We start from the raw sequence: 134,984 nt of genomic DNA, 5'->3' as shown, positions 1-134,984 counted from the left end.
GAGGTCATGTAGAAGTCAATGGGAGCTGTCCTAGGCAAACTGTAATAATCTTTAATTCATGGTTTTAGAGGTTTTGTTTTTTTTTTCCTTCATAAATTCGCACAAATTCTTCAAAAAATGTGTGCTTTTTATGTTTGAATTTTTAATAATAACTAGACGTGCATGGTTTTAGTATTTTTTTTTTTTGTTGTTTCAAAAAATGATAAAATCACTAAAGTCCCAATGTTGATAAATCTGCCCCTTATTGTATAGTAATTAAGAGATCTGATCAAATATCAACTGAAACTTCCCTGGCAAGGTATTTAAAATACAGTTTCAGAGTTGAATCGCCGTAACATTATCTTTTGGTATGAAGTAGATAGTAATATTATAAAACAATTTGCAATTAGTATTGATTTCATATTTTATAAATAATTATTGAATTAATTACATATATTATTCTGCAACATTTTCCCTTAGAATTTTAGCTGCTATCTGGCTGTTAGGGATTAGGTCTGGACTGGGATTCAACTTTATAGTATGCAACTTAAATATTGAAAAAAAAACATCATTAGAATAGGCCAATCTATGACATTAAAAGTTAATAATAGGTGAACTTGCCCTTTAATATTTTTCAGGCTGGTGTTAATTTTGACAGTTTTTGTTAAACAACTAGAATCAGTTTTCATGCTATTAGGGGGTATATTCTGTAGCTTGAATTGAAGCTGTCACAGAGTTAAATAGGGCATGTTTACAGAGACTACTCCTCTGAGAAATAGAAAATACCAGGACAGACACATTAAGCTAAGAGCCGAATCATGTTGGAATTATGTGCCTGACATAACTGCCAATAAAATCTCTATTAGCTCTAGAGATTTCCTGGCAATTTTGTATGACATTTACTCTGAAGCGGGGATGGTAAATCTGGTGCACCAACCTAAAAACGCTGAATGGCGATATGAGATATACATCTAAACAGTGCTAAACACATAATTTGCACTATACTCATGGCTCTTATGTATTAGTATATATAGTCCTATATAATTATAGTTACGTTTAAAAACTGGTAGGAATGTTTTCCATATCCGGTTAAAATACTGGCTAAGTAAATAGGCAAACTTGATGTAAATTAGAGTCTATGTTGGCAAATTACATTTGCTTTATGCTGGCATCAGTGAGGGTAAGAATTGCATCATTTCTGGCTATGCTTGTCATGTTGGCATCTGATTTACTAGGTGCAAGTTAGTTGTGTAGGTACAACACTGCAAGGCAGCCCTGGATGTTACATCTCCTCAAGGCAGGTAAAAATTCCAGGGCTTCCCGTCCTCCTGTTCTTTGCACTTTGACCATTATTCAGAAAACTGGAATACAGGTATCATAGTGATTGCTGGTTAATGGATAATAAAAGAGCTAAAAGCTAAAATCATTGGGACATGCCAGTTTATAGGTAAACCCCAGAGATGGTAATCACCAACCTGCTAAATGTTCTCAAAATAAGTTTTTAAAGTTTTTTATATTCTCTGAAAGCCCATGGCACGGGGAGGTAATGGCAAGGTTGGCTGCCAGTCACTCAGAATTTGGTATAACTGCAAACAAATAATAGTGAAATGTTCAAAACAAGGGCAAGCCACATCATTTTTCTCTGTGATCTAATAATACTTCCATATATCTCAAAGGAAGCTGTGTAATTCAGAATACAGACTATCAGAGGGGTACATTTTACAGAATTTAAGTCTTAAATCATATATGCAATGTCAACTGTACCCGACCACAGAGCAGTGCCTGGAAGCACATCAAAAAAACTGTTGGCAAGCTAAAGAGCTAATCATGGGAGGGCAGGAGCTTCAGATAGAGATGGACCAGACAACAAGTACACTCTGCAAAACTATGATTAGATTCTTTGGCAGAGGAAAAGTTTGAAAAGAAAAGCATTCCAAGCCACAACCACTTAGCTACCAATAAAAGAATAATACAGCTTCATAAAATGCTCTGTATAAAGTACTGGGACATGACTGCTGGAATATAAGGTGCAATGCCACTTCAGAGCATTTCTCTTTAAAAGAAACCACACTGGCTAAAAAAGAGAACAAAAGGAAAACAACATTCCAGTTTAAGGTTTAATTATAAAATCTGATTTGTTGTTATGCACAAGTATCATTTCTTTAGTATTCCATAAGTACATCCTAATGAATGACTTATATTATTGCAGCCTTATGACTGAATGATATCAGAAATTCACACATAAACAATTAGAAAATAGCCAGATAAAATGATGAATAGGGATCTCACCTTACATGATTTTAAATGATCACAGAATGATCACGTTAAATATTTATACCCATTAGGTTTCCGACCCCTGCCATTCCATACCCCAGTGGGAGAAACAGTGACAACTTTTTTTAGTGTCCTATTACCTACCTGCCCTGCTTCTGGAAAGAGTTCATTAGTTAATCTAATGAAGTCCATCCATCAATGAAAGTCAGATTCCTTTGTGAGAAGGGCGTTCTCCATTTGTCCCAACCAGTTGACCCAAGCACCAACTTCTATACTTGTACTCTTTTATTCACTGGTATTCTGCCACCTTGGTGGAAAGGAACTGCCCTAGTGCTGTGTTCACAGATCACCTTAAGTAACTGGTAACCTTAGTAAGCTTTCTTTCTACAATATACCAGCACCTAAATTACATGATTCTTGCAGGGTCGGACTGGGCTGCCGAGGCACCAGGAAAAAACCTGTTGGGTCCCGGCCCTGGTGGGGGGCAGATGGGTCATGGGGGCCCCTGTGGGGGGTGTGAAGGTCACTGCAGGGGCTCCTTGGGAGGTGCAGGGGCCCATAGGGGAGCAGCCCCGGTGGGCCGTGCACCTCCCAGTCTGACCCTGGATACTTGGTAGTCATCCTGGCACTATAAAGGTGACCATAGATTTTAGTCTTTTTCTGACGAGAGTTCGGATATTGGTCGTACATTTAAATGCAACAATCTAAAGCTAACATTCAAACTGAAATTGTAAGATAAAGCCCGCCCTAAAAATAAAAAATTGGAGGATGTTCTAAGCATGTTTGTAGACACCAATTGTACAAAAGTGACTTCCATTGTAGGTCCCTCAAGGATATTTTCAAATACACAATACATGCGCAGATTTTATCCTTATCCAACCTAAATTTTCTAACCTGTCCAATTGAATAAACGACTGTTTGTCATAGTATGACAATAATTTTGAGCAGCTGTTACTTTGGATACTTATGCTATGCTGTACTAAAAAGTGTCTGTTCATGAAACTGAAATTGAAGCAAAATAAAATGCCTTTATATGCCCATTCTTTAAAGGTAATTCCTCCAAAAGTCTAAATTACTCACTAAACATGTCATGCATTTAAGTGGAACTCTGGTAATTTGCAGTTCATGCTCATTTGTTGTTTATTGTGTTGTTTCTACCAGTGTGATGATCGCTTCAACACAATATATTACATTACCAATCATCACACCGGATGCTACCACCATAATAAACAAAATGTAATTTGCTGCTGATCTTTAAAGTTGTCAACAGCCCTGCTCCACTCACTAAATATTAATCTTGCCCTTCTTAATTCTTGTGCCAGCCTGTATATGCATGCACACGTGCTGCTATATCTCATGTTGAATAGCTACATTAAATAAGGTCAGAATTCAATAGGTGGCCAAAGCAGAACAATATAAAATAAGATAAAACAGGGTCCGGGCAGTTACAACAAAAGACTAAGGAGGGGAACTGTCAGTATTTTGTTGTCTGCAAAGCTGGAAATTGTGCTAGAAGGCTATAAGTGTTGATGTATGATGCTATTGTTTATACAAATATTCTGCAATAGGATGCCCTAATAAGGGTACAAATATTGACCTTTTGGATATTTATTAAGATATCTCACAACTCAGTCAAACTCAGTCAATGATAATTTAGCTGTATAATTCTGACAGTTGGTTATAGTGTTTCTATTTAAGGTATTCCTTCTATTCTTTCCTTCTCCTGCTACTTGTTTTTCACTAAAAATCCCTTCTTCTTTTATGGGTTCCCATGTGACTGTGCATATTCATGCAAGTACCTTTAATGAATGGGGTTTAATGCTCAACTGACTGCAGGGAAATTTGCCGGCATGCAATTGTTGTACCAGATGGAAATGACCCCTCATGACTGCCACTGTTATACTTCTTTGTTATAAATGTGCCAAGTTATATACATTATTCAAAATGTACATATAAAGAACTGGAGAACAGCAATGTTTGTATATTTGCATAATTTACATTATTATCATACATATTTGCAGTCTTCTTTTAAATGTTGTTGTATGGTAACTGACAGATTTCCATCTTTTAAAATGGTTATTTTTAGAAATTTTGCTATTTTGCTTTCTTTATGCCTTGAATTATATAGGATTTTCAGTTTCATAACTGTCCCCATTTTCATAACATTAATTGGGATTATGATTTGATTGCTATATATACTTGAATGATATGCTTTCGTATACCATCCCAGTTTATTCCAATCTTCTAAATATGCATAAATATATCTCCTCTTACATAACTAATGTTAATGATAAAAGCCATCTGCCGTTACTATGATAAACATTGGTGAGAACCCGACAGGATAAAATAAAGCCTTGTGGCAGGCTGCTATTAATAAACAGAGGAGTATGGTTGAAAGGCATATAACCCAGTAGGGGTTGGATTTTCGTACTTTAAACATAACAAAAAGACAATTTTATATTCCTTGGGATTTTTAATATATAAAAATTAAGAAGATTCATTTTAGAATAATATCTAAGCATTCTAGAAGGCAATGGTTTATGTGTATTACTTATAGCCCTGTTAGATTCTGTAACAAGATTTGCAAACAGTTGGTCTTCTACCAACACATGTAACACCTCCAATTACTATAAATACATTTAGACGCCAAACCAATCAATCTCCCCTGTAATTCCTGAGTCAATTCCCAGAATCTATTAGCCACATGATGGAGTGATATCACAAAGGCTAATCGACTGCATGATTGGGATCTGATTCGTGGAAAATTAGGTTTGATTATCAGTGTTACAGTCAGATCATTTTTAGACTGAAACAACTTTATCTTGTATAGAATAATCGTGAATGGAAATTAAAAGACATTTGTTTTAATTATTACCAGCAATGTTGTATATAATTACAATAAAACTCCCAGAACTAACATTTATTATACAGTACACGTACACTCCCCAGCTAAAAATATAGAATGCCTACCTTGATCTGCTGTGCACACACCCAGTTATGCTCAAACCTATCAGATCAGCTATAACCACTTCCCTGAATTGGAACTTGCCTAAACATTGATAATTGGAAGGTATAGGAAATATAGACATATTTTATATATTTGTATATTAAACTGTATCAGCTATGTATGTGATTTGTTTTCTTTAAAGGCAGCTGGCGTAATCTTCCTAGGGGCCTGGTGCAGAGTAGCAAACCCTACAGGTCCCTCGCCGCCTTCCCTCTGCCCGATCTCTCTCGTTCCTGGCCTGCTCGCGTATAGCTGCTCACTCTCCTATCTAAGAATGGGTGGGAGCAGGGATTTATAGGCTAGGGTACCAAAGAGAGTGGGTGGAATGAAGGGGGCCATGGAACAATAGAAGATGCAGACCCCATGGTCCAGGCCCCCCTGTTCAGCGGACCCACCCCTATCGCAGTATCTGCTTTCTCTATTGTTACACCACTCTTTAAAAGGCTCATCTACAAACTATTTTTTACATAGTAAATAATATGTAATTCCAAGAAACTAATATACATCAATTGCACATGTTGACATTATTTGTAAATGTAATTGCTATTAAAAGCAGCATAAGTCTGGGTGTTAACAGTGTTTGCACTCTTGGTTTTGACTCCTAAAACAATGCTGCAAGCCAGCTCATTAAAGAACCAGGAGGAGACCTACAACATCAGACCCAAAGAACAGAATGGGATAAACAAACACAGTTTTTAAAATGTTTCCAAAAATGTCTATGAATATATTATTTAGCAGACATGGAGCTGTTCTCTACAACACTCACACTGCACGGTATTTCCTTACTGTATCTATTGGAAAAATAAACAGAAATTCACTAACAGCACAGATAACCTTTAGCCTATATCCAGATGATCTACTTTCACTATATAAAATCATATGAGAATGTCTACACAGACTACAAGATCCTAGGACTGCCTGCAAACAGAATTCCATAGTATCTGGTTATACTTCTGCTGTAGGTAGGTGCTACAAAACACACACTATACAAATCAACAAATTTCAAATGACAGCATAGTCAGGGAGACCCTTTTTTGCCAGTAACCCCTAAAATCTTATAAGGACCCATAGCTGTTTTTTATATTGGTAGTAAAATTATCTATAAATGGGACATCAGTATTCATTCTCTCTATTGTTACACATGCATCTGATTCTCCTCCCCTTCACCTAAACAGGTGCAAACCAGCCAGATTTCTGTAGGTCTCTAAATGCTGCCTACTGATTGGTTGCTGTAGGTTACTACTGTCAATACATTCGACTCTTGTTACAACCTGATTCACCAGCCACATACAGTTGAATCCCATATATATAAATTCCGGGCTGGGGAGCACAAAAGTAGGAGATGATACCTGGGTGCCAGAGCTTAAATAAATTGTATAAAAGCAAAAATGTCAGCACTCGCAGGGTTTGCACAAAAAAAAGTAAAGACCTGATCAATGCAGAAGGTGAAATTTATTTATCCTACGTTTCAGTCCCTTACTAGAACCTTCTGCATTGATCAAGTCTTTACTTCTTTTCGTGCAATTTTTATATTATATATATATATATATATATATATATATATAAAGAAAGAAAGAGACCAAGGGTGCTATGATCTACGTGTAAAATCACAAAGCGTTAAGACTAAGACAAATGAGTATGTCACACATCCCAGCCCTTCCTCCACTCTCCCCAAGCCCACAGGGCCCCTTTATAAGAAACAAACACACAATTGACAGGATCCTTGCTTTATGCTGCACACAATTGTGGCACCTAGGCAACTCCAGAAATTTGGAGAGGCTTGCCCCCCCTTCAATGTTAAACAAGAGGGGCCGCTAATCCTCTCCCAGCCAGTGAGGAGGCCTGTTGGGTGTTAACCATGCCCGCGCTGTATACAAGTAAAATACACTGCAAAAACATATTTCTTAACACCTACTGTTTACATGTAAACTTTACATTGCCTATTAAATCAGACAGTACCCACAGCAACTCTAGGTGTTACAAGTTCCAGCCTCCTGATATATTCAATTAACAGAAACATTCACTCTCACTGTGAGTCTATTGTTAGTCTAGCTACATCTCCACATATAAATAGGGTTCCATTAAATGTAAGTATCTATTCTGCATGAAATGGTCTCAGCTTAATAAAACTATAGTTACCCTCACCTCCACCCCTACTTTCTAGTCACCAGCTCATCTCAGTCTGACCCATTATAAATCCCTTAATGAACACTCCCTAGGGCAATCCTCTTACTCCTTCCAGATTCCCCCATAACAAGTGCTGCCTCCTGAATCTGGTATAAGCTCTGCCTCTTACTGATCCCTCAATCCCTGACTGTGCACTCAGCAGTCTGGTTCATATTTCTAATTATAGTTTATGTTTATAATCATTATGTTTAGCTATTTATAAACCACTGTTACCAGAGTAAAGATCTCCAGTGATGAATGCTGCTTTCTCTCCCTGCTGGTCTAAGCACTAGTTTACAGAGCAGTATCTGTCTGGACAGAAACTTGCCCCTTGTTAAGCAAAGCCTAAAAGTAGATGTCCTATAATTTAGCTTGACAACGATTGTCACCAAGCTGTGACCCTGGTATCTTGTATCACAGGTTTGGACTGGCAATCTGTAGATTATGGCAAATTCCAGAGAGGCTGCTGTAAGATGCCATAGACAGTCACTATTTATTGGGCTGGTGGGGGGCTGTTTGGGCCTCTGTGTACTTGAAATGCCAGGGCCTATTTTGAATTCCAGTCTGGGCCAGTTGTATCAGGTAATGGCATACAGCACAAGAACCAACTTACCAGCCTTGTTAGACCTGGACCCTATCAGCTGACCACTACCTGCCAGAACTTGGCAATTTCTCAGTCAGTTTTATGTAAGCAAAAAGATTTTGTACTGGCCAGGTCACCTTAACAGTTGCTCCATAATTAACCTTGCACTATTACATCCAACTAGTTATACACGGATCTTTGTTTCTATGCTTTAGCTGTAATCATTAAATTGATCATTCCTATATTTAAAATATATGAATTTACTAGAGAAAACTCACACTTTAAAACTTAACACTGCACCACTTAAAGAACTCATATTGTCTCTTTTCTGCCCTCCAATTTACACCCACATTTACATAATATTCAAAATGTTGTGCCCAATTTGTTAACTGTCCAACTGTCTTTTTCTTGCTATTTAACCTTGTTTCAGGAAAAAGGTTTTTAAAAATGTCTCTATTGATATTGGATACTGACAGGCTTTTTTGACAAATTTAAATTTCCATTTTTATCACTTTACTATCTATTTTACCTGTATGAGGAAAAAGAGCTTGTCTTTTGTAAAATTAGTGACATGGTCTTCAACAAAAGATTACGGTTTGTCCATATGAAATCCAAAAGGCTAGCATTCAGTTGCCTAAAAACCAAATACCTGGATAAGTACAGGTATGGGGAGCTGTGCAGATGTCGATTGAGGGAGGTAAGGACAGGGTAATGTCTACAGTCTGTGATAGCTTCAGGGCAGAGGATATTAAGGTAGCAGACAGAGCGTTATTGGGCCTATTCCAGCCATATTGGTTGATAGATGGGAGATGAAGAACAGGCACACAGGGTACTGATGGCAAAGGAACAATGCCTTATGTCTTTCCTAGCAGCCAATGGAGTAACATGCAAACACCTAAACACATGAGATGTTTTGTCACTTGTGCTAAATTATCTCCAGTATGGGGGAAAAACACAGTACTACAAAAATGTTTGTATTAAAGTCAGTCTGAATCTCTGCTGGTAAATCACATCAACGTGTAATTGCATGAAAACTCAGGAGAAGGCCAGATCACTGTGTATAAATACTCACCCTGCTGGGAGTAGGGCTCCAACTTGGTTGGAATTTCAGAGGCCCAACTAGTAAAAAACATGAATGCTATTAATAGGGAAAAAAGAAAACAGAGATAAAAAGGGGATGACCCTAATTTGGAAAGAGAAGTGAAAAGAAGCAACAAGTAATGGCACAGCTCTATCAATCTAATGCTGTTTTTTCTGGTAACTAGATATTGCCCCATTGATGAATTGTTTAGATGTCACTGTAACTGTAAGGCATATGTGATCTACTCAAAAGTACTGAGTGGTAGGGGTACCACAGCTACAGGTAAATAGGCACAGTGAGTTTCAGGCCACCCTTAGTTTGAACTTAGGAGCACTACACTCCCTTCTACTCCTTCAGTGAGTTTCTGGCAAAACAGTGATCAGTGCGCTATAAGTGTTCTTAGAAGCTCCTCCTCTGGGCACATGTGCCATCCCCTTATGTCGCTATGTGTTCTTGGCATTTCCACAAACAACATTTTCATTTTTATACTTGTGTGCCGCAACCCAGAACTACACTGCCCTTAATGGTTTTTAATTTGTGAATGGCATCTTTAAATGCCTCAGTTGGCTTCCAAAGTCTGACTGCTTCTACATTTGTGGGACAACAGGCTGGTGCTTGGCTGTGGCCACAAAGGGAATTTTGGTCTGAGAACCAGTGTTTTATAATCACAAGTATTATTTCAAATATTTGAAATCCTTTTTTTTAGGAGCTTTTGTTAACTTTTGTTAAGAATGACTCACTGTCCCAGTGTTTAGGCAGAAAGTAATCAGTGAATAACTTTTACAGCCTAGGAAACTACTTATCAGGCTTCAGCATACACAATTAAAGTTATTATCTTCATTATCACAGTTTCTCTGTTGTTTATTAGTCGGCACAACAAAGAGTCTTAGGCAAGACTAAATACACTTGTTGCTATGACAACAAGACCTTGCATGGACTTTGTCTTAGGGAAGATTATCTATAAGATTTAATATGCTGTATCAGGACCTGATAGCAATGCTTATCCTTTATTCCGTATTAACTATATAACCTATTGCCATTTAAATAATTTAAAGTCATAACCAGCACTTTAATTATATCCTGGCGAAAAGATAGTCCAGAGGAAAGTGTAACCAAAGCTTTAAAGAATTCTGAAATGTTCATATTCTTTGTGCAAAGTACAATTTTTTTGTGGAAATTGAAAAAAACCACTAAAAACTTGTGGAATATAAACAAACTTTGTGCATACAATCCGAAATGTTCTATAAGTTAAAAAAAAAAGTTAGAAAAAATTATGAAATTATCTCAAAATTGTTTAGTAAATGTGCTTCTTAGTATGCCGGGATACCTGAAGATTAAGCAACGTGTCCAGGGTCACAAGGAGTTGCCACAGAGATCCCAGATCAAAGGCGTATCACTTAACCTCTAGGCCAGGGATCCCCAACCTTTTATACCCGTGAGCCACATTTAAATGGAAAAAGTGTTGGGGAGCAACACAAGCATAAAAAAAAGTTCCTGGAGGTGCCAATAAGAACTATAATTGGCTACGTAATAGCCCCTATGTGGACTGACAGCCTACAGAAGGCTCTGTTTGGCATTATACTTGGTTTTTATGGAACTAAAACTTGCCTCCTTACCAGAGATTAAAAAATAAGCTCCTGGTTTGGGGGCACTGGGAGCAACATCCAAGGGGTTGGAGGGCATCATGTTGCTCACGAGCCACTGGTTGGGGATCACTGCTCTAGGCCATTGGTCCCAACCAGTGGCTTGTGAGCAACATGTTGTTTACCAACCCCTTGGATGTTGCTCCTGGTGGCCTCAAAGCAGGTGCTCACATATAAAAAAGCTTGGGGACCCCTCTAGGCCAACATGTTGTTTGGGTTGTGCCCAAATCTTAGCCAGGTAGGGTATCTCACCAATCCATTTGCAGCTCATATGCATAGAAGCAAATAAGTAGAAAATGAGTATTTACTACTTTCTGCATTTAAGGGACAAGAAACCCAACACAAAAATGGGGAAAATCCTCCATGTAATTCTTCTTCTTTTATTTGAGAACCCCAGTCACCTGGCTGTTCAGCCACACAACAGCACAGTTAAACAGAGCGGACATTGTTCTGCCTACTCTCAGTCTTTGTGCCTCTCACTCCCCATTTATCAGGTGCTTCTTTTATTTAGCTGCTATCCATTTACTTGACAGTCAAAATGTACAATTAATTCCTATTCAGAGAAACCACAGTGAGCTATTGATTTCTGCTCCCTCCTAAACCTGACAAACACGAACCATGAATCAATCCAATCAATTCTTAACTGTCTCAGATATGTTAATGCTTTAACTGCCTTTTCCCTGTCTGCCCAACAAACCGTGTTGCAATCCAGGACCTTTCACATTAATTCACATTAATTAGTAATCTTTAGAGACTGAGTCTAATTTTGACACTATTCCTATTGACACTTTTAAACTTTGAATGTCAATTAAAAGGTGAAGCTTATTTAATTACCTATTTTGGTGCCCCAGATGCAAATGCTGTAGCTAGGTCAACAAGTTGTACTTCTCATAAAGTATTAATGGATTCCTCGTCATGCTTAATACCATTAACATGTTCCCTTATTCTAGGAAGACAGAAGTGGCCTATGACATGCTAGATAACATGATTATTGTTGTAGTACAGGTATGGGATCCCTTATCTGGAAACCCGTTATCCAGAAAGCTCCGAATTACGGAAAGGTCATCTCCCATAGACTCCATTTGATCAAATAATTCAGAATTTTAAAACTGATTTCCTTTTTCTCTGTAGTAATAAAACAGTACCTTGTAATTGATCTCAACTAACATATAATTAATCCTTATTGGATGCAAAACAATCCTATTGGGTTTACAGTAATTAATGTTTCACTGATTTTTTAGTAGACTTAAGGTATGGAGATCCAAATTACCCCTTATCCGGAATACCCTTGGTCCTGAGCATTCTGGATAACAGGTCCTATACCTGTACCTTGGAAGACCTTTCCTTAAGCTTAGATTCTAGATCCTAGATCCAAGGGACTGTACTACAACAATAAATATATTACAGGGATGGGATCTTTTTCCCATGGGCTCCCCTGCAGTTGTAGGGTCTACTGTTTAGCCTACCGTAAGGCCTTAAGGCTCCCCATATCCTTAAGAAGAATATTAATGAGCTGCAAGGAGTGCAGAGACATGCAACTAAACCGGTAGAATGGAAGGAAGTTTTAAACTGAGGTTAGACTGTCAAGGTTAGGGTTGTTTTTTTTTTTTTTTTTAGAGAAAAGGAGCCTGCAAGGGGACATAAATACACTTTATGTACACAAGTACATTATAGACAGATAGCAGGGCATCATTTTTATCCTATAGTAAAGATCAAACAACAAGAGGCCACCCTTTAGACTGGAGGAACAGACCTTTCATTTGAAGACGTCACAATGAAGACAGTGAGGTGAGGTATATGAGTATACATGCCACTCTTTTAAGGGTAGTTTTGATAGCTTCTCAGACAAGTATTACATCCATGGCTTTATTAATCTTAGAGATCTACAGGTAGTTAGGTATGCGTGTATAATATATATATATATATATATCGTATATAGTATGCATATATGTATGTATGTGAGTGTAGGTTGTCTGTAGGTGACTGTATAGGTTTGTGTGTAATTGTATACAAGTCTCTGGCTGTTCTGCAGTACAGGTATGGGACCTGTTATCCAGAATGCTTGGGACCTGGGGTTATCTGGATAAGGGGCCTTTCAGTAATTTAGATCTCCTCACCTTAAGTCTAGTAGAAAATCATATAAACGTTAAATAAACCTGATAGAATTGTTTTACCACCAATAATGATCTTAGTTGGGATCAAGAACAAGGTACTGTTTTATTATAACAGAGAAAAAGGGAATTATATTTAAATATTAGAATTATTTGCTTATAATGGAGTCTATGGGAGATGGCCTTTACGTAATTCGGAACTTTCTAGATAATGGGTTTAGGAATAAGGGGTCCTATACCTGTACAAACATTATTATTCCTGCTTGCCTTGAGATAGTGCTGAATGAGTAACATGAAAATGACGGCTTCTATGCTGCACTTATAGATGTTATGTATCACTTTAAAGCTTATGTACACAGTATTGGTTTCTATCCCCAGAATAACTATGTTAAGACAAGTGGAGATTTAGCCTGAGCTCCCAAATTTACCATTTGTACACTTTGGTCTGTAAGATTTCTACAGCTTTCTTACTTTTTACATGCAATATAGACAATTTATTTTGAGGGCAAAGGCTTTTTTTAAGCCTCTATAAGCTTCTTCCTTAAAACTCTTATTCTGCTAAAGATATAAATAGGCCTAGAAACCTACTGCACTCTAGGTACAGCCTTTAAATCTCAAATTCTTGGACAGAAATAATCTTCATAGTCTGAACATACAAAATCCCCACAATCCTTAATAGCTTGGCCTGATTTTATATAATAGCAATATGGAGGGATAATTATAGGCAGCTAATAACACTCTGCTAGCAGTTAGAATGATGTACTTTATGCAAGTAATTTCTTGTTAGCATCATTCAGTCTGTATTGTACCGCACACCAGTGCAGCCAGGCATCAGTCCATGTAAATAGGGCATGTGAACTCGCCCTCTAGTGGCCACATGAAGAATAACCTGCTTAACTCTTAAAGGAACAGTAATGCCAAAAAATGAAAGAGCTTTAAAGTAATAAAAATATAATGCACTGTTGCCCTGCACTGGTAAAACTGGTGTGTTTGCTACAGTAACACTACTATAATTTATATAATAAGCTGCTGTGTAGCCACGGGGGCAGCCATTCAAGCTGGAAAAAAGGAGAAAAGGCACAGGTTACATAGCAGATAACAGATAAGTTCTGTAGAATACAATAGTGTTTTATCTGTTATCTGCTATGTGCCTGTGCCTTTTCTCCTTTGAATGGCTGCCTCCATGGCTACATAGCAGCTTATTTATATAAATTATAGTAGACTTTTTGAAGTAAACACACAACTTTTACCAGTGCAGGGCAGAAGCACATTATATTCTAGTTACTTTTATACACTTTCATTTTCTGGTGTTACTGTTCCTTTAAGCAGCTCTTTCACAAGTTCTTTTTGAATTTAGGAATCAACATAATAAAAACCAGATTTGGTGTGGGAAATAAATCTCATATAGTTACATTTTATATAAATAACATCTCAGTAGCCAGTAATAGGCTAATAGCCCACTTTTACAGCCTAAACCATGAAATCTTGTAAAAAAAAAATCTGACAAGGGGCCTGGGGCCAAACCATTGAATTATAATGACGGGCACACACAAAGTCGGTCCGGGGAGCGCATCAACGAGCCGATGCGGTCCCCGATCCGAATTGATTTTCTAACCTGCCCGATCGAAATCTGACCGGTTTCAGGCCAAATATCGGTCGGGCAGGCCCGTTGGGAGTGCACATACACGGGCCGATTAGCTGCCGAATCAGTCCAAGGGACCAATATTGGCAGTTACTATCGGCCCCTGTATGGGGACCTTAACATATAACCGATACAATAGGGGAAGTGTACCCTACCCAGAAGAGCTTACCCTTCATTACAATACATCAGTGTGCAATCACAAAAAAAGGTAACACAAGTCCAGCATTACTTCCATAGTAAGTCCAAAGTGACCTTTACAAAAATATTATAATTATCCATCACATATGTGACAGTCCATAGCAAAGTCCCATACTGTAGTCCTTAATAACAATACTTACATATGCCAGGCACCACCAGTACACCAGACAGCCACAAAGGATAACTGTATAGGCGTGAACTCACTATGGCATAGTCCTCTGAAACTATAGTACACCAAAGACAGCATGGTAAGGAGCAGGGGAAGCCATTCACAAAAAACTGCCAATGTTATATTTCCCTTGCACTTGTTTTTCTGGACTCTGACAAGTCATATAAAGAAAGGCTGGTATTTTTTCTGGCCAGATATTGGTCAAGCAGACCCATTAGCGCTCCTGATCATGGGCCTCTAAGCTGCCAACTGGGTCTGGAGGGTTGAACTGGTTAGTTTAATTTATAGTTCAAGATAATCTGTAAAATGAGACACACATTAATAAATACAAGTAGGGCTAAACTGCAAAATCAGTGAAAAGGTAAATTTAAATAAATCCCATTTATCCTAAGCATTCTGGATAATAGATCCCATACCTGTACCACAGCTGGTGGTTACAAAGGCATTTGGGCAGTGGAGTAAGTTTAGAGTTACATAAGGTTGCCACTATTTCTGGAAAAAAAAACAGTCTTCCTATGTATATATGTGTATATATATATATATATATATATATATATATATATATATATATATATATATATATATATATTTCTTCCCTATTGCTAGCAACCCTCCCTGTATGAAATCTTGGGTGACCTGCGATTTCACTAGTGTCATGGGTCACCAGCAACCCCTCTCCAAGCCCCCCAGTAGTCATGAGGTCTGCCACCTCTATAGTTATGCTACTGCACAAGGATTTGTTACCCATTCACTATGTTAACCCTAGTTTTGAAGGACTTGTAGGCAGCCTCAACTAAACTAAAATCCTATATGACCAACTGACTTTCCACAGAAGAAACCAAATAATCTTCAGCTCAGACCCAGTTTCCATGGAATGTAATAACAATGCAAATCTAAGCCGTGTTAATTATCAGCTTTCACCCAGTGGAACAGTACAGGATCAGGTCAAATATTCCAACTGACAGCCAATCCATCAAATAGAAGATCAGAATATACATGTATGTGATCTTAACTGATTTGCTTAATTCCAAAGCAGGGGGAAGGCTGTAATTTGTCAGTGACTGTGGACAGGTCTTTAAAGAGAAAATGTCATTAAGAAACATGCCATTTTCAAAACACATCAATTAATAGTACCGGTATTGGACCCCTTATCCGGAAACCCATTATCCAGAAAGTTCCGAATTACAGAAAGGCCACCTCCCATAGACTCCATTTTAATCAAATAATTCACATTTTTAAAAATGATTTCCTTTTTCTCTGTAATAATAAAACAGTACCTTGTACGTGATCCCAACTAAGATATAATTAATCCTTATTAGAGGCAAACAATCCTTTTGGGTTTAATTACTGTTACTGTTTTTTTTGTAGAGTTATGGTAGGAGAACCGAATTACGGAAAGATCCCTTATCCGGAAAACCCCAGGTCCCGAGCATTCTGGATAATGGGTCCCATACCTGTACCCCTAACACAGAATCCTGTATTTAAATCCATTTTTTAAAAGTAAAAAATATATTTTTTTAAATATTGAATTTTAAAATCAAACACCAGGCAAGCTAGTCTAGTTACGAATGCCCTGCAAATTGATGTCTGTACTTACCTACCAACCCCCCCACCCAGCTAATGCCCCAGATCAAAGGGCAGGTAACTTAGATAATGGCATACCTTTCCCAGACAGCAAATAACAAATCCCTACTGTGCAGATGCAAGTCTATCCTCCATATGTAATAAAAGTCACAAACCAGGTGCAGTAAGCCATATCAACCAATAAGATGCTTGCTTTCGAACAGGTGATTAGTACATGCAAACCTTCTGATTGGTTTCTATAGGTGACTAGATCTGTAGCAAGCATCACACTTTTTATTACATGACACCATCAGTCTTCAAGAGATGAGTGGGAAAGGTAAGAAACACTCTTGATCCGGCAAGTAGGAAATTCCAGTCTTGCAACAACTGCATCCAGCCATGGATACAGCCTACATCCATCATGTCTGCACAGGACTCTCATGGGACCAAACTATCGAATTATATTGGCGGCAATTGGGCAGTCCGATCCGACTAGATTTTCTAACCTGCCCGATCGAGATCTGGCCTATTTCAGGCCAGATATTGGTCGGGCAGGCCTGTCGGTAGTCCCCAAACACAGGCCGATTAGCTGCCGAAATGGTCTAAGGGACCGATATCGGCAGCTATATCGGCCCGTGTATGGGGACCTTAAGAATCTAATTTCAACAAACACAATGGGCAAATTAACATGTTGTTTGCTTTTAGAGTGTGGGAGTAAACCAGAGGACCCAGGGAAAATCCAGAGACTCGGGGAGAACATACAGGGCAGCCTATAGGAGGCTCTGCTTGCCAGTACATCTGGTTTTGATGCAACTAAAACTTGCCTCCAAGCCAGTAATTATAAAACAAGAACTTGCTTTGAGGCCACTGGGAGCAACACCCAATGGGTGCTCGAGAGCTACTGGTTGGGGATCACTGCTATAACCCAACCCTGCTAGACAGAAACTATCAGGGCTACAACTAGGGGAAAGCAGGAGGCACAACAGTGGGAGTGGTGCTAGGACCTTATATAACCTAATTCTTCTGCCTCCTCTATTCTGGCCCTGTACCTCTGGATAGGGTGATGGTGACCAGTGAGTTTTGTAGTTTTCCAATGTTATTGGAACACTTACATAGTTACATAGGGTTGAAAAAAGACCATTGTCCATCAAGTTCAACCCATCCGAGTAAACCCAGCACACAACCTATACTAACCAATCTATACACTCACATACATAAACTATATATATACAACCAGTAATACTAACTGTAGATATTAGTATCACAATAGCCTTGGATATTCTGCTCAAACACTCATCCAGGCCCCTCTTAAAGGCATTAACAGAGTCTGCCATTACCACATCACTAGGAAGGGCATTCCCCAACCTCACTGCCCTCACCGTGAAAAACCACCTACGCTGCTTCAAATGGAAGCTCCTTTCCTCTAATCTATAGGGGTGACCTCTGGTGCGCTGATTGTTTTTATGGGAAAAAAGAACATCCCCCAACTGCCTATAATCCCCTCTAATGTACTTGTACAGAGTAATCATGTCCCCTCGCAAGCGCCTCTTTTCCAGAGAAAACAACCCCAACCTCGACAGTCTCACCTCATAGTTTAAATCTTCCAACCCCTTTACCAGTTTAGTTGCAAGTCTCTGCACTCTCTCCAGCTCATTAATATCCCTCTTAAGGACTGGAGCCCCTATTCAAATAAGTAAATATTTACACAGAAGACCTGTGGTTTTCTGGATAAGGTGGCTTTCTGCAATTTGGATCTCCAAGGAGAAACTTAAAAGTTCTTTTTTTTTCTGCGCAAGACAAAAAAATGACTCTGGAAATCAATTTTAAGTTTTTTTTTTACTTTTTATTGCTGAAAGCAAACAGCTTTTCAAAAGGATGGATTTCAATGTCCTGCAAAATCAGTGATACATTCTTAATTAAGGAAAGGAAAAACAGAAGTCATAATACCAGAAGCTGGGCCATTGAATCTTGCTTGAATCATTAGTGGTATTATCATTGGAATACTGCAGGGTGCTGTTTGTTCATTCAATAATCCAAAGAAAACTTTTAAAAAAGTGTGCATTTATATCTGATTTTAAAGAAAAATAGTTTGTATTAATATATTTACAAAGTGTACATCGATATTCAACATATTTGTACTGCCTCAATCATCTTCTATTTCTCTAGAGACCTAACGTATCAGTGTGGAAAGGGAAGTTTCCATGTAACTGGGCTACTCTAGAAAGCTGGCAGTTGGCAGCCTAGCAACTCTACATTCAGAGTGATCTATAACCATTGCTGGTGGGGTCCCACTGGTATCTAGCTAGTCCAACAGAGATGTCTGCCCTGTAACAAACATGTAACCATAACCATGCAATTGAGAAAACATGTTGATTTCATAAAAAAAAACATGTGAATGACATAAGTTAGCAGATTGTTTTTGCCTTCTGGAAAAAATGTTAATTAAATCTTTGGCTAGTGATGTAAGCAAGCACAGGCAGGGCCAACAAAGAAAAGACGTGTGTGGATATGATGGCATAGGCTACAACTTTCTGAAGCAACTTGTGCTTAAAATTAATTTTCTAGGTTCAGATTGGATCATTTATATTGTTATATTCAACACTTTACGAGTCATTCAAAATAATGGGGTCCACTTTCTAAAACCAAACATTCTAGCAGCTGGAATCTGTACGATCTGTCTGGTTTTCTGGCTACTCTAGGGTTGGAGATCAGACATCACAGTGACATTATTGTACTGAAGAAGCCTACAAATACAACAAAATAACATTCAGCACTTTAATGACATACACAAGATTCCCATTTATCCTGACCACAAACAAAATATTACATCTATCAGATTAACCAGGCAATAGTTTGGAAGTGATGTGGCCAACTAGGCATGATAGTAGAAACAGAAATACTTGTGTCTGGGGTTCAGTCAATAAGTATAAGTATTAGAAACACACAAAATGGAATGTACTGTCTGTACAATAATATTTTGTCTATTAAAGGCAAAATAAGCAATTTCCATTAAAATAAGCAGGAAATATATAAGACTACATCTCCGGCAGTGTTGGACATGATCTCAAGTGGGAATTTTGGAGTGCCCCCATGTTCTTCTCACACCAACACACAATGCACTCATCAAAAAACATCCGTTTGCATATAAACTGCTCTATGGACAAGTTAAAAACTTTAGGGTGATGCCACACTGAGCTACTAGTAGCAGCTACTATTTCATGGTTAATAAACTCCAGAAAATACCCACAGACAGTACTGAGAATTGCCTCTGCTAGAAACAGTTATCAGTAAATGATCAGCATTGTCTATTTTAGTAGCCACAACAAGTAGCTGCTACTAGTAGCTCCATGTGTCTTCATCCTTAGGACGAAAAAACACAGTTACTAGTAGAAGCTACTTATAATGGCTACTAAAACAGACAATGTTGATCATTTACTGATAAATGTCACTATGTGTGTTTAGCAGAGGCAGTCTGAATTGTCAGGGGATTTTCTGGTGTTTAGTAGTCATGACAAGTAGCTACTAAAAAGTTGCTGTGTGTCTTCACCTTTCAAGTCAAACCACCTGCCCAATTGGAAAGCAGTCCTGCACAAAGACACAGTATTTGCAGAGTATGTTCTCAGGGGAACCAGATCAATATCAGTGTTTGCATCAGGCAGGCCCTCGCACAGTGCCTTGTTCACCTAAGGGCAGTGACACACGGGGAGATTAGTTGCCCCACGACAAATCTTCGTTACCGCGGGCAACTAATCTCCCCGCAATTTCATCCCACTGGCAAGAATGCAAATCGCTGGTGGGATGGCATACACGTCGCTACAATTTCCCAAAGTCACCTCTCAAGGAAACTTTTGGTGACTTCAGGAAATCGTAGCGATGTGTATGCCATCCCACCGGCGATGGAAACTGTATTTGCAAATAAGATATCTCCTGGAGATTTAACAATTGTAGTCTCAGCTGATTTGAATTCACCAATCGGATACAGTTATATTTACACAATTATAACTTACTCTCTTCTAGTTCTTTGCTTATGTTAAGCTGCTAAGTTACTGAAAAGGACTCAGAAGGTCTGGGAATGACCACTAAGCTATAATCACTTAAAAGAGAATCTAGCATCTCCTTTAATTGCAATTTAGACCTCAAAGTCAACCAGTGGTGGCATTCATAATCCACAAAACTGATGTTCATGTTAATGAATATGTTACTGGAATCCTGGGCTTGCCGAAACGCAATGCTTACAAATATCTTGGGAGAGGCTATTGTTGTAAGTTGCTTTTAGGGTGCTACCTGTTCTAGAAAAAAAATTTTCCGGCCTTCCTATTTAGTCATATTTCTTGCCTATTAATTACATTGGCATCCAGCATATATTTTAACAACCAGGCTGGTAAAATACCAGCCAGGTGGCAGTCCTAGTCGTTTTGCATTTAAACAAGAACACTCATATAAAAAATACATTACACAGAGCTGTGCCCCCTAACAGGGATCCTACATGTTCTGTGCAGTTTTTTTTTTAATTTGGAAACTGTGGGCCTTGTGTATAATATATTGTTTGAATAGGCACATTGTGTATTTACCTTGGCATGGAATTATTATTTTGCCTATTGGTTTTTAAAGATGTGCTACTTCTATCATTAATGTTCCTTTTAGAACACAGAGTATGTTAAAAAAAAGATCTAGTATTGGTCCAAAATATTGCAAGCACAACCATACTGTATAATTCTGTAAGCTTTACTCTCTAATTTATGGCAACACCCCCTGCTTGTTAAAATACAGTCGCTATGTAACTTGCTGGCAACTATATAAATAAATGATGATAACATTTGAATATAAGCGCTAAGATGTTTTTGGAAACAAGAGAATAAGAAATTATTTCTGGGCCCCATTGCAAAGTCTGAGAGCACGTAGTGATTTATCCATGGGGCCCATAGCATACCCCATAGTGCAGTACAGCAGCGGCGTCACTTGGGAATATATGATTTGTCATTACAAAGATGGTTAGCCACTGGAAAGCTTTGCCCCATCACAAATACACACCCCTTGGTACCACAAGCAATTCAAATGATTAAAAGTGTTGTTAGACCAAGTTGAGAAACAGAATAGCAAATAGGCAAGTTATTACAGTAGTGATATCAATAATCTAGTACCTTTGCACATCTGAAAAAACAATGATTTCTTGCACCTGAATAAAGACATAAAATTACCATTTCCTTAGATATACAACAGATATGTGCTCTTCAATTCTCTTCTAAAGTGCTCACATAAAATTGCCACGTAAATACAATGTACATATATATATATATAGTTAAAAACACAGATTTAAAAAAAATTATAATGGCACTACATATATTCCACAGTAACTGAGGATTTGTTCAGAGCTGGGCATTCTAATGCTAAGAATGATTAATAGGGGTCATTGGTTTATAATCAGCTATTAAGGGTCCAGCCCTTTTAATGCCACTAAAGCAATTTATCAGCATAGATTCAATCCAATTACAGAGGCCATGTGAATTTCTGGAGCTGGTTAATATCAAAACCATTCAAATGTCATCTGTATGAAATAGGTTTGGGTTAGGGAATAAAAAAAAAAAATGAAATGTATATATAAATATACAGGGAAGTAGGCTAAAATCATTCTTGGCGTATTTCAGTTCATTCTATTTAACAAAGCATTTCTGTCACCAAACTTTGGTCCCATGAGCGAGGAAAACATTAAAATGATCATTATCCTATTTAATAAAACAAATAAGAAAATGCTGGGAGCTCTGACACAGCCATTATTTTACATATCAGTGAGGTCTACTAGGTAATACGGAATAAGCTTGATGTATGGCCCATTACATTTTGTACTGGTGACCTAAAGCCTAAAATATTTTTTACAGAACTCTATTTCATTAAATATTTGGGACTTCGGTTATTGTATATAATATCATATATAATATAGTGCAAGTATGTTCATCACACTGCAAAAGAAAGTGGTGGGTCGTACTAGTTACCCTCTTCCATCATCGCAATCCTTGTTACTCTCCTGGCCAAGGCAACAGAAATAAAGTCAGTATCAAAATGTGTGCTCTTCATTATACAGGTTCTGGGAATACTAACATCACAATGATCTTATAGATAACTTCAATATTTAAACAATGATTAAAAAAAAAAAGAAGCTTAGGAAAAATAATCCAACAATTTCTGAGGTTACAAAATCAGATATACAGAACAAATTAGGTTTGTCTTGCTCCCAGTCTTTATGCTTCTTTTACCCCCAAAGAATATTGCATGTTCCCTTCATAGATTTCACAAAGAACAAGATAACACACACGCACACACACCATGGACCTGCAATCCATTGTCACTGACAAGGCAAGTTCATTTTCACAGTGAGCCTCAATGTGTGGATCATGGCAGGTTTGGAAAGGCCTTAATGGTAGAGTTGATGATCTAGAAAGGTTTTTTTTATAATGTCAACGAGATGTCAAATTTGTTAGAAATAAATAACATTTTCCTTGCTTCCCTCATCCTCAGCTGGAGGTGGTGGGGGCTGAGGAGGAAAGGATGGTGGCAGGAGGTGGAAGCTGCTTGGTCGATACAAGACGGGTGTATAGAATGGTGTATCAAGAGAAGGTTCAGCTTGTCCAACAGGATCTAAATATAGAAACCAGGTTGAGAATACAGCACAAAAAGACAAATACTATACACATACTTGTGTCACCAGCTGTCAAGAAAGATGATTAGAACAACCCTGCTCCAATTCATCCGTAGAGTTTTTATGTGCGACAGTTTGGGCTAGCAGCTTGTTACCTCCCATGAAAAGAGTGAACTTGGGATAAACCAGCATAACTAAGGTAACATAGGAACTATAAACCAGATACCAATGCTACACTTTGCCTCCCACAAATTGTATATTCACAGCAACACACATGATATAAGTGGATGTCAGCTACTCTCCACTGTGTATGAAGTGGCTGGATCATTTTAATGAATCACCTGTGCCACTTATACAGGTCTGTTATCTTTATATACATGGGCAATAGGTTCACTGGTGTGTTTGTTACAGAAGTAATAAATACCAATATCAATCCAATAAACTAGAAATCCCTTGTTTCCATTACAAAAAGTTATTTAATTTATAATTAAGAAGGGCATATTCCACCTACACAGACAAAGGCTCACCTTGCTGAAAGAATACAGTTTGGCTGCTAAATGGACTTGGACTTGCAGACCTTCTGCTTCTTACAGTGCCATCTTCCTTTCCAGAGAGCTTGGGTGGAAACCCCAGTCTGTGGTCCAGTGATGCTGCAAAAAGTTTTAAAGAGTTAAAGGGGACTGTTTTCTTAAAAATAATAATTCCATTCTTTTCTATTGCGTTTGTTGAGCAAAATAAACTTTAGTTATAATACACAAATAAATCTTTTTTTCATCAAACTTGTAATTGAAGATCACAGCTAGCAGGCAGGGGACATATTGTGGGCATTATTAAGACAAGCTGTGCATTACCCCAAAATCTTGTTTAAGTAAAAGAATGGGAGACCTGATGCCCATGCCCATGTACTGGCTACACAATTATAGACCGTGAGGAGGGAGGAGAATGTGAGAAGTGCTGAATGTAAAGTGAAGTATTTGCCTGTCCTGCCTCAAGACCTGAGGCATAGAGGCAGGAAAGGAATGACTGACAGCTGATATTTTTAAATACCTTTATAACAGGTACTGTATGGATGTTTTAATAAAAAAAATGTATTTCAATGTTTAATTTGAAAAGGACTGTTATTATACAGCTTTTTATGTCTGGGGGACAGGTTCTCCTTAAGATGAGTAACATTTCACAGTACTGAACAGTGTGTATCCTATGCAAAGCAACCAAATGCACAGATAATACAGGACAAATAATGTTACAGAAATCTCTTTAAAACATTAAAGCAATGCTGCGTAATTAACAGCACATGCCTTAATGCTCTTATAAATAAAGATTATTTTTTTTTTTGCTCAGGAGTCACAGGGACTATGGGGGATAAGCTGAACATGCAACCCCTGTCCATACTTTTTTCACACCCGGCACAGCAAAATCTTCAGAAAGCCAAGACCGAAAGGAGACATCACCAAAACTTTCAGATGCATATCTAGCTTGGGTGTGCTTATATTAACACATTCTACTGGAGGACACATGGCCTACAATAAATTCTAAGGAACAGGTCTGCTATCTAAAATCCCCCCAAATCACTGTATATTCTGTGACCAGTCTTTAGATTTCCGCTCCACATACTGCTTTGAACTTTAGCCAAAAAGCTCTGATGAGATCTTGATTCTCTTTGAAGCATAAACAAAAATGCTCTCTGGCAAACTTGGACTTATTTTCACATGGTTCTTGATATAACTGACAGCCCTTTTTTAGCCAGTGTAATCTACTAAACTATGAGTTTTCAGCAATAAGCTTGTCTAGGCAGTGTCTGCATGACACTATATAGCTGCCACTTGGGTTTATTCAGCCAACAGTGCCCTCAATGTCATTGAAACACTTTGATTTTGTTTAGAAATTCAGTAGAACAGTGTGCTAACCTGTGCTCTCTGTTCGATGTGAAGCCTTTCCCCTGCTAGGCTTTTCCTTGCCTTTGTCCATTGCAAGATGGGTGGGGATCTGCTGTCTGGTCAAAGCTGCCTGCTTCTGGATCTGGTTGGTTGCACTTAATAAATGAATAGGCACTTCCTTTTTAAGTGCTGGACGGATGTCAGTTACATTACTTTCCCTTCGAGCCACTTCTGGCCTCTCTAGGTAGTCAGCAGCTGACATGGACATGGTTGTTTTGGCAAGGGGTTTTAAGGGTAAATGGCTAGGTGCCTCTGTACTGAGCATTCCTTCCCCATTAGAAGCTGCAGAATGGACTACGACCTGAAAAACAAAAGCAATGTCAATAACCTTTCATTATTTAAGCCATGAATGTGATGGTGTACAGATTCTCTCCTGCAGAGCTGGAGTGGATCAGCCAGCAGAACCAATCGTTAACACACAAGAAATTGCCAAGAATCACAACCACACAGAAAGGGGCCAGCCTATAAATATAAGACAAAAGGTTTTTATATTACAACTATCTTGGGTGTTTATATTATAGGGGTTATGGGATGTTAGCATAATTTTGTACTTTTACAGTACGGAGTGCCTAAACCTGAGCTGCCAAAAAAACAGCAGCTCCAATAGTGCCCACCATGCGTGGCCAAATCAGGCTGAGTTATTTGTTCCATAGGCCATATTATAGAACCACTGGACATAAACTTTAATCACGGTCCAACACAGTCCTTGGATGATGAGATTTTACACCTTCCCCAATCAATAATCTTACTGGATCAATGAAATATTTTTTTTGCAATGGACTGCTGTGGGTCCAGAATCAGGCTAGATTGGCAGCTAACAGTGTGGCCACCTTTAAAAAGTACTCTTAAGACTACTCTCTTTGAATACTGGAACCTACGGCAGGACTTTGAATTTTCAATTTGCGGACACCTTTAAAAAGGTTTAGGTTGTCGACAAACTTCAATTATATGCAGATGACACAATTATATATCTGGGGGACAGGGGGCAATCCCTAAACAACCTGGTAGCACTCACTGACACATTTGGCGCTGTCTCGGGGCTTAAGGTCAGCCAAACCAAAAAGGTTTAGGTTAATTCAAAATTCAATTTTTGAAATACCTTATGGGGTATTTTTTCGATTTTGCTGAACATACAGTTAAAATATATTTGCTCATTGCTGTCATACCCACACTATAACGACTATGTCAAGCTAGATGTGTTAGTAAATGAACTACGATGTTTAGTGGCATACATAGATTTTTTGTGAGCAAAAGCCTGTGTAACACCTTTCAGAAAAGACAGTTATGTGGAAACAAATGGCAGGGAAGAAACGCCAAAAATGTTCCAGATCATCCAAATCAATACACAGAGTATCTGGGATTTTCCTTTACACAAAAGTTTGTGCTAACACCCAAAAGACCCCTTTTCATAGCAAATGTAAAAGTGGGAAAACACTCAGCATATGTACTATTAATTATAATTATAAGAAAAGCAATAATGCAAAAGGAAAAAGGTAAGAAATCATGATAGTGCTAAAAAGGTGGAAACGCTTACATATTCTATATTCCTGCATCACCCCTAATTATAAAGCAGTTTTACATAGCCACCCCCCACTTTAAATACATATCAGCATTTAAAGGAGAACTAAAGCTTAACTGAAGAAATAGGCTAGAAATAATGTACATTATGTTGTGGACTTCTGTTCAAGGCAACCAAAGCCCTTTAGCAGGGAAGATGTGCCGTTGAAGATGCCCCCAGTAGCCCCTGATCTTTTCTGCCAATTCCCTGCACATGCCCTGTGCTGCTGTCACTTACTGAGCTTAGGGACAAACTCACAATATTCTGCATATACAGAATATAGATGTAACAATATAAGGCTTGTGCAGTCAGTTTAGTATATAAAATAAGGCATTTCTAGCCATAGTCATCTTTAGGGTTTGTTTCTCCTTTAAATACTATTTTGAAGGCTGTTCCATTGTTACCGGTATTAAGTCAGATGAAAATGACCCAGCTCCAGCACTGGTTGCTTTAATCCTCTTCATCAGCTCCAGGCGTTCTCTGTCTTTTTCCACAGCTTTCTGGGATTCTCTAAGTCTTTCTAAGTCATGCTGATATTCCTTTCTCTGTGCTTCCAGTTCATCACGCTCCTGATGCAGCTTTTGCAATTGGAGTTCGCTGTCACCCATTCGTTGCCTCAACATGTTCTCCATAGCCTCTGCTTCCCTCTGTTGCCTCTCCCGTTCACGTTCCCACTTCTGTTTCTCCAACCTCAGTTGATCCTGCATCTTCTGCACATTGCCCAGCTCTTCCCGCTGCTTCTCAAAGTTACGCTGCTTTTCCTGCTCCAATAACATGTTGCCGCGGGAAGACTGCTGTCGGAACTGTTTCTCCCGTTCTTTTTGAACCTCAACATAACTATCTTGTTGTGAAATCACCGCCTGCATGAAAAGTAATAACATTACATATGAAGGAAAAGCAGCACCAACAACATGATCACAAACATTTTTTTCTATACGTCCTATTTAGAGTTATAATGTTCCTTATACCCTATGTCTTAATGCCCTGTTTCCTAACCATGGGTCCCCAGGTGTCATAGGACTACAAATCCCAGCATCCATTTTAACTGTTGTTGGAAGTTATTGGGATCTCCATATTGCTGTGCATTTTAGTACACAGCATTTAAAGTGTTCTTCAACATTTTTATGTAGAAGCACACTTTGAATGTTGTGTACTAAAATGCAATATGGAGATCCCAGAAACTTCCAACAACAGCTTGTGCTGGGCCAGGAAATGAAAGGACATCAAGACATGTTTAGTTAAAAAAATAGTTTGCTTTATGTCAATATAAAATATTAACCCACATTGTAAATAGCCAGGCCCCCTTATTTGCCATGTATTGATAATAAAATGACATAACAATTGCACTATATAGCAAAACAAGAAAACCAATACAAAGGCAAGTGTCAAAATATATATTGCAGCAGTGGCATGACATTAAAAAGGTAAGAAAAGTAATAAAACCAACAAAATAACTAAGATGCCCTCCAGATAATGATTGGAAATTGGGAGGAAATGGCAAGCAAGTATAATCAGCAAAGCCTTTGTTCAATATGGCAAAACACCAAGGAATTAAAGGGGAATACAGTATAATAAACAGGGCATGGAGAAGATGAGATCAGTTTCTTTAAATCATGTTAGATATGTTCCTAAAATCATTAGCATTGCTAATAATGTCTGGCAAAAATACTCATGCAAAAAAAATGAATTCTCAGGCAGTATATTTACAATGAAGTAATGCAGGTAGTAAAATATAACTGCATCTATATACTTGTACACATGCTGACATACACAGCTGTAACACGAGTGTTTATAACACCTACCTGCAAACTGTAAAGATGCTGAAGTAATGTCTCCACACAAGTAATCATCTGGGGAAGAACAAACAACTGTGAGGATTCATTACCAGTTCCTAATATCTGCATAGGCAAATAAAGGACCTCCTCTATTTCTATAAGTACATATTTGGCTAAAAAATTCCACAAACACATTTCTACATTTCAGGTTAGGCATTCCTTAAAGGAGAAAGAAAGGTGGTATCACGAGGGGGGGCAAATGTTAGGCATCCCCAGTGATTCCAATCCCTTACCTGATACCTCAGGAGTACTTCTGAGCAAGCACCACAGAGTGTCTGGCTTTTTCCGCTTCTTTATTCTACAATGGCCCTGGGCTAGCACATGTGCAGTAGAGTGAAAAAGCCGGCTTATTGCTTACATTTCAGATTTTCACTCTATTGTGAATGCACACTCAACGTGAAAGAGGAAAAAATAAGGAAGATCACTATGATGTCCAACCCGGGCCGGTGCAGTTTTCTGCTAACAGGAGCACTGGTTTGGGGAATCAGGTAATTGATTATAATTACTAGGGGTACCTAACATTTGGCACCCCCAGTGATTTCACCTTTCTTTCTCTTTTCAAGAGTTTTTGAAGTTTAAACTGACCCACAAATACTGTGGTCCAAAATTTGGTCAGCATCCTTTTGTGAACAACATTTGCAGAATCACGTACATTAGACATCTTGGGGACAAGTAAAATGTTTTTTATTGATAAAATACATATATGGGACCTGTTATCCAGAATAATTGGGACCTGGGGTTTTCCAGATAAGGGATCTTTCAGTAATTTGGATTTCCATACTTTAAGTCTACTAAAAAAATAATTTAAACATTAAATAAACCCTATAGGATTGTTTTGCCTCCAAAAGGATTAAGCATATCTTAGTTGGGATCAAGTACAAGGCACTGTTTTATTATTACAGAAAAAACAGGAATTTTTTAAAAATTTGAATTATTTTCTTAAAATGGAGTCTATGGGAGATGGCCTTCCTGTAATTCAGAGCTTTCTGGATAACGGGGTTTCCGGATTACGGCTCCTACACCTGTATATAGCAATATTCCTTGGCTATAGCGGACAAGCAGAACATATAAAGCTTTATTACCTCAGTCTCGTGACATACTGGTGGGCTGTTATTATCTGTAGTGGATACTACAGGCTGCAAAACAAAGACAGGCACATATTAAAATAAACAGAGCAAAATAGACAGTAAGTACAAAACTTTAACCATGCAGGTTTAGATTATATTTGCAGTAACTTAACTGGCCATGTCCAGACTTACCAACATGGGGTCTAATCTACTCCAACAGACCAGGGCCTAGTAACTTAAGGAGGAACAGTTGTTCTTATAAAAGAAAATCCACAAAACTCTAGTAAATGTTCTTGTTTTTTTAAAGTTTTTATTTTGTAATTTTAAAATTTAACATTGAAAGGAAAATAAGGGCAGAGAAGGAAAGAAAAGGGAGAAAGAAAGATAGAATACCAATGGAGCCATTTAAAAAAAAAAAAAAAAAAAAAAAAAAGCATTCCCATGTCCTCTACTGCCCCCAAGAGACATACAACTGGGGAGCTGATACATGGTATATATAAAACCTTTGAGACCTCTAGTGAATGTTTAATTAAAGTCTGTCTTTAAAAGGACAATGAAAGGTAAAATTAAAGTAAGCTGCATCAGTAAGGGTGATGTATAATTCATATGTAAAGCTCACTGCACTGCTCTAATTCATCCTGTTTGTCAAGAATTCCTGCATTCCTTCCAGGGGCCTTTAGTGCTGGGTGACCCCACCATGTGGTGTAACCTTGTTGCATTCCCACAAACTGCCCTGGGCAGAAACATGAACAGTGGTATAATGACAAACACTGTTCCCTCTAAACTGCGCGCTTGTGTGCGCGCATACAAATATTGAGGCCAGAGCACACAATAAATTGTTGGGTGCACAAAGAATTTTGCGTGAATACACATAATATTGTACGGCTGCATACCAGTTTTTTAAAATGCGCACACAGTTTTAAAAAGTGCACACAAAAGTAATTTTTGGCTCACACAGCCAAGAAGAAATTAGAGGAAACATTGATCCCTAGCCCTGTGCATGCCCTGTCCTTTTTTCATTTCTTATGATTGAGCTATGACAAGCAGTCATGTGGAATACCTGCACATCATCAGTGACCCTCCTAGCCCTGTCTCACAGCTGCTGCAACAGGACTGTAACCCCCCACTGTGAGCAATGTTTATATAAGACAATTTGTACGGAGCAAAACAAAACACTGCTTTATATAAAAAAAAAAAGCATGTTATGCATGTACAAAAAATAGGACCATACGCTTGACCCGTTTTGTGGCGTCATGCCACTTTCTCAAAAGCTGCATGGACGTTCCCTCAAGGAAATGCCTTTCATGCACACACAAAGCTCCTCCCATGGTATATTAACCCCATATATCAAATAAAGATAAGAACAACACACAAACAAAAATAGCATGAATGAGACAGTAATTAAGAAAAATAATCATTAATATAAAAGTACACATAGGCTAATAGCTACAGCTATAGAGAGGCAACTATTTCACTGGAAAAAGGCAAAGTATTCTTACTGTTTAATAGCAACATGTTAATTCCCATTCTCTGTTTATAACTCCCAATGTTTCCATAGTACCTAACTGATAAATCCAAAAGGCTTCATTGCACAGAAGTTTTTTTCTCAAAGTCACCTTTCCTTACACTGAAGCCCTGTGAATCTATAATCTGGAAAGAGAACTTCATATTGCCTTCATGTTTTTCAAGAGAATTCTTAGCAACAGCTGACCTACTATCCTTTCTTTCTATAGCCAACAGATGTTCTAGAATACCTTCACAGACTTTATGGCGGATGGATATGCTGTCTGGGTTCCAGCAGAACGTGAGAACACCCTGAGCTGTCCGGTAAGTGCTCCCATGATTCTAATTTACATTGAGCAATGTTTATAGTCAGAAGGAGCACTTGGCACATGTGTTGCAGACAAAAAAAAGTGCAACAAGGGGAACAAAATATCAGGCAATGGTAAAGGCGAAGGATGGTGATAAATAACTTCTCTACGGTGGCCTTGCAGCACTGGGGTTCTGAGTTTGATTCCAGCCAGGACACTACCTATAAGGAGTTTGTATGTCCTCCCTGTATCTGTGTGGTTTTCCTCCAGGACATCTCTGGTTCCCTCCCATACAACAAAAACATAAAGGCAGGTTAACTGCCTTCTGATAAAAATTGTGTGTGGGGTAGGGACTGATGTGAATGATGTATAATCTCTGTGAAGTGCTGCGGAAATGTTTTGCACTATAGAATTACTATAATCATGGGGTAAAGGAACAACATGCTACTCGCAGAAAGCACACAGATCTAACATAGCGACCACAAGCTGACCCAAATAAGGGCACACTACCTCCTTAGTAATAGAATTCCTATTGGCTATTGCATTGCATATGACGAACTCATGAGGGGAATCATACCTCAATAAGGGTACCATCTTGCACTTGGCTGTCTGAGCCCATAGACACGGCCCTTCGGTCCTTAACCTTTTGTTTAAAGCTATCTGCTAAAACAGGAAAATACTGAAATTTAATACAAATACAAATAAAGCAAGAAGCAACAAAACAAACATGGACAGTAACATTTACAAGTGAAATGAATTCACCAAGAAACCTAAAAACACTGTGGTTATTAATTTACAATCTTAGAACATTGTGCATTGATTCTTGGCAAATGTCCCATTACACACAATCCTGAGTCCCAGCATAACATGGTGGGACTCATAGTAATCCCAATGCTAGTCTACGGCAAGGCATTTTCAGGGAGATTTGTAGCCAGTGGGAGCATTTTTTTAATGCTGGTTATAAATCTTCCTGTGTTTCATTGTCCTTAGGAAACAGAAGAGACTGCAAGAATTGGGGAAAAAAACTCAAAACATTTATGTATTAGCAGGTACTGCTGTATGTCCTTGTTTTGCTTTTTTTTGTAAAATATAGTTTGTATGATACTTTACTAATGATCCCAATCTTTTCAATAAACTACAGACCACATACAACTCTGGTTACAGATTTCTTCATAACAACGGTAATAAAAGAAATAAAAGATATGGCGGGTGAGGATGTCAATTTTCTTTTACATTCATTCAGATAATTTTTGCAAAACTGCCTAAATATTTCTCAACATAAGACACCTTGGGATACATTATAAGATCCCAGCCATTGGTCACATTGATAGGTATATGATACAATACATCAAGAGCAACGGGTCTAACTTACTGTCATAGCCCCCAAAAGTCTCAGATCTTCTGGGTAAGATTGTGGCAGAATTGTTTGCCTCATCCAGTGGATTCAGCAATGCCGTTTGTGACAGAAGCATGTAGTGGATGCGTTCAGCTGTAAAATAAGCAATTTCATAACTAAGCTGAAGACATTGAACAATTTCTGCAAGTAGAAAAGGAGATTTTGTGTACTCACCATTAAATCTCTTTCTCTCCAGTCACTTGGGGGACACAGGAACAGTGGGGACACTGGAACAATGGGGTATAGCTGGTACCACTAGGAGGCAGGACACAACAAAAAAGAACAGTTTGGCTCCTCCTCCACTGGCTATACCCCCAGCAGGCGGAGCCTAGGTCAGTTTGTACCAAAGTACGCAGGAGTGTAACCTAACAAAAACGTAAAACTTGTAACTATAATAAACATGTCTGATGATACAGCGAGGGCCTCTCCCTGGGCGGGAAGTCCTGTGTCCCCCAAGCGACTGGAGAGAAAGAGATTTAACGGTGAGTACACAAAATCTCCTTTTTTCCACCGTCTGCTTGGGGGACACAGGAACAGTGGGGACGTCCCAAAGCTGTCCCCGTAAGGAAGGGTGGGAGAGAGGCCTAGGTGGAAGATTCCACTGTGGCTTGGAGCACCTTCCTGCCAAAGCGTGTGTCAGATGCCGCAAAGGTGTCGAATTGGTAGAATTTGATGAATGAGTGGACAGATGTCCAAGTGGCTGCTTTACACAGCTGTTCGGCTGAAGCTTGGTTCCGGAAGGCCCAGGACGTGCTAATCCCTCTGGTGGAATGTGCCTTTAGACCTGAAGGGGGTTCCTTGTTCTGGGCTGTATAGGCCTTCTGGATTGCTTGTTTTATCCAGCAAGATATAGCCGATTTTGATGCCGAGGTGCCTTGGTGTGGTCCCGAAGGTAGAATGAGAAGGGAGTCTGACTTCCGAATGTCGCGGACTCTATGTAGATAAAACTTGAGTGCCCTCACAGGATCCAGGGAGTGCAGGGCTACCTCCTTGGAATTGGCTGGGGAGGGACAAAAGGTAGGTCCAATTATCTCCTGATTTAGGTGGAAAGAGGAGACCACCTTGGGTAAAAATTGTGGCACTGTGCGTAGGACTGCCCTGTCATGGTGCTTTGTGTGACAGAGCGCTGAGTTTGGAGACCCGTCTTGTCGATGCCAGAGCCAGTAGCAGGACTGTCTTCCAGGTGAGCCATTGTAGAGGAATTGAGGCCAATGGTTCGAAGGGCTGATGTTGGAGGGCCCGCAAGACTAGGGTGAGGTCCCAGCTGGCTGTTGGGGCTCGGTATGGGGAGGCTATATGGGTGACCCCCTGTATGAAGGTTTTCACATCCGGAAGAATGGCCAGACGTCTTTGGAACAGGACTGAAAGCGCGGATATCTGATTTGAGAGAACAGAGGGAAAGTCCCATGGTGAGGCCCGCTTGTAGGAAGTCCAGAATGTTGGGGACTGAGAAGGATGCGAAGTTCACCCTTTTCCTATCACACGACTGTTGGTAGGTGGACCATACCCTATGGTAGGTCTTGGCGGATACGGGTTTGCGAGCTGCCCACATGGTATGGACCACTGCGTCCGAGAATCCTTTGCTTTTTAGGATCTGGGTCTCAAGAGCCACGCCGTCAATTTTAGACTGGAGGGGTTTGGGTGTCGAATAGGTCCCTGGGTTAGCAGGTCTGGGAGGATCGGTAGAGTCCAGGGTTCTGCCACAGATAGGTTGATGAGGTCCGAAAACCATGTTCGGCGAGGCCAGTTGGGAGCTATGAGTAGGAGGGTCGTGTGCTGCGTCCTGAGTTTCTTGATTGTCCTGGAAATGAGTGGTACGGGGGGGGGGGGGAAGGCGTAGGCGAGACGGAAGTTCCACGTGGCTGTGAGGGCGTCGACGTCCAATGCCAGAGGGTCCCGGTACCGGGCGATAAAGTTTGGGACCTTCCTGTTTTGTCTTGAGGCCATCAGGTCTACGTCCAGGACTCCCCACTTTGACGTTATGTCGTGGAAGACTTCTTCTTTTAGCGACCACTCGTTTGGGTCTAGAGACTGCCGGCTGAGGAAGTCCGCCTCCCAGTTCAGGAGGCCTGGGATATAGATGGCCGACAGTTGGGTCTGGTTGTTCTCCGCCCAGCGAAAGATTAGTTTGACTTCGTTTAGCGCTGCTCTGCTCCTCGTGCCCCCTTGGTGATTGATGTACGCCACTGTCGTGGAGTTGTCCGATTGAACCTTCACCGCCTTTCCTGTCAGCTCGTGTTGCCAGTGGCGTAGGCCGAGTCGGATTGCCCTGATCTCCAGGATATTGATCGGGAATGTCTTTTCGTCCGGGGCCCATTGTCCTTGGGCTGCCCGGCCCTGTAACAATGCCAGGAACATCGCTGTGACGACTGACCTGAGGGACTCCATCTTGAACCTCCGAGGACGGATAATTTTGTTGAGTTCCTTGAGGTCGAGGACTGGGCGTACTGAGCCGTCCTTTTTGGGAACTACGAAAAAGGTTTGAGTAGAATCCCTTGAATCGTTCGCCTTGAGGGACGGGGGTGATCACTTCCGTGGTTAGGAGTTTTGCGATCACGTCCTGGAAGGCCTTGCGTTTGGTCGGTTCCTGTGGCAGTCAGGACATGAAGAATCGGCATGGTGGGGGGGACACGAATTCTATTTGATAACCGGAGGACACGATTCTGTGAGCCCATGTGTCTTGAGTGAGGGTGAGCCAGGCATTGGAGAAGTGTCGAAGTCTTCCTCCTAGGGCTATGTGGCCTGGGGGAAGGAGTGCATAGTCACGCTGAGGGGGATTTGTCGGTAGGCTTGGTGAAGGGCTTTCTGCCTTGCCAGGGTGCCCTATGTTTATTCCCGAAGCGGCTCTTGCCCGATGTCGACTGGCGTGCGGGGTAAGATCTTGTGTGTTTGCTGTGTGAGCCACGAAAAAACCTTCCCCTGAGAAAGGGTGCGCGGGCCTTTGGTTGTGGGAGTAAAGTGCTCTTACCCCCTGTGGCTTGGCTGATAAGCTTGTCAAGGTCCGGTCCGAAGAGGAGGTTGCCCTTGAATGGGAGAGAGGTTAAGGACTTTTTGGAAGAGAAGTCTGCTGACCATAATTTCATCCAGAGGGAGCGGCGGGCCGCTACCGCCAGAGCGGAGGAACGGCTGGCCAGTTGTGCCGCGTCTAGTGATGCCTCGCAGATGTAGTCGTTTGCTTCCTTGATTTGGGTGGCCTGTAGGGAGAGTTCGTGGCGAGGGGTCCCTGAGTAGTGAGTCCACCCAGGACTGTATAGCTCTGCTGACCCATGCTGTGGCCAGTATTGGACGGAGGGAGGTGCCCGAGGCCGCAAAGGCGGAGCGGAGGAGACTCTCCATCTTCTTGTCCATAGCGTCCTTGAAGGAGGAAGCATCAGGAACTGGAAGGGCTGTGGTCTTGGATAGGCGGGATACCGGAGCATCCACTGAGGGAGGGGAAGACCATTTCTCGATAAGGTCTGTGGAGAAGGGATACAGTTTTGAGAATCTGCGATTTACTTGAAAGCGCCTCTCTGGCTTGTCCCATTCCTGTTGGATGATTTGATCCAGCTGGGAATGTGTAGGGAACACAGGAGAGGACTTGTTATGCCTCTTGAAGAGTGCTTTGGCGGAGTCAGGGGTGGTTTCGGGCTCCTGCAGGTGTAGAGTCTCAAGGACAGATGAGATGAGAGTGTCTACTGCTTCGAAGGAGTGCTTGGATGGTTTGTTCCCCTCTTGGTCGGATGAGCCAGACAATTCACCCTCCGAGAGGTTGGGTTCCGGGAGTATGGGAGAGGGAGCTCTGGAGTAGTCCTCACTCTCCTCGTCCGAAGGAGATGGAGCCCTGCGCTTGGAGGATTTAGCCTTAGGGTTGTCTAGCCGTGAAAGGAGCTTGTCCAGTGAGGAGGCCAGTAGCGGGATGCCTGTGGCTAACTGAGAAGCCCACGCGGGTATGGGTTGTGTTTCGGACTGGGGTGGTACCACAGAGGCTGGGGATTCCTCCTGTCCTGTTTGGTTCACTGGAGGGGGAGCAGGTCCTGGGAGTTCCGGATCTTGCTCCCGCGGTTTGCAAGAGGCACAAATAGGGTCTTTGTGACCGGCAGGGAGACACTTGCGACACTTGGCACAGGCTAAAAACTTGCGCTGAAGTCGCGCCCCTGAAAAAAAGGCTATTGCTAGAACCCTCAGACATGATGAGGGGCTGCGGAGGTAAAGGCGCGTAGCGCTATGATAGGATCAGTCAAGAATAATAATTATATATATATATATATATATATATATATATATATATATATATATATATATAATCAAAATAAAACAGCCAGCACCAAGGGTCTTTGTGTTTCAAAAAATCTCTTGTGTATTATAATTGCATGTACAACTGACGTTTCGGTCCCTTTTGGGACCTTTTTCCAGGGGACCGAAACGTCGGTTGTACATGCAATTATAATACACAAGAGATTTTTTGAAACACAAAGACCCTTGGTGCTGGCTGTTTTATTTTGATATTTATATGATATTCCGTGCACAGGGGCAGCTGCAGAGCAGCGGATTTTGGAGTGTGGTGCTGTCGTGTGGACTGTTTTATATATATATATATATATATATATATATATATATATAAAATAATGCGACTGCTCTAAACAGCTGACCTGTGGGAGGAGGGCAGGAGAGTGGAGCGAAGGGGAGAATAGAGAGCCCCCAAGGTGTCTGCTGTAGTGGCAGCAGCTAACCCCTCTGACCTGAGGTGACTCTGCGACGGCTGTGCTGTCACCATCCCCTGCGCCAGGAACAAGGATTCCCGTAGGAGCAGTAGCTGGAGGAAGCGGTGAACCCTTCAGCTAGGTAGCAGTGGTTTCGTTAGGTGGGGAGCGCGGTTGTGAGAGACTGCTTCACACACGAGTGGCGCAAGATGGCCGCACTTCCGGGTTGCAGCGGAAGTGGCGCGAGGTAGGAAAGGGCGCGAGAAGTGGCGCCAGTTTTGAATGGCGGCGTCCCCACTAGTGCGTTCCGCATTGCCGTTACAAGCGGAGCGGGCGGGGGGAACGGCTAGTGGAAAAACTATGTGCCGCTGCGCATCCGATGCTGTCAGGGTCTCTGCTCTCAGGTCTGTTGTGGGGTGAGCAGGGGCTTGATAACCCAGAGGCAGGTGTAGAGGGGGAGTGGGGTTGGGAAGGGAAGTCCCGGTACCTTAAGAGACCAGTTCCACTTCACAGGATCCTTCCTTGTCGTTGGGCAGCTGGCTCACTTCCTGTAATGAGGAAGTAGAGATGAAGGAGCTGGGAAAAAACAGTATTAGTACTGGTGCCCCGGAGACAATCCGACGTAGGAGGGTGTCAGGGGGAGGCCTCCTACTCAGTGTAAGGGTCTTGACTACCCCCTAAGTCAATTAGCAGACTTAAATTGAAGAGAAAATAATAAAAACGTCCTAACCTCCTGAGGACACAACAAAAACTGACCTAGGTTCCGCCTGCTGGGGGTATAGCCAGTGGAGGAGGAGCCAAACTGTTCTTTTTTGTTGTGTCCTGCCTCCTAGTGGTACCAGCTATACCCCACTGTTCCTGTGTCCCCCAAGCAGACGGTGGAGAAAATCATATTTTGTTAAGTGATTCTCAGAAAGAAATGTCATGGAAGAGAACCTAACGAGACATGTAGTATTTAAAAGTGTAGAACAGGAGATATTTGCTTGGAACACTACAGTCCCAGAGTCAGCCTGTGTGCTATTGCACAAAGGAGAATGTAGTAATGCAGCCAGTAGAAATACACAGAGTACTCACCTGTGCTGGACATAGGCTCTGTTCGCTTTCTAAAATCTAATCTAAGAGTATTTCTAAACTCCCATATAACCATGACGGACTTTAAATCACACACAGATTTGGAGCTTTTCTGCAACAGTTGTTTCCAAACAAATTTTAAGGCACAATACCCAAGCATTCTGCAACAGGAATTGCTATTACAATATGCTTCCCATCATTTCCCAGATACGCCCACCTTGGGGTGGGTGATATCATATTGATCCGATTCCAAGGGATACAGGCTGTAGGGGAAGAGGATCTCATGAACATACTGATGCGCTTAACACCTCTACAGGAATTTGAGCAATTTTCGGCCAGATATCTGTTGACTAGGTACATCTGAGGGCCACATACATAGGCCAATAAGCTGCCGACTTGGAACGTTGGCAGCTTTTATCGGCCTGTGTGGCCACCTTTATAATTGTATGGGGGTGCTATTCAAGGGCAGAGTTACCTAGGGCAATTGTGTGCATGTTGGGTGAAACATGGGGTGAAAATATTTACTTTAGAAAACAAAATCACCAGATATAAGGTCAAGATTTTTAATACTTAATCTTCTGAGAGGTGATATATACCTGCTGTGACTGCTGAGTGTAGGATGCCTTTTCCTTCAAGGTTCTCCCCAGTTTCAGCTCTGGGAAGCAAGGTGATCCTCGGTTCCTGAGGAAGGTCTTCATAGCCATATAATTCTGCCATCTCCATACATGTTTGCAACTTCTCATTTAGGGACTGAACAATAACATAGTCTTTCTGATTTAGGCGCTCTGTGTGGGTGGTAGTAGTAACATGTTATCATAAAAGAGATAGGGACTAGAAAGCAGTTTAGCAACAGCTGGTGGGAGTAAAGCATAAAATACATTGTTCAAAGGACTTGGAAAAAAGCAAGGAATTCTTTATTCTTTATAGCATTACCTTGAAACTCTTTTATTTTAGCAGCTCTTTCAGTAAAGAGTTTCTTTTCTTCTTCTGCCTCGTTGAGGATTTCTGCATCTTGTACGGGGCAACTGCAAAGAGAATAGATTTTTGCTGCAAGGTGCTACCAAAGCAATATTCTGTTTTGAACTGGCAGACATCACCAGTGTTGGTAACTCCTACTCTTTTGACACTTGCTCCAGCCTAAAACTCCTCTCTACCCAGGTACACCACATTCCCCTTAAGGTGGCCATACACGTTGCGATCTGCAATGTCCCCAAATGAGCGGATCTTCTCCCGATATGCCCACCTAAGGTGGGTGATATTGGGCTAAATCAATTTTTTGCCCCTTGGGTGGGAATAGGCGCCATCAGACCAAGACCACATCAATGAGCTGATGTGGTCCCCGATCTTGAGGGAAAATCCAACTGGCTGATCGAGATCTGGCCAATATTAGGCCAGATGTCGGTTGGGTAGGCCCATCAGGGGGTTCTATACACGGGCAGATAAGCTGTCAAATAGGTCTGAAGGACCCCCAATCGGCAGCTGGAATCTGCCTGTGTATGGCCACCTTTACTGGTGGATACAATCGGGGGTGGAGGGTGCCCAAAGTTTCTGGAGCAGTAAGTGGTCCTGGGTCGGTGGGGCAGACCATGTTTTTTCCTGTTTACTTGCTACGAAAAGCCCTGGGAATCGCAGTCCCAAGCTGTAAAAATACACAATAATACAACAACAAGATGGATCTCTCAGGAAAGGCAATGGTTCCCTTACTAACACTTTTTTTTGCTGCTATAGTTTCTTCCTTTATTTTTACCCTCTACTTTTCACTTTATAATACACAAAAGCCTTGAACAAATGGAAAAAATGATCTTTAATGCTACCTCTCTACAGCACCACGAATTATATTCATCCAGAAATTCCTTTCTTCTTTGGAGTTAGTGTGTATTTCATACATCTCTGCACCGGTGTTTGAAGCACTGATCAGGAACATGGCTTTTTCCTCATTAGCCACCTCCCGGACAATCAGTTTTTGAAGGGAAATCACAGGTGCTTTGTTGTCCTGCATGGCCAAGAATAAAGGAAAGTTGTCACAATACTTACCAAGGCACTATTAACACAAATAAGTTATACAGCCTACACATCTCTGTGCAAAATCACTTGAAAAGCATACAATATTTAACAGCTTTTAAGGTGAAATGCAACAACTCATTATTAATGATATTTAAACCCTGTTTATTTCAACTTAATAACTATGGTTCATGTCACCTAGAGTGGTTTCTCTGCCAAGGTATTTCAGGTATTAAAAGAAACAGCCAAATATCGTTCCCGCCACTTCCATTTGACTTAAATTGGACTTGCAGGTCACAGTACTGGTTGTTTTCAACCCAAATTTTTTTTAAGTTTGTGTGTATCCTGTCTGAGAGCTGAACTGCAGCTTCCATGGATGCATAGCACAGAAGAACCCTGAATTTAAGTCCCTGGATTTTACATTTCTTGGAACGAACACCATTTTTCTCCCAGGTCCATACAGACATACTGTATTTTTTTCTCTCAAATTCACACCATTTTAACACGGTCCCCTGAAAATGGTAATATTGGGATTTATTGTAGTTTTTATAAATTATGATACAGATTCTGAAATAAAAACACACACCTTTTAAAGGAGAAGGAAGGGTAAAAACTCAGCAAAGCTTTATCAGGAAGGTCTATGTAAACACATCCATAAGCACTCACAGAAATGCTGCACTAAGCACTAAGAAAAGCAGTCCTCTATCAAAAGAAACACTGGATTTCTGGTCTTCATTTGTGCGTACATGTACTTTGGTATCAGACTTCCTCTCTCAGAAACGGAGGGAGCTTCTAGGGCTGTTTACTTGGGTGTGGTAAAGTTTAAGCAGAATAAATGTAGCGTTCTAGCTTGCACTAATGTGGCGAATCTATTGGCAATAAAATGCCAAAATAACTTTCCTTCTCCTTTAACACTGCAGGTTAACACTACATCATATTTAAATACATCTTATGTTTGTGGCCCATTCTGTTTTCCTTACCACAGGAGACAATGAGTATTTCTGGTCTTTCTCTTGCAGCAGAAGCAAAATATCAGTAAGCAAAACAGCAAGGATATCTAGAGAACGAAAAAAACAAAACAAAAAAAAAAAACAGTGACTAATGAGTAAAGAAAATGGCAACCATCACCATGGAAAGATTTATGTTATTAAATATATACTGCTGCATATGAATTTTTTGCAGATCTTACATAAGGGGTATTGCAAGCACAATGTAAAAGTTCAGACTGCGCAGTCTGATATTCATTTAAAAGCCACGCAATTGCCCTGATATCAAAGATAGTGCATGTAATTAGATACCTAGAGGTTTTAATGGATATTTATAGAGTTATTCAGATCCAATTAAAAAGCACTAAATGTATTATCCGATCCCTAAAGCCGACTTATCCTTTTTATTCTCTTCTTTATACAGACAGTATTGTAGTGCTCAAGCTTATTAGCAATTTCTGCTTTGCTGCTCTACCTGCTTTTTTATATGGATTTTTCTGGCTTCTCCACAGTTTTATTTATTCCAAACATATTCGATCTAGTGTTGGGGATAGCCGGTGTCTACTAAGGGAGACCCTTTCGGGTAACCCGGCCTTGTGCCAGCCCATAAGTAATTAACATCTCGGGCTTCTGGTACTATTGAAACAGCATCTAGCAAGCTTCCCTCCTAAAAGGGAGTCTTTCACATGCCTGCCTAGAGGAAGATGGCGGCAGATCGCTGACGATGCTGTAATCACTGGGGGGGGGGTATCCAACAAATTGGCACCCCCTGGTAACTCAAGCTTTCCTTGTCCTTTAGTTTTCCTCTCTCTGATGTTTCAGACAAGCAGGTGTAAACCTAAACAAGTTGACGTAATGATGAAGCATCAGTACGCAGCAACTAATGTATCTTTTTTTTCATAATAACATTTTGAAAGTTGTTGCCTACCTTTCCTGACAAATAATAGAACTTGAAACTGCACAGTCAATATTTCTTGTCTACTATTTTAAAATAAAATTTAGCAACAAATTTAGCAAAAGCTAAAGTAATGGCAACTTGTATATTTTGCACGTAGGTAGATGTCGTAGCACTTAGTTGCCACAACTGGATTTTTTAGTCGCCACAACTGGGTTTTTTTAAAAACTGCAGCGACTAATCGCCTTGTCTGTCTTCACCCTAAGCCTACTGCCACTCCAGGCTGATTCTTTGTCTGCAGATAAATGCAGGCCCTACACTTGCCTAACCTTGAGACTGCATCTGGAGGCAAAGCATTGGGCTGGATGCAGACACAGAGCAGATGTTAGTGGTGATATGTATACCCACACATTCAGGTGCAGAAATCTGCACTGTGTGTCTTCACCCTGCCCGTTGCAGTGGCTTTGGTTGCAGTCTCAACTGTAGGCAAGCATAGGAGCTAATTATCAGCCTGCATTTATCCATTTGCCAAGAATCAGCCTGGTGTGGCAGTAGCTTTAGCTAATGTGTAAGGCTGTCACTCTTCATAAAATCCCTTTTAGTCCTTGCAAACAAAACAAAAAAGGAATGTCATTATTAGCATTTTTTCCATGTGTTTTGTTTCCCTAGCCAAAAAACACTTATATTTACTGGAAGAACTGTACAGAAAATAAGCCATTGGCATCATTAGAATTTTTTCACATGTCTGTTTTACAAAAAAAACAAAAACAAAACAAAACACCAACAGCATTATTAGAATATTTTCATGCAATTTGTTACTGGAGAATGTCACTCAGCACATTGCCTTGAGCACTTGCTCTACTAGGCCTGTCCTGCAAAGAATATACTACTACTTCTTTTTATTTCTAAACAGGGATGGCAACCTTTGGCACCCCTGCTTCTGGAAAACCTTAACTCCTAGCATCTGCACCTTGTTCCACCCTGTACCAATTGAAAAGTAAAATGTAATTTGTTCTTTATTTAACAGTTACTTTAAATGTGAAAGAATTTTTTTGCAAGGAATTTTGTTCAGTTAATTTCCCTACCTTTTAAACGCCCAGAGGCAGTTTTCCAGTACAGCACCCCATCATGGAGCAATTGCCTTCGGAGAATATCCTGCTTTCTAAATGTCCCATTTTTCAGCTTCCCTGAAGACTTCAGCTCCATTTTGCTTACAATTTCCCGCAAGCGCTGAACTTTCTCACTTTCATGGACACGGGAATCAACATCAGTAATAGTGTCTTTAATAAGTGCAATTGCCTGTGTTAGCGTTTCATAATCCTCTGTCCCTTCTGCAAAAAACAAATCTTGGTTTATATTTTCTGACTAAAAATCCCTGCAAAATATAAACATTATGTATCATACATGTTATGTTTCCATTGAATACAGGAAGTCAAAATAAGATTATTTATAAACTCTGGGTAAATTTGCACATGGGCAACACATGACAACGAATCTGATGTTTTTATGATGATTTGGACCATTCACTTCAACTACAATAAGTTAAAATAAAAGTAAACCATTAAAAAGGAAACCTGAAACTGTTAATTGTGGAGAATAAATGGTGATAAATAGCTAAATGCTGCAGAACAGCATGGTATCCATATGGTTCCATATGTTACTCTACTCGCTCTCAGGCATCTTGAACATTTTTAGAGATGATTCTTCCAGGTACTTATGTTCCAGGCCGCACCTCAATGTTCAGGACTAATAATTAGACTAATAATTATGCTGAAATCAAGGCTTTGACTGGACCATTATAAGATATTTCCCCTTTTGGTTTTCAACAATTTCAGTAGTTGGTCTTATGTTTGAAATCAATGTCCAGCTGAAAGATCAACTTTCAACCAAGCATAACTTTTTTTAGCTGAGTAAAACAAGCCTTCCGCAGCCCCAGAAAATGGTACTACCACCATACTTCACTGTACATAAATTTCAGTGTTTGTCAAACATCGCAATTCTAGCCCCGTTAAAGATCCACCTTTAAGTCAAGGTTCTCCTTACCACATTTAAAGACAAAGACGTAGGTTTTCTGACCCAAACAGAGGTCAAGCAGGGTTTTTAGGTATAGTAAATGGTCATTGTCCCCAATTCTCAACTGGCCTTAATGCTAAACCGCCCACACTGCCAATGCTCCACACCCCCAGGGAGGCAGCTCCACAGTTGGCTATGGTTCAAACATAACAAAATTAAAAGTGGACATACATGGGCCATTACCAGCCCATATATGGGGCCCACCAATAGGCCTGCCCAACCACAGTCGCAGATATCAATTGGGCAGGTTTATGATTCCTAATCAGTCAATTGCTCAATGCGCACCTATTTAAGCATAAAAAAAAAAAAACAACAGCAGATGATATGTTTAACATATAATGCTCTTTATACAGTAGATGTTCACAAAACAATTTCCACAATTTCAATGCATAATATACATACCACCAATTGGCCTAAACAGAAAAAGCAGATACGTATGGATTGAGAAAATCCCAACATTGGGAACCCATTCCTTTATCAAGGGGATTCTGATGTGCAGGCATTATGTGTATGTTTAAATACCCATAAGAAACGCCTCATTTGGTACTTCAAGCGTGCAAAAAAGCAAGTGACGTCACTTCCGTCGTGTCATTTCCGCTAGTATTGGTGTCAATGATGGTGGTATGTATATTATGCATTGAAAAAGTGAAAATTGTTCTGTTAAACATACCATTTGCTGACATACCTTTTTTTCTGATTAAAGAGGTGTGCATTGAGTAGCTGACTGATTTGTATTGATATTCTGTTTGCCCCTATGTGGTTTTGGGAATCAGATTCACAGTTGCACCCTTTCCCTTTTTAAAGATAGTAGTTTTGTTCTAGTAATTGTGGTGTGCCCTCCAAAACTATATTGTTTGTATCAGGTTTATGATTCCTGTCAGACGAGAACCGCAACAAGTTGATACAGTCCTCATCAACAGGGCTTGTTTGGCGACCTTGCCAAGAGGGAATGGAGAGGGACAAAAAGAATCAATTATGAAAAAATAACCATGTAAAAGAAAAGCTGGTTTGGCCAAAATGCTAAGAATGCAAGTAGTGATGGGTAAAATGTTTTAAAAACAGAGACCAAACTAATGTTCATTAAAATATATATGGCATACTGCTAACACCTCAAAAACACACCTTGCCTGACGAAGGGGTACGCCCCCAAAACACTGCTGCTATACTTTGAATAAACACGTAGGGGCTAAGCCCTGCTTGCATTCTTCTCGTTGTGCCGGTCAATTTTTTTGCTGGATCCTGCTGGGAGTGCCGATTCTCTGGGCTGTGCACGGAGTACTAATTATTGGAGGAGGTAAGGGTGTGCTGGTGGAACTTTTTTTTTGCCCTAAAATATATATGGCATACTGCGAACACCTCAAAAACACACCTTATTAATGGTGATGTGGAGCTGCTTTCCAATCACCAAGGACTAGGCATCTTGCTAAAACAAGTATAGATTGTGCTAAATATAGAGATATGGCATACTGCAAAAAACAAAATGAGTTAGCAAAGCACTGTGCAAAAATGTCATCATTTAGAAAGACAATGATCCCTAAAAAAAAACACTGCCACAGAAAACAGAAAATGTGATTGCCCTAAAATAGATGCTATTTAGAACTGAGGTACTCAAGTGTTTTCCAACCAACCTAAACAACTTGGAGCAAGTTTGGTTGAGAGCATGGGCAGGAATTACTCCCAAACAGTGAGCAGAACAACATATACAAAAACATTATTCTAACAAGACAAAGGGGCACATTTACAAAAGCACGAATGCACGAGCGGAGGAAAGGTTTTGCCGCTGTTTACAATTGTTCAGTACGAAAATTTTGTGACTTTCGGATCGCCAACACGATATTATCGTGACTAATACGATTTTTTCGTAAGCATTTTCGTGATATTTGTGATCTTACGAAATTTTCGTTTCCAATACGATTTTTTCCCATTCGTGATTCGGATTCGTGGATTAGTAAATGTGCCCCAAAGAGTACTTAGTTGTTTATATTTTGTGTTCATGTTTCTATGTTCCGTTCTGGTGCATCATGAGCTTAGTTAAAAGACAATTCCAAACCACTGGGTGGTGCCTAATCTTTTTATTATAATCACTTATATTAAATACCCCTGGGCCAAAGCATGTACAGTAGAGTGAGAAATGTGATAGAAAGAAGATTGCTTCATGGAACTCTCTGAAAGTACACTGGCTGGTTCAGTTTTTTTGCTAACAGAACACAGGCCTGGGTACATTTAGCTAGTTTCATTGAGTGATCTTTCTCCTGCTTCTTTTTTTTTTATGTGGGTGCACACACAAAGTAGAGTCTTTATCGCTCTACTGCACATGCGTTGGAAGTAGGAAGGAGCAGGAAAAAGACTGCTCTATGATGCTCGCTGCACACTGCCCTGGGCATGTAGACTTTTCTGCTAACAGGAGCACCACCCTAGAGTATAATGGTAACTGTTTACAATCACTTGGAGGTAACCAAAACTTGACACCCCCCATTGATTTAGATTTTCCTTCTCCTATAAGAAGTACAACATGATGGAGGGAATGAGCAACTGTAACAAAAAAGGTATCGGGAATGAAAGAATGTGTGAGAAATTACAAATACATCTAATGAATCTGATCCATGGAAAAGTATCACATATAACACACAGCAAGCAGACCGGGACAGACAATACCTTCTGTATTCTGGATGATACGTTCTACAAGTACTGGATACTTTGTAATCCTTTGTGTCACCAAAAGTATGCACTCCTGGACACCCAGCCGTCTTACTATAGAAGAATTGCCAATTTTCTATAGAAAGGAAGATAGCACATACAGTTAAACACCCTGCATCTTAACAAATATAAAGATACAGAGCATTCAGAATAAAACTTTTGTTAGTCAATAGGTGAAGAATATAATTTACTCCCTGAATAAAATATAACATACATTTTTTCATTATTAAGCATCTTTAATGTCTAGCAGTTATGTGTTGTGAGATTACATGATTACCAAGGTAAATGTACCAGAGCAGCATCAGTATGAAAGGTATTTGACACTTGAGTTATTTAATCAATTGTGATTTTTTTGTTCAGATACTTCTAAAATGGGAAATGAAGCAGTGGTTTTCCGTTGTTAAATGGCAGAACAGGCATTTTGACCCACTCCAATCATCTCAGGGAAATTACAGCCATGTCAATATGTGTATCTGGTGCCAATCATTATAGCATAGAGTAATGACATTACTTGTGGCACACTGGAATGAGCAGTGCAAGATCATAAAGATATCTTCTATGGAGCTAGATGATCACAATGAAAACAATATACCCCTTTTCAGAAATAGTCATGACCCATTATGCGAGAACACCACCCATCTCCACCCAAACACCCTTTCTATTTGCACCTTTGTGCCCCCGAGAATCACACAAATCATCTACTCACCTTCATAAGGTTTTGAAATTTCTTACTGTCCCGCAAAAGGTCCTTATAACGACTCACTGCCTTGTTGTGCTGACTGCAAAAGATCCCATACTTCTCCCTCATTCTCTCTCCACTTTCACCTGAGAACTAAGAAGAACCACAATAGACATAAAACATGAGGTCCAAGAAGTATGAAATGAATCAAATGTTTTGGATTTTAGGATATATACAGTTTTTCCCTATTTAAAAATAAAACTCTTACAAGCAATGTAATAATTATTTGTAATATACAAGAGTGTTTGAAATCTTTACAGTCATAAAAAACACACACTTTAGGGATAATAACAATTCAATTAACCAGAGCATCCATGGTAAACCCAGATGTGTGGATATTACTTATTATTGGTTTGACCTTTAAGGGTGGCCAAATGGATAATACCAACATAATGCTTTAGAAAAAGGATTACTTTGGATTGAGATATTTTAACTTTGGTTAATACATTTCCCAACAACTGGCACAATTGCTTTTACAACACAATATAATGCGAGCTTGTATAAAGAACGTTCAGCCAAATAAGAGATGGAAAGTAGCTGCACTGAGTGTAGCTAAGGGCTCTGGTACACGGGGAGATTAGTCGCCTGCGGCAAAACTCCCTGCTCGCGGGCGACTAATCTCCCCGAGTTGCCTTCCCTCTGCCATCCCACCGGCGAACATGTAAGTCGCCGGCGGGATGGCAGACGCGGCGAGGCGATTTCGGGAAATCGCCGAAAAAGCCTCGCGAGTCTTTTTCGGCGATTTGCGCGAAATCGCGCCGCCGCGTCTGCCATCCCGCCGGCGACTTACATGTTCGCCGGTGGGATGGCAGAGGGAAGGCAACTCGGGGAGATTAGTCGCCCGCGAGCAGGGAGTTTTGCCGCGGGCGACTAATCTCCCCGTGTACCAGAGCCCTTACTGGAGCGGAGTTCAGCCTGAAAATGCCTGCTTTTGCATGCACACAAAACAGTTTACAAGATAAGCAGACGGATTGCCACATATGACTGTGGCCTAAGGAATGCAAAATTGCAGCCCTTAAGCTATAGCCACACAGGGCTGATACTTGGCCTGCATATTAACAGAGCAAGAATTAGCCAATCTGCTGACCTCGACCAACTCTGTCTGGACTCACAGGCGCTGGCAGTGCAAACACACATAGTGAATTTCAGCACAGAAATGTGTAAACATGTATGCCTGCTCTGAAATACACTCTGTGTTTCTGCACCCAGGCCAATGCAGGGCCTGTCAGTGCAGACACAACAGCGCGCAGAGGCCAGCGGATCACCCGATTGTCACCAGGGATTCATCCAGGATTCAGTTCGGTATTCAGCCAGGATTCGGGCGAACCCACGGTCCTGATCAAACTAAATCCTAATTAGAATATGATAATTAGGATTTGGAAGGGTTAAATGTCCATGTGAACACGGAAGTGAACATTTTTTTGCTGTGCACGAAGCAACGTTTGCCCCCTTACAGATCCTAATTAGCATATGCTAATTAGGTTTCAGTTTGGTATTCGCCAGAATCCCTTAGGATGGATTCAGGGGTTCAGCCAAACCCGAAAAACTGGGTTCGCTGCATCCCTAATTGTCACACAGGCTAAGAGTCAGCCACAGGTCTGGACTGGGATTTAAAATAGGCCCTGGTATTTCAAAGACAGATGTCAAAAGAGCCTCCCAAGGCCCTTTAAATAAGGACAGTATATGGCATCTTACAGCAGCCCCTTTGGCATTTGGCAGAATCCACAGATTGCTACTATGGGACTGGTCAGCACCGTGTGGCACTTAACCTTACAGCTCCACACATTAACAAATATAGAATCTACCACGCTGGTAGTCAGGTACTTGACAGTCAGCACTACAGATTTTCTAATTTGCAGAACAAGTGATTTAAGACACTGCTGGTTATATATATGTGATATAACTAGTCTTGCTAGTTTAAAAAAATTGGAATTTAGGCTCTTTAAGTTACCAGGAGCAACTTCTTGCCGCTCCTGCTAACTTTCTGGGTGCTGACACCTGAGGTGAGCTTCTCAACTCACCTTATGGCAGCAGCGCTCCTGGCTCAGGCATGATCAGCAACAGATGGTTACCAGGAGCACACCAGCTCTACCAGCTGGGGTTTTAGTAGCCCACACACAGAGCAAAAAGTTTTACCTAAAAGCACAAGCAACACTGTTTGTCAGGGTATTCTTGTCTGCAGGTTAATGCCACATGTGGAGATTACTGTAACATGACCTGTTTTAAATAAATACTGTGATATAGCTGCTAAAGAAGCAAAGCATTTTTGGGCCATAAAACAAGTCTAAAGGTGGCCATACACGAGCAGATCCGCTCGCTTGGCGATGTCGCCAAGCGAGCGGATCTTCCCCCGATATCCCCACCTACAGGTGGGCGATATCGGGGAGCATTTAGGTAAAAAAAAAAAAAATAATCCGATCGTTTGGCCCTGGGGCCAAACGATCGGATTATGTGGGCGGCAATGGGGCAGTCGGATCGGGGACAGCATCAACGAGCCGATGCGGTCCCCGATCCGACCAGATTTTCTAACCTGGCCGATCGAGATCTGGCCAATTTCAGGCCAGATATCGGTCGGCCAGGCCGCTCTGCTCTCCCCATACACGGGCCGATTAGCTGCCGAATAGGTCCAAGGGACCGATATCGGCAGCTATAGTCGGCCCGTGTATGGGGACCTTAACAGTGGTGTCAGACAGCCTCCATTATAGTCAATGGGAGGTGGCAAGGATGGTATTTGGATGTTTTCCCAGCAGCAGGGAAACTGCCTTGTGACATCAGCTGAAAACGTGCCTGTAGCACTGTCAAAAAAAGAACAGGCTAGTAAGGTAAGACATCTTATTACTGTACTGCTTAATCAATATTTTTTAATGTATTGTTATTATTATTCTGTATTTATATAGTGCTGTAGCGCTTTACAGAGATAACACATTATTCACATCAGATATTTTAATAAAATAACCAAACTACTCTGCCATTTTTTCCCTGGGCACACGTGAAAGGACTATAGTGTGAATGAAATCTATGCACAAATTATGATTAGGTATGTAAAATTAAAATGAGAATACAGATGATAAGTGAGGGTGAATTTAAAAAGGTATTTACCTTAATTTCAAACATCTCAATAGGTGCCCATAGGCTTAGTTGGGTCTAGATAAAAAATCCCTACCCTGTGTTCACACTTAAAGTGGAACTGTCACCCAGGCATGAAAAGCTGTGTAATAAAAAGCCCCTTTCAAATTAAACATTAAATCCAAAATCATTTTTTACACATCCATACCCATTATAAAAGCATATATAGCCTACCCAACCTCTAAGCCTTAAAGGAGAAGGAAAGGCAAAGTCACTTGGGGGCGCCAAAATGTTAGGCACCCCCAAGTGACTTTAATCGCTTACCTTGTACTCCGGGCTGGTGCCGCGGTAGCTGCAGCGCTTCCTCCTTCCTGAACGATTGCGCTCGCATGCGCAGTAGAGTGAAAAGCCGAACTTTGAACAGAGAAGTCAGCTTTTCACTCTACTGCGCATGCGTTTGTCTGGGACAATTGGCTGTAGCACGAGTAGGAAGGAGGAAGCACTCGCTACAGGTACCCTGGGCTGGTGCTGTTCTCTCCTAACGGGCACCAGCCCGGGGTACAAGGTAAGAGATTTAAGTCACTTGGGGGTGCTAACATTTTGGCACCTCCAAGTGACTTAGCCTTTCCTTGTCCTTTAAGCATAGAGGTGGGGCAGACAGATACTTTCACTTTCAATTTAGAACTCCTTAGATGTTGCTGCACTCCTCACATTCCCCCTCCCTCCTCACTGTCTAATTTTGTAACCAGTGCATAGACATGGGTATCAGGTCCCCCCCCCATACTGGCACAGAAACAAGATTTCAGCAAGATGCAAAGCTTGCCTTAATAATTGTCCACAAAATGGTGCCTGCCTGCTTGCTACAAAGCTGAAGGAAATAATAGTAAAATATTTTATACAGTGGTGTGAAAAACTATTTCCTGATTTCTTATTCTTTTGCATGTTTGTCACACTTAAATGTTTCTGCTCATCAAAAACCATTAACTATTAGTCAAAGATAACATAATTGAACACAAAATGCAGTTTTTAAATGAAGGTTTACATTATTAAGGGAGAAAAAAAACTCCAAATCTACATGGCCCTGTGTGAAAAAGTGATTGCCCCCCTTGTTAAAAAATAACTTAACTGTGGTTTATCACACCTGAGTTCAATTTCTGTAGTCACCCCCAGGCCTGATTACTGCCACACCTGTTTCAATCAAGAAATCACTTAAATAGGAGCTACCTGACACAGAGAAGTAGACCAAAAGCACCTCAAAAGCTAGACATCATGCCAAGAAATTCAGGAACAAATGAGAACAAAAGTTATTGAGATCTATCAGTCTGGTAAAGGTTATAAAGCCATTTCTAAAGCTTTGGGACTCCAGCGAACCACAGTGAGAGCCATTATCCACAAATGGCAAAAACATGGAACAGTGGTGAACCTTCCCAGGAGTGGCCGGCCGACCAAAATTAGCCCAAGAGCGCAGAGACAACTCATCCGAGAGGCCACAAAAGACCCCAGGACAACATCTAAAGAACTGCAGGCCTCACTTGCCTCAATTAAGGTCAGTGTTCACGACTCCACCATAAAAAAAGAGACTGGGCAAAAACAGCCTGTATGGCAGATTTCCAAGGCGCAAACCACTTTTAAGCAAAAAGAACATTAAGGCTCGTCTCAATTTTGCTAAAAAACATCTCAATGATTGCCAAGACTTTTGGGAAAATACCTTGTGGACCGACGAGACAAAAGTTGAACTTTTTGGAAGGTGCGTGTCCCGTTACATCTGGCGTAAAAGTAACACAGCATTTCATAAAAAGAACATCATACCAACAGTAAAATATGGTGGTGGTAGTGTGATGGTCTGGGGTTGTTTTGCTGCTTCAGGACCTGGAAGGCTTGCTGTGATAGATGGAACCATGAATTCTACTGTCTACCAAAAAATCCTGAAAAAGAATGTCCGGCCATCTGTTCGTCAACTCAAGCTGAAGCGATCTTGGGTGCTGCAGCAGGACAATGACCCAAAACACACCAGCAAATCCACCTCTGAATGGCTGAAGAAAAACAAAATGAAGACTTTGGAGTGGCCTAGTCAAAGTCCTGACCTGAATCCTATTGAGATGTTGTGGCATGACCTTAAAAAGGTGGTTCATGCTAGAAAACCCTCAAATAAAGCTGAATTACAACAATTCTGCAAAGATGAGTGGGCCAAAATTCCTGCAGAGCGCTGTAAAAGACTCGTTGCAAGTTATTGCAAACGCTTGATTGCAGTTATTGCTGCTAAGGGTGGCCCAACCAGTTATTAGGTTCAGGGGGCAATTACTTTTTCACACAGGGCCATGTAGGTTTGGATTTTTTTTCTCCCTAAATAATAAAAACCCTCATTTAAAAACTGCATTTTGTGTTTACTTGTGTTATCTTTGACTAATAGTTAAATGTGTTTGATGATCAGAAACATTTTGCGTGACAAACATGCAAAAGAATAAGAAATCAGGAAGGGGGCAAATAGTTTTTCACACCACTGTATATTGTAAGTGAAGTTTATATTGCTTGACAAACACAATAGAAAACATCCCCGCACATTTGCTGGATGAGAGTACCATCTGATTTTTCTTGTATTATACATGGCTGTGCTTAGGTAACCACCCAGCTCAGAGCATTCACCAAGCAGCAGCTTTATAATAATCACAAGTTATATTCTGGAAGATGCAAAACCATTTAATGATCAGCATTTAACAACCAATTAAAAATAACTAGTGTGCCAACCCTTGCAGCACACATAAAACCGAATAATTGCAATGCACAGTTTCTAGATACCTCTTGCTAGAAAACACAAGGGAGTGCTGGGAACAGGTTTAAAAGCAGGTTCTTTGTTGATAAAAGATAAAAAGAATAACAACCTAGTAAAATGATATATTTAAATGCTGAATAAAAACAAACCGTTAGAAAGGATAGTTGCCTGGTCTCCTAAGATAGCAGCTTTGCAAATGTAAATCAATTCAGCAGACAGATGTAAGAACATTAATTAGTTTAGAGAGCTGTGGCTCTGCTCCCTTTATATAAATTTTCTGTCACCAGCCTATTTGTTCTTCCAAGGGCAGGAGGTAGGGGTAGGCAACTACCTAGGGCGCAACAGGGTGGGGGTTGCAACTCGTGGGAGAAAACTGAGTGAGCTATGGTGCTGGAGGAGGCAAGTCAGCAACTGCCAGCAGGAAGCGGCATGAGCAAAACAACCAGCACTGTTAAAAGAAAACTATACCCCAAACAATGTAGGTCTCTATAAAAATATATTGCATAAACATAAAGCTCATATGTACAATCCTGCTTAATCTAAGTAAACTATTTTTTAAAAAAATACTTTTTAAGTAGTATGTGCTATTGGGTACTCCTAAATAGAAAACTGCCATATTAAGAATTAAGGGCCACCTCCTGGGATCATAGGATTCACTGCACACAAACAAGCCAAGGCACACATACATGCCAGGCTACATCAGCCAGTGAATGGACAGAGTTCTGTCTTTTGCTTCCACACTACTTCCTGTTACAGTTAGAGCTGCATTATTTCTGGTCATGTGATCTCTGAGGGAGCGCACAGCCCATCACTAAATGGTGGCTCAAGGAAAAGGATGTAAAAGGGCAATATTTACTGATATATATATTTCAGTGTGGCAAGATTCTTTAATAGGTCACTTAACATATAAACTATCTGTTGGTTAAGTATTCATTCTGGGGGGTATAGTTTTTTTTAAGAGGTGGTGGGATAATAGCGTGTCAAGCCTTGGGTTCCAAAAAGACTTGGTCTGGCAATGGTTCTTCCCTTCCCTAAAAATTGTTACAAATATTATTAACTTATACCTGCCTCACATCTTTTCTAAATAATTTAATGCTAAAAACCTCTATAGTGCCTCTATGGTATTCCAGATGTACCTGTCCCTGTCAGATCCCCTACAGTAGTGCCTTGCTAAGCAACTTTGCAAAATAATTAAAACAGTGAGTGCATACAGCTTATTCTATGTATAATAATTAACACAAACAAAGCTACAAATGGTAGCTGTTCCTTTTAAAATCAGTAAGGCTGATGTCCCATGGAGAGATTTAAATACCCGTGGTAGATCTCTGCTACAGCGGGCGACTAACCTGTCCAAAATGGCTTTCCACTCGCAACAATACCAATAGCTGGTGGAAAGACTTATGCATTGATTATGGTTTTCCAAAGTTGTGCGAAGATTCCTCCTGCAGGCAACTTTGGAAAATCAAAGTGATGCGTAGGCCTTTCCACCAGCGATTTGTATTGTTGCAGGCGACAATCTCTCCATGGGACATCAGCCTAAAGGCTTACTCAAATGAAATGACTTATAAACATTATAAAACAGGTACAGGATCTATTATCTAGAATGCTTGGGACTTAGAAGACAAGAGGTCTTTCCACAATTCGTGTCACATCTACACATTTAGGGGCAGATTTCTCAAAATGTGAGTTTAGAGCTTTATACAGAACATTTTTTTAGAATTGTATTTATCAGTGGGGTAGAGTTCACAATTTGATATATACACTTCTAAAAATCCCATAGGAATGAATAGAATGTGGGTGAATTTTTATGTATTATGCTCAAAACTCACATTTTAATAAATCTGCTCGTAAATAAACCAAATAGGATAGTTTTGCCACAAACATCAATTTATACTAGTGAAGTACAAGGTACTGTTTTATTATTAAAGAAAAAAGATAATAATTTAAAAAAAAATAATTCGCTTTAGGGATGAACCGAATATACTATTTTCAGATTTGGCCAAACCCTGAATCCTTTGTAAAAGATTCAGCCGAATACCGAGCCGAATTTAAAGTTAAAGAGTTAAAGAGAACCGCACACTTCTGTGTTTATGTGACAAAAAGTAACGGGATTTTAAGGATTTGGTTCGGCCAGGAACGTGGATTCAGCTGAATCTGAATCCTGCAGGAAAAGGTACAATCTTTCCCAAATCCCGAACCAAATCCTGGATTCGGTGCATTCCTTATTTGCTTAAGATGGACTCAGAGATGATCTTCCTGTATTTCAGAGATTATTGTATATCAGGTTTCTGGATAAGAGATCCTACAGCAAACTTCTGCAGGACATGCTATCTTGCTAACTTTTCCAGTTATTGCCAGTTTTAGCTGCCTTTAGGACTTATACTTTGGGAATAGGATCATTCTTATTTTTAGAATTTGAACCAAGGTTAGGAGCAGCATTTACTTTTGAACTTTTGGGCACTGTCCAATTTATTGAGCAAAACAGTTTAGCAGATTCAGCATTTCAGGGACATTAACCTCCCTTCTTCAGGTAAGGTTAATACCAGTAGATCTTAAACCGCGTCTGGTGTTGTCCATAGTTGTTTAACCCCTAAGGCATCACCCAGGCATCTTGGACCACATTAGCAGTGCTCCATTTTATCAAAAAGAAAAAAGGACATATAGACCACTCACTGATTTATGGACATTAGCCAATTATTACATTACAGGACAAAGAAACCTGCATTCACTGGGGGGAGCCAATGTGTTACTGGCACACCCAGTAAATCAGGGTTTTAAGTCCTTTATGTAATGAGCTGTAATCGTGTGAAAAGAGCAGAAATTGGTTTTGTTCCCTTACCTGCTGCACAAGAATATCACCAACTTTCTGAATCATATAATTCCGATCACTTCCCTCCTCCATAGATTCTTTGCGCCTCTCTTTGAATCTTGCTAAGAAGTTAACATGTAGCTCCAGAAGATCATCCACACATGGAAAGATCTGGTGTATATCCTTGTTCCCATACTGCAGCTCCTCTGAGAGAGCTCGCGAGTACACCCTTAGCATGATTTTCAGAGTTCTAACATGGTGCATCTCAGTCTGCATTAACTCTGAAAACACAAGAGGTTTTTAGTTTATTTTTTTTACAAAGAGATAGCATCTAAAAATTAAAGGAACAGTAACACCAAAAAATTCAAGTGTATAAAAGAAATTCCAATATAATGTACTGCTGCTCTGCACTGGTACAACTGGGGTGTTTGCCTCAGAAACACTACTATGGTTTATATAAAGAATGCAGCTGTGTAGCCATGGGGGCAGCCATTCAAAGGAGAAAAGGCACAGGCACTTAGCAGATAACAGATAAAACACTATTGTATTCTACAGAGCTTATCCGTTATCTGCTATGTAACCTGTGCCTTTTCTTATTTTTTCCAGCTTAAATGGCTGCCCCCAGGGCTACACAGCAGCTTATTTATATAAACTATAGTAGGGTTACTGTAGCAAACTTACAACTTTTACCAGTGCAGGGCAACAGTACATTATATTTCTTTTACTTTAAAACTCTTTAATTTTTTGGTGTTACTGTTCCTTTAAAAACAACTGTATGATTAAGATGTATAGTAATTACAGACTAATTCCTACAGAAAGAAATAGAAACCTTTACAGTCAACATGGGCACAGGTTTAGTAACTAGCATGCTAACTTCTGAGGTTGGCATGCCTGTGCTGACTGCTATAACTACCCTCTGATATACACAGTAACTCAAATTTCATTTAGATAGTATCACAGCACAACAACTGCAAACCTCAAATACATACTATTTAGCATACAGCTTCTAAAAGTGGGCATACACAGGCAAATAAAAGTGGCAATCTGAGTCATCAGTTTATCAACCTGTGTATGGGGCCCTCAGACTGGTCTACCCGACAGATATCTAGGCAAAAATCGGGCAGATGCCGATCAGGCAGGTTTACAAATTCTGTCGGGACGAGGAGTGCATAGGCATGTCAATGCAGTCCTCATCCTGACAGTTTCTATCCCAGTAATGTGATCCAATCACTTGGTCTGAGGACCGTGGGGATGGAAAAATCCACTCATTTGGTAACCCTCCCTTCTGACCAAGAGTAGTTGAAAATTCAATATTTTCTGTTACGTGAATAGAGTGCCTCCGGCATCCATGCCCACTCCCTCAATTTAAAATAATTTTTACGGACCAATCAGAACTGGACATATAAACCAAATAGTCAGTCTCCAGATTAACAGAATGAAGGGCCGGAACTAGGGGTAGGCAGAAGAGTCAACTGCCTAGGGCGCAATGCTGGGGGGTGGTTGCCAGCCAGGTACCTCTCTTGCCTACCACTAGTCTGCACTCCCCCACCACTTGTCACCCCCCCCCCCCCACCGGGCTGCCTAGGGTGCCCCGTTGGTTTGGCCCGCCCCTTATAGAATGAGTTAAGGCTTAGTTAGGTAGTTCTTAAAGCTAGCAGGATACAGATGCTAGACCTAATGGAAGCAGGAGCCTAAGATTGATTCACTTTTTTTGTCACCTGCAAAGCAGTAGATGGATAGCATTGTGTGCCCTTAGCCTAAGGGTAGACATATATTGTATTCATATTTGTTATTATCCTCGAAAGTATCCAAATTATATGTCACATAAAGCAAATATTGTCTACTTCTGTAGATATGTGTAGGTAGGCCCTGACTAGCAATGTGTGGGTTCAGGCAAATGCCAGAGGGGCTGAGGTAAGATGCCACAGACAGTCACTCTTTAGTGGCTTGGTGGGGAGCTGTTTGGGCATCTGTATACTTTAAATACCAGGGCCTATTTTAAATCCCAGTTCAGACCTGTGTGTAGGAACAGCTGTTGTTAAAGAAACATAATATTTTATTCGAAACTCTCTCTTATTAATGAAACCTCATAACCAGGAATACTTATGTACATGTATGTAAATAAGAATAAACATACATATTTACATAAATTTAACTTCGGATAATGATAACTTTACATTATTTAGGGGTACAAAAATGGAGTTAGCTACACCCTCGCTATTTTCTAAATAAACAGCTATGCCATCCATACCAGGGCAGCACAGACAGGGCAATAGCTGACATTGCACACAGGTGTGATTTACATGTATTACAAATATATTATAAAGATTCTTACCATAAATGACATCCTGTCTTTTTATCACCTCTTTCTTCTGCTTTTTGAGATAAAGTGGATCAACAGCACAACTCCACGATCCTGCCTCAAACTCCAATGCATCAAGATCTAACTCGCTTTTGACATTTGTATAGGAGTCTGCCACATAATGAAATAATGAAATATGAATACATAATGGACAAAATTATTTGGCATATGCAGTGCTAAAATCTTTAGATGCATTTTAAAAACATTTAAAAAGCTTTTGAGAAAGCTCTGTATAACAGAGCAAAACACGGGTTAGGCTTCCATGTGGGGGGGCTGATTAAGCAACCTTGTTGTACTTAGGCTTCCAGTATACAACCCCTTCCCTTCACCCTTTTGAATGCAGAAGTACATTGTGCAGAGGGAATAATCTGTGAATTTGGAATTAACACCAAAGGAGGAACTGTTATTTGACACACCATATTTTTACAATGTGGTCAAGTTTATAACTAATTTATGCACATCATATATATATATATATATATATATATATATATATATATATTAGTATAAAAAAGAGTCTGGAACTTACCCTCTAAAAATACTGAATCGGGAGCCAGGGAAACATTTTCATCAGAGAAGAGCTTTAGCCTTGACAAACCAGAATCTACGTCATCCATCTCTGCTGTGCTGGTACTAAGGGGTTCAAAGAAAATATTGATTATAACTATCCTACAGTCTTACCTACAAACGCTGGTAGTCAAATACAAAGTATACATGTGGGAACACTCCAAATTCTGATGCAATATATACCACTTTTTGCCAGGTTATTATTAGTTTCTGGCCCAGTAAATAATCTTAGGGTATGGGAAGTCACCCTTTATTGTGACTGTTTTAAATGCAGAAGTACATTGTGCATTGTGATTGCGTCAAATTTATTTTGTTTTTGTGATGCAATAAGTAGAACGTTTAAGAGTGGATTGTTGATCTACTTAGATTTTGCCAATGCATTATTTTTCTTCTGCTGCCAAAAACCCCAAAACCATCTGCTAGATAGGTTCTATTTCTGTTAACAGGTGGAGTGGCGCTTTTTGTTTTGCCTTCTTGTAAAACATCTATGGGGATAAAAGTAAAGTGAATTTAGGCTCAACAGAAGGACCAAAGCCACGTTACAAACACAGACCTTTTAGAACACCTTTAACTCTAACTTAATACTAAACATACAGTTATTGCACTGGAAGGAATCAAGTATATCTACCAAGGAAATAATATTACTTACCTAGCTCTGCTTCCTGAATTTGATTGTATTTCTACTCGTGAACCTCCTCTGTGGGTGACAGTCATTCCGAGCCCCCGAGCCTGAGCATGAGTTCCATCCAGCCCTACTATGGCAATCCGAGGATTCTCCTTCAAAGAAGCTGCAACAGAGGCAAAGACCACATTGGAGTGAGAGAAGCTTCCTTCAGACTGGAAACCATATTTGTGCTTATGGCGTAGAGCAGAGAAAACACGAAAGGTTAACAACTCATTCTCCAATATGAAATTTCTACCGCACTTTTTGGGGTAGGGGCTGTAAAATGAGATCTGTGAAGGGGCTGTTTGAATACAGTCTTCCCTACATCTTTTGAAGCTATTATTCCCCATGTTAATAAAGTGTTGTCTCCTTTACACCTAAAACAAACTGCTCTATGTGTCTCTGGATTTTCTACTCTGTGGGCTTTTAGAGATGATTCTAGAAACCCCTCCTACTGCTTAACTAACCCTTATTGACACAGTCTGCAGGGCTGGCAAGCCGAGAAAGAAATCCACATTGTGCCTATTAGCACCCACCAGTAGCTATTGGATAAATGACTTGAGCACTATCTGCAACAAGTGTGATGTCAGTTCACTTTAGAAACCAAACAATTGCATATAACTCGTTGTCTCATGGCAACAGAATTTCTAGCCTATATCCAAATTACAACTACATTATCTCTGTAAATTTTCTGTATGCCATGGAAAAACAGAGAACTGCATGTTTTCCTATGCTGATAAAAATAAGGAGTAAGGAGGAGGATGCAAAAGCATATGCAGTGTGCAAAGTGTCATTTTATCCATATTCACCATGTTTTACCCAGAATGCAGAATATTTCCAGCATAATTTAGGATGACATGGGGTATTTTATCTTGAGTGTCCTTTTGTATGCGACCACAGCCGCCATAGTGAATGGTTAGTGTGATTATAAAATGTTTTTCACTACTGCACCATTCACTTAAATGATCTGTTCCAACAAAATACATGTTTAAGTCTATAATTGTACTATGGAAAGAGACAAATAAGGGTCCTGTTGTTTAAAATTTTCCATAACATCTTATACTGTAACTGTCATTTGCAGACATTTTTAACTGGGTACTTTAATACTGAATACTGTACTGGCCCGGTAAAAAGTACGTGAATTCACTGGGTGGTGCCTGGTGTCTTTAAAAAAATAACTTTGTTAAGTCTCTAAAGATGCTTGTGGCGAATACAGGAAGGTATTGGCCCCCAAAAACATTCATTGTAGCGGCATATGATTAGTGTTTAGCTTGCTCATTTTTCACTGGCTGAAGGACATGGCAGCACTGCCGCAAAACAGCACTAGACCTGGTCAGCATATAAACCTGGGCAATTAATTATACCAGATATCCAGAAAGCTCCAAAATTACGGTAAAAGCTATCTTCCATAGACTCCATTATAAGCAAATAATTAAAATTTTTTAAATTGATTTCCATTTTCTGTGTAATAATAAAAGAGCATGTTGTACTTGATCTTAGCTAAGATATAATTCATCCTTATTCGAGGCAAAACAATCCTATTGTGTTTAATTAATGTTTAATTGATTTTTTTTTAGTAGAGTAAGGGTATTAACATCTAGATTACGGAAAGACCCCTTATGTGAAAAACCCCAGGTCCCAAGCATTCTAGATAACATGTTTCATACCTGTAACCACATACACCTTGGCATGAAAACAAGGGAGGGAACACTGAGCAATAAGTTAGCAACTTGTAGATACAAGATTATGCGTGGCAATTATATATATTCATGCAAAAGTCTCTTTAACAGCCGAGTAAGATTTTTAGAGCCAATCTATAAATATCAATGACTTGGAAACCAATTCACATAAAGAGATGATGGCTTAGTTTGAGGGAGACAGCTACATAGCCAAGGTTCTAGCAGGTACTTGCCACTATGCCTATAAGAATCTGAAAAGCCATAATTGCCCCCATTTGTCACTCCAGCCCTAGGTTAATGACCTATGTTACTGGCACAACTTCATGCAAAGCACTCATGGTATGATGCCCAGATTGACAGCAGTGCTGTTTACATTTGCCCTCCAGCCTATGCAGTGGCATGTTCTTTTAAAAACCTAAAATATGTCATTATCCCTTTAAAGCAAGCAACTGCTTTAACGCTGGCCATACAGGAATAAAATAGAAAAAAAAAAGATCTTTCTGATAATGGTTTGTGAAAAGGTTGCCCATACATAGTCAGATCAACTCATGAGTGAGGTTGTCAAGCAAGCAGATTTAGGCCTGATTTGGCCACTCACATTCTGGACCAAATCAAGCTGATCCCTTCATTAGACCTAGGACCAACAAAAAGATCATCCATTAGGGCAGGGGTACACGAGAAGATTAGTCGCCCAGCAACAAATCTTTGTTGACGCGGGCAACTAATCTCTCTGCAATGCCATCCCACCAGCTATAATGTAAATTGCTGGTGGGATGGCATACGTGTCGCTGCAATGTCCCAGTCGCCTGAAGTTGTCTTGAGAGGAAACTTTGGGTGACTGCGGGACATTGAAGCGACGTGTATGCCATCCCACCAGCGATTTACATTCTAGCCGGTGGGATGGCATTGTGGGGAGATTAGTCGCTATGTGGATTGGCACCTTACAAAACCACTGCACAAAGAGAACCACTTACATAGAACAATACGTCAAAAGTAAGACTGTACCTTGCTGGCAGCTCAGAGAAGATGCTACAGGCTTTGGTGAGTTATCTTTCTGCAAAAGAAGTAAAAACAGTGTTAAACATTAAATATAGGGTTATTTTCCTGTTATGGGTCTTATAGACTAGCTAACCACAGGTACATGGGGGAATAATTTACATGAGCAAAACAGCACTAGTAGACCATGGCACAAGCTGAACGCAATACCTGCGAGATACCTGAATCCTGTCTTACATATGCACATTGAGCAAGGTCTAGAGCAGTGATCCCCAACCAGTGCCTCGTGAGCAACATTTTGCTCACTGCCCACTTTGATGTTGCTCCCAGTGGCCTCAAAATAGGTGCCCATTTTTAAATTTCTGGCTTGGAAGCACAGAGGCACAGTTTTGCTGCAGGTTAGCAGTCCACATGAAGTTACCAAATAGCCAATCAGAGTATTTATTTGGCATTCCTAAAGAATTTTTTCATGCTTGTGTGGTTTACGAGTAAAAAAGGTTGAGAATCCCTGATCTAGACTGATGATGGCAGAAAGAGAAAACAACTTAACTTGCTTTAAGTACAAAAAAAAAAAAAATTGAATCATGCAGGATAGCTGTGCTATTAACATTTTTTTCTATACATAATTTTAATTATTTAGACCTAATTATTTAGGTCTGTATTTTAATAATAATACCTTCAGCTTGTTGCTGGTGCATTCAGGGAGCAAGGCCTTGCAGTTTTTATGAACATTTACCGCACAATCTAAAAAATAATAAATACAATTATTTTATTTATGAAACAATACAGTATTAATAGCCTTTAGTGAATGGCAACCTATATGCCTCTGTTTTTGTATTAAGAAAGTTCATAAGAAGCAGTGAATGTGCCTGCCAGAGCTCACATGCACTATAAAAACACAGTAAATTCCAAGCCCAGCTACTTACTGCAACCCACCCCTGCTTGCTTTTCTATGGAGAGAACATGTACAGTACATTCTTGATATATTTTATAAATGCTTTCATGGTTGGAATTAATTCTGCAGGAGAAGGAAGCTAAAAAAAAAATAAAAAAATAACCATGGACCCTTTCAATAGTTTGCTCAAAATTGGACACAACATTTTCACCTTTTGCTTCTAAAAATGTATATGCAGCAGAGCTCTGTTTCTAATGAGGGATCCTACAGATATAGGATTTATTTATTTAGGAGTTATCTGAAAACCTGTTATACAGAAAGCTCTAGATTACAGAAAGGCCACCTCGCATAGAGCCCATTTTAATCAAATAATTCTAATTTTTTTATTCATTTTTTCTCTATAATAATAAAGCAGGATGACCCTACTAAAATAGGATTTTTGTGCCTTCAATAATCATATGTTTAAATGATGGTATGGTGATCCAAATTACAGAAAGCCCACTCATGTGGAAACCCCAGGTCCCAAACATTCTGGGTAACAGAACACATACTAGTACAGGTATAGGACCCGTTATCCAAAATGCTCGGGACCAAGGGTATTCCGGATAAGGGGTATTTCTGTAATTTGGATCTCCATAACTTAAGTCTACTAAAAAATCAATAAACCATTAATTAAACCCTATAGGATTGTTTTGCATCCAATAAGTATTATTTATATCTTAGTTGCAAGGTACTGTTTTATTACTACAGAGAAAAAGGAAACCAGTTTAAAATTCTGAATTATTTGATTAAAATGGAGTCTATGGGAGACAGGCTTTCCATAATTCGGAGCTTTCTGGATAATGGGATTCCGGATATGGGATCCCATACCTGTACTTCATTTTATCTACTAGCATTCCATCTTAAATATCTAAACAAATAGATACTAGCAATACGTGGAGTCAGTGCAAGGGTTAAACATACTAACATGAAACCTCCTGCAGTCCAGCTTTGAATATTTCTGTTATTACTTAAGACAAAAGTGGAGGTGTTTGGCTCCCGTGGTGCCTGCTGCTTGGGGCATCGATCCCAACTTTACACGTACAGACAAATTGATCTCTGCAAGATTGAGCTCTGCTGGATGAGCTGCTCTTCTCTCCAGCACTTGTGAAAGAGCTAATTATTTGCACACAAAGTCCACTTCTATCCAAAGCTCAAAATATCCTGCTGCGCTTCCAGATTTTTCGATTGTAAGCTCTTAAGCAGGGCCCTCTTTACCTTTTCTAATGGTTACATTTTTGCATGTAATCTGTATGTTCAATGCACACACCCTTTAACTGTACAGCACTGCAAAATATAGCGCTTGATAAATATGTGCTAATAATATATTTCAATGCTTAAAAGCCTACACAACCTGTTTTGGACAGTGGTCCCCAACCAGTGGCTTGTGAGCAACACGTTGCTCACCAAAGCCTTGGATGTTGCTCTCAGTGTCTTTAAAGCAGGTGCTTATTTTTGAATTTCTAGCTTGAAGGCAAGTTTTCATTGCATAAAAAACAGGTGTCCTATAGGCTGTCAGTCCTCAGAGAGGCTAAAAAAAAAAGCCAATCACTGCCCTTTTGTGGAACCCCCAGAAACTTTTTTCATGTTTGTGTTGCTCCCCAAATCTTTTTACAGTTGAATGTGGATTTCAGATTTTACAAACACTATAAGAAATAAAAGGAAAACTATTAAAGTTATAGTGAGACTTTCCACATTTATCAAGAATGTGTCCCAAGATAGCGAGATAATCTTATTTCATGCTACAGCTCCTCCCTTATCTCAGTAGCTGATTTCAGACTTAGGGAGTGGCCAAAGTGCAATTCTTACAGACTCAGAAACACAGGCCCATCACAGGGGTCTACAGGGGAGGTTGTCAGACATATGGATATACATACAAGATACAGTTAAAATTATAGATAAAGCTTGCCATGTAGCTTTAGATCAAATTGCGTGGCCTAACCAGTAAAAACGATGCTTGATGCCAATACTATTATTAGGTAAAAAATGCAAAAATATAGAATGCCGGTATTTTTTATTTAGAAAAGGTGGCAGCCCTATACCCAAGTTGGGCAGCAACGTGCTGGGCAGATTGGACTGATCCAAATGCTTGGCTCCTTGGCAAAGATATTATACCAGAAAGGGATTCATGTGCGTCTAGCCCTGCCCAATATTGGATAAAAGTCACTGTCACTTTGGTCTAATTGTAAATGATCTGTTGCACAAATATTGCAATTCCAAGGTTGTCCAACTCACCAGAGAACCTCCAAAGAGATACTAATGGGGCACACACAAATCAGCTATTTTTTATTTACAATTGTATTTGTCTAATATAGACATAATAAATGTCCACCCAAAAATTGCTTGTTCATAACAGAGCTACATGCCACATGCAGGAATCTGTGCCTACGCTCCTAAAAGCTGCTTTATGTGCCTGTACCCCAAGCTATTGCATTGGCAATGACAGGGTCACTTTAAAGGGGTGGTTAACAGTTAACTGTTAGTATGTTATAGAATGGCTAATTCTTAGTGACTTTTAAACTGGTCTTCATTTTTTCTTTTTTATAGTTTCTTCTGATTCTAATCTGATTCTTTCTGGCTATTAAAGTTGGGTCAGTGACCCCAGTAGCCAGAAAACTATAGTTTTATAAGGCTATAATTTTATTATTATTGCTACGTTTTATAACTTATTTTTCTACTCTGGCCCTCTCCTACTCTCCTACTCATATTCCAATCTCTCATTCAAATCAATGCCTGGTTGCAGATAGCTGCTTAAATTCCAATATGGAGAGTTGCTACATAAAAGGCTAAATCATTAAAAAAGCACAAATAATAAAATGAGGACCAATTGCAAACTGTCCCCATTATACTAAAAGTTAATTTAAAGGTGAACAACCCCTTGAAAACATTCCTCACTGGGGCTTAGTGCAATTGTCAATTACATGCAATCATCATTTAGGGGCACATTTACTAACCCACGAACGGGCCGAATGCGTCCGATTGCATTTTTTTCGTAATGATCGGTAATTTTGCGATTTTTTTCGGCGTCTTTACGATTTTTGCGTAAAAACGCAAGTTTTTCGGCGTCTTTACGATTTTTGCGTAAAAACGCGAGTTTTTCGGCGTCTTTACGATTTTTGCGTAAAAACGCGAGTTTTTCGTAGCCATTACGAAAGTTGCGCAAAGTCGCGATTTTTTCGTAGCGTTAAAACTTGCGCAAAACGTCGCGCCTTTTAAGTTTTAACGCTACGAAAAAGGCGCGACTTTGCGCGCAAGTGTTAACGCTACGAAAAAATCGCGACTTTGCGCAACTTTCGTAAAGACGCCGAAAAACTCGCGTTTTTACGCAAAAATCGTAAAGACGCCGAAAAACTCGCGTTTTTACCCAAAAATAGTAAAGACGCCGAAAAAATCGCAAAAAATACGAAAAAGTCGCAAAATGTTCGTTTCCAATCGGAATTTTTCCAATTCGGGTTCGAAATCGTGTCTTAGTAAATCAGCCCCATAGTGTTGATCAGTGTACTACCAGTAAGAAAATGAAAGCAAAGGTTTCATTGGTTGTAACAGGCAAGTGCATTGCTGCAAATACAATTCAGCAACCGTTTTGGTTTGTAAAGCTCTGGTTGTTTACAAGAACAGTCATTGAATCTGTCAGAATGAACTAAAGATATATGGTTGGCAGATGTGCTAGGTGACTATGAGAACAGATGTTGGAAACATGATAAAAACCAGGAGCAAAGATACTGTGCATAATGAAATGATTTAATAAACAAACTGAAATAAAAATAAACAGAAGTCAGTAGTATTAATGGCAGAGTTAGGGGCAAGTGTAGTGGTCAGGACATCAAGCAAATAGCTTGTCAATGAAACATCCCATTAGTCAGAAGTGTAGGCCAAAAGATGCAGGATAATGAATGGGACAGGAAAAAAATACACACAGAGAAAAGTCTAGAGTCTGAGAAGGAACTCAGGATTTAAGCTAGACCATAGAGCTCAATGGTCCAGGAATAAGGAACACGAAGGTGTGTGTTTATATAGTCCCTTGATAAGGAAATAGCCTGCAACTGAGGCTACAGGTACGAATAAACAAAGCAAAGAGGCAGAGGAGAAAGAAAAAGTCATAAACATTTACTACAAGGAAAGTGAAATTCACTGGGGGGTGCCAATTAGAACACCACTTTCCTTGTCCTTTAAATTAGGCTGAGCCTACAGAGCCTCCTGTGACCAACCTATTGTCTAGGGATAGGAGAACTAACTGGGAGTGAAAAGAAATGCACCAGGTGGCACAACATGTAGGCAGTAGGCATCTTCCCTGTCCATACTGCAAATTTTTCAGTCTATGGCAGTCAAAAAGTTTCCCTGCAATGATCAGGGGGTTATGTTAAAAAAGCAAGCATCAACTATATATTACCTTACTCAAATGATCCAGTGAATAAAACCACTAACTTTTTCCCTGGGCCAGCATTCCTCATGGGGGAAAATGCACACATTCAGGGTTCCATCTATCTAAGTGCTGCACCACCATATAAAATAATTTTCCCAGGGATCCCTTATCCTTCACTAAACTTGGGCATATAGTTATAGTAATATCAAGAAAGGGAAAAATCAATATTGATAATCATTTCACTGTGGGTGCACTCCCAGCGAATCTCTTTGTCCCGTAAAACTAAAACCAAAACCAAACAAGAATTTTAGGGCAAGGAAGGTATCCTAGAGAAGGGATTTTCAGCACTGTCAAATAAAACAGTACCATGTACTTGATTGTAACTAAGCTGCATGAATCCATACTAATGGCAAAGCAATCCTATTGGGTTCAATATTTAAGCAATTATTAGCAGACTTGAGGTATGGTGATCGAAAGATCCTTTATCCAAAAAAAACCCTGGTCCTGAGCATTTCGGATATCTTACTGTACAAGGTACTGTTTCATTACAGACAAAAAGAAAATGACTTTACAAATTTGATTTATTATAAAATGGAGTCTATGGGAGATGGCCATGCTGTAATTTGGAGCTTTCTGGATTTCCGGATATGGGATCGCCATGGAAAGTTGCTTAGAATGATACTTTTCAATTCCAGTGGGCAACTTTTTAATGTTTGCATTTGACCTCCAATTGTTGTAAACAAAACACAGTTATGAAACCTGTTATCCAGAATGCTTGTGATTTGCTGCTTTACAGATCAGGGGTCTTTCCTATGCTAACAGAAAAATGTAAAACAACATTTAGTATGGCAAATGGCATTCCCATATTTTGGACCTTTCTGGATAACTATTTTCTAGATAACAGATGCCGCCATACCTGTATTGAGTATTAGTGGAAACCAGGTACAAAAAATTTCTAAGCACAAGGTCGTCCACTAAAGTTTTAGTCCTCCATTACCCCAAGGCAGCTTACCTTTCTTCTAGCATCCCCGCTACCACTAAAGTTATGAGCGTGTCCATATCGCCATTCACATGTGCAGTGGCTGTGTAAAGCCAGAGGTAAGGTAGCCACTGAGAGTGAGCAAAAGAGGAAAGGAGGCTGTAACATTTTGCACTGGCTCCTGTACGTGAGAACAGCAATCTGATGCATGTAAACAAAACTAAAAATACATTAAATGTTTGGACCTTTGACTGCCCTGTCAAAGAAACACAAGCTTGCTATGATGTTGGTATGTAATGCAGTTGTACATTTATTATTCTACTCAGTTGATGAATGAAAACTGCATTGTACTAAGCATGCCTGAATAAGACTTCCAAAAGGGTTGGGGAATCAGAACAAAATTCTTTTGTAACTAGCATTGTTCTTCTACATGCTTTGTGAAGTATATGCAGCAAGGAAGGCAAAACCCCAAAATATCTTACTGCAGAATAACATGCAGGTGCTTCACACAGGAATGAACGGGAGGTCATTGCAAGTGCTTTACCACTGGACCCAGAGCAACAAAACATTCAGGCTACAATCCCCCCCCTCCATGTACTATTACACACACAAGCCAAATTATCAAACTGTGTAAAATCATTTAAGCAGAAATCAAACTGTAAACAATAAATCATGTATTTCTAAAGGTGTGTGTGTTTTTTTTGCTGCCTGATACAGCTATGGGATCCCTTATCCAGAAACCAATTATCCAAAAAGTTCCAAATTACAGAAAGGCCATCTCCCCTATTGTGCATTTTAAGCAAATAGCTCAAATTTTTCACAATGATTATCTTTTTTCTACTATAACAATAAAACAGTATCTTGTACTTGATGGTGATTAAGCTGCATGAACCCATAGTGGTGGCAAAACAACCCTTTTGGGTTTATTTAATGTTTACATTTTTAAAGCAGACTTAAGTTGTGGTGATCTAACAGACGGAAAGATCCTTTATCTGGATAATATATCATACACTTGTAAATGTATTTTAAAACCCTTAAGACTTCACATAAGCAATTAATGTCAGTGGAAAAGATGTAGAGGCAAGTACATTCCAATGCAAAAAAAACAGCATAAAAATGGTGTAAATGGCACAAAGGCCATATTGACGCAGGATTTTTAAGGGATTTTTACTTTCATGCTGAATTTTACAGCTACAATCACTACACAGCGTAATTAATAAGCATGTTTTATAGAATGATACCAGCGACTAGATATCAGTGTCTGTTGTATGTTCTGCACTTAGCATACAGCCAATCTGAACCCAAAGTCATGTCACTTTAAACCTCTGGACGACTAAATGCAACAATTTTTTTGTTCATACCATGACATTTTTAATTTTTCTAAAATCTAAATATTTAAATAGGGCTCAAACAATAATAATGGAACAGGCGTATCCCTAATATGTTGTTTAAAGTGATATTTGCATGACAGAGAAGGTCCCATGTGCCATGAACCTTTGATCAAATCTGTCAAAATAAAACTACAAAGGAGACCATAAAGCAATATTACTATAACTAAAAACACTGTGCAGGGTTCCATTTACGGAGAAAAAAAAAAACCTAGTTTTTCTGTAGACCAAGACACAAATGAAGAGCAAGTATTGCCACTTCATCCCTCTCTTTAAGTATATACTCTGAATGTCAACTAGATAATCAGCTTAAATATTTGAGTCAGACTGCAGCTGAATACAGTCAGCCTGTGTATTGCATACAAATCCAGTTTTAACCATTTCAGTGCCAGCAACTCCAGCCCTGCTGACTGTTGCCACTTAGACATAGGGACAGCAGAGATCAAAGAGACAACCCGAAATATAGAATACTGGCACTATGATTTCTTAGAGCTAGGTTAACCGAGCCACAGGGCTTAAAAGGTTAAAGTAACCTCTCACCGACAGTCTAAAACAAAACAACTACATATATGTGTACAGCAGTAGTGTTTCTATAAAGATAGACATATTGATTCATCCTCATCTCCCAGCACTACATGCTTCCTTCTTTTAGCTGTATATCGCCCCGTAAAAAAATTGATTTAAATTGCGTTTTACCTCATAAAACTGTAATTACATCAGATCAGGAGATATATCCTCCGTACTCGGTGTTTAGGCTGAAATGAGGGCTGGGCGTGTCCTTTCATTCTTCCACAGGAAGTTGTCATTACTGTGAGTGACAGGAGAAGTGTGCAATAGCAGCCCAAGTCCCGCCCCATGTCTCTGTGCTCCCAGATCAGACTGCATTCTTGTTCATTGTGTTGGAGCGAGTTTCTGATTTCTGCTGAAGTTTTGTTACGAATAAGACCCGTTTCCAGTATTTTTAAGGCTGTTTAACACTAATCGCATCAAAACGCATATACTGCGTTTATTTGCTTTTTTTTTTTGTAATTGTAGTTTTGTGAATCAACACACAATTCTCTGGTTTATTGTTGCATGAAGTGCAAAAAATGCAGCATGTTAAAAAAAATGCACTGAAGCTGCAGTAAAACTCAGATCTGAATGCAGTTCCCTGCTGTTAAGTACAAACACAGGTAATATAACAATCAGCTGATGTTTTTAGGTGCTCCTGTCCAAGTCAAAACCTTCTGCCTGGTTTTCAACATTGAAATAACTGGGCAGAACCTTCTGATTTGCTTCTGGCAAGCAATAATCCCCTTCTGACCCCATCACTTCACCAGAAACGTCATGACACGATGATGTTACCAAATGACATTGATTATTTGTACAAAGACTTGGCACAGCACGTGGCCGACGCACACACCCCAGACAAAGGTGCCAACCTCTCAAACATGCATCTGAAACACACACCAAATGCGCAATAAATGTCTATTTCGGGGCCCTTACACATTTTTTACTAGGTATAATTGTCTTCCATGAGACATGCACCCTCCACTAAAGAAGTAGCAGTATGCTGTGGCCCTCCTGATAGCCAGGATCCGGGGTTCAGCAGAATCTGAAAATAGTCTATTCAGTGCATCCCTAGTTTAAATCACAGTTGGTCCAATCTAAGGTTGAAAGGGTTGTCCTTTCAACTTTTTGCCAGTAACAGAACCTCAGTGCAAAAATCTACCACTCCTTATACTAGTGAATTACAAGTGTGCAGTTGAACACAAAGTAGTGACTGGTGGACATGACAATTACAACTTGTGTACTATAGATATCGGTCAGTTTGGAAATCTGTCAGGGTCGAAAAATGTTTTTGCTGATGTACTATGTTGGCCAGGTTATGGTGCTTTGAAAGATAAAGAAGTGAAGATGAGCTCTGCCTGGTATTCTGATTCTTTGTGTTCTTCACAAAAATGAAGCCATATTGTGTGCTGCAACTGAGGCCAAACAGACAGAGAGCATACCTGGTTGGCTTATCTGTTGTCACCTTAAGTGAAAAATCAATAAATATTGTCCCCTTTATGAAAAAATTGGAGAGGGACAGAATCCAAAACTGGGCTTGTCTGAGGAATGCCAAATATAAACCTGCTGGTTTCTAGCATTAAAATCTAGAAATCACAAACATCCTCAGTCTCATATTTTACCTGCATCCTATCAGCTATGTTGTTTGCAAGCTCTTTGCTGTAATAATACAATACATAGAACAAATTATAACCACCCATGTTCATGCAAAAATAACTACTAACGCTCTATACCCCATTAAATATCTTGTAAAATAGAACCAAAACTGGGCTTGTCTGAGGAATGACAAACATTCACCTGCTGGTTTCTATCAATAAAAATGTGGAAATCTCAAAAATCCTGTCTCATAGTTAACCTGCACCTTGTCAGCTATGTTGCTTGTAAGCTATTTGCTATAAAAATACAATACAAATATAACTACTAACATTCTATATCCCATTAAATAGCTAGTAAACCTATACATTATGTATACATACAAATAAATCCTGTAATGTGAATGTGCATAATGGGACACCATATGATGTCAATAAAATGTTTTCTCATTTACCAGTTTAAGTGCAGGGTGAAAACCTTAGACTGCAACCAGAATGCAGTGTTTTTTCAGGAAATGACAACATCATTACATTTGCACAATCCTTGGGTCAGGATGTTGTCATTGTGTTTGGTGTTTGGCGTTAAAATTATGTCTGCAAATTGTTTTTCGTCACAACGTAGTGACATAGGCTATTGTGGAAACCATGGAGCAACCGCCACCTGAGGTGGTGGTAGCTCCAGGGTTCCACAGTGTCAGTAGGTGCAATGCATGCAATTCATCCAATAGACTGGTGTGGTGCACTAGCAGCAAAACTCACAATTGCTTTGGACACAAGTACCTTGATTCATGCAACTAATGCAGCCATCTTTGCATAAGCACTACAGCACTTGCAGGTTGCCACCTGGCAAATATTATAAAACCCGTCTGATAAAAATTATGCTTGATGCCAGTGTTTTTAATAGAAAGAAAAATAAGAATATACTATAGAAAGGCTGGTATATTTCCCAGAATAGGTGGCAACCATACCCTGCACTCAAGTAAGTGATGTGACACAAGCATAAAAACACACATACTATCATAAGGACTGGGGGAACTTTTGCACACACATATACAAACAAACAATACAGTAAAAAAAAATTGTCAAAGCTTGTTCCTCCCAAAACTGTTGAGACTAATGAGAGAGCTAATTACACAGTGCAATCACTTTTCTATTTTATTTTCACAATGTTGTGCATTTTTACATTTTAACATTTTTTTCTGCATTTTCAGTTTGATTGTTTGTGCCCCTAAAATGTTTACTGCTCATCTTAAAGGAACAAATGAACTAAGATAAAGATATCTCATGGTTTATCACATAAAAAGTTATGGATGAGATTCAATTTGAGGAGAAAAAACTTTTTTCTTAATTTAGTTCTATTTTTTCCCATAGACTACACCAGTTTTCATGTAATAAACCTTGAGGTTTTTCTGCATTGAATTGCATATCAAATTGAATCTAGTCTATCAGTTTTCAAGCGATAAACCTTTTTCTCGCTGAATTAAATCTGGCGCCTTATGTTGTCCACTATTTTTGTGACTTTTACAAATACAGTTTTATACAGCAAATATCAGGCATTTGGCTTGTTGTAAAGGGTCAGAGTATCTGCAACACTTATTAATGCTGTTTGGTGTCAGAAGGAGCCTAATTGTGGGCTAGCAGTGCCACAAAAATAAAACAACATTGAGTGATAATGGAATGCAAAGCCAGAAGGTAGAAGGATAAAGGGTAAAAAGGAATATATGTAAAGAGGTACTTTGGTGATACAGTATCAAACTTGCAAACTTAACATGTGACAGATTTTGAGTCGATTTATGAAGCACATTTTTCTTCTGTGATGAACTTTCTTAAGCCTATACAAATTTCTTTGCGTGCAGAGTATGCCCTCTCCAATGGCATTTATATTGTCCAAGTTAAAATGAAATGATAACCTTTAGTAAAGCATAATGGTGTAAGTTTTTCTGTACATGGAACCCTATTTAACTGAAGATTTGTTTTTGTTTGTACGAGTGGGAGCAGCCAGCCTCATCTATTGAACTTATGCATCCACTAGCAACTGAAAAGATGGTGGAATGCTTGTTTGTGTTTCACAAGCAATAACTTTTACACAAAGCAACTCTGAAGCTTGGGAGTGCCCTGAAAAAACAGATATTCTAGAATGAGATTTTTTTAATTGAAAATAAAATATAGTTTGCTATTTTATTTTTTTTTACATTTTTAGCAATCATGGCATGGTTGGCATTTTATAAATTCATGATAATATACACATTATGATCTAACCTGCAACCATTGGTCACAGGAAGGATTGTTCGTCCATTCCACTAATGTTCAGAACTGAATTGCCAGATAGCTGGTAGAAACAAAATACTTTTACCCCTATCTGATGATTCAGCACTGACACATTTCCGCAGCATTTTTACACATTCACACCTGTATATTTGCCTGTATGTTTTTGGAGTGTGGGAGAAACCCAGAGTAACCAGAGAAAACACAGACAGACACAGGGAGAACATACAGACTCCTTTCAGATAGTGCCCTGGCTGAGATTGAACTCAGGACCACCCCAGTGCTGCAAGGCAGAAGTTCTACTCTAAGGTGCTAACTACCATGCAGCACTAAACATTTGCCAGTGCTTATAGTTTTGTTTCCAATGATAATTTCGGTGTAAGTGTGACCACCTTAAGGGCTCTGGTACACGGGGAGATCTCCCTTGTTGCGGGTGACTAATCTCCCCGATATGACATCCCACCTCGTGTGATAAAGCCCTAACACTAAGCCAAGGTTACACTGATGCATGTGATCACTGCAGTCCTCCTGGGGGAATTGTGGTGACTTCCTATTTACTTGAATAGGAAATATACTAACACTTGTTTGTAGACAATTCTGGAAATAAAAGATAGTTTTCTTGGCTTCATGGCACAAGACTGCTGTACTCTAGCCACAACACAATCACTTTGTATGCTGGAATTTAAACCCCCCATCCAATCTGTGTCAGTGCAAATCACTGGTAAGTACAAGATCCCTTCTGTGACAGGTGTATATTGCATGAAAATACCTCAGAAGCCCAATAGTAATAAGTAACTCAAGTTAACATTAAGGCACAACAGCCCAAACTGGAAAAGAGAGAGGTTACACAGTAAAGGTGACACATGTCTAAACTATGTAATCTGTAAAAGGTCCAATTATGTCAGGCACTCTAGTGCTTGTGTGGAGGAAGAATGCTAACGTGAATTTCTGGTGTCGGCATTCTTTTGTTCTGATGCTGAAAACAAATTGCTCTTTTTAAGGAATCATGTGCCTATAAAACTTCACCAATTGGTACGTTTCAACATTTCTGAATATTATAAATGAAAAACAAATTTTATACCTTTAAGTTAGTATGTTATAAAATTTTAGTTTAGAACTTAAGAATTGGTCATTATTTTGTATAGGTTTCTAATTATTTGCTTTCGCATTCAACCATTCCAGCTATATTACTATTGTTGTGTTCTTCTTTTCTCTTATTGCCTTTTCTTTAAACCACAGGGCACATGTACTTCTACAAATGCAGTGAGCAAAGTGCAATTTTGAGTGCAATCACCATGTTTTTCCCACAGTGCAACATTTTTCCCAAAAATCCAGCATCATTGGGGTCACAAAGGGACAATGCCCTTGGTAAAATTGCACTGCACCTACTGCAAATTCACCCAGTTTATCAAAATGAATGCAAATGCATGTGTATTTCATAGCAAATTGGGTGTAGTTGGTCGGAATATTTTTAAAGTGTGCCTAGTGTGCGTAATTTATGGTGCATGGTAGTGCAAGCATAAGCTGTACTATTTTATCTTCTACTTTTGATTCTTAAAGAGAATCAAACTACAAATTGTTATTCTAACAAAAGCCTTGATAAAGTCTGATATAGAATGATGGCAACTAGGGTGCTTTATGGACTATGATCACTTGTCAGACTGGTTCTTATAACTTCAAATGAAACAAAACTCTAATCTTACTCATGGTTAATTAATTTAAATACACAACTATAATACCATTTGCTGTGATCATTGCAAATGACTACAGCATGGATGAGTGTGAGTGTTGAAAATAGCAATCACTGTCTAACAAAATTTACAAAGCCTTCCACAGGGATCGCATTATTTCCTGTTTAGGCTCATTTCACACTTGTCATTTTCTTAGCTAGTGGCTTACAAAAATGCCAGATGTGTCCAATACAGCCCCATGTCTGTAGGTAGTAACCAGTGGCATAGCTAAAGAGGAGCAGACTCAGCGTCCAAGCGAAGGGCCATGGACACAGTGCCAATGGTAGTACCATCAGTGGCATGTATCTGTCACTATTACTTCTGATTATGGCCAGTTATTGCACACACCTTTTTCTGGGTTGCATTCTACCCTGTATGTGCAATGACAAGCAGATGCCACTGAGGTCACTAACTGCAGGCACAGAATTGACGTTAGCAGGCACAGCACTTAATCATATTTTTCTTAACTCAACAATTAGGATCCCTGCAGGGGGCAGTGATGGTAGTTTCAGTTCTTCAGAAACCTTTGTTTTCAGAAACAGAAGGCTAAAATTATCAGAAAGTATACTTCAAGGAAGTTTCTCGAATCACAAACTTATTTCCTAAACCATTTGTGTTGATGCCATTTATAACTGGTATTACTACAATATCATTATTTAGAAAATACAAAACAAAAACAATTTTATCTCCATGAAGTAACTTTGAGATGTGCATCTCTGGAAACACCTTGCACATCCGAGGCTGCATTTAATATTGCCCCTTACTTCAAGCTCTATTTCATTGAGTGCCTAGGGGTGATAAGCGCAAAAAAACATGGTGGTTTGTGCCATTCCATTGTACTTTTAACCCTACCACATACTTTATTAGTTTTGGTTAGTGTTTCCAATGTAGGTGAGGCAGTACTTACAAGACCAGTGTTGAACTGGGATGCCAAGGGCCATCCAGAAAACCAAATGGTTAGGGACGGCTCACTTACACCTGGGCCCACCAGGAGTTTTTCTGGTACAGGATTGGAATTTAAAATAGGCCCTGGCATTTCAAGTACACAGATGTCCAAACAGCCCTTCCACCAGTCCATAGTGACTGTCTATGTCATCTTATAGCAGCCACTCTGGCATTTGAGAGAATCTACAGAATGCCAGTACGAGCCTGTCATGGAATTCTGGTGGGTCAGTTTAACACTGTACAATACAAAGTGCTAACTGTGGCTAACAGTGGCAACTAACAGAACATCTGACCATGCCATTCCAGCCCCATACTATTCAGTTGCTTGCCAGTACTCTAAGTAAGACAATTCTACACAAACTTCTCTGCAAAAGCCCCCAAACTCAGTTTGACTGTAAATGTTTGGGGGCATACAAAGATTTGTCTTTTCACTCCTTGATAAATACACCCACATAAGTGGTTACATGGACGAAGTAAGTATAACTTGAAGGAGTGAAAAAAGGCACAGTATCATCGATTTGAGCTTTAATGGTAGTAAAAAATGTAGAAAATGCTGGAATGACAAGTGTGAATTCACAGCTGAAGGGAACTGAGAGGAGACCCGAATGCTGAATAAAGAGGGACTGTTGAAACTAGGATGTTGGGTTGTACAAAGGGTATATAGGTTTGAAAGTCTTTGCTAACTCAGTCATCAGTCACTGTGCCTGATATTGAATAGAGGAGTTATAGTGGTGACTCTTGGTGAAGTAGGCCAGAGGTCTGGACAAAGGACAAACAAACAAGGAATCCACAGAACACATGCAGGGACAGTACAAGGGCTGCCACCTTTTCTGGAAAAATACCAGTTTTCCTATATATTTATCATTCTTCCATATTAAAAACATTGGAATCAAGCATAATTTTTACTGGCCAGGAGGCAGCCCTAGACAGGACTAGATATATAAACACCATAGAAATTAATGACCAAGCCAAAATAACAGGAAAGGTCAACTGGATGCAGTAAAAATGCTTGTCAATATTATTTGAAATTTCAGATGTCAAACCTCCTTGGCTTGTGCTCTAAGTATACAGTATATCACATACTTAAGCATTTTAGACTGGGCAGGATCTGACACACTGTGGTTGACAGAGGTAATGGATGACGTTAGGCCAGAATAATAAAGGAGAGGATAGTTAGTACATACAAGGGTATACATATCCCTATTCTAGCATTACATTATAAATAACACGTGACTTTCTGCACAGAGTATATTTACTTGACTTGGATTTTAAGGTTGTAGTATATAAAGCACAATTATACTCACAGGATGAACCAAGGTAATTAGAGATACTGATGCACACTACTGCATAGTAATTGTAATGCAGATGACACACTCTAAAGAGTATCAGAAAGTAAGAAATAATTGCTATACAATGCATATACTATTTAGTAGAATCGAAGAATTGAAAGCACTTACTTTTGTAACTGTTAAAGTTTTGGAGTTAGGATCATATGAAGTTTGCAGATCACTAATGTGCAACAATGACCACATTAATAGTGCCCAGCATAACAACCATGCTGTGTATTGTGTAAATATATATTTATTTATGTAGAACCCATTCTCACATAATGTGGTTTAATGTGTGTTGTGGTAGTATCCCAAATGCAGACCCAGAATACACAGAACAGAACTGACTATGACCCATAATTTGGCTGCTATCTTTTTTTAAAAAAAAAAAATACCAGCCTATTTTTTTTCCCTCTATTTATAATACTGGCATCAAGCATAATTTTTACCAGTCAGGCCGGTAAAATATTGGCCAGGTGGCAACCCTACCTATAGGTAACACTTGATAATATAAATTTGGTGGAGGATTTGTTCTGTAAGTTTTCAGTAATGTTTGCACATTCTTAGACCACAGAGCATTCTAATCACAGTGTACAGGAATACTACTAAAATCAATTGTTAACATCCCTAGGGACATTGCTCAGTAACAATCAGCTAAGTAATTGAGATACAAATCTTAGCAAGCCAAACCAAACAACGTCACTGCAGTTTTGGCAACAAAAACCTACAAATTGAAAATTAGGATTGTAACAAATAAAAAGTTAAGGTTATTTGGGTTTTTTTTAAAGGGGAATTTTAGAATGATAGCGTCCCTTTATGAGAGAGAAGAAAAATAACAGCAAATGCTGTTAGGTACTGTTATCTCATAATTACTTCTTTTTCGAATAATTTGTCATTTTGTGTCAGCAATAAAATTTTTATATTTGCACATTTATAAAAGGTTACCTCCTAGCACTTAAATCTGCCAAGGCCTTTCCATATTTGTTTTATTTCTGCTGCTTTTTTCAAGAATACTTTCCCTGGAAAAAAATATGCAATTTCATGAGGCACATACCAGGCAATGCAGTGCTCCATGCACCTGCACCTGTCTGCATGGAATAAGGCAGTACAGTTATTGGTGCTATATTATACTGGTGCCATTCACTATAGCACCCAATCAGATTTAATTTGTAGCAACCTAATTAAAACCTTAGCTGATTGTTAAAGTTTAACACCAACAATATGTAAGTGAATTAACCATATAGTAAATAATCCATTATACCTAATTTTAAAAATATGGTATTGTACCTGTAAAGTTCAGTTCCCAATGTTTTGACATGTTGGGCGAATCCTAAAGCCACCCCACCTTAAAACCAATATGGAATATAAACTGCATTTTGTCAATTTCCAGGGGCAAAATAGCAAAAAGAAGAAACTTTCTCAACATTTGCCCTCTGGTGTGTCTAAACAGCTAACCATTGCCCAAACAAGAGATATATATATGCTGATTTTAAAAAGGTGCGCAGACAGTGACATAAGAAACAGCTTTTGGTGGCTAAGCAGTGGCATGATGCTGAACTAACCTTGCAAGCTAAGTAGCTGCTTATGGTTTTTAGGCATGGCCCTGCATTCCTTTTTTCTTGCATTCATAGAAGGTTAACCAATTTTTGGTCTCTGTAGAATAGATTTAAAGAAATACATGCGACAGTGCCTACTCTAGGTCCCAACCCATTCCAGTGACTGCTCCTACTCACACATGCACTGTAGTCCGTGCCTGTTTGCAAGTGCTTTGGTGCATAAAGTGCATTTGGCGTGACTGGAAAAGCAGCCTGGCACCAACTCATGCCCATTGGTGTTAATCCAGGTGTCCTTTGCCTCTTTGCCTTTGTCTTTTAGCTCTTCTTTTATCTTACCCTAGAAAACAAAAGATAAAGTAGCATTCAGTATTTTGCAATATAAATATTGTTAATCCTATAACAAAAATATAGTATAAAATTTTCTGTTCTTCATCAAAAACAAAGAAAAAATAATAATTTCCCCTTCAATACAGGGTGAGTACAAACAAAATACATGAGTTCAGCATCAATTACAGTGTGAACTGGCTCAGCAGATGTAAGTGATCAAGGCAGCCAGACAGTTTTAAAACATGCATAAGGTACTGCTTGCTGTAAAATGTTATTAAAGAAGGAACAGACTTTACAGACACATATGGTTTCTCTAGTATACACAAAAAAAAGGTTTCCCACTTTTACAAAGATACATTTACATAGGTCACAGAAGTCTGGTTATATTTTCATTTTGCAGCTTTCTTGATAACAGGTTTGAGAACAATATATACCATACCTGTAGTCAGTGCATTAGCATGTATAATTCATGTACAAACCTTTTTGATAAAATAAACAGAGATGATTCAAATGATGTCCACAGACTAATGCTTTCTTAAAGATTGTGAAATTGCAAAGTGTTTTTAACAAGCTGGATTCAATTTCAGAAGAAAAAAAATACATTTTCTTACTTTTTCATATTGGATCTACCCCTTTGTACAGTACCCAACACATTCAGCTCCCAGAGAATACAGGTTCCGTGGTGTGACCATAGCAAACACTCGTACCACATGTACCAGAAACTTGGGGGGCATTTCCTAACAGTCATATTGTTCATAATCATGTCATAATAATGATTATTGCTTTTATTTGTTTTTTTCGTAAGTGTAAATGGAACACAAAGTAACAAAACTCCACATAATAGATACTAAAATGTTCCTTTGGGGTGGAGGGTGGAGTTAGTTTAAATGGAAAACAAACATACCTTATCTTTTTGCCAGGATCCAGTGACTCTGCTCCTCAGTGAGCTAAGCCTTCGCTTCACCTTGGTACCTTTCTCCACTTTCTCAGATTTTGTTGTTTCCTCTGGCCTTTGGAACAATTACATAATTAAAAAAATGCTGTTGGACAGTATATTGACCAGTTACTGACATATGGCTATTGCATGACTGCTCATGCTGAGTTAATATTACTAAAGGTGACAGTATACTGAAAGATCTGAGTGGATCTTTTACCAATATACCCACCTTGATGTGTGTTAATATCAGGCCTAACTATCTTTATGTCAAAGAAAAGTTTTTTAAAATGTACTACCATGTCATATCTAGAGACCCAAGGGCCACAGTGCAAAACTTTGTGTTAGGTCCCCCCATTACCACAAACAGTCTTGTCTTCACAGACCACCAATTTGTCATTCAGAACCCTTATTTTCAAAAACTACAGAAGATAGTCATTTTTGTTCTTCTGGCATTTTCCAAGAATGTATCCACCTGACACACCTGTTTCATTATGGCCTTTATATTTCCCTTGTCAGAGCAACAGTGGTTGCTTTCACTCATAGATAACAACCTAGGCAGAAAAAACAAATACACTGCTTTGTGTAAACAGCAGCTAAAGGTCTGATTAAGCATGTCTTCAGTTTTATAATCTTAGTGAATAGGGCTAAGTGCTAGAGGTCCTATGCCACTTAAGTTAAGGTCTCCCTCTTATTGTCAAAACAGACTCACAAACATATTTGAGCAAAAGAAAACACTTTATACCAAACTCATGTAACCCTTTTAGTGGTATGGTTCATCAACTCTACAATGGCAGCTGGAAAGGACTGTAGTGGAAGCACCATAGATTCTGCATTTCTGGCTGACTATTTGATCTAGGGTGTATTGATGTTTACCTAGCAACGTGCAGAATTGAAGATAAAAAAAGCACTAATACAGGATCTCATGAAATTGAAAATAATAGTTAAATATAATGGATCATTTCAGATCTACAACATGAAAATGTTTCATTTTAGGCTAGTTTTTTAGTACAGCCACTATAACTTATTCACTTATAATGCAATGGAAATTGTATACTGAACAGTTGCTAAAATGCAGCTAAAAATACTACAGGATTCCTTATTATATCTCCTCCTGCTTTTCTTGTATCTGTCTATGTGAATATATTCTTCTGAAATAAACAGCATTACCTAATATAACTGAAATTATGCACCCCCCTCATGCTGCATGTAGTTCTATAAAGCAAGCAATTTAAAGGCATGACATGCAGAAATGTAAAAAGAAAACAACAAAAGTTATGATATAGATAAAATGAAACAAGTAGGGTATATGATACTTAGTAAACTCTCTATGATAGAGGTTTATCAGCTAATTAGGTGGATAAGCCTACAAGCTAATTTCGCATGAATTGCTTTGTGGAATTACCCACTCGTTAGAGAGGAACTCGAACCAGGTCAAATTCTGCTTGGGTTCTCTGCTCCCTTCCTGCTTATTTTTAGTCCTAAGTAGAAAAACATCAAAAAATGGGTGTAATTTACTTTAATCAATGAAACATTTGTCCTTACAATGTAGTAAAGTTAAATGTAGTATAAATCAATGCTATTACTCAGAAATCTGCCTGATACCTCTAGACGGGGGCCTAGGGGTACCCACTTTGTAAATACAGGCCTGACAATGGAGACAATGGTCCCTGAGGTTGCTAATGGGCCCAGCAGTATAAAGGGACCACTGGGATTGTAAATGCTTTCTGTACAGGTAGGGGGACTATTATCCCAAATGCTCAGGACCAGGGATAAGGAGTCTTTCTGTAACTTGGATCACCATACCTTAAGTCTGCTGATAAATCAGTAGACAAACCCAAAAGGATTGTTTTGCGACCAATATGGATTAGTTATCTCTTAGGTAGGATTAAGTTCATGGTACTGTTTTATTATTACAGTGAAAGGGCATTCTGGATAATGTATTTCCTTATAAGGCATCCCATACCTGTAGTTTCAATCTATAAATAGTAGGCTTTCTCTTTAACTCTATCTATGCTACTGTTGATTTTACAGGTGGCATGCACCTAAGACAAGGTACTCATATTTGCCCGCTATATCCTGAATAGTTCATATAGTATAATATTTATATGGAACTTTTAAAGAATAATCTTATATAGCATGGAAAATTGGGTAGCAGATCATTAGTTTTAATACTACTCTCATGGAAGTATTTCTGAGCAGCTCAACGTGATGAGAGGCAATTCTCCAATGCAAACATGATTGTCTTTCCATCCTTTTCCTCTGTCTACTTTTGTGCCATGTGCCCTCTCCATCTGCTATTCACTTGTCCACCCCTTTTGCTATACTCTCCTCCTTTTCTCCATTCCTTGTGTCATGTGCTCACCTCCTCTTTATAGTCATGTATTAACAGAAGATTGACACTAGTGTAATAACCTATGGCAAGCAATCAAGAGTTTTGCTTTCATTATTCTTCCTGTGAACATTGCTAATCAATGGCTGTCTCTCACTCTCTCCCCCTCCCCCCATGGAGAAATGTTCTCTTCTGTACTCCGATGCCCCTGGTTATTAACCTCTACCTTCTCACCCCAACTAGGCACTAATCCTTTGCTTGTAAGTGACTTTGCACATTAGGAATGTACATCTCTGTTTTTACCAGTAGTGGGTGAGCATCTTGCCCTATGTTTAGGAGTTTCCCACACTGTTTTATGCTAAATAGAAGGAAGTTTCCACTTTGCTCCTGTCTGGTCTGCACCTTTAGTTCCACTGATGACAAAACTACATATGTTTCCCCTACTGGGTGCATACCCAACACCAATCAAACAACCAGAATGTAAATCAAATACAACAAAGACTATGTTACCTTGAACCAACAATGCAGCTGAGATGGAAGTTGCAAAGGGAAACTTAAAACAGAGTTTCACACCCCTGAATATTGTGTAATAAATGTTTGTTGGTTGCAATTCACTATGCCCACAAGAGGACAGGAATCCACTCTTGCTATATTAGCGCGCTATCTTACGCACGTAACCATTACTTTTGGAAAACTACTGTTCTGAAAATTACCATTTCCCTGCAAACTGAAGGATGCATCACATACTTAAAAAAATACTACTGCAAAGTCCATGTTGTGTTGCCAAAAGTTCACGAACCACAATTTCCTCTAAGTACCGCCTGCCCCATGTAGGTGTTAATCTTCGTACAGACTAATGCGATATTTAGCGCATTTAACGCTTCATATGTGTTTGTGAATCATGCATTAGGATTATTTCTACGCGCGAATTAACACAATGCGTTAAAAATAATGCATTGCAGTAGTGCAAGATTTAACGCATGCGAAATTACTTTGACGAATCGGGCGTTATTTATCGCATGCTTTTAACGCAAAAAAGTATGCGATAAGCGTTATCACACTTTCGTGAATCAACCCCATAATATTTTAAATCAAGGATTTTACATTTTTGATAAATACCCCAAATGTTACTATTCATAACTACATATTTTAATCTAATTTGAAATTCATGATAATACTTCTATATGTGTTGTAAGAATGTATTCCTGCACAGCACGAACCACTGAAAATTGTCACTTCAGACCACTAGGTGTCCCCCTATCCATTCCTGATAATTGTTTGTGTAATAAGGACATGCAACTTCAGCTATATAAATCTCATTCCTAGGAGAGACTATAAATTATTTTTTAATTTCTGGTCATTTCACAGATGTATTTATCTCTACTTTTTATCTATCTCTTAGCTGCAAATATCTCGTTTTTAGCTATCAGAAACCTGGGCACACATACCCATGATATTGTTTGAGCTCCTGAAGCACCTGCTGTACAAATAACCTGCAAATGAAAAATAATCTGTTAGAATGATACTTAAAACATGTCTTTTATCATTCTGTGCCACATTTTTGCAGAAAATGCACTCCTCAGCACAGATCAAAGGGAGACCAGAAAACAGAACATGTACAGTGTCAGCACTGGGGTGGGTGAGCACAATAAGGATTAAATATGTCAAATGACAGAACTCTAAAGACATACACATGAGTGGGTTCCACATGGTCCTTCTCAGTGGTTTCCAGATGAGGGGTTTGTATCACTGTAGAGAAAATAAACATGTCTGTTATATTTTGTTTGCGAAGAACTGTTTATAGTAAAGATATGGGATCCCTTATCTGGAATGCTAATGACTTCACCATACCTTAAGGCTATTAAAACATTTAATTATTAAATAAATCCAATATGGTTGTTTATTAAAACAAATAAATAGATCTTTATGTAATTCCAAACTTTGTAAATATTTTGCCATACCTCTAGCATGGCCTTCATTCTTATTATTAATAAAAATCATTTTTTAATGCTTGTCATTCACATAAGGCAAATGCAGCATGGTATACTAGGTAAAAGTGTATTGGACATGCATGAGCATTTTTAGTTCTGCATTTTCTTCCTGGGAGAGGTCAGTTGTGACTGCAAGAATACTGAAGGGCTCTCTGAATATCTTTTCTTAAGTTTGCTGCCAAGAATGACTTACTGCATCTGTTGGTGCCTGAGTCATTGAGTGAGTAGCGCAAGATTACAACTGATAGTGGAACCAAACCAGCCCGAATTGGGAATAAAGTAAACATCCCCTGTGCCCCAGGATGATTTATGTGCCAAGAGCTCATCTCACATTGGAAGACTTTCCAAGATTATGATAAAAAAAATAGCAAGCATAGAAAGTGTGTGCCAACTATTAGTTGCAGGGAAGCATGATCCTCTTGCCTCATAGTAATTAAATACTGTATGGACAGGCCCGGATTTGTGGAGAGGCCACAAAGGCCCGGGCCTAGGGCGGCAGAAGTTTAGGGGCGGCATGCCGCCCCGCCGCAAGAACATTTTTTAATTTTGCTCCCATACGGAGCAGTCGGGACCTCTCCCCACTGCTCCGTATGGGAGTTAAAAAGAGCGTTCGCGCATGCGCTGGCGCTTTGCGCATGCGCACTGGGGTGCGCGTTCGCGCATGCGCATGGGGGACTCCCACAGGGGCGGCCTCGGGGCGCACCAAAGACAAATCCGGCCCTGTGTATGGAAGGATTCCTTACCTTCTATAACAGGGCAGGAAGACTCTAAGCTGCGAGAAATTCTGGTGGTTGAAATCTTATCCAGTGTAGAAGGCACAGATTTTGACCGCAGTCTTTTGCCATGGCTATCTACTTCCTGCAAATATATTACAGACACAAAGTCACAAAAAAGTCATAACCATAAGTCATAAACAACATATTTATTATAGGGCAGCTGTCTCTCTGATTGAAGAAGCTCTATATTAATTAAGTTCTTCAACCTTAATGTCGATTTTTGGCAGTGGCAGCAACAGAACATGAAATAATACATTCAAGTATGAGGATTTAATAAAAATGAAAAGGGCAAGAGCAATTGCCAGAGACAGAACAAATAAATGGTGTTTATGGCGAAAGCGACACAAGCAAGCAATAAAGCACACAATGAGACAGAGGACTCTAATAAAAAAAGAATGAAGGTTTGTGACACACTAAGAATTCTGGCCAACACAGTACTTTCAGGGAGAAATGCCCTGTCCCATCTGTTATCCCTTTCTTGTCCAGTCAGTGGGAAACACAATGATTAAGGTGACTGCATTTGAACAGAATTTTCAAAAACTGTTACTTGAACTTATACATATATTTGAACTTCATACTTCATTGAACCCTCTACTATGCTATGGCCTTACTACTACTCAGCTGCAGACAAAAACTTTGGCTTAATGCCAGTCATAGGAACTATTATTCATGGGCAGACTCTTTCTGCTAGGAAAGCTTGAATTGTGTCAGGCTAAGTATTTATATATTTCTGCTTAGTACAAGACTGATGATTATACATACCTGTTTTAAAAGGATAAGAGGAATGTACCTGAGCCTACATTTGGGCATGTTCCGTATATAAGATCTCATATTAGTTAACACCCTGTCAGAGGTAATTATCAATGCCACCAGCATTAGTGAGTTTAAGCAGGCATCCATGATGTTTTCATCATAGATGTTAAAATGTGCATTTTAAATTTTGCCTTAGCACAAAGCTTAGGGGCACATTTACTAACCCACGAACGGGCCGAATGCGTCCGATTGCGTTTTTTTCGTAATGATCGCTATTTTGCGATTTTTTCGGAAAATTATCGCAACTTTTTCGTTACCAATACGATTTTTGCGAAAAACGCGAGTTTTTCGTAGCCATTCCGAAAGTTGCGATTTTTTCGTAGCGTTAAAACTTGCGCGAAACGTCGCGCCTTTTAAGTTTTAACGCTACGAAAAAATCGCAACTTTCGGAATGGCTACGAAAAACTTGCGTTTTTTTGCGCAAATCGTATTGGTAACTAAAAAGTTGCGATAATTTCCGAAAAGTCGTAAAGGCGCCGAAAAAATCGCAAAAAATACGAAAAAGTCGCAAAATGTTCGTTTTCCAATCGGAATTTTTCCAATTCGGTCGGAATTCGTGTCTTAGTAAATCAGCCCCCTAGTGTACATTGTTCCATTACATGGAAAATGAAGATTTAGGGGTTTTATAATGAAAGGAAAATATTTTGTTAGGTCTAATCACTTATAGGCACCAATCAGAAGGTAGCAATTACTGGTCACCTGTTTTACAGTAAACATGTTATTGGCTGTTTTAGTTTACTGCATCTGGCCAAACTTTGTTCTTTGTTCTTGTTATTGCATATAATGGTTTAGCCCATTAAGTTTGGAACTACAAACGTTTAATTCCTGGTTCAGAGTTTCAGGGCTGATATGCCAAAGTTTAGATGTGTGGAGGCAAAGGAAGGACAGACATATTTAATTAGGAATAGGCAGGTTGGACACGGTAGTTAAGGTTGGTACACAGAACAGACAGGACAGGCATGAGCTAGGTTAAAAAGCTCCTCCAGACCCTGTGTTGCTTTGTACCCTTATTGCTTCACAAAAAACTAACTGCATCCAACACCCAAATGCCTTTAAGGATTTCACTGTGCCGTGTTTAATACTCATGTTCTTTGACGTTGTGCTTGTCTAATGATGCCAAGTTAATCTCATGTCATACTTACAATTACATCTGACAGGGATACCTCCATTTTACTTAAGTAGTGAATTTGGCTAATGAAACCAGATTACTACATTTGTACCCCTCAAACCACAGTTAGATATATTTAAGTGTAAGACAAAATATAAGTGGAATGTTAAGACTCCTTCTTGGATTTTTTATGTTAGCCTTTTAATACCTTAGTAAAATATATTTAAATGCAAGACAAAATATAATTGCAATGTTAATTGAGACTTCTTTTTGAATTTTTTTGTTAGCCTTTTAATATCTTACCTTGCTTTCTGCATTGGTTTCCTGTACTCCAAGTTCCCCAACATCTGCCTGTATGCTCAAGTTTGTCACCCATGGTCCAGGTAATTCCATGCTGTGCACCATGGTTGCAGCAGCTGATTCTTCAATGTCCCTCTCTCCATCATTGGCTATCTCCGAATTACTGAGACTCAACCTTCCAGAACATGCCAAAACAAAAAGATGAAACCACAAACTAGGCTGGTTTCCTAAATATTTCAGTCTATCTTCCACTCCTATATTGGAGAGCAGAACTGCTCTTTCTAGCTTAATCTAGCTGACTTAAAGTGGCCATACATGGTAAGACCAATTCAGCAGCTTACCTGCCCGTATATGGGGCCCTCCGACCTCCAACAGGCCTCCCTGACCGATATCTGGCTAAAAATGTGTCTGATATCTATCAGACAGGCTTGATTTTCTTGGATCAGCTCATTGATGTGGTCCTCGCTCCAACTACTTGTATCCCCTTAATTGTAATACAATTGTTTCACCCTAAGACTAAACAATCACATTAGCACAATATCGCCCACCCAAGGGGTGCCAACCAAGAGAACCCCAAGGCCTCCCCGTTTCTTCAGCTGCCCCCCCCCCCCCCCACATGCATGCACTGCCTCTTAACTCGCATACATAGCAGTGGGGAGAGGACGTGCTGAAGTTCCTGTGCATCCAGTTCCCATTACTCTGTTTGTAAGCAAGTTTAATTGCGGCTTGGGTGGCATGCCACCCAAGCACTTTGTGGCCTCACCACAAATCCAGGCTTGAACATATCATGCCCAGGTGTCCAGGTTACAGGTACAGTACCAGGCTTCCTAACAGAAACTGGAAGAAAAACCTAATAGGGGATTTTCCTAAGCCAAAGACTTCATTATGTTTAATACAAAAAGATGGAAAATGTTAGGCCTTGCTTCATCTTCCTTTATTTTTTACACATGACTTGTTCCTTTAAGATATAAATATATTTATTTCACCTCCCATTTTTTACACAACCCATTAAAGACCATTCCTGTAAGTGCAAATGCAGGAAATCTAAATACAGAAAGTTACAGTGATCTCTAAAGGAACGACAGGCAATTTAATAAATGTTTTGTAAAGGGGTGGTTCAGCTTCAGGTTCTGTACTAGTTGGTACAGAATTCCAAATTCTTAGCAACTTTTTCATTGGTCTAAATTTTTTTTATTTTTTATCGTTTTTGTAGTATTTGCCTTGCTCTTGTGACTCCTTCCAGCTTTCAAATGGGGGTCACTGAACCAACAGCTAAAAAAAGATTGCTCTGTGAGGCAACAATTTTATTGTTATTGCTACTTTTATTACTTATCTTTCTATTCGGGTCCTCTTCTTTTCATATTCCAGTCTCTCTTTAAAACCATTGCCTGGTTGCTAGCTTAAATTAGTTAATTAAAAAACTGCAAACAATAAAAAATAGAGACCAACTGCAAATTGTATAAAAATAGCACTCTTTAAATCATACTGAAAGTGAACAACCCCTTTAAGATTTTGTATTTGTACTTAATGAAGTTATTGTTATCATTCCTTTGGCTGATTCAGAATGAGTACTTTGTTATTTGCAATGTTAAACACCAACATGGATCAACTAAAACTGATTGATCCATAAAGATTTTTGAGAAAGCCACCCCAACAGCAAAGTGCTGGAAAAAATCCTAATTTATGTGTAATAACTACTTTGTAGCTAAAGCCTCAATACACCACTCATCAATATATGTAGCTGTTACAACCAGAGAACCTGAAATTTGGGACTCACTCTCACAACAGCTAGCTACACATAGTGCCAAATATTACAGATGTTATATTAGAATATGTATATGGAAAATAAACATCAATGTTATTGTCAGAAGAATGGGAACACAAAATTGTCAGCATATTTTATAAAGTTGTGGAGAAATCTGACATAATAATCCAGCATTACTTCATACAGGCATGTTCTTGCCATCTGTGATCAAAGCGCAACTATAGGTTTTTGTACTCCATACATATAGACATTTAAAAGCAAACACTATTAAGAATTTGCAGCCATGCTGTCATATACCCTACTGACACACAGTCAAAGGCAGAGAGTAATGAAGGTGTTGTATATATGCTTTGTACATATATGCTCTCTTCTTTTATACAATCCCTTCAGGCAAACTTAGGGGCTGATGTAGCTATGACAGACAAATCCTAGTTTATACATCCTATTGTACGCATAAAGGCACAGCTGAGTGAACCAAATAGGCCCAGACAACTAATACTAGCAGTTCAATCAAGTTACTTTATGAGTTCAGTGGCAATTCCCAAGTTGTAAAGAGAAAAACACATCCACACTTCCTATTACACATTTGCTAATGATCTGATGCACTGCCATATTGTTGTACAGGTATAGGACCCATTATCCAGAATGCTCGGGACCAAGGGTATTCCGGATAAGGGGTCTTTCCGTAATTTGGATCTCCATACATTAAGTCTACTAAAAAATCAGTAAAACATTAATTAAACCCAATAGGATTGTTTTGCATCCAATAAGGATTAATTATATCTTAGTTGGAATCAATTACAAGGTACTGATTTTTTTCTACATAGAAAAAGGAAATCAGTTTTAAAATTCTGAATTATTTGATTAAAATGGAGTCTATGGGAGACGGGCTTTCCGTAATTCGGAGCTTTCTGGATAATGGGTTTCCGGATAAGGGGTCCGATACCTGTACTTCATTATAGTTTTTTAATTGTTGTTAAACCATTGGTTGCAGGTAAAGGGCATAGTGGGGTGTCAAATTAACATTTTAGGAGGTCTGTAATGATTGTATAATGAACAGTCACCAAAGAAGGTCCACAACAATATATGGTCATAGAAATTATCCCCCAGGTCTTGAATGCCCAAGTATATTTGTCGTGTGGTGCACCAGTTATGGGAAAATGTTGAGGAATGTACCATACAGCCACCACTCTACTGTTTATCAATGGCAATTATTTGTGTTCACCTGCTGATGCTACACTTTCATGTTTCTGTATACAAGTTCAACATACAAGGTGCCAACTCACTCTCTCAACATGTCTTATTGACTACTGCAACTCTCTATTGGCAGGCTGTGACCTCCAGAGACTGTCAGTCTCTCCAGTCTATAACAAAAGCAGCTGCAAAGCCCATACACTTCAGCAACTGCTTTTCCTCTGCTATTCCAATCCATACACTGGCTTCAAAAATCCATCACTAAGTGCCCTACAGCAGGGCCCCAGTGTGGGCTGCACCTCCTGACGCTACCTAACTCACGTGTTATGGCCTGCTCCTCTTATATTGAGCTCTAACTAATGCATTCAGTGCACATGCCCCACTCTGTATGCAAAGTGCATAAAAATGGCCCATTATGGCCTTATTTTGCACTTTGCACACCACGTAGGGCATTGTAAATGGGCCTTGCAGAGTTGTGCAGCAGGGTTGGTGTCCCTCAGGTCTGGTTGCTTTATATCCACTACAATATACTATACTGGGTGCATTGTCAATGGCAATGTGGGCAGCACATTTTAGTAAAATGTGGTTTGGTTCTACTTTAATACAACTCCTAACAATATATTAATAATATTATATTATTAATGTATAGACATTGTGCACTGTGGTGGCTTAATACATAAGCCCCAATGAGTCCCTGCTTTACAAAACTTACAATGCTGTATGTACAAGCTTCCATATGTTTTAGAATGCTACAGAAGACCTCTTTCTGATGAAAGCTAGTACCTTTCACTCTTGCCTTCACTGGGCAAAGCTCATTTGAAGATTAACAAGTCTGTGCCATGAGTTGAAGGCTATGTATTTGATTGGATTTGATTGCTTCTTTTTATAGACTACACAACATAAACAGCACCGCTAGTTGCAAAATTATATAAAATGCGGGCTGGTTGCTAGACTTTCCCAATACATTACTTTCAGAGACCTAATATTAAATTATATACAGGCTTATTATGGCAGATTTCACGTCCTGGTTCACGTCCTCCAGACTGATTCAGCAGCTTATCTGCCTGTTTATGGACACTCCCGACGGGCCTACCCGACCAACAAAAATAGGAATGATAGAATTAGGCCAATATTGCTGCCCACCTTAGGTGGGCATATCAGGAGAAGATCCACTCATTTGACATTGCCAAACGAGTGGATTGCAATGTGTATGGCCAGCTTTTATCTAGGAAAATATGTTGCTGGCTTTGGGGTTATAGTTGCCACTCTAAGCAGCAGCCTTTAATAATAAAAACAAGAGCAGAACTGCAAATACAAGCCTGTTGCCCTTTAAACATGTAACTGTCATTAGCATACAGTATACAGATCTTCTAGCACACTGTTATTGCTGTTTGTAAACTGTAGTCTTAAGAGGGATTGCCCTTGTAGTCCGCAATGCACCGTGCTCACTGATGATTTTAGTATCTTTCTTTCAGCCAAGCCCCCTGTGTTGAGGCCTGGTTTATTTCTCCTACTTCATGAACATGACTCAGAATAAACTGTAGTTCAGGGCCTGATAATGACAAGGCTGCATCTTGCTGGAGGCAAAGCACACCTTAAAAGGAGGTTAATGATAAAAATAGCATGGATCAATACACCAGGCTCAAAACTCCTTAAAAAAACAGCTTGATAGAAAACTAACTGCTGGCATTCATGTTTTTATGACGTGCAGGCATAGAATCCACTGCCACCGTTCTGTAGCTAGAGAAAGAAAGGTACCCAGAGAGAAAAGACATTATGGCAGCCAGTGTGTGCTTAAGAAGATGGTTATGTCACTTAACAATAAGTCCTATAAAGCTTAACATTAAATATAAGCTTAACTTAAATAGCGTGCAACCGCATGCGTTAATTTTACCGCATTGCGTTAATTCTCGCGCCGAAATAATACTAACGCATGATTCACAAACACTAAATATCGCATATTGCATTAGTGTATACTTTCATAATTTTTTATTTGAGTTTACCGGTTTATTTATTACTGAAGCTCCTGTGCTGACATAGGGAGACACAGTTGAAATACATAACATATGAGCTATGTGTGGAGCACATATCTGGGAGAGGGCATAAAGAGTCTGGGCATAATGGGACAAGTGAAAAAGCTTGCAGTTTTGCCCATTTTCCCACTTGCCCCCCCACGGTTGCAGACACTTATTAGGTCACTTGAACACCTACTACATGTACAATTGCGCACAAAGCAATTGCCTTAACAGGGAAACAGAAAGTTCAAAATATAAAACAGGAGTGGGAAACCCTTAAAAGGGGGAGCTCCAACTGAAGCTGATTGATCTTAAAGAGAATCATAATAAAGGCTAACACTGCAAAATTCACAACTCAAGAAGGCATCCTATTTAGGAACTATACATCCTAGTTTGGGTGTATAGTAGCAGTTAAATTGCATTTTTACAATGTATATTTTACATTTTTTATAGATTAGTCATTCATTATCACATGACCCCAAATCAAATTGGTGACTTTTAGCATGAGACTTACCAGTCCAAGTTGTAAACAAAATAATATTCAGGAACAGAAAGTTCCTGCTAGGTTGCAAACCTGAAAATTTGGGGCCCAGATACAGATTACATATTATTATTAAACATTTGCACCTCATTATTAATAATAGATTATCAAACTTTTTAGTAACTAATTTACCCTAGCAAGGGTAGTCAAAAGTAAAAAAATATTAATTTATTAGTAATCTCACAGAGCACTGCTTTTTCAATTTTTTTTTTTTTTTTTGACAAATATCATTCATGGAAATGAGTTCAGTCATGGTTTTAAAAAATATAAAACCAAGAAAATCTGAATGGTATTAAATCCCCCCTAGGTATATAGAACAGCTAGCGTGGCTACCATTGGCACATTATCTAGCAAATCATAATCCAATACAATTATCTATTTCTTCCTTCTCCAACTGCATTGTTGCCATGTCTTGGTATAAAATAGCTCAGATTTTAGTCATTGTAGTCATTTGCGGAAAAATTTGTCGCGCAATTTTTTTTCCGTCGCCCGCGTCTTTTTTGTCGGGAGCGGCTATTTTTTGTCGCCTGTGCCTTTTTTGACGTGACCGCACCCAATTTGACGTGACTGCACCCTTTTTGACGTGCAACAAAAAATTCTGCGAGACACAATGGCGGAATGCGGAAGTCCGCTGCAAATCCATGCCTGGCAAAAAAATTTGCTCATCACTACTGGTCAGATATGGCTACAAATGAGTATTTATAAAGTAAAAAAAAAAATATATTACAAATAGTGAAACGTGGCACATGGTTTTTGTAAAATTTTTCCCATTTGTTTAGTATTTGTGCTGTTTTATACAAACTGTATATGTGGTCACTTTAGACATCTTCATGTTTTTTGCAATGTGCAGAGGGATATTCTCCCCCCTCAACTGGCTCAGAAATTGCTCAAAGCTATTGAGATAGTTTACTTTCTCGCATAAATATTATGAGCAATGCTGTAAGCCTGCAAAGTATTTACCTAATTTGATTAAAAAAAATAGTTTTTAATTTACACAAATGCTGAGAGACACAATAAGTGTGATGGTTATCATCATATGCAAAAGCCATATATATTGTGATTGTTGATGTCTCCAGTTCTAAACTGTATAACTGCATAAATAATAAACCCCTATTTATAAAATGTGAATTTAGCTTGGAATTCCCTGACCTGTGTAAAAGCACTCAGCATGAATCTAATGACAGCAAGCAAAATCCTTAAATTCAAGAATATGCACCCTGCCCCTCTTCATCCTTCCAAACTTTATCCTCTGGCCTTTTTTGCTAGAAATACTAAGGGCCACTTATAGTTCTATACCACCCTGAATTGTCTAATGGGGGTTCAATCTTGAAATTAACTTTACTCATGATGTTGGCAGCATAATTCTAAGACAAATTTTGAGCACAATTACCATGTCTTTATCACACAATGCAGCATTTTTTCCAAAATGCAAGCGGCATCTGGGATCGTTTCCAGTGTTCGCCATGCGCGTGTTGTCTGTGCTCGATTTTTTAGATGCAAGTGCGCCTACTGATGCAAGGTGCAAAAGGATCTCTGGAGCTACCACCTGGTCAGGAGTCAAATAGTGCAGCAGTACACAATTCAGAATGGAAGGCAAGAAGGATTGAGTAGAGCAAAGAGCAACTATATGGAACTGCAAGGAGCACATTTTCATGCAAGCGCCTAATGAAACTGTTGTTATGTGCTATTAATTGCAGAGAAAAGCACATTGTGCTCTAAAAGTCTGGGTTTGGCAGATCCCAGGAGAACACTACTTGCTTGAATGTATATGATGGAGTAGGAATAATGGTATGGGCCTGGTTTCAATGGTTTGAGCTAGGGTCCTTGGACTCTGCATAAGTAAATAATAAAGCTACAGCATATAATGACACCAACAATATATTGAAAATCTGATGCAGAGTTTTCCCAGCAAAGCAGAGGCTGTTAAAGAGAACCTGTCACCCTGAGAAATAATTCCAAATTGTTTTCTATTGCATTTGTCAAGCAAAACGAACTTCACTTACACTAAATAAATTATTTTAGTCTTGTTTTCTTCAGCCTTGGAATTCTCAATCACAGCAAGCAGGCAGATGCCATTTTGTGGACACTGTTATTAAGGCAGGTTTTGTATCACCCCAAAATCTTATTTCTGTGCCAGAATGGGGGGGGGCCTAATGCCCATGCCCATTCACTGGTTACAAAATTAGATGGTGAGAAAGGAGAGGGAATGTGATGAGAGCAGTAACATCTAAGAAGTTGTGAATGGAAAATGAAAGTAAGTGTCTGCCCCACCTCTATGCCTAAGGCATAGAGGCGGGGCAGGCAATATATGATTGATAGCTGGGATTTTTAAATGCTTTTATAATGGGTATGTGTGTGTTTATAAAAAAATGAATTTAGGTTCCATATTTAATTTGAAAAGGACTTTTATTATACAGCTTTTCATGTCTGGATGACAGGTCCCCTTTAAAACACTAAAGGGAGGACCAAGTTAATATCCCCTTGGTTTGGGAATGAAATGTTGGACAGACAGATGTTAGAATACTTTTGGAGTGTTTTAAAATTCAAGAATAAAATAAAAAATAGACACACTTATAAAAGAATATTCCTCCTATATTCCTCCTATGTGCTTCTTCCCCAACAATTATATTATAAATTGTAACACTGCATGAATAAGAAACCTTCATGACACATTGACTATGCTATCTAAATGCATAAGAATAAAATATGTTTTTTAAGTCACCCAAAACAAATCATCCCCTACAGTTAAACAAGCTAGTAAAAAATACATTTTTTCACTTTTTTTTAAAGAATTATTTCCTGCCCATGTCCCAGAGGAACTTAGGAGTCTAACTTGCTATCACATCCACACACAACACTACAGTCAATTTAATTCTGTTTTCATCACTTATGTGTGTGTTACCAATATCCAGCTCTTCAGTTTTAATGCATTAGCTCAAACCACAAGGTGAAGTACACAAAGTGAGTGCCTGTTTTGTTCTTATTTACTTTAAGATATTTTCCTTTTCGGTTCCATATTCCCGGCCACCCAGCCTTGCATTGGATCTGCTTTAATTCAACTAACAAAAAATATTCAATGTGCCTGCTACTTTACACCTCAGCACAGGGGAAATCTTAACATGATGAATGACCCCAAAATAGGAGAATAGCGACATTGCCAGGCACATTGAGTAACACTAAAGGCATTAATGTAGAATGGTCAGAACAACGGATTGTGTTGCTGTTTGTCCCCTACACTTAAGCTAGCCATATAACGGTCTTCAGCCAAAATAAGTTTTAGTTCTGCCTGCCTGAAAGGCAAACAAGTCATGTAACTTGTTAAGAAACATTTCCCATTCTCCCCTTATGCCCACAGTGTAATGCAGCCCTTGATTCACCTTTTTCAGATTCTCTGAAAAGCAGAAGGGCTAAGGGGTATATTTATCATGTTGTGTAAAAAGTGGAGTAAAACATTATCGTTGGTGTTGCTCATAGCAGCCAATCAGATGCTTTGCTTTGGTTTTCTAACTGTTAAAATCTAATTGCTGATTGGTTGCCCTGGACAACATGCTTCACTCCACAGTCCAGCTAAATAAGTTTATATCTTTATTAGCACAAGACAGATGGACAGCCTTTCAACAAAAACATATGTCTGACTATTTAATGTGAGAATTTCCACAAAGCATTGTTAGTTCTACTGTCCTTTATCTGTATGGTTAATAAATACCAGCTAGAGAATGTTTAGGCCTCTTTCAGCGAACTGCAGCAGTGAAAATACCCATCTTTAATTGCAGCTTCTTCCCATATACACTCTAGGGGCAGATTTAAAATTCTAACATTTCTCATTGTTTTCATTTTAAAAACTCAACTAGACTCATTTCCACGAATGTGTCACAAGAAGGATCTTTCAGGAAAGGAAAGGGACATCTGCATTGACTTCTATATGCAGAGCTTCCCTTTAATGTGAAATGGCTGCAGGAAGGGAAGTGTGTTTTGATCTCCATAATTCGCAATGAGGGCACAATATTGGTCAGAATAATATGCATTATGCCTCTTTGCTAATGGATATTGCAGTCTAATACTCATGCCAAAAGCAAACAAATTAAAACAATCACAAATGACTTAACATAGGCAGATCCAATACATATTTATGTTGGTAGTTACATAGTTCATTTTGATTTAAAAAAAACAAACCAAAAACCCTTCCATAAGAACCCCAGCATTTTACACATGTATGCGAAAAGCATTAAGACAATCTGCCATTGCATCATCTATTGGAAAGGCATTCTACAGCCTCCACGCCCTCAGCCAAGAACTATTCATGCTGCTTAAGGTGAAAAGTCTTGTCATTTGTCATTTTCTATGTTTCAAAACCTCTTTTATCTGTCTGTAATGTTTTGTAATGTATTTCTAATGAATAAGCACGTCCCCTTGAAAGTGCCTCTTCTACAAAATTAACAACCTTAAGTTTCATAGTCTTTCCTCATAGTTTAATTGTTCTATTCCATTTACCAGTTTAGTTACATGTCTCTGCAGTCTTTTCAACTTTATTACTAAGGACTGGAGCCCAAAACTGCACTGCATAATCCCTTGAGTAAATCCAGTTTTATAGTTCTATATTCTATACTATAGAGTACTTATCCACAACAATTATTACTCACAACAACCACCAAATGCCTTCCTAAAAACTTGACTTACATGGTGTCTTCGCCTTTTCCATGCTCATTCCCCTTTTCCCAACTTCACTGTTTCTCTTATCCTTCACCTCTTGGCTTTTATGATCTTCATGCACCCTGCTCAATCTCACAGAAGTTTCCCATCTCCTTGTACCCTACTTTCTTTAGTGTCCACATGCTCACCTCTTATTCCCTACAGCTTCTAGGATCTCTTTGCGCTCTTCCTCTGCAATCTTGCCCAGTCACTGGGTGCTTTCCCTTCCTTCCTGGGACTTACTCTCTCTCTGTCTTCTCCCAACTCTGTGACGTCTGACTACAGAGGCCATTTACACAACAGTTCTTAATCAGCAATGGTAGGAGCTAAGGTAAGGCTGTATAAGAGATACTGATACCTGAAATTAAACCATTTTTTATATCCATCATAACATTGTCTTTTATTGCTATTTACAATTTTACCTTGAAAGCATTTGATGCTTTTACATAAATCTGATCTGCCATGTTCCTCTATGAGGGGGCTGCCATATTTGTGCAGCAGTAGTCCATTAGCATTAGACACTATAACTGACAGTTTGAGAAGGGACAAAAGCAGCCCTATTAGTGAAAACAGGACCTATAGGTAACATTTAATGTACATTCATATTTTGAAGAGTAACATAGTAGTAACATAGTAACATAGTAAGTTGGGTTGAAAAAAGACATACGTCCATCAAGTTCAACCATAATGCCTATATATAACCTGCCTAACTACTAGTTGATCCAGAGGAAGGCAAAAAACCCCATCTGAAGCCTCTCTAATTTGCCGCAGAGGGGAAAAAATTCCTTCCTGACTCCAAGATGGCAATCGGACCAGTCCCTGGATCAACTAGTACTAAGAGCTATCTCCCATAACCCTGTATTCCCTCACTTGCTAAGAATCCATCCAGCCCCTTCTTAAAGTTATATAATGTATCAGCCAGCACGACTGATTCGGGGAGGGAATTCCAGAACTTCACAGCTCTCACTGTGTAGTTTTTTTGTGTCAATGTCACTTTAAGGAGTTTCTCATATGAGACATATAACTGTATTGGTATACATAAATGGAAGTATTCTGTCTGGCCTGCTCTTGTAATAGGACTATAATGACTAGGCTGTTCTGGTAGGCTGTTTTACTGTGATTGCAATCATAGGGAATGCAATCTGTGAACCACTGCTTACTGACATCACGAGTTGAAATTAGCACAAGAATTTTTGTAGGTAATAAAAAACCCAAAATTAATATACTGCAATGAATACATTAAGTACACTTGTACTTGCCACTCTCCAGCCCCTTTACTGCTTTCTGAGAATCCATACCCTTTCCATCTTTACAGCTCCTTCTTGGATATATGCTGTGATGGTAAGTGCCCACCAAAGGTCTCCAGCCTGCACTGGAGACATAATTATCAACAAGCAAAGACAACAACAAGCAAAAATCCAGCAACACACTATCAGTTGTGAAGAAATTGTGAACATTTTTTATTTAGCCCATAAGTAACACACTGTATGGGCTAAATTAATTTTTTTCACAATTAATAGCTTGCTGCTGAATTTTTCCTTCATGTTTGTATGTGCCTTGTTTCCCCCTTTTTGTATATTTGTGCCTGTGTGCACTTTCCCATGTCCCATTTTCTTCCATAACCATTATACATGCATATACATTGAACCCCACCTTTGACTATTCATTTGTTTAGCTATCTAAAATGACTACAGATATTTGTCTGTGTGCAGTAATAGTTTCTGTATTTTGGTTAACATCAATTTGATGCCCTCCACAGTTCTAAAGTTCCAAGAGATAAGCATTTAATGAGAAGAAAAAAAAGGCTTTAAACTTACAAATAATTTTTGTCAAATTATTTGTTTAGGCAAATGCTCAATGTTAAGAAAATGCTAAATGTCATGCTTTATTACTTTGCATATCAAACATGTTGCGTCACAAAGTCATCAAAACCCCAGCTTGAAGCATAATGGCAACATTATGTTGTGTGGCTGCTTCTCCTCAACAAGACTGTGAAGCTTGTCAGATTTGAGAGCAAAATTAACTGAGTAAAGTACAGCCAAGTGTTAGAGCAAAGAAAATTCATCTTTCAGCAGGGTCATTACTTAAAAAGACAGCCAGATCCAAACTGGGATGGTTATAAAATCATATGTTGCAACAATTAAAATAGTCATTCATTTGCAGAACTAACAAATTAATTAAATACAAATTTTTTTTTAGAATTCAAATATTAACACTAGAGCAATAAAGCATTAGTCATAATTAATAATTACTAAGGGGCAGATTTATCATGATGTGAGTTTAGAGCTTAATACATAAAAACTCACGCATGTTCTATTTATTTCTATGGGATTTTTAGAAGCATATTTATCAAATGGTGAGTTTCAACTTTCACCCATTGATATATACGCTTCTAAAAATCCCATAGGAATAAATAGAACATGCGTGAGTTTTTATGTATTAAACTTTGAACTCACATTTTGATAAATCTGCCCCTAAATCTATATCTTAATTTAACCCCTTTTTAAGCTTGTTTTACCTGCGAACAGTATCCGATGGTGACACTGCATCATCCCAGCTGTGTCTTCTTGAAGTAGAGAGTGATCTCACCAAGACGGGGATAGGTTCCTCAAATTTAATAGGTAAAAGTTGTCTGTAGGATCCTTTGTCCCCTTCTGTTGTGTTTTCTGTTATGTTCTCTTCAATGGCTGCTCCAGGCCCACAGGACACAGGGCAAATAAATGGCTTGGTGTAAGTTATGATGACCTCACCCTTGCCAAGGGTAATATCTGTTTCATCAGCCATGCAGAAGGAAGCAGAAGCAAGTTTGTGCTCTTCCTGTTCACTTCTAGGGTCTTCTGCTGCATCCATTTGCACAAGATCTTTGTAATATTCTGTGCCTTGAAGAGAAGAATCTATGGAAGTCAGATCCTCACTGCTGCTTATGATATCATTGGAATAGTCATTCAGATCAACAGACAGATCATCCTGGAAAAAGAATGGATTTAGTGCATGACATTTTTGGGGAAGGGCATGAGTTTATGAGTGGTAATTTTAACCTGTTAGCTAAATGAAGGAGGCCCGTCGATTGAGGACTGGATCAATGCACCAAAGCACTCCTCATCTGATGGGATTTTTACACTTGTCCAAATTATATTTGGCCAATTACAGGCAGAAATCACTTGGTTGTCTCATTAGTGGGTCTCATACATGGCCCATTAAGCATTTATTGACCTGTATAAAGCTGACCCAAGAGTTCTGGGACATGTATTTGGTTTTTTGAGTGAGGATCAAGGCAAATAAATATGGAATCTTTCCATTTAACAAATAAATATTGCTGTCACTCCATGTGTTACCACTCAGGAGGTATCTTAGCAGTGCAATGTTGAAAATAATTGCAGGGGTTGGTTTTACCAACAGTGAAGTTGTAAGATGTCATTTAAGATTACCCAACCCTCATGAATATAACAGTGCCGAATGCAGGCGGTGCTGTATTCATGGGTGGGAACTCAAGTCTTTGCTCTCCACTGCAACCGCAGGGTGCACACTACCTCACCATCTCTAAAGAAGCCTTATAGTACAGCAGTGATGTGGTCAGCAGAACAAATGCATATATTATATAACATTGTGAAAGAATGAAATTAAAAAGGTGGTGAAAATGGTATAACTGTTATAAAACAGTTAAAAATATGCTCTTTGGGAAAAATAACTATCTATTCATAAAAAATTAAAGTGGGCAAAGACAATGGCAAATGTTTCCAAAACTGCACGTTGCATACTATGAACAAATAAATAGACAGAAAAATGTTGTAATCCTTTCTCTAATAATGAAAGAAGAAGAATAATCAGGGTAATCCTTAGAATCACTGATAATGCATGTGAATGGTACTGAATTTAAACCTGTTCCTCTTTTTATTCCAAGAAACTCAAGCATGGTGATATACTAAATGACTGCAGGGGAAACTGACTTGTACATGTCATAACAGATCTAGCTACAAATAAAAAAAGAACACAATAAATATGTAATTAAAAGACAAGGCATCATGCAAAATGATCCAAACCATAACAAATGGGCACACTTATTAAAGCAGAAAGAATACATTTAAACTTTGACTTGTACACTGTATCTTCATGCTGTCTTAAAGATGCTGATCTTTGGGGATGCTTCCTGCTGATTAGTTGATATGGGTAACTGCTACAGGTAACTGCACCTGGGCAAACTTAGTTTGCTTCAGTTTGCCACCAAAGATCTGCAAAGAATCTTGATACTGATTCTTAGACAAACTTATTTCAGGTCAGTTTCTATATGCTGTTATCTGCAGAATTCAGATCTGTTAGCCTTACTAATTCTACCCACTGAATGCCTAGGTTTGATCCATATGAGAAAATATGTATGCAGCTTAGGTGAACAATGGTGTATTATGCTACCATTAAAAGTATTCAATGGTAGTGGAACCATTTTTGGCCTTAACACAAATGAGAAGAGGCTCTTAAAGACACTCACATATTGCCGGGGCAAAGCTCCAGAGCAATTCCATATGCTCACTCTTAATGCCTTTGTAAATTCAATAAGGAAGGCATGAATAACTATTGCATGACCACCCAGTGTGAAACCTAGCCTGCCCTGACCATATTTTCTATTTTTGTGAATCTGTGCATTTACATCTCTAGAGGTTGAACTCGATGGATGTGCTTTTATTTGCCAATATGTATTTACACACCATCAAATAATTGTGAAATCCAATACCTTATTTTTTTCCTTGGATCCATAATCCATCTACAACTACCACCTAATATTCCTCTTCACCAAAATACTTGGCAACTTAGTTGAAACCTGACTGGATTGCAGGCAATCTGTATTTTCCTCAATATTTAAAGCAGGGTGGTTTTGTCAATGAGCAAAAGGATTATTCTGTCCACTAAACATAATCATCAGTAGCATCTCTTAGCTGCTATACATTGCTCATTCAACTAGATCAACGATACACTGCTTACTCAACTTGATCTCCTATCTGCTATACACTGCCCACCCAACTAGATCTCTTAGCTGTTATACACTGCTCGCTCGGCTAGATCTCTTATCACTATACACTCCCCACTCAACTAGAGCTCTTAGCTGCTATACACTGCTCACTCAACTAGATCTCTTATCTGCTCTACACTTTCAACTCAACTGGAACTCTTAGCAGCTATATACTGCTCACTCAGCTATATCTCTTATCTGCTATACACCTTCCTCTCAACTTGATCGCTTATCTGCTATACACTGCTCACTCAGCTAGATCTCTTATCTACTATACATTTCCCACTCAACTAGATCTCTTAGTAGCTATACACTGCTCACTCAGCTAAATCTCCTATCTGCTATACACTTCCCACTCAACTAGAGCTCTAAGCAGCTATACACTTCCCATTCAACTAGATCTCTTATCTACTATACACTTCCTACTCAACTAGATATCTTAGCTGCGATACACTGCCCACTCAGCTAGATCTCTTAGCTGCTATACACTTCCCACTCAACTAGAGCTCTTAGCAGCTATACACTGCTTACTCAGCTAGATCTCCTATCTGCTATACACATCCCATTCAACTAGAGCTCTTAGCAGCTATACACTTCCAACTAAACTAGATCTCTTAGCAGCTATACACTTCCCACTAAAATAGATCTCTTAACAGCTATACACTGCTCACTTAGCTAGATCTCTTATCTGCTATACACTTCCCACTCAACTAGAGCTCTTAGCAGCTAAACACTGCTCACTCAGCTAAATCTCCTATCTGCTATACACTTCCCACTCAACAAGATCTCTTAACAGCTATACACTGCTCACGTAGCTAGATCTCCTATCTGCTCTACACATCCCATTCAACTAGCAATTAGCAGCTATACACTGCTTGCTCAGCTGGATCTTTTAGCTGCTAAACCTTGGTCACTATTTCTTACTTACACTGTCCAATCAGCTGGATGCTATTTCAAAACAATAACTGGTGAATCCCATTGTTTGTTACTACACTTACCTGTTGTCCTCTTGCCACTCACTTTGCACTAATTTCCCGGTTCTTGTGGCTGCCTTCCCTTACTTGCTACTGTGCTCAGAAGTCTTATGTCCTTTTTTATTTGTCCTTATCAAACCTGATACAGAGATCTTCTTTATGATCACCCCACAGTCTGTCTCCCCTCCCAATTCTCTTCATTACTGAGTAAACTGTTAAACCTTGCACAGATCATTCATTTTTTTCAGTTTTGCTTTCATTCTACATACAAGAATAAAACAAAACCCCCACTTCCCTTTCTTGCTCTTGTCTCCATTCTCATGTTGTTCCTCTTTGTCAGTCATAAGATTGGCTTCTCATAGAGGCAGGTTTATTAAAATATAAATCTGGATTTATAATATGATTTCCAGAATGCCATAAAAATTAAACTTACACTCAGAAAAGTTTATTACTAATTGGCATATTTGTGAAAGTCTTTTTTTGCCTTTTTTAATTTACCAATTCATGACAATTGACTGCATTTACCAGTGAAATTCCGTTATTTAAAAAAAAAAAAAAAATGAACATGAACTCTAAATCCTAGTGTATTTGTGTTGCCTAAACACTTTACCTTTTCTTCTGCCAGGAGAAATGCTTCTTCAGAATTTGGATCTGCATCTGGTGTTACACTACGAGAGTCCGGAATGGCAGAAAATGTTGAGCATGGTTTACATTCTGATGCTATAAAGAAAGGGAAAAGAGCATTACAATGTTGAAAATGTGATATTTTTAGGGCATTCAAAAAATATATATATAACATACAAAGCTAGCACAAATCATTTTCTGCATTGATGCGAATTGGTAATACAGGTATGGGATCCGTTATCTGTTATTACGGGATGGCTAACTCCCATAGACTTCATTTTAATAAATCCATTTATATTTTCAGAAATTATATCATTTTTCTCTGTAGTAGTAAGACAGTACCTTTATAGGTAGATAGTATCTTTATAGGAGGCAAAACAAACCTATTGAGTTTATTTAATGTTTTAATAATTCTTTAATAATTTTTTTAAATCATTTTTAAGTAGACTTAAGGTATGAAGATCCAAATTATGGAAAGACCTCTCATACAGAAAACCCCAGGTCCTGAGCATTGTGGATTACAGGTTATACCTGTACCTGTAATACAAAAAGACGATCTGTAAATCTGAATTTTGGCTAAAAAATAATCTGATTGTAATTGCATCCTTTTTCTTTTTCTCACAAGATTACAGCCTACCTAGCCCTGGCCAGTGGCCCCAGACCTCCCTAAGACTCTGAATGCAGTCCCAGTGAAAATATTTACTCCATTTAAAGGGATTCTGTTTTAGGAAAACATGCATCAGGTAAAAGCGCTCCTCCTGCAGAACCCTGCATTAAAATCCATTTCTCAAAAGACTGAAGACAGATTTTTTTGTATTTCATTTTGAAATTTGACCTGTGGCTAGCCATTTTGTTTCTTTCTCAAGTGCCTTCAACCAAGTGACTTGTGCTCTGATAATCTTTAGTCACACTTTACTGTTGCATTGAAAGTTGGATTGATGTCACCCACCTTTCATCCCCATCCCCAGCAGAGCAATTAGCAGGGGGTGAATAAGCTGTGTCAATGCCTTGTTACAGGTTTGCCCACTTTTTCCCATTGGTTCTTCATACCATATAAAAAGGCCTGATTTATTTAAAAAAAAAAATATCTTAGTAAACTGTTTGGTAAAACACTACCAATGTTTTCATATTCATTTTCCACACTGGAATGACTACTTCCAGTGTTGAACATAATTGTCCAAATCCTTTCTCCATACAAGGATTTAGATGGTATTAGTCGTTAAAAAGTTGAATTCCCATCTCAACAGAATGGCGATTGGCTGCTCAAAGCAGTCAAACACATTCTAGTGACAAGATGTGGGTATCAGCTTTAATATATCTGTCAAGTCCAATAAAAAGTGGGGCTGATTCATCAACTTATGATATTGGGTTTAGCTGCAAATTGTATCTTGTGGTTTTTGCCACAACTGCTATTTGTCCATGACCATTTTTGTTTTTTTGACAATTGCATTTTTAGATACACAGTTTCTAAAACCTGTATCTCAGCACATTTTAGGTGCTGAGATTTGACATTTTTTACAATTATGTATTGAAAAAACTCAATTGCAGGAACAAATAGATCACATTTTTTGCCATGAAACACGGCAAAACCCAGTCTTGAAAGTTAATAATTCAGTCACTTATTGTCAAACATTTGTAAACTTGCAGTGAAAAAGTGAGTGGAAACAGAGAGTTGAAGAGAAGCCTTTTAAATTTTGCCAGAACGAACAATACTGTTCTGCACAGGAGTTTAATGTGTAAATTACAAAATATTCTGTGGGTTTTGTGCCAACTATGTGTGCTTGGATTAAAAAAGGACTGGTTTTAGAGCTGTAATTAATGAAACAATTTCCAGCTGGACCAGTATGGTAATTGCAGTGTCTCAGTGTTCTGTCTATTACTTAATTTATTCATTACTGGCCTTGAATTCAGCTTTAAAAATAGTGTTTCACAGATTGGTAAAGACAGTACAATTGCAGGATACTACACAGAGCAGGAGATTTCTGTTCTACAGACTAAGGGTGATGGCACATGGGGAGATTTGTTGCCAGCAGTAAAATCTGGGCTACCGAAGGAAAACAAAGCACAGCGTAACTGTTTGCCACCAGTGATCCATTTTATCTCAACGACGCCTGATCAAAATCTTTTGTCCCACCCAATCAACGAAACGACCAACATCTAAGGCTTTTGCAGTATCGCTCGCCTCGTCAATCCACCATACATACACCGAATATCATACGGAACCTGCTGATGCAGTGCCTGCAGGTGGCATCATGAGCATCATTGAACTAATAAATGTTATTTTAGTTTTTCAGTTGTTCTTGTTATTTTTAGGTTTCCTATTTCACCATTAGCCAGATGGGCAACTGGCTGCATTAGCACATTAGCACTAGTTGCATTCTGACATCTTTATAAAAAGGATAATACAAAACATCAGAGCGCACACCTTACCTAACCTTAATAATGATAGAGGTGCAGTCCACCGGAGGAGACCCATTCAGCAACTCCAAAAATGAACACAAAACAAACAAAAAAGCATATGCACACTCAAAAAACACAAAGGAAAATACAAAAAAGATTTTTTTTTTATTAAATACAAAACATAAAAATACAGCCCAACGCGTTTCAACCCTACAAGAGGGTCTTCATCTGGGGCCCCTTTTTTCTTATTTTTTTGCCCCGATGAAGACCCTCTTGTAGGGTTGAAATGCGTTGGGCTGTATTTTTATGTTTTGTATTTAATTAAAAAAATTTTTTTTGTATTTTCCTTTGTGTTTTTTGAGTGTGCAGACGCTTGTTTTTATCTTTATAAAACGGGGCAGTGTTTTTGCATTGATTTCATTAACTGAATCGTGCCAAGCAATCAGATCAAATGCAAATAAACTCAGAAAGGAAGGGAAATATGCATTAGCACTTCCTTCATGTAACTGAGCATGGGCAGGGCCTGCTGACACAGCTACCCAGTGGTGATGGGGGAAAGTGAGGGATCTAAATGTAAAAGAATCAAAGTTTGAAACATAAATCTTAAAAATGCTTAGGCTTAGGCTAATGCTACTCTGGGCTGTTTCTCAGCATGCAAGCTAAGAAACAATCACAAAAAAAGCTGCACTGAGTCCTCACTGAGCTGCACTGAACTCACTCCCCTTCCCTTAGGAATGTGTAATCTGAGCTACCAGCATCTAGAGCTGCTGCAGGAAGCTAGGGAGACCAAGTTAAAATAACAGCTGCAATCTTAAATAAATGAAGGGAGCTTCTAGGGCTCTTTACTCAGGTATAGTAAAGCTATCTGCAGAATAAATATAGTGTTCTAGGTGGCAATAATGTGGCAAATCTACTGGCAGTAAAATGCCAAAATGACTTTCCTTCTCCTTTAAAGGCAAATATATTTTTACTGACAGGAGCAGTTTATTTTCAGATGGTTGTCAAAAGCTAACCATCCGCTTTAACCTTTCACTTTAAGGACATTTCTTGGAAGGAACCATATATTGCTTGATTTCTAAATGTGACTGAATTTTAGGGAAATTCCACTTCTGTTTTACATAATAAAATAACTGTAAAAGTAAAACTGATTTGGAAACCCCAAGCCTGTTTTAATTAACGTGGCAAAAGCCAGGGCCCATCAGTGATTGGCTTTTTTCAGCCAGCTGCAGGTAGAACAATGGATGAAACTATATGATTGGTTGCCATGTGTTACTTCATACAGGCAATTTTGCCTAGTATTGATAAATGACCCCCATTGAGCTTTAAAATAGACGTGATCATTCAGCCTCAAAGGGTAACAAAATAAAAGATTTGATGTAACTTTTTGGCACCAATTATATAAATTAGGGTGAAACCAGCTCCCATAAATATTAGCTTCATGTGGAAAACATACAAGGACTTGTATAACAACTCAATAGGGACATTTGGACAACTTACATTTTTCTGTTACCAACATACTCTGCTCTGCCTTTAACATTATATGATTGCCATGTGCAAAACTTAATGTAAAGGATTTGGAAGAAAAAGAAAGCTAAAGGGACTTTCAAATAGCAGTTAGTTACTACTGGAGTGGAACTGCAGTTGTTTATTAGGTTAAATGTAACGTAATACTCTTCTATAGGCACTTTTTAAATCATTAAAAAAAATTCAGTTTCTATTTTTACTTTTAGCCACAAGCAATTGTAAATCAGCTATATAGCTTTGTTGCTTTATGAATCTATGTAGAAAAAAAATTTGTTTGGACAGTTTCCATTGTTGCACATAAAAAAAAAGTCACACTGGACTATACTTTTCACACTTCTATCTATTCTTCCAAGCTTTGTTTGAGATATTTAAATAATTATGTAGCCCTGTCTGTTTCTTGGACCCTAAATATACAAGCAGTTTTTCCACAGAAGATTCCCTCTGCATATTCAGAGCTCCCCCATTCAGCATTTTTCGCTATTCTGACAGCCAGAAAAAAAAAAGGAACCACTTAGAGCATGTTTACATTAATTTTGAAGTACAGGACACATAATGTAAGCCATTAATTATATTTTCCATTTCCTTTTCACTGTCAACCTTATCTTAGTGTGTTCTTCTGCTCATCACCTCAGGTCTGACCCATGGTTACTTGCATGCCACCAAGGCTAACGGAACATCTGGTGGATCCTGGATTTTGCCTCTCAACTGCCTGTCACTGCTTATACAGAGTGTATTCCAGTATAAAAATGTTCAGGTGTGCATTTGAGGGACAGAATCTGCAGGAAAGTGACTGGGGTCACAGGCCAAGTTAAGTGGATTTCTAGTGGGGTCTATCATTGGCAAGGGTCAGGAAGTTTGACAACTTAGGTGGCTATTCACAGGCTGATAAAAGCTGCTGATGGATCTAGTCCACAGCTTATCGGTCTGTGTATTGCACCCTTAGACGGGCCTACCCAACCAATATCTAACTAAGTGTCAGGCAGATGTCAATTGTGCAAAAATCCCAACGGGACGAGGAGTGCATAATTTCGTTGATGCGGCTCTTGTCCCGATGACCTGTATCCAGCCAGAAATCTGCACCTGCTTGTACTGATGAGCGAATTTTTTTGGCAGGCATGGATTCGCAGTGAATTTCCACATTTCGCCACTGACGAATAGTTTTGCAAAACCTCTGTGAAAATTTGCTGTAGAAAAATTTGTTGCGCAGCTATAAAAGTCTCGGTCACGTCAAATTGGGCGTGGTTGCGTCAAAAATTGGTGCAGTCGCATCAAAATTAGATGAGGTCCCGTCAAAATGGTCGCACAAGAAATGTGTTTCATGGATTTTTCTGGACAGATTCACTACCTGCCTGGGGGCACTTGCAATCAAGCAATCCTCTTCCTTCTGTCTTCTTTCTTCCCAGGGCCAACACATGCACAGTGCTGTAGATTAAAAAGGCCAGCTTTTTTGTTAAAGTTCAGCTTTTTACCGGTCAGGGCTTAGAGAAAACTGTTACCCAAAGCAATCATATAATTTCTGGTGTGACAACACCACACATCGATGTTTCCAATCTGACAAAATGCTTTGACACCAAAATGGGTGTAAAGATTGTGTAGATGTGTGCCTACACGAAGAAGAAAAGTTGAACTGTAAGAGCACACCATATGCAACAGCTAAAACATAATTAACTACTGCTTCTTGGTGATGAGTGAATCTGTCCAGTTTAACCAAAAGTTTTCAACATTTTGCTGTGGTTTCTGATGTTGAAACACAGAATATCACCACAAATTTATGACTGGAGAAATCCATGTAAAAGGTGATTTCATTTCCTAACTATACAATACAAATGTAATACTTAATGCAGTGGGTTTGTATTGGCTTTGGACTTCTGAGCCTTAGTTCGTTCCCATGCATGCACACTGACAGTGGGTGGGGGTGGAGCATGATGTGCAGGAACAAGCACTACACGCCAGGACTAGTGATTGGCAGGCAGTGGGGAGACAAGGGCATGGAGAAGGGGGAGTACTCCCCCCCATGGTTGTGTCCTAGGCACATGCCCCTTCTACCTACCCCTAGTTCCAGCCCCTGGCCTGGGTCGAAAATAAAACCAACAGAAGGATTACAAAGGTTAGCTAGATGAGAAGGGCAGTCCTTGTTGAACCCAAAAGGGGGTTAATGCTTTTTTTTTATATCTACAGAAGCAAAGATTGCAAGGGGCGGGGGCTGTAAATCCTATGGCTGACCCAGGATGGATGTGTCTGAGTGGAAGATTCACATACTTTCCTATCGGCATGAAGTCAAAATGGATTTAGTGTTGATGTGAGATGTTTCCATTGCATGCAGTCTTCCTGCTGTCTACAATCATTAGAGAACAGCAGAAGAAAGAGACAATTATATACTGGCTGTTGTCTTGATCCACCTACAGAGGAACCCCAATTATATGCAAGTTTTTTTCTTGTGGGAATAAACCTATCTGCTTATATATAAAATAAATATGAAAATTGTCTCTGACATACTGCTATATAATCTGCTTGCCTATGTAATGATTTAGTAAAAATAATATGAAAGGAATAAATTATATAAATAAGAAACTCCTGCCAGATGGGTACCTCCTACACATAGGTTGTCCAGTAAATGGGCAAAATAATTGTGTGCTCTACAGTCATATCTACTATTCAAGGGCAATTGTACACAGGGTGCATTTTGTCCCTGCATTTTTAGTATCCCAAACACACACAGCCAAAACATCCAAGCTTAATTGCTTGTCAGCCATTTGTCATCTGGAAACAAGGCAGTGTGCTATTGAGTGGGGTGGGGGTGCTTGTTCTTTATGTCTTCACTTCAGTCTGTATCTTCCACTATTTTGATTCAATGCAGACAGCTACTTTAACCAATAGCATAACTGGAAATTACTAAGCTCCACAAAACCCACTTAAAACTTAGGGAATGTATTTTCTTTTTACATATGTATAGTGACTGTAGTTCTTACTGTAGTTAGGGTTAATTTATAACACAATCTCCTGCTAACAGTCCACTAGTTAATTAGCCTGTACACAGAATCTGCCCCCCCACTCAACACACATACAGCCAAGCAGTTAATATATTCACATGTAAACAAGGTACGTGGGAATCTTTATAGAGCCAAAGGACAGAACTTATTAAATTTTAGTAATTAAAGTAAATAAAATAAAAGGAAATAAAACACAGAGAAAACCCTATTTAGGTTACAGAGTTATCTTTTGTGTCCTCCAGAGGCAAGGGTTTGGAAATCCTGAGCCCATCCCCCAACATAAGTTGGGACCTCCAGAATGAGCTGAAGAATATCTGGGCCTGTGTGCTTTTTATGTCCCGCTGGGCCCCTCCCTCATTACTGTATGCATGAGGAGGGAGTGCCCAGGAACTTGTCACATTACCTCCCCTGTAGAGAGCTGCACTTCTCATGCCAGTTTCTTGTCATATAATATTGGTACTTGCCAGTACCCAATATTATTATGAAAGTAGGGGCTTGTTTTAACCCATATGTGGGCGATCAGAATGATACCAAACATGAGGGGTGTCTCAGGTCCCAGTCCCCCAAAAACTATCCCTCCTAATTGGCGGGTATAGGAAGTCCCTGTTTGGTATCATTGGGAAGCATGGGGCCTCCTCATAACCAATATGTGATTTATGAGGATGTGAACCTTAAAGCAAAGGAGATATGGATCCCTTTCTATAATCCATATTTTCTGTATGCTGTTCCCTTCTGCTGTTCGATCAAAGAAACCAATGGCCTCAGGTTTCCCGCCCCCGAAATGGCTGGTTTCGCATTGTCTGCTCCCTCTGCTGAATTTGTCACCTTCCCACAGTTCCTTGTTGCATATTTAATTAAGGGTCTCTGTGGGAGCCTACGACCAGATGTTGATAGTGTGTATTGCATTAAATAAGGGTGTCTTGTGGACACAAAGCAAAATGTTGCCAGGTTTAACAATTTACCATGCCAGGGCAATACTGCTGGCATGACATTTACCCTGTCAAAGTTTTAACATTTATAGTTCAACAAATAATTAGGATACAAATGTTGCACCTTATACTTTGGGCTTTTTACCAAAACCCTTTAGCATCAAAGAGCTGTGCCTGTGATTATATCCCAAGGATTTCCCCCCTTTTTCCTGCTGATTCACAGTACATACTCTGGGCTGCTGTCAGTTACTTAAGCTTACATAGTGACTCACAATATACTATATATTCAAAATACAAGGCAAATTACTAACTCATATAGACCAATGGCTTCTGCATCCGAAGTGATAAAAAAATCATCAATGTAGCAACAGCTCTATGGTATACACTGATATCTGATATAAACTCACTTTCTGCTAATGTTTTGGTGATTTCTGAGCTTCTCAGCAGCTCAAAGCACATTAAACATGTGCAGTGCCACTGGCATATAAAGTGTCCTAAGGAACAGACCCTTAATGTTACAGGAAAGCAAAAAGTATCTGCACACTGAAAAAACCAATAAGTAAAAAAAGAAATTTATTCAGTACAAAAAACACATCATAACAAGTATAGCCCAACGCGTTTCAACCCATAGAGGGTCTTTATCAGGGGCAAAAATTTAAAAAAAGGGTGCAGATACTTTTTGATTTCTTGGATTTTTTTTGGAGTTACTAAATGGGTTTTCTCCATTATTTTGGCACCTCTATTGTTTACTATAATAGAAGGTGTGTGCTCGTACATTTTGCCTTAATGTTACAGGGCTGCTGAACAATAATATAGCATAATTTGTTTCTAGGCTTTAGTTTTCCTTAAAAGGAAAACTCCTGGGGGGCCCAGATTTCAGAGCCCTCATGCTCACTCAGCCATTTGCTTTGAAGAGTGGGCCCACAGTCTAAGGTTTTCTGGTGGGCCCCTACCACCCCAGTACGACACTGTTCTCATTCTATCGCCAAATTTGTTGTTGTACTGAAAAGCCAGCAACATTGGGAAGTCCTGTAACTGGTTAACTGAGCTCTAGTTCCTTTGGCTTATACTGCTGCAGAGTTTTTATATTTTTTAAAAAACTTTACAAGAAAAGATTAACATAACTCAGTCCAGCCAATAATTCCAACTTACACTATACAACCAAAATTCTCCTTCCAGTCCACTGAAACAGCATACACCTTCAAATATGAAGTGCCATTTTGCCTATTTCTCTTGCTTTAAAAATAATTGCACTAAGACTGACCAATATATTAAGAGGCACACTGTTTCCTTAGCTTAAAGGTCATCAGTTACTTGGGATTGTTCTGTTCCCTGGCTCTGATGCTACTAATCAACAACCTCTTCAATACAATCTCTCCTCAACGAGTAAACATTACATAGCTCTTCCTGCGTTTAGGTTCTACTTAAGTTACACTGTGTTCTCTTAGCTGATGGAACACACCGTTGCTTCAATTATTCAAGAATAGCTAAATAATTAGTTTAATCTCTGCCCATAGCTTTTGGTCTAAAGCTTAAGCCCCGTGGGGCTGATTCTCGGCTTGAGGATAAACACAGGACAAGATGCCCCTATGTTCCAACCAGATTCAGATGTGCCTGCTCAGGTGCAGGCATATGAAGCAGAGTATGCATTTTGCCATCTAAAATCTGCTCGAGAATCAGCCCTGTGTGGCCGTAGCTATTAAAGGAATACTGTCATGATTTTTACGGTATACTTTTTATTTCTAAATTACTCTGTTTGCATAGCAAATAATTCACTCTACTATTTAAAATTTTATTCTTGAACCAACAAATGTATTTTTTTTAGGTGTAATTAGCGTCACCTCAGGAGTCCTAGCTCCCTGAGGCAGACAAGTTGATGCTGTCCCCCCTCGTTTCCCCCGCACTTAACTTTTTTGCGTCAGAGAGGGGCGCAAGTTGCTAGTGCAGGGAGTGCGACAGCACTGAAATCGGAATTTCAGCTTTTTAAGTTACCAGGAGCGGTTTGCCGCCCATAGTAACTTGCCAGGTGCTGCCACTCGAGGTGAGTTACTCAACTAGCCCCATGGCAGCAGTGCCCCTGGGTGTAATATTAGGCAGCTATCTCAGTGCATTGTGCCTGAGTCTGAGCTTTCAGAAAGAGCCAGCGCTACACATTAGAATTGCTTTCGAATAACCTATTGTTTCTCCTACTCCCATGTAACTGGAGGAGTCCCAAGCCGGACTTGGATTTCTTACTATTGAGTGCCATTCTGATCTTGCTATCTTGCTACCTTGCCATTGTTCTGCTGATCGGCTGCTGGGCATAAAGGGAGGGGGTGATATCACTTCAACTTGCAGCTCAGCAGTAAAGTGTGACTGAGATTTATCAGAGCACAGGTCACATGGCTGTGGCACCCTGGAAAATGAAGAATATATCTAGCACCATATGAAGTTTCAAAATTAGATATAAAAGATCTGTTTGCGTGATTGATTCTGCTGGAGAAGCTCTATTAACTGATGCATTTTGAAAAACATGTTTACCCATGACAGTATTCCTTTAAAGATTGCCATACACAGCCAGATACACAAACTGTCATGTTATTCAGCAGCTGGGTTAAATGACTAGATTAGTTTGTTTGCTATGTTTAAAACAAATATATTGATTAATATACAATTTTGATGAAGATATAAAAATCCAGTCAATAAGCTTTAGTGCACAAAGCAGTATGGGGGGCTCAGGTGCACAGGAGGATTTAAAGGAGAAAGAAAGGTAAAAACTAAAGGTGGCCATACACGGGCCGACTATAGCTGCCGATATCGGTCCCTTGGACCGATTCGGCAGCTAATCGGCCCGTGTATGGGGAGAGCAGAGCGGCCTGGCCGACCGAGATCTGGCCTGAAATTGGCCAGATCTCGATCGGCCAGGTTAGAAAATCTGGTCGGATCGGGGACCGCATCGGCTCGTTGATGCGGTCCCCGATCCGACTGCCCCATTGCCGCCCACATAATCCGATCGTTTGGCCCCAGGGCCAAACGATGGGATTATTTTTTTTTTAACCTAAATGCTCCCCGATATCGCCCACCCGTAGGTGGGGATATCGGGGGAAGATCCGCTCGCTTGGCGACATCTGAACGGGAGAAATATGGGGAGACTTAAGGGCACTATTAAGACAACTAAAGGTATGCCTGCAGCTTGAGATTAACTCTTTATTAGCCTTTCCTTCTCCTTTAATCTTTAGAATTGCCCATTTACTAATTTATTGACCTATGCTGCAAATATGCAGAATTCCTTAGAGATGTGTGAGCCTAGGGAGATCAATGTGACAATGCAGTCCTCCCTCAATAGGAGATAATAAAATGGGGGGGGGGGGGCATTTAAGAATATTTAGCCAAATACTTAGGGGTCTGTTTGCTAAAGTGGCTTAAATTAAGTGGGAGATTTTACACACAGAATAAATGGCAAATATGTTATGGGCACTTTATTAAATTGCAATTATTCTGGCAACAAAAAATTGGATTGGCAGTTATCCCACTCGCCAGAAAATACGCTACGTACTAATTAGCGCAAGTTTTACTATTCAGCAAAATGGGCTAAAGGCAAAATTGATGCCAGAATATTTGCAAACATTTAACCCATATAGCATATTGATGCTGTTACTGATAAATGTAAGAGTTTTGGGGAAACTACATGAAAGTATAGAATACCATATCAAGGAAGGCAAAATAATTAGACATTACCCAGTTCAAAAGTAGAAAAATAAAAACTTTAATTACAAGAATAAACTTTTTTAAAAGACTATAAAAAAAAAAAAAAACTTAGGGCTTGCTGCCCTTGAGTTCCCTCATGTCCTGCTGCAGCTGGGCCACCTGGGCCTTCAGAGTTTCCAGGTCCTCCTGCATTGACCGAAGTGTGGGGTCAGTCCTCCCAGGTGTTGTTTGGGTCCCCACATCTTCGGTCTGGCGTGATGGACCCTCGTCAGCAGGAGGACCTGGTGCCCAGCGCTTGGCCTGGGGAGAGTGTTGGGCCTGGGGGGAGAACTCAAGGGCCGGGGGGGAAAGTGGGGGGAAACTGGGGGAGAAATCAAGGGGGGGAGTGTCTGGGGCCTTGGGGGACCCTGGGGCCTCGGGGGCCTCTTCAGCCTCGGGGGCCTGCCAGTCTGCTGGGTCCTCGGGGGCCTGGCAGTCTGCTGGGTCCTCGGGGGCCTGGATGGCTGCTGGGGCCTGTGGGGCCTGGATGGGTCCTGGGGCCTCTGCTCGGGCCTCGGGGGCCGCAGGTCGGGCCGCTGGGGCCGGTAGAGGCTGGAGGGCCTGGGGTTGGGCCTGAGGAGGAGGTGCCAGCTGAAGTTCTGTAAAATAATATTGCAAGATGTTATTTTGTGTAATATATTATATATATATACATTCATACACCATCATAAATAACGGGGCCCATCACAACAACATTTTTTGGGCCCCCCTCCTCCCACGCCCCCAATGGCCCCTCCCCCTGTGAACCCTCACATCAATACAAAGGACACACAGACATTGTTAGCCAGGGCCCCCTAAAACATTCGTGGCCCTTCCCCAAATGACTCACACTATGGGCCGCTACCTGCTGCTTCCCCCCTGCTTTAAACTTATTTATGCATATGTATTTGAAAATAGATGTGTATATATATATACATATACAATAGGAAGTGCTGGGAAGCTGCACACCATAAGGAACAATAACACCTGGGTGCCTGTGGCAAAACAAAATCTAGACAGGCATGGGGTGACAGCACACACAAGATTTTGAAAGGAGTCACAAAGATGTGAAATAATATTCAGAGGTTTATTGTGAGCAACATTTCAGTTCCTCACTGGCATTATGGTTGGACGTGATGGACGTATGTCTTTTTTCAACCCAACTTACTATGTTACTATGTTACTTTCATCATCCCTGACATTTCTTACATTTGTACCTTTAGTTCAAATTACTTGCTAAATCTTTTACTGAACGTATACTGTAAAAGCATAATAAAGTACAATAATTACCTTCTCTAATTTCAGCGACCAGTTCTGGGCTCCTGCGCTTAAGGTCGGACCACAGCCGCCGGAGCTGGTGGGGGCCCACATCAAGGGCAAACCCGACGAGCAAACCCTCTCTTAGGATTGCCCTCTTCCTCTCGTGGACCCCTAAGTGGGTTGTCATATCCTGCACGCAGGAGCACGCTGATAATATAGCGCCTCTCCCCTGGTAGCAAGTCAGAAACCCCAGGCATCTCCTCTCAGTTTGGCTGAATGACACAAAATGGCCCCAAGTCGCACATGTCACGAGATTACAAAATCGCCACAAAATGTCCGCAATTCGCGAGATTACAAAATCGCGAAAAAACACTGTAAGTCCATATTTTATTGCAAAAAACTCATTTACTGTACTTTTGTATAATTTTTCGCCTGCCTGTAGTAGGTGTTAATTTTCGCATAGCCGAATGCAATATTTAGCGAGCAAAAGATATAGCGAATCATGCGATAGTATTCTTTTCAGTGCGGAAATTAACGCATGCGCTAAAACTTGTGTGAGAAATAACCAATGCGAAAATGGCAATTTTTCGCACGCGATAATACTATGGTGAATCGCGCGCAAATTATTTTGCGTATTTTAACGCAAAAAAGCATGCGATAAACTTTAGTGAATCAGGCCCTTTAAGTTTTAACGCTACGAAAAAGGCGCAACTTTTCGCGCAAGTTTTAATGCTATGAAAAAATTGCCAGATTTTGCGCTACTTTCGGAATGGCTACGAAAAACTCGAATTTTTTCGCGCAAATCGTATTGGTAACGAAAAAGTCGCGACAATTTCCGAAAAGTCGTAAAGACGCCGAAAAAATCGCAAAAAATACGAAAAAGTCGCAAAATGTTCGTTTTCCAATCGGAATTTTTCCAATTCGGATTCGAATTCGTGTCTTAGTAAATCAGCCCCTAGGGGGCACATTCATCAAAGTATGAATTTGAATCCCGAAATGGGAAAAATTTGGATTAGATATGATAATTTCTGATGATCGCAAATATCACAATTTGTATTGGCCACCTGAAAGTCAAGAAATTTTCGTATCGAACGACCGTAAACGGCGGAAAAACCTTTTCAACTTTGATCCTTCTGTGCATGATTTTGGAAGCCTCCCATAGGACTCAATGGCACTCTGCAGCTCCAACCTGACCCAAAGAAAGTCACGATACCAAAGCTTGAATGAATCCGAAACTTTCGTACTCGGTGTGGCAATACGATTTTGACGAACAAATTTTGTCGCAAATGTACGAAAAAGTCGCAGAAAATACACACAGTATGAACCAATACAAATTTTTTGTATTCAGACTCAATCGTACTTTGATAAATGTGCCCCTGAGTCTTTGTGAAAAAGGAAACTAAGCTGCAGTGGTCAGTTTGGGACCTCAGTCACAGGTGTTTGGGATCATGGTCCTAAGACAAAGTATTGTTCTGGTAGACTTTCATTTAAACCAGATCATAGATATTCTTTTGAGTAATCCATACTATTAGGGTAATGGCGTACAGGGGCATTTTGCCACCAACAAAAAAATCAGTTTTACTATTAAAAAGAAGTTTTGGTTAAGCAAGATGGCTATTCATATATCCTATCCTAGATCAGTAATTGCAGTTACTGGTACAAGCATTTTTGATAATGCTGATAATGATGGGGTCTTTTTTTAAAGGGAATCAAACAACATATGTTGTTTGCAATAGGAAAAAGCTTGAGGAAGTACAATAATAAACCATTTATATCTCATAAACTATACAAACAAAATAACAAAGCCCATTTGTCAAAAACAATCATTAAGCATCCACTTCAGTTTACCAGATTTTGTATAAAAGCAACAGTTTCCTTTAACAAAAAAAATATATTATATTATGGTCAATATGAATGGCTGAAATGAGCTCTTTATTAATATCTTACATAATACATTTATGTTTTTGCATTTCCAGATATATGCTTTCAGTTACACAAGCAGCTAACGCTTTAAATTAATGACATTCCATACATTTTCCTACTTATCTGCTATTTCTCAGACATGCAGCATTGAAAATGTGTCTGTCTATCACTGTATAGTTTAACATATATTCAGTAACACAAATGAGCACTCATAAACATACATGTGCAAATACATGGGTAATTCAGGCATACTTAAATTTAAACACACTCAGCAATGTACACAAACTCTCTGCTACATGGATTCTTCAATAACATCCATAAAAGGGCACAGTGAGGGGGGAAATGTGTTCCTCAGTCATGCGGAATCCCCAACGCAAATAATGCAGGAATAAAATGCTAGTAAGGGAATGCAAATGCTGTCATTGACCCCTGGTCTGAAATTTTTAATGTTTATCATCAAGCTGCTGTGTACTGCAAAGTGTTTCTCAAGTGCAAAATACAAAACATACCTAGTGTGGTGAACAGACTGTGACTGGGTGCACTAACTTTCTTCCTGGTGCAATAAGTGTTGGAAAACTTATGCCAATGTCAGACCAATGTCTTTTCCACTGCCAATGCCGCCCAATGCTTAATTGTGTAATCTCTGTTTGAAATCCACCCCATGTAGGCAGTGACAGGTAGATTCCATTTATGCCAGCTTCCAGCCCAGACTGGCATTCTGTGGATTCTGGCAAATGCCAGAGGGGCTGCTGCAGCCTTAGGGAAAACATTTTCATGGGTCTGCTGGTTGTACCACATATAGACCAATAGGTAAATATATATATATATATATATATAGAGAGAGAGAGAGAGAGAGAGAGAGAGAGCAAAAATGGAAGAATGCCGCACTCACAGGGCTTAGTGTAGAAAAATAGAGTAGTTTATTCAAACAAAAACCTAACGTTTCGGCTGGAACCTCAGCCCTTCTCACTTTGAGAAAGGCTGAGGTTCCAGCCGAAACGTTAGGTTTTTGTTTGAATAAACTACTCTATTTTTCTACACTAAGCCCTGTGAGTGCGGCATTCTTCCATTTTTGCTCTCTATACTACAGCTCTAAATACTGCACCCAGGCGATCTGTGACTCCATCAGACGTGAGTGCCTGTTGCTTGGGCTTCTATATATATATATATATATATATGCAGATAGGGTGTCTACTTTCCTTGTAACAAGCAGGGGCAGGGCCATGAGAGGGTGGGGCAGTGATGCAATTGGCTGGGTGTGTGATGTAAAGGGGGGGGGGAGTCATGATGCAAATGTGCATGAAGGGAGATTCAGGCAGATTGGGCTGATCAGAGGCCAGGGGCAATTACCGGTAAATCTGTAATACTGGCCAGGTGGCTTTTCTTTTTCATAAAAAATATGGTTTCAAAATATGGAAAACTCCTCTATGTTAGCTAGTGTGTTTTGGTTAGCCAGAAAGAGAATTATATTGTTGTATATGGTATAACCCAGAATTTATCACTTACTAATTACAGGCCTCAAAATAGTTGTCAAAAAATTACCCATGTAGCTGTATCAGAAAGCAAGTGATGCCACTTGCTAAACAGTTTTTTGTGTCTCTTCACAAAAGCTAGGCGTATATATGTAACTGGAATATTTTTAGAATGTTGAGTATTATCCCACGGGAGGGCACATAGTAAGCGACATAATCAGCTGCAATGGAGAAGTAGAATTTATACCCTCAATGTGCACAAGACTTATTAATGTGCCCTTCTACTTTACAACACTATATACAGTATCAGTAGGCGCAGTTTACACAGGTTTCAAAAATATATTTGTAAATGACTGATCTTACTGTTCATTTAGGAAACAATTTACTTGGATTTTAAACCATTAAAAAAAGAAAATGGCAAATTGCTATCTGTTGAGTTTGACATGATATGTTCTACATGTTTTCACTAAATATTATCTTAGTATTAAAATGGTTAATTTATTTTTTTAATTTATAACAGTAAGTAAATATTCAATAAATATGAGATTAAGTAGAAATGTTCAAGGGGTTAAACCTGATTGGTCACGAAAGACTTTTTATTTCCTTTAAAATGTAGGTCATAAAAGTGAGGAAGAGAAAATTTAAAGCATGATGCTGACTGTTTTATTACACTAGGGTAATTCACAAGAGTAACAATAATATTTAAAGTAATTTTACAATTGTTTTGTTTCATAGACAGCTTGAGTTACTGAGTTAGGTCTGCCGTGGCCAAGGGGATATATTAACTATAAACCAGTCTGAAGCAAATTTTGAAAAACAAAATTGCATTCTGAACTTTACTGATATTTTCTTTTGATTCTGATTTTCTAGACATAAAAATATCCTACTAGTGATCAGAGCTGTATTTAGGTCCAGTGCCACCCTTGGCACCAGACCTAGGGGTGTCCCTTGCTTACGGAAGTGACGTCACGAGCATGGCTGTGAGCGATGTCACTTGTTACTCATGACATCACTTCCGTCTGTGATGCACTAAAATGCGCCTGATGCCCCTCTTTCCCCCCAGCTCCTCTACCGTATTTACACAGCAAGTCTCTGTCAGCAGCTGGAGAGGTTTTTTTCATTTTTCTTACAAAAAAATCAATCTATTTTTTAGAAGCCCCCCTAAAGTTGTCGCCCTAGGCCCAGGACCTCAAGTGCCTACATATAACTACAGCCCTGCTAAGGATGTTGTATTCGAGATATAAATAATATATTCTCACTTACATTAAATGAAAATTCCTCAGCATGATTTTATATTTCTTGTAAAACAGAATCATACTGTATATTTTACAGGCTAGCCTTTTTTAAAGGCACTTCACATTGATTTTGAAAAATGTTTTAATCCAGGGTGTCATTTCTATGGGTCAGCAATGATTAGCTTCTGTTTAAAGAACTCGCGTTGTCTATGTCTACATTGTTTATGTCTGTGGAATCATGTGCCTTCACACCTCCCACCCTCAGTGAACCACAGGAAGAGGAATTGGTAGTACCATGGACTGCACAGAAGTACAGGCAAGAGGCTGAGAAACAACTCTGTAGAAGTGGAGTTCTTGGAAATCATGACGGGCTCCATGTTCTCCAAGAATTTTCTGGAATTCCCTTAACAAGAAAAGGTTTTCCCCTCATTGACTTCCATGGTATATAAGCACTACACATACAGCTTTTGTATGCACTAAATTTATATTTTTCACATACCATACCCTGGCTGCAGATGTTTGCTCTCAGCCCCCACTGTCTCTCTGCCTTCACTCAGCCCAAACCAGTCTGTTCTAGCTGAAATTGTTCTTCCGCTCATCCACCTGCCTCTTTGCCACACTCCTTTTGTTTACAGTGCAATATATATACAGCACATAAGTAGGACTAGTTCTGCAGTTGGAAGGAGCTTTTATGACTTGCCAAAAAGGGTTGCTCTTAATTCACAGAGCTGAACCCCAGCCCAGCTCGCTGCCTATGAGTGTTTACATGAAGAGGAGCTGAAAGTTCATTCACAAGATACCACAGGCAAAACAAGCTGCCTGTATGTGCTGAAAGTACTGCTAAATATAATCAGTGTACTAATGAAAGTGACATGTTTAAGAAGTCAAGGCCTGTCTTATGTTCTTGTGGTAGTGATATATTTAAGGGGTCAAAAGTGTACTGTAGATTACGGTATATATGTTAAAAAAGCAGAGTATATATATATATATATATATATATATATATATATATATATATATATATATATATATATATATATATACTATATATTTAAGAGTAAAATGTGCTTATGTATATGACCAGCATAGTTTGCTCTGCTGGTCCCATTATCCAGAATGCTCGGGACCTGGACCTGGTCTTTCCATAATATGGATCCTCTATAAAAATGTAATTAAATTAAACCCAACAGGATTGTTTTGCTTCCAATATGGATTTGTTATATCGAAAGGTAGCCATACACAGACAGATTTAAGCTGATGATTCGAGTCCTTTAGACCGTTTCGACAGCTTATTTGTCCTTGAATGGGGCCCAGCCTGACGGGCCTCCCTATTTCCTATCGGGCAAACAAACGGATCTTAACATGTATGGGATCAAGTACAAGGTACTGTTTAATTACTATTTTACAATGGAGTCTATGGGAGACAACTTTCCTGTAATTCAGAGCTTTCTGGATAACGGGTTTCTGGATGACAGATCCCATACCTGTATAATGGACATTTAACATAGAAGTGAAGGGCTGGATTAAACTTGTTTGCTGGCTGGATGCAGTTTCTGAGCATTCAGGGTCAACACTGAGGAAAGAACTATGCCACAACATGGGCAGGAATTTATGTTTTGAGCCAGCTCCTTTTTGTTGTCTTTAGGCAGTCACCTAAAATACCAAAAATAATGAGTTTTCTACATTAGTTCTTTAAACCAAGAAAACAGTAAGTACTTTTCAGTTTCGTAATAAATTGCAACAGTCTGATGACACAGAATAGGAACCCATGACATGCAAATGTCAATGATAAATATAAAAAAAAAATGCAGAGAGGATGAAGCTTTATTATATTAACATCAGTACTCTGCAAAGTAATAATTCAGCCACTAACTGTTCCATTTGATTGTTCAGAGAACTTAATTATTTGCAGAATTTGTGTGCCAAAAATTAAATATATTACCCAAAAGTAATTTTAGACTATCATTAAAGCCCTGTTAGAGGGCATTCAACAAACAATGGAAAACTTTTCTCTTTTAATATTACTTAGTCAAACAATTGCATCATTATGTGGTATTCTAACACTGTTAATAAAACCTGGTTTTTATTACCAGGGTCAGCATGGAACAGTAAAACATAAAGCAAGGTCTTTTATTCGGCCAGTCTGACCAATCTAAAACTAATCTACTTGAGAGCCAAACATTTATATGAAGGAAATGCACCACTATTTATTAAACCATTGCTTCTTCTCTCTTCTCCTTTTCTTCTCTCAAACATTTAATAGATTAAAGATGACAGGAATTTTCCAAGCAGGAAAATTAGTTGATTTCTCTGTCTAATCAAACAATTGTTTGTTTGTTTTTTTACAAATAAATAGTTTTCTAAAATTAATGATAGCACCCTCTTGATATTGTAAATAAAAACACAGGTGGGCCGATTCACTAAAGTGCGTTAAAACGTGCGCTATTTATAGCATGCGTTAAAAATTTTATCGCGTCTAATTTTTCGCGTCTTAACACACGATTCCCGCGTCAATTTTAATGCAAAAAAAGTGCGATAAAATTTATCGACCTTTAGTGAATCAACCCTTGGATTTTCTCTCACTGCAGAGCTGTATAACTCCCTCTCCCCTCAGAATCTCCTTGTCTGCCTGGCGTGGTGCACATGCGCAGTTCCAAGCAGTTTTAATGAGCATGCTCACTTGAGATGAATCTCTTCTCTACACAGCAGATGATTGAACTCTTTAACCACGCCCACAGTCAATCCTCCAATGAGCCGATCGCATAGGCAGTTGCTATACTAACTCTGCCTTTGTAAACAAGAGCTCTTTGCTCCCTCTCTTGGAACACGTTCTTCTGACTGCAGGCAGGAGAGTTTAACCTTTTCGCCGCTAAATCTGATCTGCAGGTATTTTATAAGTGAGTCTTGCAAGCTTAAACAGTGTTTGCTGAAATACTTAAGCAATGTACACTTCATTCCTGTTTAATTTTATTGTTGTTTAATGCCCTAACAGTTTCATCTATGTCTGTACAGCTTTGTTTAAAAAAGCAGAAGCTTGAAAAAAAAAATCCTTGAAGAGGTCAGGCGCGCCCTCTCAATGACGTCACTCGGCAAAATGGCCGCCGCGTGACACGCAAAACAAAGCAGAAAAGAATGCGATGGTGTAGGCTGTAGGGGATATTGAGGGAGTGGCACTTATGCGGTTTAAGTGGGGGTAAGGTGCCCTATCCATTAGAAGTGAAATTTAAATTAGGGTTGACATCTCCTTTAAGGGTGTTGCTCATATGGATCTGTCTCATGGATGTTTAATGAATAACTGAGAAAATGTAGTCTGGACCCAAGCCAAACATTCTCTTGTAAAGCATGGTTAGGGAAAATAGGTCCCACTTAATAGGTATCACTAAGCTCATCTTGCCTTCCAACTAGTAGAGGTGATGGAGTTATTTAAGGCAGCAAAGTGTTTCCAGTGATATGGACACTGTGTAAGTAAGTACCTTCATGTAGCCCAGGTTACATTAAATGATTAGTAGACTTCTGAGATCTTCTGAAAATAACCATGAATTGTGAAGTGCCGCCACTATCCTGAACTGTGCTGTGCCAATAGGTAACTAGTTGTTAAAGTACAGGTATAGGATCTATTATAAAGAATGTTCAGGACCTGGAGTCCTCCAGTGATAATTTTATAATTTGGATCTTCATATCTTCTCGTCTGCTAAAAATCATTGAAACATTAAAAAAAAAACAACATATATATATCCAGTGTAGTTTAAAGCAATTACAAGCATCTGTTTTATTGCTAATGAAGAAATGCTTGCTTACAAAAAATATAGTGTTTTAGTAGAGGAGCATAGTACCTATCTATAAAGAGTATGTAGTCTGTATGTATTTCATTCTACTTTAAAAATAGTCTATGGGAGAGGACCTTCCCTTAATTCGGAGCTTTATATAAGTTTCTGTTTTAGAACGCCCCTTGGCTGCTGCTGTATAATATAGCATACAGTGTTATAATTCATTAAAAGTCTTCCACACATTATTTTAAACTGTGCTAAAAATCAGAATATAGTATTTCATGTACTTGGATTGCAAAAAATACTCTGTGCCCATGGTGCCTGTTGGTATTGTTACTAGTTAGAAAGGCTCTTCCCTGGCTAGGTTTCTTGAACTTAAGCCCCTCTTTATAATCCAACATTTACTCTGGCTTTCCACAGCACAAAGCAAAGTCAAAGATGAATGAGCTACATTGATATTTTCTGTCAGTAATTAAGAATACAAATTGAACCCTCAACACTTATTTCGGCCTCCATAGGAGGGCCAGACCCACAGTTTTGGAACAATTGAAACAGTATTAAACACTGAATTACATACTTTAATAACTTACATAAATAACACATATTAACAAAGACTTATAAACCTTGGTCATGGAACTGCTTATCTCATTTCTAGAATGAAAGTTAAGTAATACAGTGTTGGGACAATTGGGATGGAGGGGTGGTGCAACTAGTGCATAGTATATAATTTAATTATTAAATATATAATGTAAATGCAATTATTAAATGTTATATTATTCACTTTATTTCTATTATTTTTATTACATTATAAAATATAACACAGCTTAATAATACAAGTACTTTGGTCCTAGTCATGATCATTAGAAAGCTTCCTGGGCTTCACATATCTGTTGTCATGGCTGTGTAACAGATCGGGGGGTTGGGATCACAGGTAATTTGGACCAGAGGTGGCACGGGTCAGCACAGCCCACGCCCGCACCGGTCCCCGAAATGGTGGTTGGGGACCCAGTTACTGACTTGCTGGAAAGAGGAATTTATCTCCTACTTGCCACTTTTTCTGCCATTCCTTATTTGCCATTTCTCTTCTTTATCAACTCTACTGACAAGTGCCACAGTCCCTGCTAATGGGTACCATCCTTATCAAATAATGCTGCAGTACATGTCATGTTTTCTCCACATAGATCTTTCCATTTAGGCCTAATAATTTAATTTGAATTAGCTTAATTCAAGTTAATTTCAGCCCATACTTTTTTAAGGTGAAGGAAAGGGTTATTTACTGGGGTTGCCAAATGCTAGGCACCCGACCCGGAAAACTGCACTGGTCCTGGGTATTTCTGGAGGACCACCACAGAGTGATCCTCTTTCTGCTTTTTCTTTCTTTGCATGGGTGCGCATGTGTAGAGTGAAAAAACAAATTTTAAGAATGTTTTCAAATTTTAAGAAAAAGGATGGCTTTTTAAAGGAGAAGGAAAGGCTAAGTCACTTGGGGGTGCCAAAATGTTAGGCACCCTCCAGTGACTTTAATCGCTTACCTTTTACCCTGGGCTGGTGCCCCTGTTAGGAGAAAACTGCACCAGCCCGGGGTACCTGGAGCGAGTGCTTCCTTCTTCCTTCTGTTGTCAAAATCCCTGGGCCGGTGCATGCACAGTAGAGTGAAAAGTCGGCTTTTCATTCTATTGCGTATGCACATGTGAAGAAGGAAGCAGGAAGAGGAGACCACGCTCTCAGCTACCCTGGGCTGGTGCAGTTTTCTCCTAACAGGGGCACCTAAGTGACTTAGCCTTTCCTTCTCCTTTAACTCTACTGTAGCAAACAAAAAAATTCACAGCTTCACTCACCTAGACATATGGCAACGCCCCAACAATGTATAGAACAAAGCAAAAATAGAGACTGCACTCAAACAAATTAAGCTTGGGAGCTTACCCCATTTATTATGCCAATGTACCACAAAAAATCAACGTTTCGGGGGGCACTCCCTCCCTGCACTTCCTGTTGTGATGTGTCAGCCTAGATTCCCCTATTTTCCCCATGAACAGGTTACCCTAGAGCGCAATGAGGTCTTTCTTTTTGGGGAGGGCCAATTTGCAGTAACCTAGGGGAACAAATCCAATTTTTGCTTAATGATTCTTCTTGCAACTGGTTAAGCATAGATTTTCACTGATTGTTTGCTATGGGTTACTGCCCAGGTATAATTTTCCAGGTGTTAGTTAGTAAACTAGTCTATATTGTGTTGTTAATCAAGAGTCTATTGGACATCTGTTGCAGCCACATATATGCTAGGTCTGCATTGATTAATATCTGACAGGTGGAAGATGCCTGAGCTGCCCAATTCAAGGGAATATATATCATTACTTCATAAAGTTTCTGCTCTTGCAGCCTTTTATAACTGAACTTTTAGCTATAATGCATTTAATTGATACACATAAACCACATACACATATCTACCTTTCTTTGTTGGTAGAATGGATGTGTGTGTCTTCAAAGCTTGCAGGAAAAAGAGAAGACAAGAGAATGCTTCTTCTTAAAATATGTACAGGGTATTATCCATGGGTATTTTAAGTCACTACTGGCTATATGCAAGTAATTATTGTTGGTGTTTAAAATAAAATTGGTTTTATGTTAAAGGACAAGTATAGTGGAAACAGGAGTACTATTTTGCCACCTTTCCCTTGCAAATTGACTTAAAAATTGCATTTTCCTTAAGGGGAAGTATTTTTTGAAAATTTTAAAAAGTCAGCTTGTGTGATGATTTTTCTCCTCACATTTATTCAAATGCATCAATTTTTTTCCATAAATACATGTATTAGACCTATTTACTAAAGCTTTTTTTCCACTATGTGTTACTGCCTGTCATAGCAGTCCTGCATACTTGTCAACACTTCAATGTAGTCCTAAGTGTGTTGGACATGAGTCAACCATAATTAAACACTAGGCGACTTTATACCAATAGCTAAGTGCATTCATGCTTGCTTGCAAGGAATTTCAGTTCCCAGATGGTTTCTGAGGGTGCATATTAGATAACAAAGTGACTATAAAAATGGAAGTATTACTGGAAACAGTACTGAGGTTTGTGTATTTGTACACAGTTGACTTTTGTAGTTTCTGACTTGTGACTGGGTAGGAAACTGTGACAACATGATCCTCTATCCTGTAAGAAGGAACTACTGTACAAAAATAACCTATATAAAGTATCCCTTATTATGTGGACACTAAACTTTGGTAGACAGTATAAATGGCACCTGTCATTTCTTTTAGAGGTTTAGATACAAAAAAAATTTTGCAGTGAAATTGTACTGGTTGATTTAACTTTAAATGGTTATTACAATATTAACTCATGTTTCAAAACACTAACTGAATCTGAGATACAACCTGAGGCTGGCTATAGGACTCAACCAAAAGCATAAAGCTTTTTGTTGCAGAGAGGTATCTGCAAATAGGTTGCCATCTGGCCAGTATTCCACCAGCCCAGGCGGTAAAACACCATCCGGGGCAAGTATTACAAATTTACTGGCAGAGCAATTTGACAAAATTGTTAAACTAGGCAACAAACTAGAAAATGAGGTTCAATGTTGATAATTGCAAAGTTATGCACTTCGAAATAATATAAATGTGAGTTATATATGAATGGTGGTATTGGGGGTATCCTTAATTGAGAAGGAGCTAGGGATTTTCATGTATAACAGGCTGTGTAATTCTAGGCAATGTCTACTAAAGAATATAAAGTGCTGTCTTGCATAAAAAAGGGTACTACATGAAAGGCAAAACATTATTTTGCCTTTTTATGGGTCCCTGGTAAGGCTCCCACCTTGAGTATGCAGTGCACTTTTGGGCTTCAGTCCTTAGCAAGGATATTAATGAACTGGAGAGAGTGCAGAGACGTGCAACAGGTGAAAGGGGATGAAGGATTTAAACTATGAGGGTCAAGGTTGACTGCCAAGGTTGGGGTTGTTTTCTCTGGATAAAAAGAGGTTTGCAAGGGGACATGACTGCTCTTTATAAGTACCAAGTACCAAAGTATCAAAGAAGGGGTATACTTTCCCTTTAGTAAATTTTTCTTCAAAAACCTTAATAGCACCAACCCGCCGCTACGAAGTATGGGTGGCAGGGGAGGATGTCTCTGAAGTGGAGTGCATATGCCTGTGGCTATTTGTGCACACCTGAACATAGCGTGCAAAGTAAAAAAAAATTCATGATTGTGGCAATTTTTTGCACTTTGCACACTGGATTTTGTTTCACATATGAGTCCTTGTGTGTCTCAGCACTTTGCATTATAGGCAGTCAGCCAATCAACAGCTAGCTGTACCAGACATGTAAGTGCATTATATATTTTCCTGTGATTTACTACCAACATCCAACTTTGCTTCTAGAGCAAGACTATTAAGAAGCAACTGCTACTCATTTGTAGCACAGACATAGACCAGAAAGGAGCTATGGGAAACTCCAGTAAATGTGTAATTTTTAAAGTAACAATCCTTTTAGCCAACATTAAAATCAGGTTATCATATATTATTTTTTAATGCCTACATGATGAGATAGATTTTTAACACTATATACAAATTTTAAACTATACTTTATACTGTATATAATACATACTATATGCCACTTTAAATAAATACTGAATACACATAACAGTAAACATACACATATCAGACGGCAGAAAATAGATATTACATCAGCACATGTTGGTTTCATTCTTTTAGTTCCAGAGAGGAAAGTGTACAATAAACACTGTTTCATTTTTCTTTCAAGTAGTAGAAATTATTTAAACAACTCCAATTAACCAATTCAAAAAGCAAACTGGAAAATAAAAAATATGGCGATATTTTATGGACAACAAAAAAATCAACACATTTTTCAAAATTCATTTTGAAAGAGTAAATCATTTTTAAATCAAATTCTATGTCACTTAAACAAATCCAATTAACCATTTCAAAAAGCAAACTGGAAAATAAAAAATATGGTGATATTTTATGGACATCAAAAAAATCAATACATTTTTCAAAACTCATTTTGAAACAGTAAATCATTTTGAAATCAAATTCCATGTCTCATGTGCTACTGTGCATGTCTTTTTAGTCAGCTACTTGCCTAACTTTTTCCTTTCATGCTCAGCATTGAAGAGGTGTTATTACAGTGTACAAAGCTGAAATTTCCGATCTCTCATCAAAGCAGAACACAGCTTTTGTTTTGTTATTTACCTCTTTTGAATGACCACCTCTTCAACCAAAGTTTAGAGAAGGACGGCCAGGAGTTGTTTAGAATAGAGTCAGACATCTCTTGGACAGGTGGTGACTGGACTTTCACAAGGACATTTAATCCAGCAGTGTGTCTGTGGCTGCCAGGATCGATCTGTACCATCAGGACCAAAACAGCCCAGGATTCCCATCACAGCTCCAAATTAGGGTCTGACTGCAGGGGGAGGTACAGTTTTCTAAGAGCTTGCATTAGCAGTCGTGCAAGTTCAAGCCAATGGGAAAATATTTAACTCTACACTGTCCAGATACACAGTTTTTGAAATGTACAGCTTTGCACAAAACATAGAAACACTGTATAAAGCAAATACCTTCTTATGAGTCCATTTAGTCTAGAATCTATTTAAAAATACATAAAGCATATACAATCAGTAAAATACATCCACTGATTTTATTACAATCATTTCACTATCTTTTATGAAATGTGTTTCCTTTTTAAAATCCATATCAGGGGTTTTCTTTGCTCTTTTGTCATAAATTCAGACAATTTACATGATTCAACTTTCGCAGACGTGAGGTTTACAACATGGGGTTCATTATTAACTATAAATATATTTATAAGACGATGTGGTTATCGAAACGTGTAGATGCAATGATTTAATAAACGGACTACTTGTGTATTTCTTGCCGTGAGTGCTTCTACATATTGGTTATATATATATATATATTGGTATGGAATCCATTATCTGGACACCTGTTATCCAGAAAACTCTGGCGGATTATGGGTGACTTAAATTTTATATAAATGACCTTGGGGAATGGCTGTCTTAATGGGGTGTGACCTCACTTCTGTTGCTCCTTACCTTGAGGGATAACTCAGGTAAGGGGTGGGAGGGGGAAATGCTTCCCCTGTCCGCCCCTCACCAATACAGTGCTGACTGACACAGCATTTTTTTTTCCACGTTGCACACTGCATCCTGCAGATTTAGTAGAATGTATGGCATGCTGTAATTTTGTGGATAAATGTTCAGCACATTGTGGGGGAATGTCCAGTGGACCTGCATTTTACTTTCCAGTTAGAACTGCAATTCACACAGCTTTTGCTACAACAACAAAAATCTGCTTTATTATATCAAAATGCCATTTGTTCTGAGTATGATACACTGTGAGGTGTAAGGGGTGAGCTTTAGTTAGATGTGCTTACATAGACAGTAGTAATGTGTGGGATGACTTCCAACCCACGGGACCTGCAGGTTTACCCATAGGTTCCCATTTCCGTCATGTAACCTAAAGTGAGTGCAGAAGTAAGAGGCTGGTACAGGTTGGGTGCAGGTCCTGCAACGGTACCATTTCGCGGGTTAGGGTCAGGTGTGGGTTGAGTTTTTCTTGACCTGCACTTTATTAATAGACAGATTACATGAGCCAGGAGGCAGGCCAGAGCTGTGCACTTTAAAGAGATCAGGATTACTGGGAGGTTGTGTAAGGCTGTCACAAGATGAATGGGTAGTCCAATACTTAAAGAAGTTTCGCTGGCTTGGAACCTAAGACACGGGTAAAAGTAGCATACAGAGCAAAAAGACATAGGTATGGTTTAGGGGCTGGTCCAACAATGGCAACTTTTTGCAGGTTAGTATCGGGTGGTGATTGAGTTTTTCCTAAACTGCACATCACTGAGTAGTGTCTGTTGTTCCTGCAGCTGAGGACAGGTGGGCATGGTAAGAGCCTTGCCTCAGGTGGCACTTTACCATGCACTTTAGAGCTGTGCTGTTTCTCATGTGTCATGTTCCTATACACAATGGGGCACATTCATTAAAGTATGAATCCGAATCACGAAATCTGATAATTTCTGATGATTCCATTTGTTTGAATACAAAGATTTTGTACTTATGATCCGAAAGTTCGGAAATTTCTGTATTGAAACGATCGTTTGCGAATGGCAATCCGATTAAATTTTCGTATGTGAACGATTGTAGACAGCGGGAAAACCTTTCTGACTTTGACACTTCAATACATGATTTTGGAAGCCTCCCATAGGACTTAATGGCACTCTGCAACTCCAACCTGGCCCAAGGAAAGTCACGATACTGAAGCTTGAATGAATCCAAAACTTTCGTACTCGTTGCGACAAATACAATTTTATCGCACAAATTGTTGTAAAGTAAGAAAAAGTTGCACAAATTAACGAAAATATCACAGAAAATATGTTCATATATACATTGTACTGTGGTTTTCCCCTGAGGAAGAGCACTAATTGTGCTCGAAACAATTTTTTTCAATAAAAACACTTTTTCTTTTGTATCAAGTCCCTGTGTGTGCGGCACTCTTTCTATTATAATATTATTATTATATTGCACTGATCTATATTCTTCTATTCTTTTTTTTTTTTTTTTGCTTATTTAGAATACATAGCATACACATTGTTTCGGGTCACCAGAATACTTTTTAAGTGCTGTGAGCAACTGCACTACTGAATTTAATAATATACTATAGTAATTATTATTGCAGAGCCAGGCCATGAGGTACTGATAACAATGCTGTTGACAATGTACCTCTAGTCTACCTCACTTGGCCAGCACAGCCAGATCCACAATAACCATGGGAACTGTTTTCATTTCCTATAGTCAGAGACAACCCTGTTTAAATGTCATTGGCTGATCTGTGACAAGATATACTTAGGGTTGCCACCTTTCTAATTGTTGAAAAATTAACACTGATATCATGTGGGGCCGGGAAATGACATTGTGTAGGTATGATGACACTGAGGTTATGTAGTATATGGGCGAAGATTCAGTACACCACCTTCCAGATTTGAATTGCACTGAGGACACTTGCACAGATTTTAGAGCACCAAAACTCCAGCAGGTG

The 134,984-nt window shown here is 39.2% G+C and overlaps 1 protein-coding gene across 2 annotated transcripts; it reads right to left on the bottom strand.

Annotated features, from left to right (window-relative positions):
* Nucleotides 1-18,237: 18,237 nt before the first annotated feature.
* arhgef18 (Rho/Rac guanine nucleotide exchange factor 18) lies at nucleotides 18,238-132,300 on the bottom strand. 2 transcript variants are annotated; one of them, XM_031905117.1, is made up of 31 exons: nucleotides 132,126-132,300; nucleotides 105,709-105,818; nucleotides 101,641-102,089; nucleotides 88,922-89,093; nucleotides 86,665-86,779; nucleotides 85,622-85,679; nucleotides 85,379-85,423; nucleotides 83,008-83,079; nucleotides 81,569-81,674; nucleotides 80,515-80,674; nucleotides 63,385-63,452; nucleotides 62,718-62,766; nucleotides 60,019-60,157; nucleotides 59,332-59,435; nucleotides 58,776-58,913; nucleotides 56,471-56,721; nucleotides 47,763-47,888; nucleotides 47,015-47,132; nucleotides 43,372-43,617; nucleotides 41,386-41,462; nucleotides 40,219-40,397; nucleotides 39,338-39,429; nucleotides 39,001-39,189; nucleotides 32,631-32,747; nucleotides 31,836-31,921; nucleotides 29,463-29,516; nucleotides 28,348-28,395; nucleotides 26,950-27,405; nucleotides 24,958-25,288; nucleotides 23,578-23,700; nucleotides 18,238-23,049 (listed from the first exon to the last, which is right to left on the bottom strand). In XM_031905117.1, the coding sequence occupies exons 1-31, from the start codon at nucleotides 132,283-132,285 to the stop codon at nucleotides 22,889-22,891; spliced, it is 4,599 nt and encodes a 1,532-aa protein (XP_031760977.1). In that variant the 5' UTR covers nucleotides 132,286-132,300; the 3' UTR covers nucleotides 18,238-22,888. The 2 variants fall into 2 exon arrangements, with proteins under 2 accessions (XP_031760977.1, XP_031760979.1); XM_031905119.1 differs by having other exon boundaries at nucleotides 31,836-31,918.
* Nucleotides 132,301-134,984: the final 2,684 nt, after the last annotated feature.

Source organism: Xenopus tropicalis, chromosome 1 (genome assembly GCF_000004195.4).
Source record: "Xenopus tropicalis strain Nigerian chromosome 1, UCB_Xtro_10.0, whole genome shotgun sequence".
Taxonomy (NCBI): domain Eukaryota; kingdom Metazoa; phylum Chordata; class Amphibia; order Anura; family Pipidae; genus Xenopus; species Xenopus tropicalis.
Note: the sequence above shows the minus strand (reverse complement) of the source record. Positions and strands in the feature narration are given on the sequence as shown.

What these genes read in the sequence shown, in the direction of transcription:
- arhgef18 (XM_031905117.1), bottom strand. Translation starts at nt 132,285, where the DNA reads ATGGTACAGATCGATCCTGGCAGCCACAGACACACTGCTGGATTAAAT. An exon ending in GCACGGACTACAGTGCATGT is followed by an intron (nt 63,453 to 80,514) that starts GTGAGTAGGAGC and finishes ATTATTTTTTAG; the next exon opens with ATTGTGCGGTAAATGTTCAT. An exon ending in TTTCATCTGACTTAATACCG is followed by an intron (nt 25,289 to 26,949) that starts GTAACAATGGAA and finishes TTTGTTTTTCAG; the next exon opens with GTCGTAGTCCATTCTGCAGC.